The following is a 144,179-nucleotide window of genomic DNA, read 5'->3' on the forward strand; positions in this document are numbered from 1 at the left end:
GTAAGAATTTCAACAACCAAAGTTATACCTGCTTTAATTGATATGCAAACAATATTAAAAAAAAGGAGATGTGGTGTGATTGCCAATAACTCAAATAAACTCAACATAAATACCAGGATCATGATTGTGTACGCCAGATGCACGTTTCGTCTACAAAAGACTCATTAGTAACGCTGGAATGAAATTAGTTTAAGAAAAGCCAAATAAAAAACGAAATTAAAGAGCAATGAGGACCCTTGGTTTGACAATATTAATCGTTTGTCCACGAGCAGGTGTATCTAATTCACGCACTATCAGCAATGAATCCGAATTCCTTTGAGCTAATGAATGATCTACGATGACAGGTAATAGTTCATCACATTTCAGGAAATCAAGGTCTTCTGGTTCACCTGTAGATTTTTTTTTAAGTTGCAGTACTAGTAACTGATACGTTTCTATCTCAAACAGTTAAAATATTGTAAACATAATATCTGTGAACCCTATCATCATCATTAGGTAAGAACAAAAGATGGTTCGACAAAAATTACGATCAAAAAGAACAGTACGATTTGTCTAATTAGATCAATACTAAACAATTTTTTGTATGATTCGGTATTGATAGGAACACATGAACAGCTAATACAGGTAGGTTCATACCTCAGTTTAGTATATTTATATTATGAATCTAAATACCTTTATGTGTGTAACCAATTATCATTTGATATAGCCTTTTATAAAAGAGTTTGCCTCAATTATTGTGTACTTACAAAATTCAGTAGGTTACCAATCATGCTTAGCATACTGAGATGCGTTCGAACATCTTCCTTCCAGTTCACCTTTCGGGCATGACACGTATACGGCTTTTCTTAAAGACATTGATTGAGGAGCATTTACCCTATAGTAGGCGAGAGGAGAAAGATTGACAAAATATGTATTTGTTCGATTGCTTTATTGGTATTCAACACTATTTCAAACACTATTGAACTGTTGTGTGGTGGTCTTTTTACTGATTGAGAAAGCCGGAGGATTCGTAGAAAATAAAACTAGAGGCACTCAAGAGCACATATCGCCCATCTTTGTCTAAGTGCATATTAAACAAAGGACACAGATGGATTCATGACAAAATTACGTTTTGGTGATGGTGATGTTTTTTGTAGATCTTACTTTATTGAATTTTCTTGCTGCTTACAATTATCTCTATTTATAATGAACTTGGCCCAGTAGTTACAGTAAAAAAAATGTTAAAAATTGACAATGAAAGGCAATAACTCCTTAAGGGGTCAATGAACCATTTTGGTCATGGTGACTTATTTGTAGGTCTTACTTTGCTGTACATTATTGCTGTTAACAGTTTATTTGTATATATGATAATATTCAAGATAATAACCAAAAACTGAAAAATTTTCTTTAAATTACCAATGCAGGGGCAGCAACCCAACAACGGGTTGCCTGAATGCTTTGAAAATGTCAGGGTAGATGATCTTTACTCAATGAACAATTTTATTCTTGTAAGATTTGCTCAATGCTTTTGGTTTCAGAGATGTAAGCTAAAAACTCGATTTACCCTATGTACTATTTTTAGCCATGTCGGCCATCTTGGTTCGAGCGGTCAAGGTCATCGGATACATTTTTTTAAACCTAAAAACCTTAATGATGGTTGTGGACAAGTTTGGTTAAATTTGTCTCAGTAGTTTCACAGGAGAAGATTGCTGTAAAAGAAAACAAAAAACTACGAAAAATTGTTAAAAATTTACTATAAAGGGCAATAACTCCTTAAGGGGTCAACTGACCAATGTGGTCATGCTAACTTATTTGTAGATCTTACTTTGCTTAACATAAGTGCTTTTTACAGTTTATTTCTATCTATAATAATATTCAAGATAATAAACAAAAACGGCAAAATGTCCTTAAAATAGCAATTCAGGGACAGCATCTGAAAATTTCAGGGCATAGACATTGAACTGATAAACAATTCTACTTCGTCAGATTTACTGTAAATGCTTTGGTTTCAGAGATATAAGCCAAAATCTACATATATGTTCTATTTTTAGCCATGGCGCCCATCTTGGTTGGTTTACTGGGTCACCGGACACATCTTTTTTTACCCAAATGATGATTGTGGCCAAGTTGGGTTAAATTTGGCTCAGTCGTTTCAGAACAGAAAAGATTTTTGTAAAAGTTAACGACGACGGACGACAGTCGCTAAGTGATGAGAAAAGCTCACTTGACCTTTCAGCCCAGGTGAGTTCACAAAAATGCGATAGGAAAACTAGCAATCCTAGTAAATTAGAATTTTAATCGAGCATACCTACCACTTGGGGGAGTCGAAATTACGACCTCAGTTTTGACAGGCTACTATTGATACAGCAGTTTGACTACTAGATTACTTTGCCACTGTAACCCAAACCTAGTATAGCTTAATACGTGCATCCTTGTTGTTTATTGTTGTAAACGGCTATATGGTGAAATGTAGTTTTTGGTCACGTTTTTTTAAAAGAGATTAATTGTTTAGGCCAATATAATGTACATAAATTAAAACATAAAATTAAAACGATCAGTTATAAGTTGGTACGACTTTCAAAGTTATCATTCCACTAGACAAACAGGTTTTCAATTTGTTGTCAAAATATATGGACCTACTAACAAAATATGCATAATATTGTAGTACCATACATCATTTCAAACTTGTTTCACGCCTCAAAATATAAACATACATAATATGTTAACGATATTATAGTTTCGCACAATTCGCCTTTTCATTAATATGTAATTAACTATGGGTAATCACATTGTTCGTACACCAAAATGAAAATAACGATACTTCATTGGTTGAATTTCTACTGTTCATCAAGTTTTAAACCAGTCTCAACGTTTAGTTGTACGCTTTTGGAAATGTTACGAATGCTTTAGATTCCTAAATGGCAAAGTAAAAAAAATCACCTTGTAAACGGTGTCCTGAAGGATACAAATTATTTATTTGTACATTAAGTTAGCAAAATTATCAGTATAACATAAATAGTTTGTTGTTTTTGTTTCAAATGTTCTTAAATTGCATTGTTTGCTTGAGAAAATATGTAACCGCTTAGCTTTTGTGATATGAAGTATATATATATATATATTTATCAAAACATGGTTTGTCTCGCATCGGTCGAAAATTGAATAATACAAGATTTCAGGATGCAACAGTTCTAACTACTTTTAAACAGCTTTATATTTGAGAATCTACAGGACATGTTTCGTTCATATATGGTATGCAGATTCATTCGTGTGTTGTTCTTTACACAATTATCTTGCTTCCTTTGTGCACCTTTGTTTTGTAATGTTTTGATGCGTATTCTATATACTATATTTTGTGTATGAAATGATTGTTAGTCGTACATATCATCCTGTCAGAGTTTGTCTTTTCTATCGACCTAATTTGTATGGTTCATTTGTTATCGTCATAGTTTCGTAATAAGTCTGTTTCTATCATATATAAACATCACTAAACAAAATTTGTTAACTTGACTGGTCCGAGTTGCAAAAAACTAAACATGTACTTGTTAAACATTGTGAGCATATATGCATGTGTAAATGTAAAATTCATTGTGTAAGGGGTCGTTTAAATTTAACAAGAGATTTAAGGTTCATCATTAGAAACTAAAAAATATGGCTGTGATTTACACTACAAAATTTACCATGAATACAGACATACTAATATATCAAGGAAAGTTTTGTCAAGCATGGCAGGAACTCGATATATAAAAGTTATATGTGGTCTACATTTTTATGTGCAGTCTGTAGAAGAAAACAAACTAACAAACACACGAGTTTCGTTTGATACGGTCCACTCAGTGGCAGTTTAAATCACCTACTGTTTGTCCATTTAAATCAATACTAATAAGAACATGTATTAAATAAGGGGAGATTCTTTATATATTCTTTCCTGACTTAGTTTATATTTTGGCACCTTTATCAGGAATGAAAAAATAACAAAACCCAGAAAAGTTTATAATTTTCTGAAACATAAAATGCATTTAAATTTGATTATCTTGTTCCTTCCATCCAGGAAAATTTTTCCAAGTGCATATTTTTGTCTGTACTCAGAGTAAATTTAAGGTGAAAATAAGGCCATATTAGTCAAAAGCTAATAATGAAACTTAATGTAATGCTTTACTGGTATCTGATTTAATTTTGTGCTTTATATTATCAAATTCAGATCTATTCGTTATGTTTGATTTCAAGAATTGACTAGTGGTATAGCTTTCCATGCACGTATTGTAAGTTTGGAGGGTCGTTCGATTTGCTATTATTAGTAAACAAATACGCCGCCACGTACAATGAAAAGGGGTTCAATTTTAATTTGCCAAAGTTTGTCGTTGTATTATTTTCTACTTGTTCACTCACTGCAGTTTACTTAAAACAGTTGAGCTTAAATCCATCGACAACAGAAGACAGTAGGTATTATGTTTTGAAAGCTCCAAATACAAACTAAGCCGGTCAGAAATAGTTAAAATACTGTGTTGTTTACTCTATGCTCGTGTCTATAGTGCCATTTGGTTTTAAATTAAAATAGTCTAAACAAAACGTTTTCTAAAACAAAAAACAAATCTATAAACAAATTTTCCTTATATTTTTCTTTATATCAGTTTTTAAAAACTATATTTATATTGGAAATGAAATATTGATAAAAGTCAGTGGATAAATTGTACCGATTATGTTTACCTTTAACAATTTCAAAATACAAGGTACATATATCAGTGATTTCATTGAAATATCAAAATCAATATCGCATAAACACAACACACTAAAGTCCACAATGAATGTGTTGTACGTTAAATCTTTAAATTTATGAACCAAACTATCTCAACTATTACACACTTGTTAAAATTTTAAACCACACACCATTTAATTTAGAATGTGTAGGTCACATTCGGGAAAGAGTCGCGATTGTATTGAAACAAATCCACTAACATCTGTGAAACGGATATTCCGCAACGGTCAACAAACTCGTGATTGCGACCGTAAAATTAACAAAGAGATTATTTCAAATTTATAAATTAGGCTGTTACTTCATGTACTTTTCTCAATTGAATTAATTGTTTCATATTTTTCATGTCGAAGCCTTTTATAGCCGACTATACGGTAGGTTTGTTGTCATCGTTAAAGATTGTACGGTTGCGTAGAATTACCTTGATTAACCTCATTTTAATTGTGGAAAACAGTTTTATTTGCAATCATACCACATCTTCTTATTTTTATATTTAGTCTAGGACTGTATTTGCTATGCGTCATTCACGCATATACATTGATTTAATTTTTCTACTACAAAAGTGCAAATTAATAATACTTTTTCTTGCTATTTCATGACTGTATAAATATTGTTAATATCCCCCCTTTTTCCCTGAATCAAACACAAAGTCTGAAACAAAAAATGCAGTACCCTTCATTTTATATATAGGTCCAACCAAAACTTAAAAACATTTAAAGGTGTATTTTTTTGTCTGTATTTCACATAACTTTCCGAAAAGGCACGATTAAATTTAAAACAATTAAAAATAATTGCATTATAAGCCGTCATTACTTGTCGATGTAATATCAACACATATAAAACAAAATAGCCACCAAAAGCAACACAAATAGCAGATAGGTAAAACTATTGTAGTTCTTTTGATTTCATATAATATCATTGTTTGTTTTTCCATATAGAGGACATAATTTGCTTCAGTGAGTTTCTTTCAATTCAAATGCTTCCTTTGAATCTGTCAAGGTAGTCTTTACCCTATATCTAATTACACGACGTACCCAACTACAGTACATGCTTTGTGAAATGTACGTCGCATATGAAAATACAAGATCTCTTGACAGAACAAATGCAGAGACATGTTATTTTGTAAAAAATGTACAGCTATCAGTTAAACATAAAACATACATCAGAAGACGTCTCTTTCTGAAGAGGACATGATAGATACCAATGCTAAGATTATTTGTAAAATAACGTTGCTTGTACTGTAGTTCAAATCAGTTAAAATTGGACATGTTTATACACACGTAGTTTGCAAAAATTAAAATACGGTATGTGTATTTACCTATGAATGACAAAGGATTAATATTATAGAAAAAATATTATAGTACACAAGGTATCTTTTGATCGGTAAAAAGTTCAATTATCGCCAATGGAATGTATGTTTGAGATATTAAAAGACTTCCGGCAGGGGAGCAACCGGATTCTTGTTTTATTTGCCCTGGAATATCTTGTGGACGGAATACAAGGCTGCGTCAAGAGAGAATTTGAACTTTTCCATGATTCGCTTAAGGAAAAACTTAAGCATCTAGATACTCAATGTCCAAAGTCTTGCAGTAAAGATGAAACAAAATCAGTAGCGGCCTGGTGCGTCACATGTGCGGGTTGGAGAACCGCAATTTTGTCAAGTCACAAAAATCGCACAGAGATGGCTAAAAACAACATTTGTTGGTTACAGTTCGAATCATCAAAATGGCCAACAGATCCATCCGAAGTTGAAAGATGTTTTTCTGCGGTGTGGTGTTTCGAATCAAACCGTTCAGATTCCTCTTGTAATGACAATGATGTTGCAGTAATACTAAGGAAAATAATCAATTGTACTGATGTCCACGCTAAATTTGATATAAAGGTTAAGCCACAGACATTAATAGATATAAGAAATCAGGTGGCACATGCAAGATGGATTTCTAATGCCCGCAAAGTTGAATATTGTGAAGCAATTAGGACATTTCTTTTTACTCACCTTGATAATCGATCAGCGCAAAATGTTTATGATAAAACTCAAATACTGAAAGAGAAATCGTACAATGACATTATCAGTTACAATCTTATAAGTGCGGAAGAAGTAAATAAAATGCAAAAAAGGATAAATACCAAAGTAGATCTATCGAAAGTCAATTTGGGTATCATTGCAATATTGTGCATATGCATTGCATTAATTGCTTATCAAGTAATGTTATTTAAGATAGATCATTCGATCATGCTGTCTGGTTCTCTAAGTACCAGGTCTTCACATTTTACTGGTAAGTTCGTATGTAACGACAACTGTGACAACATTAATAGTTTATTTATACGTCGGTTATTCTATTTTATATCAAAGTTTAATTTGAAACCACTTAACTATCCTCTTTAGATCAGCGATAAAACGTCATTATCTGCATATCCAAACACCACAGAATTGAGTCAAACTATTTATTTTGATTCAGAAAATATTAGCCAGTGTAATCTATAAAAATATTGCATATTATAATAAATTATCAACATAATTTCGGACTACATTATATCTTATACCTATTGAGATGACCGGGGGCGAATCTGTCAACACAAATGTATCCTTTGTATGGTGTGAGCGCTTTTGGGAAATTTCAGATCCTGATACTTTGAACTTTTCAATATGTTGAGTGGACTTGAAAAATGTTTTGTGACAAACACACATACCTCTAGTACTACTGAACACAATACCTTCATAGTTTGCTATTAGCTCGACAGTGATAACAACAATCGTATCAGGCACTTATCCGAGATTTTGGGTATGATAAGCATTAGGTTCATTCTTGTTTTAGTTTAATTTGAGCCACCTTTAAACAGGATTTTGAGTAACTTCACTTTAGTCAAGCTGTTCATCTAATTATAATTAGGTTTATCCACTTTTCTGTGGGAAGACCTATTGTATTTTTTCTGATTATTATTATGTTTTGTATTTTTTTCGGCCTAATTTTGTTCTTGCGATTAATATTTGTTTCGCAATATGTGACCAGCCACGACATATCCAGGCTTATGGAGGTAGAACGTCATTGTGAGAAAAACGCCGTTTACTATATGTGACTAGCCACTTCCAGGCTTAGGAGGGTACATTGTCTTTTTGTATATTTATCTAGAATATTCCGAAACAAAACTCTCTGTCATGTTATTATGACATATTTGTTGTAATAGCAATGAAACGAGCCCTTTCGAATATCGGTATGAAAATGAGACTGTTCTATGACGGCTTTTATTTATTGAAGGCACTAATTTATTAAATACAAAATTATTGTATTTATTGACTCTTAGTAATGTTCAATAGCGTATTTGAATAAAATTTCAAAGTCATAAATTTACAACAATACAAACAGTTCTTAGCTCTATTTTAGAACATGTAATTTAAACTTGTTGAAACAGTTGCGTCACAGTTTATAAGTAGCAGTTCTCTTATATGCATTTTATACGGTGAATTTGTTAGTGATATATTTCAGATTTCATTTATGAAAGGAAATCTATAGAGCAGAAATTTGATTTTTTTTGTATCAATTTAAATTGTAGATTCAAATATTTTTCACTTCAAACGATAAAGTAAAACTTCTTCAAAACTTCTTACAAAATATGATGTATAGTTCGGCGTCAGGAAGGAAAGTGTTATATATAAATCTCTTCTTCACAAATACGTATTTCATTGAATCTCGATATTTATCATGTTTATAATTTTTCTAACAATGACGTTCTACCTCCATAAGCCTGCAAATGTCATGGCTAGTCACATATGTCGCTTAGATATTTCTCATATTGTATTGTATAGTTTATGCGCTTTTAAATTTCACCCTGCTAAGTCGAACAATTTTCTTTGTAAGAGTTATCTCCCTATTCACTATTTATCAAATGTGTGCATCTCCTTTGTAACAAAAAAAGATATCGACAAAATTCTTTATTACAAATTGTTCGTTACATCCTCAGAAATTTTTGGCTAATTTGAATCGAAGCGATTCGATGAAATTTCATAGGAGTTATCTACCTTTACGAAATAAATTTGTCGCTATGTTTTTATAAATCATATACCATTGACCGTATAGGCCTGGAATATTTTTATTTGAGGCCCCTATGTCCTAACTTAGAAAACGAGGTCAAGGTCAAAGACTAAGGTCGAGTTCTCAATTGTGACTTTTGCTTGTTTTTACATTTTCTTTGACACTTTGAAAGATACATATAAAAGAACAAGTGAAAAGTGTATGCTTTATTGTAATAAAGATATGCTACTTTTGATCGGATACAATTTAAAGGCAACTTAAAGGAGTTAGTGCCCCTGAAATGTCTTTATATAAGGTTATTTGATTATAACTTCCATTAAGTTCATTATAAAGCCATTTGACCTTGTACAAAAGGTTAGGTGACATATGATCTTGAAAAATGACTACCGGAAGTGTTCTTCAGAAAACTGGAAGCAGCCTTATTGCAATTTTTTGATATAAAAGTACTCAGAATCCATATATTGTGTCATATATATACTTAAACCTATCACTTAAGACTAGAAATGACTTCCAACAAACCGGAAGTGACCAATTATCTTAAAAGACCTATGGATAACCTTCTGCTGTTGTCTGTTTTATGGTCGGGCTGTTGTCTGTTTGACACATTCCCCATTTCCATTCTCAATTTTATTAATTATCTCCCGTTCTACATACAAAAGTATATAGAAGCTGTATATTTTTAGAATCAGTGTGAAAGAATGTTTCATATGAAACCGGAAGTAACATTCATTTCACCGGAAGTAGCATATTATCTCCCTTATTTGACTCAAAAGTATAAATAAACCATTATTTATCGAAAAGAGTACGAAGAAACTACATTCTTATCAAAATTTCTTTGATGTGGAAAGACCTTCAATTGTTCTCAGAACAATTGGTTTTTAATTGTGTATTTTTTCTTTCTTTTATAGGTTGTAATCTGGGTTATGGATTGCATTTTGAATTTTACCTTCAGCAACAGAGAAACTTTGTCGGGAGAAAATGGCTCATAGATGAAACATTTCATAGACTCAATGTTACGAATGCGAAAGGTGTAATTATGATTGCGGGTCCTGGATATGGAAAATCAGCATTTGTTGCCGACGTAATAAAAAATAAAGACCATTGCAGACCTAAGGGATACACAGTTATTTACCATATCTGTAAACGCGACGTAAAAACGCTTCAAATGCCAGAGAAATTTGTACTCAATTTAATGCAACGCATTAGTTGTTCATACCCAAGATATCAAAGGCTGCTTGAGGAGGTAGACACACAATGGACGGACATTAAAGGAGTCTGTATCTATGATCCTTATTATTGTTTAGACAACTTTGTCATTCATCAACTGAATGAACTGAAATCAGTGTTAGGTCACAAACTTTTAATAATCGTTGATGGAATTGACCAATGCTATAGCAGCCAAATGGGAGTACAATTAGTTTCGTTACTGCAGGCACGATATACTGAATTTCCAAGCTGGGTGAAATTTTTGTTAACCACAAGAAACGATTCTTCTATATTGCAACAATTCAGTGATCTAGATCATTTTCATCTGTTCCCTAGAGAAATTGAAATGAAAGACGTTTGATTGTCAGTTTTAAGTTTGAAGTTCAAACCAATATTCAAATTGGCTAAAACTAAACATTTAGATATCGTGTTACAAATTCCTAGTATTGTAGCTGTAGATTATCTTTCTGAAATAAAAATGTTACCATATATTTTATTTGGACAAATATCATTAAATGTATCGGGTTAACTGCACCAGATGCGAAATTCGACAATGAATATCTCGTCAGTGATGCTTAAGACTAAAATATTTGAAAAAAAATAATCAAGCGTTGAAGGGCCGAACAAAACAAAGGGATCAAATCTAGGCACAATCCACTTTTAAAAAAAAAATGATCTTGATTTAAACTGATTGTGATACAAATTATTAACGTTTATCTCACCTGTGCTATCCTCACGAACTAACAAAATCACTTATTGATCCTACTGAATATTTGATTTTGCATTTGAATGTCGATTCCGTTGTTGGCAGACGATGTATTTGTTGTGTCAGTGTTAGCACATCCATTTGAATAGGGTTTTTCAATCCGTTTCAACTTCGTATTCGATTTGGTCTGTCTACTGTTCATTTGTTGCTGAAAACAAAGAAGTTGTGGTATGATTCCCAATGAGTCCACTCTTCAAAAGATACCAAATTGTCAAGAAATTAATAACTATATAGGTCACCATACTGTCTTCAACGGTGAGCTTAGCGCATACCGGGCGCCGCTGAATATTATCTAGGAGAAGTGCTTGTCCTGCTTACTGAATAACAAGCCTACGTTATTTTTGAGTTTGTTTTACCGTTCACATATATGATGAAATAGTTGTCGTTTGGTACATTTAGATATGCAAATCATTCCAAGTATATTGAAAAAGAACTATCTACAAAATGCAAGCATCGTCTTGCCTTAAAAGTAAAAAAAAAGATAAAAGGTTTTAGGTAGGCAATCGCCCACAAAACTGACATGCCCATGAAAAGTGATGATTGATTCTGTTGAAGAGATGTCGCATTTGGCTCTTCAACTTTGTACTTGTTTGACTTTATAAATATTTTCATATGAGCGTCACTGATGAGTCGTTTGTAGACGAAACGCGCGTCTGGCGTACTCAATTATAATCCTGGTACCTTTCAAAACTATTGAAATTTTACCACATCTTTTTATTTTTATATAAAACAAGGGTGAACACGCTGAAATGTCTCGCCTTCTTTACTAATCATTGATATTGTATTGATAGTCTTAAATATAAAGCTTTATTACAACTGTAACATAAACTTAACATTAACCAAGAAAACTAAACATTGACCAATGAATCCTGAAAATTAGGTCAAGGTCAGATGTACCATGTCAGGCAGCTAACAAGACAATAACAATCAAAACCAAGGAGTAAACAAAGACTCATAAAACCAAAAGACATTTACATCAACAGTTATAAATAATAAACTCCATCCACTAAACACCGGGACTGAAATCAGGTGCTCCGGAAGGGTAAGCATTTCCTGCACCGTATACAGCACCCGGCGTGTTATTTCTTTGTTCAGTTCGGTAATGATGGAAGGTTATCATGACTGAGGAAGAATATCAGATTTCTGACACACTTTTGTCAAAATAGCCAATCAGCTCATGATGGCTACCGTAAAAGTTCTTGAGTGATGACCTTAATTTGATTGATTCATAGCCCTGTCATAGCAACTTTTGAGAAAGCAGTATTCCTCGTTCAACAAAATCAACGTACTTTGAGCTAGCTCTAGAGTAACGTATCAATTGAGAAAAAAATACTCCATATGCTGCTGCTGCTGGGATGTTGCTACACATAAATGAAAAGTTGACTATAGGAAAATTAAAATCATCGCGTTTGTTATAAATTTTGGTATTTAACTTACCATCAGTAGTCATTTCGAGAAAAAGGTCTAAATATGAAGCAGATTTATCTCTGTCGATAGTATCTTTAATTTCAAGTTCACTTGGATATATCAAATGTAAGTGATCATTGAATCTATTATTATCAAGAGACAGTACATCATCAATATACCGAAAGGTGAAATTAAAAGACTGGGCTAATTTCTTTTCTCCTTTCTGTACAAGCCCTTGGATAAATTCTGCTTCATATGAATACAAAAACAAATCTGCAAGCAGAGGAGCGCAATTGGTACCCATTGGGATTCCAATAGTCTGTTGGAAGACAAACCTCCAAATTCAACAAATATGTTGTCAATTAAAAAGTCCAGCATGGCAGTGATATCCTCTTCGGTGTATTTTTTGCTTGAATCTGTATGATTTTTCACAAAGTTAGCTGAATTCCTGCCCAAAACTAGGTATTTAAAACGTCTAGTGCAGACAAAAAATATAGTTGACATATTGCTTATAGTTTAAGAAAAACAGAACAAAACACAAAAACTCAACACTGAGCAATGAACCATGAACATGAGGTCAAGGTCAAATAAAACCTGCGTGACTGACATATAGATCATAAAATATTTCCATACACCAAATATAATTGACCTAGTGCATATAGTATCAGAAAAAAAATTCAAAAACAACTTTGACCACTAACCATGAAAATGAGGTCAAGGTCAGATGACACATACCAGCTAGACATGTACACCTTACTAGTATTCCATACACCAAATATAGTAGACCTATTGCATACAGTATAAGAAAAACAGAACAAAGCACAAAAACTTAAGTATAAACACTTAACCATGAAAATGTGGTCAAGGCCAGGTGACACCTTCCAGTTGGACATTTACACCTTACAGTCCTTCCATACACCGAATATACTAGATCTGAGTAGCTTCTGAGATATGAACTTAACCACCAAAACGTAACCTTGCTCATTGGTCCATGAAATGAGGTAAATTGAAAACTGTCTGATGGGCATGAGGACCTTGCAAGGAACGCACATACCAAGTATCGTTATCCAATTAATTATGATAAAAGAGAATTTAACATTACAAACATCTGAACCCTTTTTTTAGTCACTGAACCATGAAGTCAAGTACATTGAACATGTGACTGACGGAAACTTCGTAACATGAGGCATCTATATACAAAGTATGAAGCATCCAGGTCTTCCACCTTCTAGAAAATAAAGCTTTTAAGAAGTAAGCTAACGCCGCCACCACCGGATTACTATCCCTATGTCGGGCTTTCAAAAGCAAAAGGATTGGGTTATGCATCCATGACATTAATCAGTACATACACAGCAAAAGTTAAACACAAAAAATAAAGGACTGTTTTCCGGATGGTTGAACAGTTCCTGGACAAACTGCTAAGTCGACTTGTTTCAGGTTATTTCATAAGGTTGTACCAAGTCATAAAGGCGTCAGTAAGATTTCATAAAGATGATATAAACTGTAACTGTATATTTCCTATAATAACAACCATATATAATGGAAATAATGTAATGAAACAAAAGCCCCATTATATCATATCACAAAGACGTATACACTGGAATCATTACTTTTTGTCGGCCACCGGATACATATTTTCTGTGAACAAAGGTGAATCACGAATTTATAGATATTCATCGAGGTACAAATTTTCTATATGTTTGTATCTAGACTATTGCAAAACTATGAAATCAAATAGTAACGAAATTGTATTTTTTCATCAACCCACAAAAATTAATACCAACGAAAATTAATGAATATACAGTAACCGAGACAAGTTCTACTAAGTGGATGATTCTTCAAAGAAACGAACAATTGTGTAACAAAGATAATGTTACAAAAATACTTGAGGTTAGAATCAAATGATAAAATAAATCGTTATCAACCAATGGATCGAGTGGAAAATGTCATATGCTTTACAATAGTTCACACAAAAAATCAAATCATCTTATTTTTCGTTAAGTTATTCTCAACCGACCCTCATTGTCAAGTTCTAGATTAAGTCATTATTACCTTTATTTCAAGTTTAAACATGGCATCAAATCTTAAATTTAGTAGAAACTTGTCAAAACTTGATCATTTTACAAGGGTTTCCCTTGGTTTTTAGTTTTTAGCAGGCCGATCCGCAAAAAAAAGAAAAAGAACCCCATTGTGCCCTGTGAATTTTATATTCATAGAACTGCATATGTATGGAAGCTGTTTTCTTAGCTCCGACCATCTTTACTAACACACACCAGATCTGTTGTGCATTGAACGGCCGATTTGCCATGACATGAGGGAGTTACTGCAGTGAGAACTGACCGGCGACGTCGGAATCAGCTTGTTTGAAGTCTGGAATTTGTAAAAGGCTCTTTGTTTTCCTTTCACAGATTTTTTTGTCTAACTTTACTGGGCAAATCATCAACTCCCTTATTCCCAAAATCTATGACATTTTTAAAGCTAGACACTCACAAAATACTACAGCAAACCATAAGTTGACGACAGCTTTTTACGCGAAATGAAGTAATGGCAGAAGATACTGTAGCATATATTCCTCTCAGAATATATTACCAATAAATCGTTTGGCAAGACGAACGTATACAACCCCACGAATATACTAATGGTATGTTAAGTATCGGAAGAGATTTTTCCACTTATTGAGCCCCTAGAAAGCATATAAGATTAATGAATGTTGGGGTTAACTCGATGTGGTCTAGTCTTCATGAATAAATGAAACAGTAGTATACCACTGTTCAAAAGTCATAAATCAATTGAGAGAAAACTAATCCGGGTTACAAACTAAAACTGAGGGAAACACATATGCTAAACGAGGAAAACAACGAAATAAAGCACTGTAGTGAAACACAAAAAAACAAACGACAATGCAACATACATAGAAACGAACTATTAGATTACAATCCCCATTTTCCTTACTTTGTACAGGACATGTACATTTTAAGAAAATAAATCGTGAGGATTTCGTGGAACACATTGTCTAATCTACCTTTTTGCTATTAGTCGCAGGCTCATCAAAAATGAGGGTGGGGGTATTAATGATACTATATTTTAATTTTAAAAAGCTTCTGTCCAAGTTTTGTAAAAAATCCAGTTTGATTTATGATTTTCATAAAGGTTTTAAAAACTTTCACTGCAGACTGTATGTAATTTTAACTGGTAGAAAACTTTATAAGTCCATTTATAAGTTATATACGGATTAACAGGAAATATTTAATTACAAAATTTCCCTCTAAATACCAGCTTTAATTTGATCATAAACAAGCTTCTGTCAAAGTTTGGTACACATCCATGATAGGTTAATGAAATTATTACTTTTTATTAAAAACTTTAACAACAGAGTGAATGTAATCATTATGTTAACTGGCAAAAAAAAACTAAGTTAATTTTTTTAACAAAACTTCCTTCTGGATACTGTTATATGATCATTAACAAGCTTCTGTCGAAGTTTGGTAGAAATCCTTGATAGTTTAAGAATGTAATTAAAATTTCAAAAATTTTGTCGGAGTAAATACTTATGGAAGCTGCCGCTGCCGAAATGTAGGATCGTTTTTACTTGCTTTTGCAACAGGCTCGACAAAAATGGTGGCTTGAACCTGGGTTTGTGGGTAGCAAACTTCGTGAATAAGATGGACACCTATTCTGTAAAATCATAGCAGGTGGTGTGGACTATGACTATAATTGGCCGCTTTAAAATATCATATGATAGAAATTACTTACCAGTTGTCTAACAAAAAAAAATTGTAAGGGTTCAGCGGAACCCAGTGTCTTGCCTACTTTTGCTGTTAATTGCAGGATCAACAAAAATGAGGAAATAAATCAATAAAAATAGTCCTCTTGATTTTAAGAAGCTTCTGTCCAAGTTTGGTAAAAATCCAGGATAGGTTATGAATCTAATAAATGTTTTAAAAACTTTAACTGCAAAAACTAAGTCCATTCATAAGTAAAACATGTAAAAATACAGGAACAAAGTTTTAACTAAATTTCCTTCCAGATACTAGCTTATGATCATAAACAAGCTCATGTCCAAGTTTGGTAGAAATCAAATAGTTTGCATGAAAACAAGTTGGTTGGCATAATCATGTTTTTTGTTTTTCTTTTATCTTATCAATTGGTAAATTAAGCGCAATCTACTCTTTAACAATGGTATTTTCTTCTATTCTTTTACTTATGGGTTTCAATCATTATTTAGTATTGTTTTACCATTTTTTAAAAGACATATGAACATTCTGTAAAATTCAGATTGACAGATACTGCTAATTCCATATGTAATAAAACTGAGAATGGAATGTGTCAAAGAGACAACAAACTGACCATAGAACAGACAATAGCAGAAGGTCACCAATAGGTTTTCAATGCAGCGAGATTCTCCTGCACCTGGGTGTCCGTCAGCTGGCCCCTAAACAAATATCTATACTAGTACAGTGATTATGGACGCCATACTTAACTCAAAATTATACACAAGAAACTAAAATTGAAAATCATATAAGACTAACAAAGGCTAGAGGCTCCTGACTTTGGACAGGCACAAAAAAGGCTAAATAGAACAAATAATGGATGAACAATAATGCAATAAGTCAAAACATGTTTTACACATAAATTTATTATATTCTAAATATAGAAAATATCACAGACATATTAAATAAGGAAAGTCCTTGTATAAGACAAAAGTTAAAATAATAAATATCTTGCTGATTAAATTAATTTTATCAGAAATACATGGAATATGTGTTGCAGTTTTTATAGAAAACTCAACACTGAGCAATGAACCTGCAGGAAAATTTGTCTAATGAGACATGTACAACTTTCTATTCTTGACAGTGGAAAATGGTTGATGACTCAAAAATCTAAGTGTTGATCAGTTATTCATGTAACGTTTGTGAATATTTTTTTAGACAAATTACAATTCTATGTGAAACAAGAATGCATCTATAGCTGCTTTTTAACATACATTCTATACGTTAACAGATCTATGTCCCATAATTTTCATTAATTGTAATTCTAAAAGTAATATTGCTACAGGTTTCATACACCTAATCACTATTTGTTTGCCATTATTGGATATCACAAAGGTTACCATAAAAGTCTGACATTATAATAGAAAATCTGACGCCACAATGGAAAAGTGATTGTTGTATGACATCAACAGTTCAACAAGCGCAGATTCTCTAGTAAACCAGCACAGATTACTAAATGTAGATGCAGCACATCGAGGTATGTTCACTGATCACCACCAAACAAGATCTACTTTTGCCAGTTTCAGATTCTTCAAGGAAATGAGTCCATCTAAAATGTTCTACTTTGATATTTGAAATAATCCTAAAACCTAAAATGCTGAGGATTTAAATCCCCCTAATGATTGTTTTGTTGTAACCATGGTATTGAACTTTGGCCTTTTCTTTAGTTCATCTTCTTTACTCAGTACAAATTTATTAGATAATCCAGGACTCCTACAAAACAGAAAACAAAAATGTTAAGGTGGAACATAATACTACAGGGAGATAACTCTGTAAAAACAGCACAACTGTTTTAATAACATTCTTTTGTAAAGGAAATATTAAGCTTCTTATCGATCAAAATAAGTGTTTGTCAAACTACTATATGTCCAATGAAGCAATCCATATACAGAAATTGTTAATCTTATCACAAAGTTCTTCTTTGATTTCCAAGACTTGTAAAACTCTTCAGAACAAAACTTTATAAAGTATGTGGTTATTTTTATTATTTTGTTAAAAGGTCAAAGTAAATATTTTGTCAATATCTTATGAAAATTAAAAGAGTCAAAATAATGTTAGTCAAGGTGTTTGTACCACTTTCAGAAAGTATTTAACTAAATTTGTGCTATCTGTGAATCCATTTCAAAGTAAATTTTATTGACATAATTGATGAGTGATATATACAAAATATTTTGAAAAAAATCATTCTAGTTTTCATCTTCTAGTTACATTATTTGTATTAAACCCTTACAAGTTTTCTAAATTTAAGGATACATGTAAACATGCTCTTTTCACCATACAACTTTCAAGTCAGTGTGGCATCAAGCAAGATCAATCCATAATATTCAATTAACTTACGCCATTAATATGTCAATAGTTCTTTCCGTATCTTTTGTTTTTCTGTGATTTTTACCAAGGACTATTTGTTCTATGTTTAAACACTGAAAACAAAAGCAAAATAAATGGCAATTAATCTTAAAATAACTAGAGAAAAACATCAACTTACATGAAGAATATAACTAGAGGTTCTAAAGAGCCTGTGTCACTGACCTTGGTCTATGTGCACTTTTAACAAAGGACACTCTCGAACATTGTAGACCAGAATAAAATTCATGACAAAAAAAATTATTTTGTTGATCTTGTATTGCTGATCATTTGGTCTGTTTTGTTTCTCCCTATCTTCTTTAGTTTTTGTTCAAATCACATAAGAGGGTAAACAAAATATCCTCATTTAAAGGCAATCACTCTGATAAAGAGTGACAGTCTACTAACTATATCAACAATCTTGACTGATAGCAAATCTTGCCTTGCTGTGCTGATATTTTTGTAAGTGTCTATTTATCTATTATGATTTTTATTACATAAGGCAAAACGCAAAAAAAAATTGATTAAAATTGTCAACAAAGGGCATTTTACCAATAAGGAATCTATTATTTTTTTAAGATAATAGGCAAAAAAATTGTTATTTATGGGCAATAACTCCTACAAGAAGTCATCTATCAGTTATCAACTATATGAACAATTGGTATAGTTAAATATTCTGAACATTTATGTTCTTGTCAGATTTTTTTCTCAATAACAATTTTAAGCAAAACATGCATTTAGCCCTTTGTTTAATATTTAGCCATGTCAGCCATCTTACTTGGCAGAAGGGGTCATCGGCAGACACATTTTTTAACAAGATACCCCAATGATTGTGGCCACAGTTTCAGAGAAGAAGATTTTGAAACAGTTAATATTAAGCATATTATGGTTATTTTTTTGCATATTTTGATATACAAGGAAGCAACATATAAGTCAAGTGAGTCATACAAACTCCTGGTATTTTAATATTCTAAACTAAACAACAGATGACAACCATAGATGAGGACTAATAACGGACGTCAAGTGATGTGAAAACTCATCAACAGAGAGCAAATGGTGTGTAATAAGCAAGACGTTTATAGCAAACTAAACAGCATAAGCTTTGACACTGAAAAAGGCCATACCATCACCTATAGTAACTGTTGTTTACATCAAAATTACTTGCACTCTGATGGGTAGCTGTCTTATTGCAAATCACCTTCCCTTTTATTTTTGAAATACATATTCTTAATGTCAACAAAACAGATCAGTACCTTTTTATAACCTCTGAGTGATTTCTCTAGATTTCCCTGAGACAGATGAACCGATGCTGTAAGTTTGTGCGTATCTGAGACCTGCTCTGAGTAATCTCCATAAATCTCACATTTATCTGGTAAAGTGGATTTTAATATGTCTAAACCGTCCTGTAAATAAAGAAATTGTGAACATAAACCATAAATATATGATACTGCTTGATAGGAAACAAAATTTTAAACAAACATGTACAAGGAAACCTGAAATAATATGCAACAGGAATGCTGTTCATCATTTTGAAAGTCATCTTTCAAATTATTTTTAATAAATATCTTATATGTGAAAAAAGTACAATTGTTACAAAGCAAAACTTATTATGTTTATGGTGCTGTGGTACTGTTTTATTAATGATGAAACTGAAGAATACAGGTTCACTGAATACTGTAAACCAACTAATCTTCGCGAGCAATTTATTTACGCGACATTCGCGAGTACAAAAATAACGCGAATATAAATAGTCGCGAATATGTACAATTTGGATCTTAACCTATTTAACTACACGATCAAGCAAAGGAGTAGGTTCAGTAAGACCCCTTTTTGGCCCCAAAATATAGCAGTTTTACAAAATTGTTAAAATGTAAACCTTTAGTTATTTATTGGACAGTAGAATGCTTCTGCTACATAAATATGGGCTGTTTTTGACAATACAATGCACATATATCCGGTACTAGCACCATTAATCATGCTAAATTACTGAAATCCTCATAATTCTAGCATTTTAGTTAAATTTTAGACGGTTTTCGTGTAAAACGAAAGTGGCCGCATTCGTGTTCATCCTTAATATTGAAATGTAAGTTGTATTTTATGATAATACATAACATATATAAAGTTTGAGGATGAACACGGATGCGGCCACTTTCATTTTTACCAAAAACCATCTGAAAAGTGATATTTTTCGGCATATTAGGTAGATTTGTCATATTTGAGCTTGAATCGGATCGTTTTTAATGACTAAATCTGTTAAAATCTTTCACATAAACTAATTAATTCAAATAAAATAGACACTTAAGTGTTTAAAAAGTGGTCAAAATCTTTCGTCAGATGAACCTGAAATTTGAGGCCAAAATCGGTCCTTACCGGACCTACTCCTTTGAAAATCGCAAAATTAAATCGCCGCAAAAAGTGTTAGTAAGGAGTAAACGTGAAATAAAGTATCCGCGAAAATAAGTTGGTTTACATTTACATCGTCTCCTTCAAATTCTATTTTTATCCTTTATACTCAAACTATTTCATACGGAACAGTTATTTGAGTTGCAGTATAAAGCAAATGGCTATAGTGTCTCAATATGTAGTTTTTTTTGTACTCAGAATACATTTGTTCTGTTTCCTAGTCTTTATATTTGAAAACAATGTATCTAGTTATTCTATATAAATTTGATTTAAGAAATTTAAAGAACTAATGCCTAATTAAACAGGTAATGTCCTAAGTCAGGAACCTGTTGTTCTGTGGTTGTTTTTTGTTGAAGAGGTTCATCAGTATTACTCGTTTTTATATAGATAAGACTGTTGGTTTTCCTGTTTAGATGGTTTTACATTGTCAATTTTAGCTTGCTGTTCTGTGTGAGGTAAGGTTCCATTTTGAAGGCCTTACATTGACCTATAATGGTTTACTTTTTACAAATTGTGACTTCAATAGAGAGTAGTCTTATATCTATTAAAAGTCATACAATTAAGGTGGTACCTTACACTACAGGGAGATAACTCTGTAAAGTCAGCTTAACGTTTTAACTACGTTGTGTTGTAAAGGGAATATTAAGCTTCTCAATGATCAAAATTGGTGTTTGTCAAACTGCTATATAGCCAGTGTAATTTTTCTGATAAAACGGTTGGTTCAAAATTTTTGAAATTTTTATATTTTTATTAAAGGGTCAAAGTAAATACTTTGACAAAATTTTATGTAAATTAAACGAGCCAAATTTATTTTACTGAAATTGTTGGGTACCACCTTAAAGGCAATTCCATTAAAATGTATGGGGTGGGTAAGAAAGGACTTTCAAAATATCCATCCAACCAAGAACCATTTTTCAGATAATTTGCATAATGGTAATAGACACATACTTAAAAAAGACCCACATTCAATAACTAAACTTCCATTCCTACTCTCCGCATACATTTTTATGGAAAAGCCTTAACAAGACATTTACCTCCTGTCGATCTGTTCGTATAAGTAACCTAGCAAGTTCATCCTGAACTTCTATAGTCTTTTTATGTTGTGGACCGTACCCTGTCTGACATGTTACTAGACATTCATTTAGGTATTTCTCAGCCAAGTCTTCAGCCTCCTCCTTCCCGGTACTGATGTAAGCCTGGGCTAGAGCTAAGCCTGTGTCAACCATCTTAGTACTGCCTTCTCGATAGCTGCAATATTGAAGAAAAACTGTCATTATCAGATGACAAAGAAATGTAGAAATGTACTGATGGAAATGTTTGCCATTTTCAGTTAATCGAGCAAAAAATTACGATTAAAGAACATTTTCAATAAGCAGCATAAGAAATAAAGAAGGAGTAAAGCAAGCAACCTAAATAAAGGCCCTGCAAAGGTCTATTTTTTAAATCTTTAAATGTTTGAGTAAATAAAAGTAAATGTCTTTCAAAATGTATTATTTGCTTAAGAATAATAGGAAATCATGAATATCTGCCTAATATGTATACTGTAAACCACCTTTTTTTCGTGAGCAATTTATTTTCACGACTTTTGCGAGTAGAAAATTATCGCGAATATAAAGATTTGTGAATGTCAAACTTGGATTTTTCCTTACATAACTACATCAAGTAAATTTGAGAATTACGGATTAAAATCGCTGTGAAATGGGCTAGAAATGGCTAAACGGGAAATAAAGTATCCACATAAAAAAGTTGGTTTACAGTAAATATGTAAGCCTGAAATAGGAAAGGATTTCCTTGTATTCCTTTTTTTCTTGAAATTTGTCACCAATTAATAAATATTCATGTGACCCCAAGGCCAGGTCTAACTGTCAACTTACTTAGCACCAGCTATGGTATGAGACTGTAGGTAAAGGTCTGTGGCCTTGTCATAATTGGCATATTTTCCTTTACTCAATTCTACTTATACTTGTTAAGGAAAGCTAGCAGTAACAGTATGACCTTTTTTGATGTAATTGATCCATTTCCATTACTATGTATGCACACATTATTTCTCCATTTTTTTTTTATCAACATCTCAAATTTCAATAGAAAATTCATTAGATTATACCACACAATCACAGTTTACTAAAATGGATGAAAAATGTAGGTTTCAAGAATCCTTGGGAGCATTAAACAAGAACAAACACACCAAAATATAGTTTTAATATGTATAGGCTAATTTATTTTGTAATTCCAAATTATACTTTCTCTTTCCTTCCTTTTTTAGTTTAAACAAATCTATTCATAGTGGATAGGGAAACAAGTTATTACAACTCATGTAAATCCCTTTCCACTTTCCTTTCTTTTTTATTTCAGCTTCTGTTTTAGTTTTGGTTAAATTTCTTTGTTAGAAGACTTAATATATGTATCAAACCATATTAGAAACATTTCATTCGGAAAGGAGGGCTTTAAACATATTCATAACATAAATATAAAGGATATTTTTCCATATTCCTGATAAATTGGAACAAGGTCCATAGAATCAGGTCCATACTGTCTCTTCATTAGGTCTAACAGCTTATCAAACTGGGCGGCTGATCTGGCATGCTTCTTCTGTTTCCAGTATAATCTGTAGAATAAATAACATTATGTAAACAATTACTGTAGATTCATTATTATTATTTGGATACCAATTTTTGTGGATTTTGTGTGTATAGGTAAACCGCAAAATTAAATGTTAAACCAATGACAAATTTCCTAAAAGCTTGTATGCAGACTTTGGCAAAAAAAACACCAAATTAAATATCCATGAAAATGTAAGCATTCCTTATTCAACAAAAATTGGTACCCATGAAAATTAATCAAACCACAGTACTGCAAATTCCGAAATTAATTTGAGGTTTTATTAATGAAAATAATATGACTGGATGAGCATTGCAATAACATATGGAGTCACATTGTGATATTTGATCCATATATCTTAGTGAACATTTTCATGAACTCGCAATAATTAATTTCCACTCTTTGTCTTTTCTTCAAAAATCGTAATGATAAATGCACAATAATTTTTAAATCTACAGTACTACATAAAATGTGTATATTATAGTTCATGAACATAACTGAATATAAAAAGTTACAGATGAAAACTTAATTTCATATGAACTTCAAAATTAAAAAAAGACAGTTAAATATGTTTTATATACTTGAACAGTAAGTTTTAATGAAAAGTGAACTTTCTTGTTTAGAAAATCCAGAACATTATCAAAATCTTCATAAATGAACTGCTATTGAAATATTGTCTTCCACTACTCTAATTAGTCAATGTTTTTCAGCATGCAGGAATCTTAACTACAAGACCCCTCGTTTGAACTGTCGCCATCACACAGTGCAAGTGTGATGGGAAAACTGTCATTAATTAAAGAATTTAAAGAAACATGCACTGGGAGGTAAATGGTAAGAACTGATTCTTAAAGAAGCAGAAATATTTGCAGTAAAAGTAAGTGTACAGACAGGTAATATGGCTGCTAACAGCCAAGAATAAAAAAATAACTCTAGACATTTCTCTTATTTAAATGCAAATTACAAACCTAGCTGTAGCATGACAATATTTAATCTCCATCTCGTCACATTCATCATCACTGACACATGTCAATCGGCTGAAATCATGACAGGTCCTATCAGCCTTTGACAGGGCCTTCTCTGCGTCAGAGTACTGTTTCATTTCTGTGAGTGCTCTCCCTTGAGTATGATGAATCTTAAACAAAATGAAGATGACGTCTGCTTTTTCTTGTTCCGTTGTGTAGGTAGCGACTGTGTTTAACATGATGGTTTTGGCTGATTCTGCGTGGTAGTCTGCTTGTGGTGCTAATCCTAAAATGGAAGAAACATGAAATTGAAATGTATGTCAAGATATGTATAAAAATTTGAAATTTACATTTAGTGTTCTTTTATATGATTTATCAGGGGTTAAGAAATCCACTAGCCCGACGCCCGGGACTACAACATTTAGACCTCGGGCAACCAAATCTTGTTACCCAATATGCCCGACGGACTAGAAACAAAAAAATCTTGGCGTTTCTTAAATAGAAAAGGGGAAATCCCCTCATCACTTTTCTATCTTAGCCAATCAGATTCGACTACGTCATCCGGGATTCCCAGAATTTAAACTGATTTTGTACAAGTTTTTCAATAGAACAAATAACTCTAGGTGGAACCCGTACTTTCAATATCGATGTGTCTGTACAGGGGGTGGTATTATACATTGCAACCTGATTGTACCTACTTCTGATTAATTTATTGCAATAAAGTGTGAATCCCTTTTGACAGCAGAAACCTGACTTTGTCAGATATTAATTTGAAACATGTGCACATTTTATGGACGCCATTTTGTTTTTGTTTACATACTGTGAAGAAGCCTCCAGAACGGTGAACCATGACCTAAACATTAACAGTCTTCAAAAAACTTAAACTTGATGCAATGATATTTCATCAATCCTGATTATCTTCATCAATATTCAAATGAATTCGATTTTTAAAGAAATAAAATTAATGACAAATACAGTTTCAGTTTAGAGACTGTGCTCAGGTTGTAATATATTTATAGCCCACAATTAGCTTACCTGTGTTAAATGTAAATTTTGACAATACTGTACATCATTTATAAAACAATTATTAAAGACTCAAACTATGGATGGGGATATTTATGTAAAGGTCATTAAATTTATTTTAAAACTGAAAACAAATATGAGCATTACATAATTAACCAGCTGATAATTCTTTTACACAAACGTGATGATGTACAAAAATGTATCTGATAAAAAAAACCTTCAATCCTTTTATATGACCATGTATAGCAGTGGTCAAGACTTGTATCAACTCCGTATTTGGTCAACTCATTATATCAGAATATTCAATTATCGATTGATTGATTGATTGTTGGTTGCTTAATGTCCAGTTGCAAATATTTCATGCATATTCAGGATGAGAACAAGTTCACAATAAATACAATAGGTAGGTTGATACAATAGAGGCTATCTGGGATGATGGTTGGAGAAATTTGGACTTCCACTGGAAAATGAGGGTATATTGGATAGGGACAGAAATTTTGCCTTGCAACAGGCCACCTACGGACCCCTCAAAGAGTTGTTCAATTATCGATTAATTGAATATATCTGCTAATGGGATATTTTTTGCTGACAAGAGTTTTGGGTATCCAATTTGCAAAAATCTACTGTACAATGGATAAAAATTGTTAAGTTTATAGAATTCATTGTTATTGCAGCAAACTCTGAATTTGTAAGGCATTCTAGGGCTAGCAGGTCAGTTTTGTTGGGCTAGTAGTTCTTCCAACAGGGCTAGTAAAATCCTGCTACCAATAAGCCCTGGGCTAGTGAGCTATAACAAAATTTCTTAACCCCTGTTTATATTTGGAAATAATTGTGACTTCAAAATTATCGGATTTTTTTTACTTTTTATAACAAATTCCCGAAAAGCACTGAATCTATTTTATTCCTGTTCAAAAATAAACCATTTAATATTTTTCTATTATTGACATTTCTGGTCTTCCAAATTATAACTAAGAATCCTGATTGTTTCTGAGCTAATATCACAAAACCAGGGGGAAGAATTCACAACAGACACATACATTAAAAAAACAATTGCATTCCCAAAACAGAGTGTGGGTTGTACTACAATCATCATTTATTCCCTTTCCCCCCTGTCAAATCATCTTATCATAAGCTTTCACACTTCATACAAAATGTGCTACGGTCAACACTTGTACACCCCAATAAAATGACATAAAGCAAGCATTTTATCTCTTAAGCATAGAACTCTAAACCTGCAGAATAATCACACCTTTAAGATCTAGATAGGCTTCGGCTAGATCAGCATGGCTTTCTGCTAACTTCCAGTGATTGGCACCATAAACAATTCTGGTAAGTGCTATGCATCGCACCAGTTCTCTGATAGCTTCATCATGCTAAAATGGTAAGAATAAAATTATCATTTATTAAAGTCTGTGAGCCCCTATGTTGCCCTTAAATTTAGATGAAAATCATTACTAATTAATCTAAGCATGTGAAAGTTTTGAGTTTCATGATAAGTAAGCTTGCAAAACATAAATTTTAACTTATTGTTATAAATCAGACCAAACTTTTCTTCCAATTTTTTTTCATACTTGAACGCTGGAATATCCATTTAACATGTTCAATATTAATCATGTCAAATATCTCAATAAAAACAAGCTAATTTTGCTAAAGAGACGATATTCTGTAAATTCAAATTTTATTGCTATGATTTTATCAATACATTGTACTTATAATGGGACAGGGTGAGTTTTGCATTTACAAAATTAAAACTCGCATTCTGAAATTTTTATATGTATCAAAATGATTTTTCTGAATATTGCAAAATTTAAAATCTTAGTCTAAAATGACAAAATCGCCATAATAAATGCACACAATACATTCTGAATATACAGTAGATATTAAATGAAGCATTTTTTTGGCAGAAATTTAATCAAAATAATTAATACTTTTTCATTTTCTCTGAATTTTCCAATCCTTTTAACTGCCTGTTTGAGAAGTTTGTCAGGTGGTGTCATATCTATCCCATGACGACCATTCTTCCCAGGCTTTTTCTTTCTACTTGTTGTCCTCCCTGATCTAGCTGTGGTCATATCATCCTCATAGTCATCTTCATATCTGGAGAATAATTTGTAAAAATTAATCAAAGTGCTTGGTGGTACTGACTGGAAAAGATTGTTTCAATTTATCATATGCTGATGATATGGAAGTACAATTAATTATTGTATTGGTTGTAGTTGATTTAATAGCATTTCTAGACAAAGGAAGATAACTCAAATTTTTAAAAGATGACTTTAACAAATTGAATGAGATCATTTATATTTTTTAGAACAGATGCTAGATTCCTGCACCTTACAAAAGTTATGTAATTTTCTTGACAATTGAAACATCATCTTGGATATTAAGCATATATATTACATCGATATATTTTTGTAATAGCTGAAGCATGCATCAGGGTGCAGGATACTCTAGCTGCAGTGAAGACCCTTTTGTTGCCTTCGGCTGTTATCTGCTCTTTGGTCGGGTTGTTGTCTCTTATTTCCATTCCAAATCTTATTAAATTCATGAATTCTGTAGTGCTGCACATTTCTATCTAAATTACTAATTTCAGATACATGCACTCACCTGTTCTCTTCATCTTCATCTGAATCTCTGTGAAGTGACCTTTGTGAATGTTGCCGTGGTGTTCTACTATGACCTTTGACCTCCACCATCATGGGAGCTCCTACATTCATATCGTCATCAGAATCTTCTGAATGCATGTTGCTAATTAACTTTCTAAAATTTCCAAATTAATATTTAGTTATAAATTAAAAGGAGAAGGAAGGGTTTGAAATAAGCAGGGACCCTTTAGCCAATATTCCCTAAAAAATGGTGTGGGCTACTAAAATCTGTGCTTTTTTGTAGGAACAAACGGTTAATTTCGGCAAATAGTTAAAAAATTTAATGTGATTCATCAGATTATCCTTTTTTAGTATTGAGATATATGTCAGAGTTCTCACATAATTAATATTCCCTTAAAGAAAGTGTACATTTTATTGTCATGCACCAAAAATTATTATTATACATGTACCTCGATCATTGTCGATCAGTATGTTTTTTCTATATAAAAAAGAATGAAAAAGATGTGTTATTTCATTCCATAGACTATTTGCCAGTCAATGGTTTCAAAGACTATTACCCCGGTTAATATAATAATCATATTTCCCATACATATTTTTCATTGGACAATAATGATGTCATAAACTATTCTGCATGGGTTTGTACGATGGTCAAACTCTAATATATCATAAACAGTATAATCTGTTCAGTCAGGGGTACTGACTGCTGCTTGTGTCTTTGGTAATTTCAAATTAACATATTCATGATATTACTAACCAGAAGCAAATTTAAAAGAGAAAGAAAATCTTCGGGACACATTTTTAAAAGATCTAAAATATAATAAATGTATATGGGTCTGTCGACTTCTTTATAAACTGTATTTGTGTTTGATGTACTTTAGCCTTATTTTAAGCTAGAATTTATGAGCTGCACAGAAATTTTAACACAAGTACTCCTAGTCTTGATTGTAGAAAATGAAATATTTACAAATGCAACACAGACTTTAAAAATAAATTATAGTTAATTTTGGGCATGTTTATGTGACATTTTTCTTTTCTTTTAGATAATGTATGTGGAATTTTTAGAAAGTTTATTTATTCAGTATAATAAAACACCTAATGACTGGTAATAGCAAGTTTGTTGTCCCTTCAATAGTTGATACCAACTATTATTATTATAAAAATTTTAAACCATTATTTGTCATGAAGGTCATTACGACCCTCATAGTGGAATATAAACAAAAGTGTAGTCCAAGATTACTCTGATGTTCAAATGCTATATTTTGCCAAACAAGCTGGGCTTGGGGACGTCAGAACTTGTCCCATATTAAAAAGTGGATATTTGCCTGTCCAAAATAGATGCGCTGCTTTATCACTTCTGGTGCTGACTAACGGCCTTGGAATTATATAAATCAGGTATCAATTTGTTTCTTCTTCATTTATGAATGTTTCATCTACCTGCCACCCTTTATTTTCTCATATTTAGACAGTTTTTACAGTGACCCATCGATTCAGGCATTTTAACTTTCATTTTGAAAGATTCTCATGTGATTAAAGAGAAAAAGTAATTGGAACAATGGGTTATGAGAGCTGATTTATGCAATTGACCCTTGGTTGATATGAACACATTATCTGACACCTCGTTCATTTGCATTCTTCCAATTGTTATCAAGGTTGGCTACTATAAGTGTTTAATACCGATCTCCTATAAAGGGGATGAAGAAATATACCAAAATCAGCATAAATATTTGCATACTTCAGTCTTGAGACAGCAAAGTCTCTCATCACTTGACGTCCATTTGAAAATAAAAGTAAAAATGTCTGAATCGATGGGTTGCTGTGAGAACTGTCTAAATATGAGAAAATAAAGGTTGGTAGGAAGATGAAACTTACATAAACGAAGTGATAACTGAAGAATGAACAAATTGATACTTGATTTATATAATTCCAAATCTGTTAGCCAGGACCAGAAGCGATGAAGCAGCACATCTATGTTGTATGTGCGAATATCCACTTTTTGATACAGTATGGGACTGGCCCCGACTTCCAAGGCCCATCTTGTCTGACAAAGCACCTGTTGGACTTCAGAGTAATCTCTGACTAACAGAAGTGTTATGCGGTGCCGATTTGTCTTGATACCAAATTGTTTTTCTCTGGTATTTAGCCCATGAGGTCTTTTGCTGATGCTGAATTGCCTGGCACCTAGTCCAAATAATTATGACGTCTTGAAAGGCTATTATAATTTTTTTCTTTGACGCCTTACTTCGAAGTAAGGCGTCAAAGAAAAAAATTATAATAGCCTTTCAAGACGTCATAATTATTTGGACTACCTGGCACCCACTCTATCTTGGTGCCAAGGAATCTTGATTAACTGTATGGGACTCGGGACGACAGGAGTCTGAGCAGATCCCGTACCCATAACAGAGCTGAACCAGAACGTGCTGCATGTATTTCTAGTGTAGAAAGGGTTAAATACTTAAAATAGTAAAATACACAAAGCTAAAATCGGCACCTGGTTAAATCGACATCTGATCAAAAGGAAACTATTAATGATAATTGTTCCTGAATAAAGTGCTACTTGTGTATAAATACTAATGATTGTAAACGATAACGTACAATATAATGTGTTGGACAGAAAAAAAAAGGTTTATGTCTATAGTTTTGTTGATTTGTTTACATCTACGGTCGCCATTTGTAAACAGTCTTGAAACCAAATTAAAAAAAATATAAATATTTTATAGATCTATATATTTTTAAAGAGAACTATATCAGATTAGTATTAAATAATAATTTTATAGTAATAACTGTAATATAAATGTAATCTAACAGATCAAATCAAGAATTTAACAAAACAGTATTTTGTTAGAGACTATAATTTTTTATCTTAGACAGGTGCGCGTTTCATCTAAGAGTAAAACCGAATGGGAAATAAAACATTCTATTGACTACACAGCCACCGGCAACGGGATGGCGAATCAGTTGGTAAGGAAAAGAAATTGCTTTTATATATTATAGACAATTAAAGATCATTTGTATATTGCTTTTAACTACACCCCGGGTGAATCAGTTAAGTGACTGTTACTCAGATCCTTACTGTTGACATAGTGTCATTACTCTTTTTTTCTCCTCCAGGCTCCACATCATCCACAGTGTCAGTGGCTGTTAATAAACACGATAAAAAAAAAGAACAAAGTAATTGTTAAATCAGAAAATAACTCTAGAAACTGTATCCTGTATTATAATTCAATAATATCATGCTTAAACCCCAATGAGACCCACATAGATCATGTCTTTCACCGGAAAAGATTGCAATTTTGCACGCCTTTGTGACGTTATTTACCAGATAGAAGGCGCGCCTGCATACCTGTCTATATAAAGTTTCCAGCACTTTCTTAATCTTCATTCTGTTGGGTAGTATAGAAATAAATAATGTTCCGTAAGTACATATAAATCGTGATTGCCGTATGATTGAGTGAGGGTGACCATCCTTTTAGATTTTAATTTCCCAAATACTTTGTGCAATATAAAATAAGACTTTTTCGACCGTTTGCTCAACATGTGTTGGAAATTTCTATGCATACATTTTTGTCAGGTGGTGATGGAAGTCATATATATGACAGATTCGTCTGAAAACCGTATCCCGGGAACTGGCCTATTCTAGTTTTTTTCTTTTCTAAGCGTTTTCAGCACATTGACAATGTTATTGTGTACATGAGTTCCACAAGTTTTAATACACTAGTTTACTAGTCCAAATAATTATGACGTCTTGTAATAAAGACTATTTTAATATTTGCTTTGACTCTTACCTGCAACGTCATAAAGCCAAACTCTTTTTTTTCATTTGGTCTTTGAACATGTTGAAAGAGATTTATTAATTTTACATGTTTTATTAAACATGTTTAAATGTTTAGATTATTTTTTTCCGCTATTTATAAACAATGATAAAGTGAGAAATGGAATCTAAACAAAATATACCGAAATGCAATGAAATATAACAAAGCGAAGCAGATGGAATAATATATTTGTAGCCCAATAGCATGTTAGAATCAGAAATCATGGTTCGGATTACTTGAAAAAAGTCCACATTTTTGTAATGATAAAAAATAAGAAGGTGTGGTTAGAGTGCCAATGTATTTTAAATTAAAAATTACAGGTCAAACTACTACCTTGAAGTTCGAAAATGTTGAACAAAACACTTATGCTCACATATATATACAATAAACAGAAAGCTATAAAGGTCACCAAAATGACCACTTTTATTGACTGTAAAACAATGTCAACACAAAACCAACTGTCTTATCTACAGTATATACAGAACAAGGAAAGCAAAACACCTATGAACCACACCAACAAAAGACTTAAGTATTATAAAATTTACAGCAGGTTTAATAGGCTCAAGATTAATAACATTACCTTGAATGAATTAGATAGATTTGTGTTGATTTATATTTTACCATGTTTACTGTAACAATTTAAAAAGTAGCTCTCTGGTTTTTCACTGGCATTCACACCAACCATCAAAAGTTGGATATTTAAACAAAATTGAGCACATGACATTTGACCTAAAAACATGATAAAATGATATTTCCTGTTAACCTAATTATTTTTAATCTTTGTAGTATTCCCTGATATTCAAACAGGAACAAGGTGAGTTTAATCATTGTTAATTTCATAATCAGATATAATTTTCTTTCACTAATGAATTTCGTTTCTAGTACAATGTTTCAAAAGACTTCTATAAAATCTGAGTACATATATTTATAAACATGATAAAAGAGCGGCGAAAGATACCAAAGAGACAGTCAAACTCATAAATCAAAAAATAAACAGACAACGCCATGGCTAATAAAGAAAAAAGGCAAACAGATAAGTAGGTAGTACACAAGACACAACATAGAAAACTGAAGATTAAGCAACAGAAATATATAAATCAGAACTAAAAAACAGAAAAAAATAAAAGCCATTGAAAAGTTGGCGGAAAATGATTATCTTGAGTATTATCATTCATTTAACATTAAAACACCTTTTTTCTTTCAAAAAACTGTATGAAAAGAACACAAGGATTTTATAAGATTTCAAACTAAGGGGTCATCCATAATTGTCAACCATTTTCTAAAGTGTACAAAACGTACACTTGGGCATTTGTGGGAAGGGGTTAAAAAATCAACATTTTTACCGTACGCTTTTTATTTTATTTCCAGAATTTATTTCGTTTCCGTAGGGAAGGTCGATGTATAAAATCGAGAATTGGCTTGGGTGTGTTTCTCTTCTTATTTCTTCTTTATTATTTGCACTTGATGATACTTATTTCGATATCATAATTCTCCTCAATCCGGATTGAACGATTAAAAGATCAAACCATAATATGAAAACTAAATCTTTGATGAAATGTAAACTTGTAAAAAATTTTAAACAAAAAGTTTGCAAGCATTTCTCAGTACCCCCTGATTGTCAATTTCACCTGCTTTATTATAAATCGTTATCGTTTCACTCTGTTTGATAAACAAAACTGATGGAAACACTAAATTCTTTGAATGTTTTTATTTTGACAAGACACCATTTTGTGAAAAGATTTTAAACTGGTCCTTCGATTAATTTCCTTGTAATGTACAAGCATTAACCTTTCAAAAAGGGCTAGACGACTCTTAGCTGATGAAAATGGAAAGTGCTCTCGCTTTGTAGATTAATTCATTTACTAGAATAGCCACATGCATCAATCAACAAATTTTACCACACACGTGAGGTCACACGTTATGAAGTAGTCGTTTAACGTTGTTATTTACGAAACTCCAGAAGATTTGACTATTTATAGATAAAAGTTACCTGTGTACCAATATCATGAATATGCATGATTAATGACCAGGCAAAATCTAATTGCTAAAATAGAGAGGACAAATCTGATACTCTACGGGATTGAAGGACATTAACTAGGTTTGGATTGTCCTAACCAATCAATAAACTTTGATTATTCACGTCTCGTTATATCTTCCAATCAGGTAGCAAGAAAAATTCACGCACTGACTTTCCATCGTTCAATTCTTAATATCGACTCCTAGGAGTTGATAATAACCCGAATAATGTCAGTCGTTATATTCCGCTGATCTCCGTCTAATCTCCGATTGTTATTAACCTCGATAGGCTATAGGCCGCTAGAGGGCGCAGAATTATTCGAGTTATGTAATGTATTCCAAAACAGTAAACCAATAAAACGGAAGTACACTTATTTTTCTTAGTATAAGCCTCCTTTAATTAGGAGCACCTCCATATGAAGTTTAACCTTAACCTTAAAAATTATCCAAAATATGTACACGTTACAGTATACATGGTATGTATATACATAAACGATAATAGTGCCATGAATGGCATATTTAAATAGAAATACAGGTGGGAAATTTAAAAACTTAAATGTTTTAAAACATTACACTTTTATTGATTGCTGTCTTGAGCTCTGATTCCATCAACAACTGTCAGTCCATACTTTACCAATGCAATATAACCATGCATTTCCCTTTCTTTGATTCTTAGCATTGTTTATGTGCCCTTTTGTTAATCTTTTTCATGCTCTAGGTGCCCTTTTTAGCTCACCTGGCCCGAAGGGCCAAGTGAGCTTTTCTCATCACTTGGCGTCCGTCGTCCGTCGTCCGTCGTCGTCCGTCGTCCGTCGTCCGTCGTCCGTCGTCGTCCGTCGTCGTTAACTTTTACAAAAATCTTCTCCTCTGAAACTACTGGGCCAAATCAAACCAAACTTGGCCACAATCATCATTGGGGTATCTAGTTTAAAAAATGTGTGGCGTGACCCGGTCAACCAACCAAGATGGCCGCCACGGCTAAAAATAGAACATAGGGGTAAAATGCAGTTTTTGGCTTATAACTCAAAAACCAAAGCATTTAGAGCAAATCTGACATGGGGTAAAAATGTTTATCAGGTCAAGATCTATCTGCCCTGAAATTTTCAGATGAATCGGTCAATCGGTTGTTGGGTTGCTGCCCCTGAATTGGTAATTTTGAGGAAATTTTGCTGTTTTTGGTTATTATCTTGAATATTATTATAGATAGAGATAAACTGTAAACAGCAATAATGTTCAGCAAAGTAAGATCTACAAATAAGTCAACATGACCAAAATGGTCAGTTGACCCGTTTAGGAGTTATTGCCCTTTATAGTCAATTTTTAACCATTTTTCGTTAATTAAAGTAATCTTTACAAAAATCTTCTCCTCTGAAACTACTGGGCCAAATTAATCCAAACTTGGCCACAATCATCTTTGGGGTATCTAGTTTAAAAAATGTGTGGCGTGACCTGGTCAACCAACCAAGATGGCCGCCACGGCTAAAAATAGAACAAAGGGGTAAAATGCAGTTTTTGGCTTATAACTCAAAAACCAAAGCATTTTGAGGAAATCTGACGGGATAAAAATGTTTATCAGGTCAAGATCTATCTGCCCTGAAATTTTCAGATGAATCAGTCAATCGGTTGTTGGGTTGCTGCCCCTGAATTGGTAATTTTGAGGAAATTTTGCTGTTTTTGGTTATTATCTTGAATATTATTATAGATAGAGATAAACTGTAAACAGCAATAATGTTCAGCAAAGTAAGATCTACAAATAAGTCAACATGACCAAAATGGTCAGTTGACCCGTTTAGGAGTTATTGCCCTTTATAGTCAATTTTAACCATTTTTCATAAATTAAATTAATCTTTTACAAAAATCTTCTCCTCTGAAACTACTGGGCCAAATTAATCCAAACTTGGCCACAATCATCTTTGGGGTATCTAGTTTAAAAAATGTGTGGCGTGACCTGGTCAACCAACCAAGATGGCCGCCACCGCTAAAAATAGAACATAGGGGTAAAATGCAGTTTTTGGCTTATAACTCAAAAACCAAAGCATTTTGAGGAAATCTGACAGGGGTAAAAATGTTTATTAGGTCAAGATCTATCTGCCCTGAAATTTTCAGATGAATCGGTCAATCGGTTGTTGGGTTGCTGCCCCTGAATTGGTAATTTTGAGGAAATTTTGCTGTTTTTGGTTATTATCTTGAATATTATTATAGATAGAGATAAATTGTAAACAGCAATAATGTTCAGCAAAGTAAGATCTACAAATAAGTCAACATGACCAAAATGGTCAGTTGACCCCTTTAGGAGTTATTGCCCTTTATAGTCAATCTTTAACCATTTTTCATAAATCTAAGTAATCTTTTACAAAATCTCCACTGAAACTACTAGGCCACAATCATCTTTGGGGTATCTAGTTTGAAAAATGTGTCCGATGACCTGGCCATTCAACCAAGATGGCCGCCACGGCTAAAAATAGAACATAGGGGTAAAATGCAGTTTTTGGCTTATAACTATGAATTCAAAGCATCTAGAGCAAATCTGACAAGAAGTTAAATTGTTAATCAAGTCAATATCTATCTGCCCTGAATTTTTCAGATGAATTGGACAACTGGTTGTTGGGTTGCTGCCCTCCAATTGGTAATTTTTAAAGAAATTTTGCCGTTTTTGGTTATCTTGAATACTATTATAGATAGCGATAAACTGTAAACAGCAATAATGTTCAGCAAAGTAAGATCTACAAATAAGTCAACATGACCTAAATGGTCAATTGACCCCTTAAGGAGTTATTGCCCTTTATAGTCAATTTTTTAACAATTTTCATTAATTTGGTAAATATATGTAAATTTTTACCAAATATAGTTCTCTGTTACTAATGGGCAAAGTTCATTATAGATATAATTGTAAGAAGCAAAATCGTTCAGTAAAGTAAGAACTTCAAACACATCACCATCACCAAAATACAATTTTGTCATGAATCCATTTGTGTCCTTTGTTTAATATGCACATAGACCAAGGTGAGCGACACAGGCTCTTTAGAGCCTCTAGTTCATTGGAGTTCCCACTGTGTGACAGGGGAAACACTAATCTTTGAACTCTTTATTCTAACAAAACACAAGCATCACAGATAGATGTCATCAAGTAAAACAGTCAGATATGTTTTAGTTTTCAATGCAAATTTCTATATTAAACTAAAATATAATAAACAGGATCTTCTTTTTGTTAAGAATGATTGATTCCTCTCTTGAAATCTGAAAATGGTTGATGTACACTTTTTGAGGGAGGGTGGGGGGTCTGAAAAAGTGTACATTTTGTACACTTTGGAAAATGGTTGACAATTATGGATGACCCCTAAGTATATACGTCATGATATATGTAATAAAGTAAAGAAAAGAGAAGTAGAGTTTAGCAGGCAAAGTTTGTAATGGCACAAAACGGATAAAACCAGAGGATTCCAATTATCTGACAAAAGTCATGGTAAAAAAATGGTAATAAATGTTAACAATTGAATTTAAGATGGTGCCTAACTCTACAGGGAGACAACTCAGTAAAAATGAGCTCAACATTGTATTGTTAACCTGGTTAAGGAAATATTAAGCTTCTCAGTGATGAAAAATAGTGTTTGTCAAACTGCTACATAACCAATGATTTTTTCCTGATAAAGTGGTGAGTTCAAATTTTTGAAATATTTAAAAATATATTTTTGTCAAGGGGTCAAAGTTAACATTTTGTCAACATTTTATGAAAATTAAACGAACCAAATTAATAACAGTCAAAAGGTTGGGTACCACCATGACCACCTTTAATGATAATCATGATAATTTTGTTATTTTATAGCACATGAAGACAGTATTTGGAGTTGTGCTTATATTTTTTGTTATTTTATAGCACATGGAGACAGTATTTGGAGTTGTGCTTAATATTTTTTTGTTATTTTATAGCACATGGAGACAGTATTTGGAGTTGTGCTTAATATTTTTTTGTTTTTTTATAGCACATGGAGACAGTATTTGGAGTTGTGCTTAATATTTTTTTGTTATTTTATAGCACATGGAGACAGTATTTGGAGTTGTGCTTAATATTTTTTAGTTATTTTATAGCACATGGAGACAGTATTTGGAGTTGTGCTTAATATTTTTTTGTTATTTTATAGCACATGGAGACAGTATTTGGAGTTGTGCTTAATATTTTTTTGTTATTTTATAGCACATGAAGACAGTATTTAGAGTTGTGCTTAATATTTTTTTGTTATTTTATAGCACATGAAGACAGTATTTAGAGTTGTGCTTAATATTTTTTTGTTATTTTATAGCACATGGAGACAGTATTTAGAGTTGTGCTTAATATTTTTTTGTTATTTTATAGCACATGAAGACAGTTTTTAGAGTTGTGCGTAATATTTTTTTGTTATTTTATAGCACATGAAGACAGTATTTAGAGTTGTGCTTAATATTTTTTTGTTATTTTATAGCACATGAAGACAGTATTTAGAGTTGTGCTTAATATTTTTTTGTTATTTTATAGCACATGAAGACAGTACATGTATTTAGAGTTGTGCTTCATATTTTTAGCTCACCTGGCCCAAAGGGCCAAGTGAGCTTTTCCCATCACTTGGCGTCCGGCGTCGACGTCCGGCGTCCGTCGTCGTCCGTCGTCGTTAGCTTTTACAAAAATCTTCTCCTCTGAAACAACTGGGCCAAATTAAACCAAACTTGGCCACAATCATCATTGGGGTATCTAGTTTAAAAAATGTGTGGCGTGACCCGGTCAACCAACCAAGATGGCCGCCACGGCTAAAAATAGAACATAGGGGTAAAATGCAGTTTTTGGCTTATAACTCAAAAACCAAAGCATTTAGAGCAAATCTGATATTGGGTATAATTGTTTATCAGGTCAAGATCTATCTGCCCTGAAATTTTCAGATGAATCGGACAACCCGTTGTTGGGTTGCTGCCCCTGAATTGGTAATTTTAAGGAAATTTTGCTGTTTTTGGTTATTATTTTGAATATTATTATAGATAGAGATAAACTGTAAACAGCAATAATGTTCAGCAAAGTAAGATTTACAAATAAGTCAACATGACCGAAATGGTCAGTTGACCCCTTTAGGAGTTATTGCCCTTTATAGTCAATTTTTAACAATTTTTCGTAATCTTAGTTATCTTTTACAAAAATCTTCTCCTCTGAAACTACTGGGACAAATTAATCCAAACTTGGCAACAATCATCTTTGGGGTATCTAGTTTTAAAAATGTGTGGCGTGACCCGTTCAACCAACCAAGATGGCCATGGGCTAAAAATAGAACATAGGGGTAAAATGCAGTTTTTGGCTTATAACTCAAAAACCAAAGCATTTAGAGCAAATCTGACATGGGATTAAATTGTTTAGCAGATCAATATCTATCTGCTCTACAATTTTCAGATGAATCTGACAACCCGTTGTTGGGTTGCTGCCCGTGAATAGGTAATTTTGCTGTTTTTATACGACCGCAAATTTTGAAAAAATTTTCGTCGTATATTGCTATCACGTTGGCGTCTGCGTCGTCGTCGTCGTCGTCGTCGTCCGGCGTCCGAATACTTTTAGTTTTCGCACTCTAACTTTAGTAAAAGTGAATGGAAATCTATGAAATTTTAACACAAGGTTTATGACCACAAAAGGAAGGTTGGTATTGATTTTGGGAGTTTTGGTCCCAACATTTTAGGAATTAGGGGCCAAAAAGGGCCCAAATAAGCATTTTCTTGGTTTTCGCACTATAACTTTAGTTTAAGTTAATAGAAATCTATGAAATTTTGACACAAGGTTTATGACCACAAAAGAACGGTTGGGATTGATTTTGGGAGTTTTGGTCTCAACAGTTTAGGAATTAGGGGCCAAAAAAGGGCCCAAATAAGCATTATTCTTGGTTTTCGCACAATAACATTAGTTTAAGTAAATAGAAATCAATGAAATTTAAACACAATGTTAATGACTACAAAAGGAAGGTTGGTATTGATTTTGGGAGTTTAGGTCCCAACAGTTTAGGAATTAGGGGCCAAAAAGGGACCCAAATAAGCATTTTTCTTGGTTTTCGCACCATAACGTTAGTATAAGTAAATAGAAATCTATGAAATTTAAACACAAGGTTTATGACCATAAAAGAAAGGTTGGGTTTGATTTTGGGAGTTTTGGTCCCAACATAATAAGGGGCCCAAAGGGTCCAAAATTAAACTTTTGTTTGATTTCATGAAAATTGAATAATTGGGGTTCTTTGAAAAGCTGAATCTAACTGTCATGACTGTGTATGTAGATTCTTAACTTTTGGTCCCGTTTTCAAATTGGTCTACATTAAGGTCCAAAGGGTCCAAAATTAAACTTAGTTTGATTTTGACAAAAAATGAATCAGTTAGGTTCTTTGATATGCTGAATCTAAAAATGTACTTAGATTCTTGATTATTGGCCCAGTTTTCAAGTTGGTCCAAATCGGGGTCCAAAATTAAACTTTGTTTGATTTCATCAAAAATTGAATAAATGGGGTTCTTTGATATACCAAATCTAACTGTGTATGTAGATTCTTCATTTTTGGTCCTGTTTTCAAATTGGTCTACACTAAAGTCCAAAGGGTCCAAAATTAAACTTAGTCTGATTTTAACAAAAATTGAAATCTTGAAGTTCTTTGATATGCTGAATCCAAAAATGTACTTAGATTTTTTATTATGGGCCCAGTTTTCAAGTTGGTCCAAATCAGGATCTAAAATTATTATATTAAGTATTGTGCAATAGCAAGTCTTTTCAATTGCACAGTATTGCGCAATGGCAAGAAATATCTAATTGCACAATATTGTGAAATATCAAATTTTTTTTTAATTAGAGTTATCTTTCTTAGTCCAGAATAGTAAGCAAGAAATATCTAATTGCAAAATATTGTGCAATAGCAAGATTTTTTTTAATTGGAGTTATCTTTCTTTGTCCAGAATCAACTTAAATCTTTGTTATATACAATATACAATGTATATTCACTTTTTACTACCAACTGATAAATTAAAATAATCTTTACCATTCAGTGATAACAAGCAGTTTTTTTTGTCATCTTAATATTTTATGATGTATTTAAATGAGTAGTTATTGTTGCAAACTCTATTAGAAATTTTAATTGAGATTAGTTTTGGAATAAGGGAAAGGAGGATGTGATTAAAAAAATTGGGTTCAATTTTTCTCATTTGAAATTTCATAAATAAAAAAGAAAATTTCTTCAAACATTTTTTTGAGAGGATTAATATTCAACAGCATAGTGAATTGCTCTAAGAGAAACAAAAATTTTAAGTTCATTAGAACACATTCATTCTGTGTCAGAAACCTATGCTGTGTCAACTATTTAATCACAATCCAAATTTAGAGCTGAATCCAGCTTGAATGTTGTGTCCATACTTGCTCTAACCGTTCAGGGTTCAACCTCTGCGGTCGTATAAAGCTACGCCCTGCGGAGCATCTGGTTGGTTATTATCTTGAATATTATTATAGATAAAGATAAACTGTAAACAGCAATAATGTTCAGCAAAGTAAGATTTACAAATAAGTCAACATGACCGAAATGGTCAATTGACCCCCTAAGGAGTTATTTTCCTTTATAGTCAATTTTTAACAATTTTCATAAAATTTGTAAATTTTTATTAACATTTCCACTGATATTACTGGGTTTATTATAGATAGAGATAATTGTAAGCAGCAAGACTGTTTAGTAAAGTAAGATTTACAAACACATCACCATCATCAAAACACAATTTTGTCATGAATCCATCTGCTTCCTTTGTTTAATATTCACATATACCAAGGTGAGCGACACAGGCTCTTTAGAGCCTCTAGTTTTGTTATTTTATAGCACATGAAGACAGTATTTGGAGTTGTGCTTAATATTTTTTTTGTTATTTTATAGCACATGAAGACAGTATTTGGAGTTGTGCTTAATATTTTTTTGTTATTTTATAGCACATGAAGACAGTATTTGGAGTTGTGCTTAATATTTTTTTGTTATTTTATAGCACATGAAGACAGTATTTGGAGTTGTGCTTGGAAAAAAAATGAAACAGATGGATCTGAGAACATTATAACAGGGGGAATAGATGATCTGGTCAAAATATGGAGATGGTAAAATTATTATTTAAGATTAACTTTATCTGAAATATCATATTTTTATTTACACTTTTATATATATTTTTAATTGTAAAAAAAGTAATACAAGGAATTTGAAATTTATATATTTGAAAATATGTATATTCTAAAATAATATTGAGGAATGTGTCTGCAAGACAACAACCCGACAAAGGAACAAAAAATAGCCTATGGCCAGTAATCTGTCTTCAATACAGTGAGAAAAATCCATACATGGAGGTGGGCTTCAAATGGCCCCTAAACATGCTCAACACAAATTTTCAGTGAAAAGTTCAAGTCACACTAAACTCATAAACATATTAAAGAACTAAAATTAAAGTTGGCTCACTAGGTTATATAAGATTCAGGTTTTGTACAATATGCATTAAAATGGTCAGTGAATTATTTGCAGATGACATACTTCTAGGAAATGTGGCCACTGATATATTGAGTTGCACATGAAATTTCTTAAGGATATTGGCTACTTTGTTTCAAAATAAAAAGTTTGTAATAAATTGAAAGTTTTGAGATAAAGGAACCTAAAAAGCAGGAAAAAATAAAGGGTCAGTGAGGTTGTTTTCTGGCTATAAGCTTTTGAAAATTTGGCGGGAAATAATTCTCTCTAGATTTTTAATACACTTAACATTGGCGCCTTTTTCTTTCAAAAATGATGAAAAAATAGTAAGGATTTTATAAGATTTTCAAAAAAAGACATTTTAAACTATATGTAATCAAATTACAAAAAGAAAAGTAGGGGTTAGTGGGTAAATCATTTTGATAGTACTAAATGGATAAAACCAGAGGGTTCTGTAAATCTGACAACAATTAAAAAACAAGAGAAGCGAACACCCTTAATATATATATGTTACAATTTACATGTATAATTTTTTTTTAACCTTTTGGATGATAATTTCTTTTTCTCTTATTTTACAGGACAGACGGAAGATTAGATCTACGACATGCCTTAGAAGGACATCAGCTTGGTGTTGTTTCTGTAGACATTAACAAAAACGGAACATGTATCCTTTTTAAAAATAAATTAGAAAATAAAAAGGGGTATGAAATAAATTCTGAACCAATCAAAAAGTTAAATGAAATGGCCAACAGCACAACAAATTTAAAATTAAAAAAAAAGGCAAAGAGAGGTGAAATAGACTGAAGGGACATCTGACATAAGTCGAAATTAACTTACAATGCCATGGTTAAAAAGGTAAAGATCAAAAGACAAACAATAGTACACAAAACACAACATAGGAAACTAAAGACTGAGCAACACAAACCCAACCAAAACATGAGGTGATTTAGTACTCCGTAAGGGTAAGTAGATCCTGCTATGTATGAGTTTGACATTCTGAAATGTCAACGAGCAAGTTATTACGATATCATACCATGTTTGGCTGTGTATAATACGCAGTTATGTATAATATGCACCCCTTTTAGTAGTTCAAGTTCAAAAGAAAACTAATCCTTAACCCATTGATAGTGGCTGCTTCCAGTAGTTTAGACAGCCATGTAAGAGTATGGGATATCATCACAGGCAAATGTATTAAAAGTATTGATGCAGGTCCAGGTAAGGTTTTATATGTGTTTTTTTGAGTGACACAAAATCTCTACATGGAGATAAAAAAAAATGAAATGAAAAGAACAATGCCTTTATTACTGTTCTCCAACTATAGATCAGTCACTGTCAGCTTGGAGCATAACTATCACTGCACTTTTAGTTTCAGACGACCTTAGCACCTTTTCTGAAAGATTACTACTGAGAATGTTTTTTGACAGAATCATTTTGTGTACTTTAACTGCATATATGTGTAAAAAATACAAATCTACCAATAAATGAAATTACCTTATAAAATGTCAGAAATATAACCCCTGATCAAATGAAAATGTATCTTTAAAGAAAATAACACTTTAAGTCCAATACAAGGGTAAATGTTTTTAATGCAACCTTTGACCTTCTCTAGCAGTGGATGCCTGAATAACACTTAAAGTCAGATACAAGGGTAAATGTTTTTAATGCAAACTTTTAACCTTTTAACATTTTCTTGCAGTGGATGCCTGGACGCTAGCATTTTCACCAGACTCCAAATTTTTAGCGACTGGTAGTCACAGTGGTAAAATTAACATATTTGGTGTGGACTCAGGAAGGAAAGAAATGACCATGGACACCAGAGGGAAATTTACACTTAGTATTGCTTATGTAGGTTTAGCATTTTTACAAAGGGGAGATGAATATACTCTTTAACATATATATCTTACAAAAGGTCCCATGGATTTTTTATGCTGTAAAAAAATGATAATGTATCATAAATGAATTGAAGTTAGATGAGATGCATGATTTATAACAAATCTTTCTTAAATTATCTGTACACAAATTAGGTAATTATAATGAAATTAAGATTCCAATTCCATCAGGCAAAGTTGATTTGGCAATTTTTAACTGTTTCAGTACTTATACATCCTTGGCTTTCAAATATTCTGCTTTGAGCACTGCTGATGAAGGTGACTCCAGATTAACATGCTTTCATTTTTTACATGTAAAATAACCAAAGGTTGAAAGTGAAATTCAGAGCAATTTTGAATTAAGCATCATATTTTTTTGTGTTTAGCTAGTATTCAAATGTTATGGTCAGTCAAACAATTGAAAAAAAACCTCATCAATGATACCAGGCTTATAATTTTGTATGACATACATACATTTCTCGTACAAAAGATCTATCAGTGATGTCAAATTGAAGGCTAATTCAAGTAGATTCATTGAAAATTAAAGTTATCTTGTAGATAGTCTATATACATGATATATCTAATGCATAACCATGAAAATGAGTCTATATCAAATGCATATCGGTAACCATGACAATGTGTCTATTTTGTAATAACTTGTATTTCAGAGTCCAAATGGCCAGTATATTGCCTGTGGTTCCATAGACGGGATTGTAAATGTCTTTGATGTAAATAAAGGTGTACCTATCAACACATTGGAAGGTAAATTTTCTTGTTTATACCAAATGCAGCATGCTCTTAAGAAAAGGGAACATGTTAAAGTTTATTCAAAATGAAGATCACTTACATGCTCATATAGTAAAAAGTGTTACAAAAAATCTAAAGGTAACCGAAGAATAATGCACAGTTAAAGCTTAATTATGAAGGTAACATTGATATTATTAACACAGGGTTGGTACAACTGATTGTTTTCTGTTCAGAGTATCATCCGTTCAGAAGCTGATGATTTTGTCAAGCCTGATTTTACTGATACATTTTGTTTGAAAATTTTCAGGTTATAGATATGATAAACTGTAATTTTGATAATAAAACTTGGTCTGCAGCCTTTTCAGGCAATGTTTACCTTCAAGTAATTAATCCTTTTGAGTAAGATTGACTTTGAATAACTTTAATTTTGATTGTCAATTACTTCCTAAATTTACAACCTTAAAGATGAAATTAATTCCAAAAATATATAGAGATGTGCACTGAAATTCTGTCATACACATATTTATTATTCTGTTTCGTGTAATTGAAAATATATACATTTAACTTTTTCACTTTCAGGTCATGCTAAACCAATCAGATCTCTATGTTTTTCACCAGACTCACAGCTACTTCTGACGGGTTCAGATGATAATACAATTAAAGTTTATGAAATGTAAGTACCAGGTTTGTTTTTAATTTGATGTTATAATTATTTAAATGTAATTTGATACATCATTTTTCATGTATTTTCTTTAGAAGGTCAAATTTCTTGAGATTCCCCTTTTTTGTCTTCTAAAGTATTGAAATTTATCATTTTGCATTAATTGCAAAAAGATATTTTATTGTTTAAAATGACAACAGGATCAGACACAAGTTTTACAATTTTGAATTGACCATATGCATGTTAGGGGACCATTTGAAAAGTTTCATATGTATTTAAAATTCAAAGAAAACAAATGGAAAGAGTTAGGATAAATGAGATGAACAATATTGTAGGGATATTCAAAAGAATAAGTAGACAAAAATAATGGCAAAAATGAAAAACAACACAAAGACAAACGTATGAAATAAAAATATATAGAAAACTAAAAACTGAGCATGAAAGTAAAATCACAAAAAAATGAACTCTTAGGAAAATTCAAAAGGGAAAGTCCCTAATCAAATGACAAAATTGAAAGCTCAAACACATCAAACCTTCCTGACTTGGTACAGGCATTTTCTCATGAAGAAAATGGTGGATTGAACCTGGTGTTATAGCTAGCTAAACTTCTTACTTGCATCAAATTCCATTATATTGACACATGAATTTAGGTTGTCACAATCAAACTGATTATTGTAAATATTACATTGCAGACAACATGCTATCATGGCTGGTGCATTGTCAGGACATGGTTCATGGGTACTCAGTGTAGACTTCTGTAAAGATGACACACATTTTGTTTCAAGGTAAAGTATTTCTTGTTTGATCTTTTAATCAGAATGTTTACTATTCACTTGAATTTACTGTATAATAAGAAAAAAAAGAAGGGAAATGGAGAATGTGTCAAAGAGACAACAACCAGACCATAGAGCAGACGACAGCCAAAGGCCACCAATTGTGTCCTCAATGCAGCTAGAAACTCCCACACAAGAAGGAGTTCTTCAGCTGGCCCCTAAACAAATATGTATATACTAGTTGAGTGATAATAGACGTCATACTAAACTCGGAATTATACACAAGAAACTAAAATTAATAGTCCCACAAGACTAACAAAGGCCATTATATCAATTTTTAAGGAATTTGTGGTACAGGTGAACAACGAAAATGTAATGTAATGTGAATAACACATTTTCTAAAGGCTTGTATGCAGACTTGGGCATAACCACAAAATCAAATATCCTCTGACATATAAAATTTCCTTATTTCAGGAATATTGGTTACCACAAAAAAAAAAAAATGAATCCACAGTACACACTGAGGAGATATAATTTGTAGAGTTTGTTTTATGTTTTAGTTTCCATCAGATTTGCATTTATAAGTATGTATTCTGATACTAACTGAAAGTTTTCTGTCTCAGTTTCCTCCTGTCTATAATACCATGAATACCAGTGGACACTATTGCAGTATGTTGGAAATACTGGTATAATGTGTGGTAATTCTCTTGTTAAAAAAGAAGGACAAGTAGTAATTTGTTTCTTTGATTGATCAAGATTACTACATAAATTAACTTAAACTCTACTGGAAATCATATTTTCATAAATATAGTCAAACCTGTATACACTTATAGAGCATTGTAAACTTACAGTCACTATCAGACCCAGACAAAATTGATCTAATATGAGAAGTGACATGAGTTGAGATTCAAAATTCATAGATAATTCTACAATTATAACCAGATTAGAGGGTGGCCTGATAAAAGTAGGTTTATGTGTAAAAGAGATGTAGCTTTTTAATCACCTATTACAGGATAGAAAATGTTGGAGTATAGGAAGGGAAGTTTGATTATTGAATGTTGGTCATGGGTCTTTTTTTTACAGTCAAACGTCACAGTACCCAAATTGCACCTATTCAACATAAACAGCTGAGAAATTCTTAAAAGTTTACTTTGATACTAAATAATTTTTATTTTTATTGTACACGTCTTACAGAACATTTGCAGAATAAGTGAATATATTCAAATATACACGAAACGTTCACAGTTTATATCAACAGATGAAGCTTTTACTGGAAAATAAAATTTACGAAAATGACACCATGCGACGTTCACAAAAAGTCATCTTTTAAAAATGAACAAAAAAATTTATTACAAGCATCCATTTTAATAAAAATGAATAGTGAGCATGTACTAAAGTCAAATTGTTCTAAATTTTTTGAAAAAATAAAACAAAACATCTGTTATTTGATTTTTTATGATATGAATTTTACCATGGATAATTGGGTACTCCTCATTACGGCATCATGGAGAGTTTGTAGGTCGATTCAAACCAACTTTTCTCAAATCAATATGGATTAAAAATCAAAATGGGTAACTTATGTAATAAAGAAGGATATGGCTACAAAATGAACACGTAATGGAAATTTTTGTCTTGATCATAAAAACATAGGTGAAAAAACTGTCAAAATAGGTGCAATTTGGGTAAGGTCACGTTACTACCATTATGCAAAATTATCTAGAAAAAATTGTTGTTAGTTGTAGAGATATTTTGAAATGGAATAGCCTTATGTGTACTTTCATATTTATTACATTGAAAGTTAGTTAAAAAAAATTGCATCACAGAATTTTTTTATATGTTTGCTTACAGTTCATCAGATAAAACCGTAAAAATTTGGGATGCTGGATCAAGACAGTGTGTTCATACATTCTATGACCATGCAGATCAGGTAGGTTAATAGTTGATCAGGTTCAACCCACCAATTTTTTCTTAAAATGTTCTGTACCAAGTCAGGAAAATGGCCATTGTTATATTATAGTTCCTTTATTTGTGTGTTACATTTTAATGTTGTGTTTCTGTTGTGTCCTAGTTCTCCTCTAAGACTTATATTTGATGGGTTTCCCTCAGTTTTAGTTTGTAACCTGGATTTGTTTTTTTCTCAATCGATTTATGCATTTCGAACAGCAGTATACTTCGTTCCCTTTATTTATATTATAATATCTGCTGTTATAGGAAACAGATTTTAATCTAACAAAATTAGAATCTTAAGGTAGATGGGGTGTCTAAATCATAATCCATAGATTTTTTAAAGAATTTGCCAAAATGTAGTTTATATCATGCGTTTTTAAAACAAACAATAAAAAGAATGGATCACAGTTTTTATGCCCCACCTACAATTATAGTAGAGGGGCATTATGTTTTCTGACTGTGCGTCCATCTGTCTGGCCGTCCGTTCGTTCGTTCGTCCGTCCGTCTGTCTGTCCCGTTTCAGGTTAAAGTTTTTGGTCGAGGTAGTTTTTAATAAAGCTGTAGTCCAATCAACTTGAAACTTAGTACACATGTTGCTTATGATATGATCTTTCTAATTTTAAAGCCAAATTAGACTTTTGACCCCAATTTCACTGAACATAGAAAATGAAAGTGCAAGTTTCAGGTTAAAGTTTTTGGTCAAGGTAGTTTTTGATGAAGTTGAAGTCCAATCAACTTGCAACTTAGTACACACGTTCCCTATGGTATGATCTTTCTAATTTTAATGACAAATGAGATTTTTTTACCAAATTTCACGGTCAATTGAACATTAAAAATGATAGTGCAAGTGGGGCATCCGTGTACTTTGGACTCATTCTAGTTTTTTTTACGCTACACAGTGTTCAAAATTGACAGATTTTGTATAGATTATGCATGGAAAACCCAATTTTCTGCAATAAAGCGTAAACTACACCATAGAATTTTGAGATAACATATGAGAAGATAGCTTTAATAGTATGCTTTCAGTTAAGAAAAAGAAAAAAAGGGTCACCAGACCTGTTTTCTTGTTACATTATAAAATAGGTAAATTCCTAGCACATTCTATTGTAAAAGTACCTTAATCTGAATTATCTGCCCTTGCATTTAAGTTGCCTCCCCTTATGCGGCAAAGTTGGAAAAAATTTAATCAGACAAAAGTTTTCTGTTTTTTTTTGTAAAATACAACCATAAATATGATAAAACATGTCATTTTGTATATTGAAATTAAAGTTCTTACACATGAATTACCTACTACTTTGAAAAAATTTGCACATTCTTTTAAAGATCTAGACCTTGTTTTCTGGTATTTCCAAATCCAAGGTGGAGGAAGACACCCATCTACCTTAACAAGGGGCTCTCATTGAATTTAAGTTTTGGTTTTTGTTTTGGTCACTGATTAACTGTACATCACAAATACATGCATGCATCATTTACTGGGAAGCCCTGACTTTTGGCAAACATTCATGAAAATCCCTGACTACTGTTAAAAAAAATAAAAACTTTAAAAAAATCAAATTTATGTCAAAACTTGTAGAAGAAAATCACTTCTTAAATTATCAATGCAAATTTTTATTATTAGGAATCTGATACTGTTCATTATTATATATACATATACAAATCACACTTATTTCTTAATTTTGGTATATATCACAGCTTTTAAGTGAAGTTTGTAGTCCTGTTCATTGCATCGATGGCCAATAAAATTTGTTGCATAAGTTTTACAATTTTACTGTTGTGAGTTCAATTTAAATGAAATAATACAAAAAGTATCATATCCACTGAGTTTTGTACAAAGAATGAAGCTACCAGTTGGGGTATATATAGATACTTACATTGATACTTAAAGTCGGAGTCTCTAAAATTTATAATCTAACTATAGAGATTGGATAAATCGAATAATCATTGAGTAACTATGTAAAAATCTTTTTCTCTAATGATAAAAAAACAAATTTTCATGTTTTACAAAAATCCCTTTTGAGTGCCTTCCAAATGCCACAAAGTTTTCAATTTCATTAACATCTTTCAGCATTTTTTGATGCATTACATGTATATGAGCTCATAAAGGTTATGACCCTTAAACTCATCCAATCATCTTCTGAGATCACCATTAACCATCTGTTGATTAAATTTTATACAATGGGTTTGAAATAGGTTATATTTTACTTAGAATTGGACCTCTGTCATTCAATATTTCTAATTTATAAATTGTTTTTACAGGTATGGTCAGCTAAATACAGTGACGATGGATCTAAGATTGTATCAGTGTCAGACGATAAGTCAATACAGGTTTATGAGGGACCACCTGTATAATGTGGACACTTTTATCATGACACATCATATTATGTCTGACAGCTTGCATTCATCACTTAGATTGTTCCGAAAACACTGACAGAAGCTTATGAATTTAAAAAAAAGGGTCACAGTTTCTCTTATTGAATTTTACTCTGATGATTCTTGTAATAAGAACATGTTGATATATTTGAAAAAAATATTTTGAATGGAATTTATGATAATTAATTCTATTTAGATAGACAGAGACTTCTATCTAAGGTACTTGTTCTAACACCTGAAAAACCTGTTAATTTCACTAAGCAGAATTGTTCAAAGTTCAAACAAAATTATGTAAATTGAGAGGAGACAACAGTGCTGTCAAAATCATTGTAAATAAAGATCATATATTAAAAAAAGTGTCTTAAAATTGATTTTTATACACAACTGCAAACAAACTTGGAGGCTATATTGCTGTCACATTCACGTCAGTGACATTTGGTTTCTGGGCAATAACTTTAGTTGAAGTGTATGAATCTCTATGAAATTAAAACGAAAGGTTCAAAACCACAATAGGATTGCTGTTGTGGGTGATGGTCCCAACCATTTAGGAATTAGGGGCTAAAAAGGGGACTCAAACCTGCATTATATAGTTTCAGGACAGTAACTTGTGCATAAGTTTTGTTATTGCTCTTAAATTGTACCTTAAGGTTCAATACCAGAAGAAGAAGGTATTGATTCATTTTAAGGAGGAATTGCCCGAAGGTTCAGGAATAAGGGGCCAAAATAGTGTCTGAATCAAGCATTATTCTTAGTTTTATACAACAACTTGTGTATAAGTTTATTGATGGCTCTTTAATCGGATCACATTTAACAAGAAAATGTCTTCAATGGTATTTTCTTTTTGAAAGAACACGTTGGTTTTTTATTTTGGGGGGAGGGGGGTCAGGAGTGGTAAAGATTTTAGTAAATTATTTGGTTTGAAAAGGGGGAGGCATAAACAAATTGTTTGGGAGGGACATTTTTCCAAAGAAAAATTGGCAGTCACAATGTATTTTGCCATTTTTTTTATATTAAGGGAGATAGCTCTGTAAAATGAGCTAAATGTTTTAATTACGTTGTGTTAAGAGAATATTAAGCTTCTCAATGATCAAAATTAGGGTTTGTTAAACTGCTATATAACCAGTTTATTTTTCTAATAAATTGGTTGGTTCAAATTTTTTCAAATTTTTATATTTTTGTCAAAGGGTCAAAGTAAATACTTTGTAAAAATTTAATGAAAATTAAACTAGCCAAATTAATTTTAGTGAAGGTGTTGGGTACCACCTTAAGTCTAAAATCAGAAAGTATTGCTCAACAGCACAGAAAAAAAAAGTTTCATTTTTCATTAAACTTTGGTTAGTTTTTGTTTGGTCTATTTCTGAGATACAATAAGGTCATTAATGTGATTTCATGGCTCACTGGTCAATGTTAAGTTTTCATGGTTTTGACAGTTGATGATATACTATAGCAACATGTCAATCAAGTGTAGTGATTGTAAGGTGTATATGTATGACTAGCAGGTTTCATCTGCCCTTGCCTCTTGGTTCATTTGACAGTATTTAGTTTTTGTTGTTTCTTCTCTTGTTCAGATACTTTAAACAATAAGACCATCATATTTGGTCTATTGGTTGATCGTAAGGTGTACATGTTGGTCGTTCAGATTTCATACAAACATAAACTTCATCTCATTTTCAAAGTCTATTATTATTCAATGTTCAGTTTTTGAGGTTTTATCAGTTTATTAGATGCTATAATGATTAAGTCAACTATATGATGTATGAAATAATTGTAAGGTTTACATGCCTGTCTGACATAGTTGATCTAACCTTGACCTCATTTTCATGTATTATTGATGGTGTTAGGTGAATGTGATATTGTAGTTAGACAACCAGGGAAGACGTTTCAACCTGTGCACTTCTATATAAAATATCAGACCAATTTCCTTTAGTATTTTTAATATGAAGAAAGTATAAAATTGTTGTTTGTCTCTGTTGTATGATTGCATGCAACGTTTTTAAAGTAATATACACCGTATTATATGTAAATAGCATGTCACCCTGTGAATAATGGCTAATGAGCAAACATCATAAAAAAAATATTTGAGATGGTTGTCTTGTACTACATGACTGCTAAACACACTTTATTATTTTGTCATGCGAATTTGTTACTTTTTATTAGTTGTATGATAACTATGTTGGAATATGGGATTCTTGCAAGGTTTACAATGCCATCAGACAAGTACGCCTGACCTCGATCACATGGACCAATAATTAAGGCTACGTTATGAATGAAGGTATTTCTATTTAACACGTATATCTTCTAAAACGCATCCAAAACGACAAAAACATGGTTTGTTAACCTTCAATGCGTCTTGCATTTTATTGATTCAAATAACAAGAGAAATGTTAATAACTAAATAATTCAGTGTTTTAAGGAATAGAGAATACACTTTAGCTTACAAGGATTGTATTATAGTATTAATGAATGGGTGTTTTTATAATGGCCCTGTTATATGTCCAAGGTCTGTAATAATGGTCAAGGAAGTCTGTAATGGCCCGAGGCTATGCCGAGGGCTATTACAGACATCCGAGGCCATTATCACTGACCGAGGACATATAACAGGGCCATTATAAAAACACCCATTTCTTAATACATTTATTAACCAACTGAACAAAAGTGAATGTGTTGCTGCTAACTTGATGTACTGTCTTATTCTTTTAATGACAGTTTATTTGAACAATATAATTTGAACTTCACCATGATAAAGCTTTAAATATACCAAAAATCCAAGATATTAAGTTGAAAGATATATGTGTTAAAAACAGGATGAACAGTGATCCCTTTATATGGTTCTTTAATGTTGGTTGCTGGTTACTAAATTAAAGAACCATATAAAGGTATTATACTCCTTACAACTTAGTTTTATTAACTTAGTTTATTAAAAACCCTAACAGGGCTTAATACAGACAAACTGGGCATTAATACAGGGCCATTACAGAAAAACAGGGCCATTACAGAAAAAACAGGGCCATTATAGAAAAACAGGGCCATTACAGAAAAAACAGGGCCATTAAAGAAAAACAGGGCCTTTACAGAAAAAAACAGGGCCATTACAGAAAATATGTAATTTTTAATAAACAGTCACTTTTGGCAATAATGCACTTAGTTGGTTAATAAAGGAAATAACATTACTACCAAACATGGCAAGGATCCATGTAAACAAGCTATAAAACACATTCAATATATTAAACAAAAAATTATTTCACAGAGAAGGTAAAGTTACATAACTAGAGAGAAAGAAATCATTGTGCTAATCAAACTTGTAATTTACTTAGTAATATGTATGTTAATATCTTTTTGTTAATCAAGATTTTCGTCGTATCATCACAATGCTCTTTGATATATCACTTCTCCATGTAACCCAGTACATTGTCCCTGCACTACCACTGTAAGGCCTATTGAGCTCAGACCCAAAACAATTGGCATACCACCAGGCACTTCTGTGTGAGACTGCACAGTTGTTACTATTATCATCGTTGTCCCGATCTTTGGTTGTGAATGGCTGTCCGTTAGATTTTTCTCTATCATCAACTGGATTCATGCTGTCACCTATGATCATCAGATAATAAAATAGAATGCAAGTCAACCTGTCACACAAACACTTCACACACACTAAAATTACAATTACACGGAAATGGATCAGACAAAGGAAATTATATGGGTCAAACACGTGTTATATAATTCTTTAATTTGTCTTTTTGAATAGTACTTTTACTTTTTAATGTATTTTTGTAATATCCATTTGACGTGAATCGGTACTTGGACATCCTGTTATTATGCCATTGTGTTATTGTGTTGTGGTAATTTTTTGGTATTTTGTTTTCATTTTTGCTTATTTGCTTTGGCTATAGCCCTTTTGTGTTTCTTTGTTACACATTTGTTTGTTTTTTTATAGTGATTAAGATTATAACACAATTTTGACTGTTGTACCCCTATTTTGACATCTTTACCTATTATCTCTTGTTTTTTTACACATGGTTGTCAATATTATAGGATTTGAAGCAACTTTCATACAAGTGAAAGGTTAAGCTGGACATAAACCATTAGTATATAGGGTTTAATCCACCATTATCCTCATAAGAAAATGCATGCATGTACCAAGTCAGGAATATGACAGTTGTTATTCATTCGTGTGATGTGTTTGAGCTTTTGATTTTGCCATTTGATTAGAGACTCGTTTTCGAATTTTCCTCGGAGTTCGGTATTTTTGTGTTTTTCCTTTTTTCACATTTTGATATCTTCTTACTTATTGTTACGACATTCGTTTGGTTAGTCTTCCGCCAATACAGAATGATAAGGGTTATAATTTGTCTTGGATACATGATTTTTCATTTGTTGGCATTGGTTTTGAACTAGCTGTCAGCAACTACTACGTACTCTTAAATTTGTCTTTTTGGTTTTTTTTTTCGGATGTATAAGTACCCTTCCACGTCCGCTCTTTGTTTTGGTAGATGTATTTCTATTTGTATCCATCTGATGAGTAAAACCTTTTCAACTGATTTTTGTAGTTTTTTTCTTATGTTGCACGTTAAAAAACTTGGACAAAGTTTTATGTTGACCCTATGGGAAAATGCATTAAATCTGAATTTCATAAAAAAAAAAGTATTACAACAAAGTCAATGAGATGTCTGCTTTGAGAATTTTGGAAATAGTGACTTTTACCATGAAACAGCAAAAATGTCAAAAAATTCAAAATGGTCAAAACATTAGGAAAATTAAAATAATTGTTGACTGGTAAGTAAACATGAGTCTTTTGAACGTTGATTTTCATAAATGGCCGCCGTTGACATGGCAACTGTAAAAATATGAAAAATTGAAAAACGGTCCATAGGTTTGAGATTTCAAAATAATTTGGCCGTACACATAATGGTAAAGGAAAATCGATTTATTAACGAAATACTGATATAGTGCAGTAAAATGTTTTTCTTCGATGATATTTACCCCTGTTGATTCGTTCTGTAAATTAGTTTCACATATTGTCAAACTGCTGAATTTTATAAAGTATCGTATTATGAAGTATGTGTTTTCTATTGGTTAAGCCGTTGCGGAGACCTATGTCCTACGGTCGTTGGTCTTTGGTGAAGTGTTCACCATTGATTTTCCCAAAGACTTTATGCAGCTTGACAATACTCATAAATGTTACCTCACCTGCATCTCCACTATATCCTGTAACTGTTAATCGGTACTTATTTCTTTCATTGTCGACGATGAAATTAGAATAATTTGCCATTCGATGAAGATTTGATTGTTCCATGTAAATACTCAATTCGTGAAATCCATTCGTCGAAATAATGTTAATATTATCATTACCTAAACAAACAAAAAGGACCATTTTGTGTTAATACAAAAAAATACTTTTTTAAGTTAAGATAACAAACTTTTATTTCAACTGTTTCATAGTTGAAAGATTATAAATATTAAAACAAGTATCATCGTACGTTAAATATGTTTTAATAATCGATGAAACAAGAGATGCAAGTGTCTATTGATGAAATCTTATCCTTTCTTTACTGAAAGGCAAATAGTTATAATTTAGTACGCCAAACGCTCGTTTCGTCTACACAAGACTCATCAGTGACGTTCATATCAAAATATTTATAAAGCCGAACAAGTACAAAGTTGAAGAACATTGAGGATCCAAAATTCCAAAAAGTTTTGCCAAATACGGCTAAGGTAATCTATGCCTAGGAAAGAAAATCCTTAAGTTTTTCGAAAAAATTCAAAGTTATGTAAACAGGAAATTTATAAAAATGACCACATTATTAATATTCATGTCAACGCCAAAGCGTTGACTCCTGGGCTGGAGATACCCTCGGGGACAAAACGCTTCAAAAATGATTCCGTTTACTAGTATGACTGAAATCTTGTCTTAATTTGAAATATTTTACCTAGCCAATATTCTCCGTATACGGAACCAAATCCTTTTTTATATTCATGCCAGGTCCGATAGAAATCAACAGAACCGTTAACACGTCTCTGTATCACCTAAAACATGGTTAATTTTATTCTCATATATTTTAAATACGTTTGAAGGAACTAAATAACAATTTCATAACATAAAAGAGAAACCTTTGTTGCAGTATTCCTGACTTGGTACAGGACCTTGTAAGAAAAAAAAATGGTGGGTTGAACCTGGTTTTGTGGCTAGCCAAACATCCGGGCGTTATGGCAATGTTAAATATACCGCTAAAATGACATCATTAATACAGACGGGAAAAGGGTACAAATAAATGCAAAAACACCAAAGACAGATTAATACATAAATAAATAATGTATTAGTTCTTTTCGACATGTTAACCACAGAATGAAAAAGAATAATTTAAGACAGTATACACAAAAACAGCTTAATAGAATTACGAAGTGTGTCTCTGTTACACGAATGGATCAACGCCACTAAAAGTAACGTCACAGGTATTTTTTTTTAAATTGATATAAATTAAGATAAAGCTTCTTGTTTTATTTGATGTATTTTATACAAGAATATAAATTCAGAATTGTGTTAGCCTTAAGAGTTGGGAATGCGTTGAATACAAAAAAATCAGTCGTCGATCTTTTTTATGACTACCCATATGATGTTGTTTCCTTTTCGTCGATTTATGTTCGATCCTTTTCAGTGTTTTTACCCATTTTAGACAAACAATGTATTTCTAACTTTTCCTCTTATTTTCAGGTGTATATATATTGTACTTGTACAGACGAACATACCAGAATATGACTAACACACTAGTAGATTAGGAAGACTTTATTGCAGTATAAAAACCATCACTTTATGACCGGTTGTATAAACACTTACAGTCCATTTTTTTGCCTGACGCATGATGCAATATACAGTCACAGCCATATCTCCCCCACCTGGATAAATAGTGTACACACCGTCATGGGAGCCTTCTACATCTTCACATTCTAGCTTCTCTATAAAACAATTAGGCTAATAAAAGTTAAATAATTGAAAGATGGGAATTTTTTTTCAAATACTTTTTATATCTTGTACATGTATCATGTGTAGGTTTATTGAGTTATATCGAGTGTTATACAATTTTTTCAAATACTAAATGATAATTTAGTCTTCGATACTTTTTCATATAAACAACTACTCGTTACATATAACAAATCTGAACTTGTTAGACACTGTGTTCGATCCGAGTCTTCCGTGGGCAAAGAAGTGCATTTGTAGTTTGTTCATCTAATGGTTGCTTAACATTCTTGAATATCTGCACATGATTCATTCAAAGTCTTCTCTAAAAGAATGAATTCATTTGAAAATCGGACTTCATTTTAAGGCTCATGTGCCTTTTCTAAACACTGTTAACAAGAAAAAAGTAACATAGAACCCTGCATCCTCAATAAAACTGTGAAATTGTGCTGAGCAACAAAAAATAATAACACCAAACTGATGTCGTTATACAAAATGTAAAATTGGTGTTATCCTTAAAATAACAGAAGCCTTAAATGTATTGTAACTAGGGCCAGTATTTACATATAATTCACATATAAAATGTACACTTCTATGCGGGAGTTACACACTGATGATACTTTCTAGGCTCAATTTGAATAAAACCCTGTCAGTCTAAAGAGTTAAATACAAATACAAAGCATTGAAATTTTTCCAATTTGACAAAAGATAAGAAAAGAATAAAGAATATGTGTCCTTCAACAGTTTCCATATAGAACTATGACTTGTTTAAAATGAATCTTATAAGCAGATCTAATATAATTATAGAAAAATATTAAATAAGAATTTGACGAAAATTGGCAACAAATACAGGAAATACAGTCCTCTTCTATTGGCCTTTGGTCATTATTTAATTCAGATTTTTCAATTTGATTAGGATAAATAACAGATATTTACTTGTTAGACACTGTGATCCTTCCAAATATTCTGACGATAAACAGCTGCATTTATTGTTTATACACCGAAAGGTTCCTTGACATTTTACACTATTACTACATGATTCGTTAAACAATTTCCCTGAAATGACAAACTGGTTGATAAATGTCCAATGTAATGGTTAAAACATTGTGAAAATAAAATTAAAATTACATTCAAATGTATTCTTAATCCCACCAAATTCCAATTATAATTCAACAATTACAATAAAATCTACATTTCTAAATACGTATGGTTGATAAACCCAGTTTCTCTAATTCTTCGTCAATTTATCCCTTTCTGCACCCATTGTATAAATAGAGAATATCATACGGCTTTTTAAATATCGCATCCGTATCAACCCGAGACACCAATATAATCCCAAGAGCTCTGCTCGAGGGATTATATTGGTTGAGGGTTGATACGATGTGTGATATTGAAAAAGCCATATTATATACACTTTATTATATACATTTACCTCAAGTAGATGTTTTTATGTGACATGACGTCATACAGATAAGGATTTTTGAAATGACGTCATACAGATTAGGTATTTGATAAAGCTTTGCAATCGATGACGTGACGTCATACAGATTAAAGGTGTGATAAAGCTTTTGCAACCGTGCTGATATCGATATCATCACGGGTGGCTGATACAGCACGCTTGCCATTGATTGTATTACACATACAATTTATCTGTATTTACTACTAAGTATATAATAAAATAAATTAATTAACGTGTGGTTCGTTTGATCTCAGTTCTTCATTGGTTAAAATCAGATTATGACGTCGAATTCTTGTTTTCCTCTGAATTTCCTATTGTGACGGCATGAACACAGGCGACCATGCCTGATGACGTCACATAGAAAGAACACATCTTTTTGCAGATCAGTCGCAAAGAAGGGATAAGTTTGCCTGCGTATTGTTTGAAAATCATTAGAGAAACAGATTCCACCACCAAATCTCGTATAATACGATATTTATCCACTCGAGACAGTTAAATTTTCAAATATTTAAAATTTAACTAGGAGATATATTACCATATTAGCCAAGTTGCAAGAAGTGTATTCCAAATTTTATCTGTGTTTCTAAACTGCGGCTTATTATAAAAGAAGATACACATTTTCAATTAGAAAATAACGTTTCCGTTTTTCATAAATTATTAAGGACAGTTTTACCCCATGTCAGTTGTTCTCTAAATGGTTGAGTTGCAGAAATATAAGCCAGAAACTGCATTTCCCATTTTTACCCATGGTGGCAATCTTGGTTGATGAAAAAGGGCGGGGGGGTATCGTAGGATCATTTTATAGAATTATATACCCTAAGAATGCTTTACGCATCACGGTTGTGTCCATCATATATTCTTGATTCTGAAGTTTTTGATTTAGTTGACTCTTTGACTGTACGTTTCAACGAAAAAAGATAGACTTGCTTAAAATAAAATGAAATTACAATCAAAAAGAAAATGAATGGAGCAACACAAACGACACTAAAATTGTTTATAAAATTGATTTCTGCCAGCTTCATAGTTCCTGCTTTACTAATTACACCAGTTACAATGAGTCATTTTAAGTAAAAAAACAAATTACGTTAACTAGAAATATCCGCTTAACCGAACTTATACCCCGCGTACAATAACGAGGTTGAGTAAAGCAAAGCAGCTGAAATTCCGAGGCTTCTTGTTATATGATGAAAACCATATTTTATAGCTCAATTTAATAGAAACTGTTCTAACTAGAAACTCATGTAAGATTTAATCATAAAAAAATTCAACAGATTGACAATTCTTTTTTAAATAATAAGAGCGTTCTTTTCAATCCTTCTTGACATATCCCGTTGAATAATTTTAGATTTATTCAAAATAATACAATATCAAACAAATCCTCAAAACACTGCCGATTGTAGACCTATATGGCGAATATGTGCGTGTTTTAAATATATAATATATTTGTTGTCGAGTGTTATACAATTTTTTCAAATACTAAATGATAATTTAGTCTTCGATACTTTTTCATATAAACAACTACTCATTACATATAACAAATCTGAACTTGTTAGACACTGTGTTCCATCCGAGTCTTCCGTGGGCAAAGAAGTGCATTTGTAGTTTATTCATCTAAAGGTTGCTTGACATTCTTGAATATCTGCACATGATTCATTCAAAGTATTCTCTAAAAGAATGAATTCATTTGATAATCGGACTTCATTTTAAGGCTCATGTGCCTTTTCTAAACACTGTTAACAAGAGAAAAGTAACATAGAACCCTGCATCCTCAATAAAACTGTGAAATTGTGCTGAGCAACAAAAAAAAATAATAACACCAAACTGATGTCGTTATATAAAATGTAAAATTGGCGTTATCCTTAAAATAATAGAAGCCTTAAATGTATTGTAACTAGGGCCAGTATTTACATATAACTCACATATAAAATGTACACTTCTCTGCGGGAGTTACACACTGATGATACTTTTTAGGTTCAATTTGAATAAAACCCTGTCAGTCTAAAGAGTTAAATACAAATACAAAGCCTTGAAATTTTTCCAATTTGACAAAAGATAAGTAGTTATCAAAAGTACCAGGATTATAATTTTATACGCCAGACGCGCGTTTCGTCTACATAAGACTCATCAGTGACGCTCAGATCAAAAAAGTTAAAAAGCCAAGACAAGAATTAAGAATATGTGTCCTTCAACAGTTTCGATACAGAACTATGACTTGTTTAAAATGAATTTTAGAAGCAGATCTAATATAATTATAGAAAAATATTAAATAAAAATATAGCGAAAATGGGCAACAAATATAGGAAATACAGTCCTCTTCTATTGGCCTTTGGTTATTATTTAATTCAGATTTTTCAACTTGATTAGGATAAATAACAGATATTTACTTGTTAGACACTGTGATCCTTCCAAATATTCTGAGGATAAACAGCTGCATTTATTGTTAATACACCGAAAGGTGCCTTGACATTTTACACTATTACTACATGATTCGTTATACAACTTCCCTGAAATGACAAACTGGTTGATAAATTTCCAATGTAATGGTTAAAACATTGTGAAAATAAAATTAAAATTACATTCAAATGTATTCTTAATCGCACCAAATTCCAATTATAATTCAACAATTATAATAAAATCTACATTTTTAAATACGTATGGTTGATAAACCCAGTTTCTCTAATTCTTCGTCAATTTATCCCTATTTGCACCCATTGTATAAAAAAAATTAATCAACGTGTGGTTCGTTTGATCTCAGTTCTGCATTGGTTAAAATCAGATTATGACGTCGAATTCTTGTTTTCCTCTGGATTTCCTATTGTGACGGCATGAAAAAAGGCGACCATGTCTGATGACGTCACATAGAAAGAACATCAGTCGCAAAGAAGGGATAAGTTTGCCTGCGTATTGTTTGAAAATCATTAGAGAAACAGATTCCACCACTAAATCTCGTGTAAAACGATATTTATCCACTCTCGACAGTTAAATTTTAAATATTTGAAAATTTAACTGTCTCGAGTGGATAAATATCGTTTTACATTCGATGCAGTGGTAGAATCTATCTTTATATTTCTTTAAACATCTGTTAACAAATCGTGGGTTCTGTTGAGTTCAGAACCCGAATCGGTACAAATGAATGCTGAACTGCTGTGAAATAATCAAAACAAAGCATTCTAAATAATAAACGAGTAAAAAACATCATTTGAAAGCGTTGTCCTTACAAAAGGAAACACAATTTACAGGGTAATTACTTAAGTATTTTTGTTAGTCGTGTTGTCATTTGTAAATCTATCAAAAAGAAAGATTTTTTTTAAGTATTTGCCAAAACTATAATCGACATATTTACCTGTTAAACAGGACGATCCGTTCCAATAGTCAACGCTAGCATCACATTTACAATATCCATGATTGCAGTACAAGGTATCAAGACACTCGTCGGATGAACTACAGGTTGAATGAAACGTTTTCTCTGTATTGTATGAAATAAAGGGTATAATTAAAATATATGCAAATATTCAAACATACTTTTTATGAAGATTTTATATATTTACTGAAATGTCGTTGATATAGTTATAATGAACTGAATATTTTTTAAAACAAGTTCTTATATTAAGATATTCCATTATTCAAAAAATTAATAACATATATATCAATTCGTATTAAACACCTGATTCAAATTTCATACAGGGAACTCACCACTGCGTTTACCCAAAAACACAGAATAACGAGAAATCAATTTGAATACCCCAAATGATATGGATAATCCTTTCACATGTCAACATGATATTAAAACATACGCGGTTGCAAATATATAACCTGCAAAACACATACTTGGTTCACACAAAGATCCATTCCAAAACTTATTTACTACACATTTGCAGATGTTTTGTTCGCAACTCAGAGACTGTTTACATTGGTGATCACTGGTGCATCTTTCACTAACATTTTGTCCTTCAAATATAATCAGAAACAAGTATTGTGATTGTAATTTATTTTCAAATAAGCAAATTCAAATATTGTTCTCGTGATAAAACAATTCAGCATATTTCATTATGGATTATTAGGTTATGTTTCATCTACTATTTATAACAGCAACCATTCCAGTAGTTCTTTAAAAAAAAGTTTGAAGTAAGCTCAAACATAATTATATTCCTTAATTGAGATATGAATTTTGGAATAATATGTTAATTGAATACAAATAACTGCCATCAGTATTTGTCATTGACAGAATTTTGTGGTAGTTATCATCATATTTAAAACGAATCATAACAGGGTCTTCATCATCCGCTAGAATAACACTAAATTAGAACTATTTTTTTTTCACTGCCCGTAATTCTTAAATGTTTGGGAGATTATGCACATGACAAAGGATATATCAATACATTTTCACCAATACACAAACGTCATTTCTGGGCCTTTTATAGCTGACTATGCGGTATGGGCTTTGCCCATTGTTGAAAGCCGTACAGTGACCTATAAATGTTAATTTTTGTGTCAATTGGTCTCTTATGGAGAGTTGTCTTATTGGCAAACATACCACATCTTCTTTTTTATATTGCTAGTATAGTGTGTGATGTAACTTTTTTCCGATTTTTAACCAGTAAACAATAATACTTATAGTTAGGAGCATATCAACTTTAGACTTACTTTTGTAACAAGTCTTTACGCCCCAATAAAATTGTTCAGATTGACACTTGCATGTACCATTTAGACAAACCAAATTTCCGATGCATTCATTTGTAGTGGAACAGGTATTGTTGATTATTTTCACTGGAATGAAGTTACATTTCATATCAATATATATACCTTATGTAAATGACTGTGTCAGCATCATAACATATATAGATTAATATATATGCATACATCGATTCCTTAACTAAGCATGTTTTTGCTTAAATGAGCACATTGCACAATTTGTAAAGTTATAATTGTATTGTATCAATTTATTATGGATTAACACGGACAAACCATTGAACGCAGAAAATGATAGTGCATGTTTCATGTTAAAGTTTTTGGTTAAAGTTTATGGTCAAGGTAGTTTTTGATGAAGTTGAAGTCCAATCAACTTGTAACTTAGTATACATGTTCCCTATGCCAAATTAGAGTTTTTACCCCAATTTCACGGTCCACTAAACATAGAAAATGCGAGTGGGGCATCCGTGTACTATGGACATATTCTGGTTTATGGTTAATATTGCTACTATTGACATCGAAAATAGTCTACAATAACGTACATGTTAATTATCACAACCATTAATATACAATAAATGGTATTAATCATCGTTCAAGAATCGTATGTTCATTTCTGAAAATGCTGACTGAAAGCCATTCGTATTTCAAAGAATTCCTAAATTTAATGTACATTTGTAAGCGTACGTTTTCTTAAAATATGATCTTCCACATAAAGCAAGTAAACGATCACGTTTAAAAATCTTACAAATATTCAAAAAATAGTTAACGAACTTGTTTGATTCAATACATACGAGGGACATGGTTACACTGCAAGTCATGGTTACAAAATACAGCACCAGAGCAACAAGATTCACATTCTTGATGTACACCATCAGACGAACGACGACCTAATATGTTTGAATAGCCTTGGGTGCAAAGCTGAAATTACACATGAGATACACATTCATATTATAAGTATACTAAACCCCTAACGGGAAGAATTGTGCCTGATATGCATATGATGAAATCATAATCTTTCAATCAGTTTAATTGAAGTCTGGAGCTGGCATGTCAGTTAACTGCTAGTAGTCTGTTGTTATTTATGTATTATTGTCATTTTGTTTATTTTCTTTGGTTACATCTTCTGACATCAGACTCGGACTTCTCTTGAACTGAATTTTAATGTGCGTATTGTTATGCGTTTACTTTTCTACATTGGCTAGAGGTATAGGGGGAGGGTTGAGATCTCATAAACATGTTTAACCCCGCCGCATTTTTGCGCCTGTCCCAAGTCGGGAGCCTCTGGCCTTTGTTAGTCTTGTATTATTTTCAATTTTAGTTTCTTATGTACAATTTGGAGATTAGTATGGCGTTCATTATCACTGAATTAGTATATATTTGTTTATGGGCCAGCTGTAGAACGCCTCCGGGTGCGGGAATTTCTCGCTACATTGAAGATCTGTTGGTGACCTTCTGCTGCTGTCTTTTCTATTATCGTGTTGTTGTCTCTTTGACACATTCCCCATTTCCATTCACAATTCTATATACAGGTTTCATGACGAGTCAGAATGGGATGTGCCTTTATATCAACTCGAGTTATTTGATTTTAATTTAACTTTAAACGAACCTTCAGCAATTTTATTATTGTTATCTAAATTACACAACGAGAGTTGATATCGAGAGATATACAGATTTCACAAGTTGTTAAACTTTTTCTTGTATGGCATTTTTTGTCAAGACTCTGAATGTGTTAAATTAAATATTCCGCGAAAGGTTGATTTTGTCTTTTGTACATTCAGGTATGACGTCATATGTCCTTTACAGATGGCAAACTTAAACATCTGACAGTTTAAGACTTTGTGTACGCTTCAGAATGTAATAACTTTTGACAAAAAGAAGATTTTTTGGTGACATGTATTTATTATTTTATTGAAGAATTCACATAGATGTATGTTACGATGGATGATGTGGCATCATCTAACTTTTAAAAGTCATCAATGACCTAACCAATAGCCAATGGAAATGCCATAACATCGTCTTGTAATACTCTATTGGCCAATCAAATTAAAGCATTTTTTTGTATCATATTCCGAACAGAGAAATATATATTCACGCAAGTTATAGATTACAGGCCACGACCATACGGGAATGACCAAGTATTCATTTGAGTAAGTTCGTGATGTAACAAAGTTAAATTCACCACAACTGTATATTTCAGTGTTGATAACAAATATGGTACTGTCATTATATGTTTGAAGATGGCACTATTTTGGCATGCGATTGAAAAACGACAAAAGAAATCCAAATATTTCAATGAAAATCCTCCTTCAGATGGTCATAACACAAACGATTGACGGATATGTATATTTTGAATTTAGAGCTATGCCATTTGTTTTTATTGATATTACTCAATGGCTTTGTTCTTTAATTCACAGTAAATAGATAAATTAACAGATTACAAAGAATTCTGTTCTATTCAGTGATATGCCGTCTCAAACTTACTTAGAGACAAACACTTAAATAGTACATGTATGCAATTATGGTGTAGCAAACAATCATTTCGTACTTTTGACAACATAAAAACTTATTCGTACCTATAAGCAAATGTGAAATGTCATAAAATCAGATTTGTTTACTTCATAACAAGCTATGTCTATGAGATACTTTAAATACTTACCGACGAATGCTTACAACCAACATCAAAAAGTTGTTGTTTCGTATGAGTTGTGTATTTATGAAGATAGCAAATCTATAACAAATAGATACTGTTATATTATAAAAATGGATTTATAAATATGTACATGCTAATCTTAAGAAAAAAAAACCGCATTGAACATGAAACAAATGTTGCCTGAAAGAATATCTACAATACGTATTTCGCAGTTACCATTGTTTTTGAAATGAAAGATTAAATTATCTTTATTTGTATTGCAAATTAAAAAGCCTTTTTTAAATTGCTGCGGTGGTCTAGAGTGATAGTTCCAATCTCGAAGGGTTGTGAACTAGATCACCAGGTGACTCAAACAATAGACTATTAATTTTGTATCAACCGTTTTTCCAATAACCTCCATGCATTACAGAATTAAAGCAAATCTATTCGGTTCGCCTTTCAGATTGAAGTTCTAGGGTACGGTGACATATATTCATATGGACCATTACCTTATCCCATAGCTATGAATTAAACAGCATAGCGTTTCCTTTTAATCGCTTCAGCATGTTCTTGAATATGCACTTAATTTGTCACTATGTCTTTTACAGCCATCATTTATAATCATTCTTTATATAATCATACCTCATCTTTTGCACACGTTGTTTCATTTTTGCACATTTTAGGATCTTCAATTTCACTGCATGATAAACATTTCTGCATTGGAACTGTTATCAAAAAGGTTAAATGTTGAAACATAGCGCCACATGAGTAATATCAACAGATTTTAAAATACATTTTGACTGTATAAGTAGATATACGAAAATGTGGTATGACTATCAATTAGACAACTCTCCATCTTAGTCATAATTTGTAAAATATAAACTAATATGAGTCAAAGTACGATTTTCAACACGGAGCCATGGCTCACTCCGAACAGCAAGCTATAAAGGACGCCAAAAAATGACTTAACTGTGTAAAACTATTCAAAACAGGAAAACCAACCGTCTAACCTTTTAGAAAAGAACGAGAAACACTTATCAACAAGAGAAAAACACCGAAAAACTTGTTCGTGACTTAATAGAGGTGTAAACAAATGCACAAAGATTCACAACTAATTTGGAAACATACATTCTACGATTAAATCTCGTGATAAAATAATGCTTAACTTGTGACATTCCAAATAAACTAAAAAGTCAACGCATTATTAAAATAATTAATGCGATATGTTGTGGGTGACGTTCATAAATTATAAACTGTTTGACGTCAGCTCAACTTGAACAATTTCTTTGATGCATAAACTTATATACACCAACTAAGGAAATATACCAGTTAGGTGTGTTATTGTTCAATGGGTCCCTGTAGTTTGTAAGACCACGTGGACCTTATCTAAAAGAAGAAGTTTGTTATATTCATTCATTTTTTTTGGTAAAAATCCAAGGTATGAAATACATCACAATAATTGTTTCGGATAAATTTCGGGAAGCCCTGGTATAATCGTTAAATCTAAGATACAATAAACAAATCATACATACCACTAATTTTATCATTGCATGAAAGATGAGCATTGCATACATCTGTGTTATTACAACATTTATGACACAACACATGACTATGATCACTGCGTCTACCAAAAACGTGTACCGTTAAATCTTTCTGACATAACTATTAATATAAAACAAACAAATATATTAAAAATGTTAACTCAATAAGATGTCTTTTCCGCAATAATCTGCTTTCCAAAATAGATTGATTTCCCAATTAAATGCAAAATTCGTGACTGCAAGAACTTAATATGTAAAAGTCAAAACAATTTATCCGAAAACAAACGAGATTCTTGAAGATGACTAGATTTTTTTGGACTTTATGGAGTCGAAAAAGCGTTGATCGTCTTTAAATTTCAAAAATGAAGCGCTTCGAACTAAATGTGCCTTGGTCATCAGGTCTTCCTACACTACGAAGTTTGAAAAATGAATATATATTTCATCAATGAGATAATACTGTCATGATTGTTTATTTTCGTAACAAAACTGATATAACACAGTGAACACAAACATGATAATAAAATCCTTATACGCCTACTATTAAATTAGTTATCAAAGGTACCAGGATTATAAATTAGTACGCCAGACGCGCGTTTCGTCTACATAAGACTCATCAGTGACGCTCATATCAAAATAATTACAAAGCCAAACAAGTACAAAGTTGAAGAGCATTGAGGATCCAAAATTAAAGGCCGTACGCAGACCTATACATTTTTATTTGTAATATTCTACGTCATTTGGTTTCTGATCTCGTGGCCTTCATACCGCATCTTCTTAATTCTTATAATATATGACGCATTAGTACAACACTGTTCTCCGCTTTCTTTATCTCAAACATGGGTTATTTCTTCTATTACAAAGCAACAATGAAAGTCGACAGTTACCTCTGGATACGCACATCCAACGTCGTATCTATTCTCATTGCCGTTTGTTGTGTACTTTTGGATGAAGCAAACCTGAAAAAATGAGTTTGATTTTGGCACAGTGTTTTTTCTTCAATATATAAATATAATGTTATCTTTACAAGACAATAGATTTATTTCGATAAAAAATACTTTGAATTAGAAAGTTCTATGTCAACATACAGTTCAGCTCAAATATTTTTATAAAAAAAAGTTGAATACAAAACAAAAAGTAACGAACAAGTGACAATCACGATAGATTAAGGTGTTACAAGTGTACCATAAGCCTGAATCATCTTAACAGACTCGGATTAGATCTTTGCAAATTACTAATTGTAGACAAACTGATTTGAGATTTTAATTAGTAAATATTCCGTATCAGACCTTTAGTATTCGATCTGATTTATGTTTACCAACAACTTCTGAACTTCTTTTTTTAATAATTACGATACAGACGAAGAAGACAAATATTATCCTTTTACGAATTTAACTCATTGCCCTTGACTAACTTCTGATTATGATGATATGTTTATGAGAAGAATGTTTAAAAATGTACAAGTTGAACGTAACCTTCTGAACACAGGCACCGAAAGAAATCAAGAAATATAGAACATACTATGTCTGAGATACAGATATTTTACTGTCAGTTTAAAAAGTAGTTAACATTTTAAACGAAATAAAAAAAAGCATAGGAGTTATCATACTATGAAACAACACAAAGTGGTGTTCAGTTACAACAGATTCATTTAGAATATACAAATCAAGGAGAAAAGTCAAACCTAAGGGAATCGAATCACCTTCAAACTTAAAAGTAAAATGTACATAATTAAATTGTGAACTGTTAAGATTTTGTTTTAGTTTGATCTGAACCAAGTTTATTACATACAAACTAAAGCAAGGAAACTGCCTGGCAAAGTAATGCATCATTTTTAACAAAACACTAAGACATTGTAGACTACCTATATCATAACAAAACAATTACATTAATTTATATGACAAAGTAGTTAGGGATGTTTTCATAACACGAATGTAATTATGTAATAAAAGTGCACATGATAAGGGTGTCGTTATTTTAAGTTTTTATAACTAACCTCGTCATTCTTGCATACTTCATTTCCTGTACATAATTCTCCCTCAGCAAGATTATTACACGACAAGCAGATTGTACCAGAATCTATGATAATAGTTTGTTTAAATTATAACAATATAAAATGGATTAAATGGTAATTTGATATCAAAATGAAACATGCAACAAATACGTTTTAAACAAATATAATAGCCTTCAAAGTGTGCTAACATTTTTATCTTTCAAAGTTATAGTTTTGTTGATTAAAATTTATGATATAAACGAATTTTGCAAATTTGTCTGCATACTCACTGGTTTTTTGAAAGAGAACTATAAAAACCAATATAAAAAGGGTCCATAATTCTGTAAAATAAACACAATGTTATATTAAATCAGAAGAATGAAAGATCGCCTTAACTTACAAAATATATTAAAAAACATATAGAAAAAAGGTACATGATACTGTAAAATATACACATATTGTTTTCAAGCAATATTTTCGTTGTAAAATTGGTCTTTGAAATGTGTCATTAAGGGCATACGATACAGTTTTAATCCCGTATTTACATTTTGATAAACATTTCCATATTGACTATTTTTTACCTGATTAAATCAAATATGTAATAAATGATATACCTTCATGTGCTACTTTTTAAGTAAAATGAGGTCGAAATTTTGTATATTTGCTCAAAATTCGGATTTGTGGCCGTACTTTACCTTTCGAAAGAAAAACATAACTTTTTTGTTTTAAAAGATAAACACAAATTGTTTTTTGTTAAATAATTTGTAATTTGTGTATTTTATAAGTATTATAAAAAAATATTAATTTTTTTCTCAGAAATAACTCATATTTATTAAATGTTTATGAATGTAGAAAAAAAACATCATTTTTTGCTGTATATTTATCAAATTTAAAAAAAAAGCACTATTTACGTTTTCATGAAAATTGGCACACATAATCCTTTGACGTAATCAAACCAAATGGCATTGTGAAAATGAGGGGTCCATGAACCCATTTTCAAGTTAAATCAGTTTTAAATGATAAAAATCAGTCGAAAACTGAATCTTTTCCAGATAAGTCATAGTTTGACGTCGCGAAAACAACAATTTACGTTAGCAACGTCACTACCTCCCCTGTAACTGTATCGTATGCCCTTAAAAGAATAAAATTTGACTTTTAACTTGTATAGCAAATAATATGTTTTACAAATATTGATCTATCTTTTCTCCAAATGAAAGTTGCTTGTAAATATAAACGTTAAATACATGTTCATTTGTTTATTTAAACTAATTTGTCGTGTTAAATATAAGGTATTTTTTGTTATGTTTCGTTCCGTACAATGTTTTTGTTTTAAAATACTGTTCTGGAACATTTCTACATGCTTTCCATACATACTTTTTATGTGATTATCTCCCTTTATCAACACAACTCGTGTATTCTCGATTCAGAACTTTGGATCATTTTTTGGCGTTTTATTGTCCACCACACTGTAAGTTATGCTATTTTTGTATTATTATGTATATTTTTATATGTACCGCTAGTTTCTTAATGATTTCTATGACGATTTGAAGTAATTTCACGTAAAAGCCTTTGCAAACATCAGATTTTGATTATCATACATTGTATCATTTTTCGGGCATTTAAGCAAGTTAAATACAGGATTGAAAATTGTATTTTTGACTACGTAATATGTGTTTGTAAAATTACTTAAGGTTGTGTTTATTTTATCTTTTGTAGTTTTACCTTTTGACATCCAATAAAGATGTGTTTGGAGAACTTTGTGCTTAATTGCATGTTGGATACAATCGGTTAAACTAACTGTAACCCCCGGGATCGGACAGAACAGTCAAAAAGTGTGACGATAAAATACATCGACATGGCTGATTCAGAAAAACGTCTCCGGACTCATACAGAACAGAGAGCAGAAATGTACGAAACAACACGAGATAAGTACATCATTTCTCTCGAAGATTAATGGAAGCGTGTAGATAACAGTATGAATACCGCTTCACAGAAAAGTGAACAGAAGGACATTTCTAACGCAAGAAAAAAATGTTCTATACAATATGAGATATTTTGTAAAATTTCAGAAGAAGTGAAAGACTTCATTGTAAGGACAAACACTGCACAAAGTAAAGGAGACTTTGATAAGCTTAGACTTACTGTTGACCAACGGGTCAAAGCGGTAAACGACACATTCGCAAATATTGATGCCATTGAACAATCACTACTAGAATCTGCATCTCATCAAAGTTCTTAAATTAAGAAAAGGTCTAAATCTCGCAGTACTACTGAATCTTCGTCTTCTAAAAGAACAGTGAGAACTCGTTCTAGTTACGATAATATATCATCTGAAGTTTTGAAATTAAAAGCAAACGCTGCAGCAGCTAAAGTTTGCATGGAATTTGCACAAAAAGAGTCAGAGTTGCGCAAACAAAATTCTCTTTTGGAAGAAGAACAAAAGCTCATTAATGCTAAAGCAAACGCTTCGTTAGAACGTAAAAAGGTTGAAACAGAAGCAAACATCAAACGTATACAACACCAGAAAGAGGCGGAAGTGGCTGAGGCAGAATATAGAGTTTTAGAAAGTGAAATAGACACTGAATCTGATGAGTCAGATCTGACCCCAGAGAAATTAAAACTAAATGGAAATATAGATCCTGCTGAAAGAACTGCAAAATTTTTAAGTCAACAATCGCAATTGAAGGATACAAGTAATATAGAGGATATAAAACAGCAGCGCAATTGGCCTAGTTATAGAATCATTAGATGGGAGCACAAACTTTCAGCTTCCAACTTTGATTGAATGCGACATACCGAACATCAGAGAGGAGATCCCACCACGATCACCTCCGGGAAATCGCCGATTAAATACCTGAAATTGATGACACCGCTCCTATCTTACTATTGATTGGTCGTGACTTACCAGAAGCACATCATGTGATAGATCAGCTTACAGGTCATAATTACTCTCCATAGGCACAGACACTACGTTTAGGTTGGGTGATAGTTGGTGAAACATGTCTTAACCAGTTTCATCGTCCTGATACAGTTACCGTCAATAAAACTTACATGTTACGCAACGGTAGATCGTCAATTTGTGAGCCGTGTCAAAATAATTTTGAAATTAAGGAGAACTTATCAGCAGATTCATTTGACACAAATTGTTACCTCTCCGATTCAGAGTCAGAAATATTCGCAAGGACAAATGATGATGATACCATTAGAATGTCAATCGAAGATAAGGAGTTTCTTCAAATTATGGATCAAACCGTTTCTAAAGATGCACAAGGTTATTGGGAAGCACCTCTATCTTTTCGATCACCGAAGTCGAAGCTTCCGAATAATCGAATTAAAGTACTGCGACGAGCAAAGTCCCTAGACTTCACACTTCGAAAGAATAATGTTAAAAGAGAACACTTTTTTAGCATTCATGCAAAAGATCTTCGACAACAATCATGCTGAAATCGCGACTGCTTTGTCAGATGGAAAAGAAAGCTGGTACTTACCTATTTTTGGGGTATACCATCCCAAGAATCCCACACAAATCAGAGTAGTTTTCGATTCATCGGCCAAATATGACAATACTTCATTGAACGATGTCCTCAATACTGGTCCAGATTTAATTAATAGTCTTGTGGGTGTTCTGTTACGTTTCCGCCAAGATCTTGTCGCTATCACCGCTGATATCCAGCAGATGTTCTATTGCTTTGTTGTAAGTGAAAAACACAGGATTTTTTTGCGTTTCTTTTGGTATAAAGATAACGACCCGCAGAATGAACTTATCGAATAATGTATGCGAGTGCACGTCTTTGGGAACAGTCCATCCCCGGCAGTAGCTACATACGGACTAAGGACAACCGCACAATCTGGTAAAGAAACTTATGGATCCGATGTTTTAGATTTCGTTAACAGAAATTTCTATGTTGATGATGGACTTATGTCACTACCGACAGCTTCCGAAGCTATCGATCTCATAAAAGAACACAGGAAACATTGATGAAAAAAGGAAACTTGCGATTACATAGAATAGCATCTAACAATCAGGACGTCATGAATGCCTTTTCTCAGGATGACATAGCAAGCCATTTAAAGGACATTGATCTTGGTGTTTCTGAGGCTCCTATGCACCGTAGTCTAGGGCTGTACTGGAACTTGCAAAATTACTCATTTACTTTCTTTAGAGGAGACACCGTTCAGCAAGCGAGGAATCTTATACGTCGTTAACAGCCTCTATGATCCGCAAGGTTTCATTGCTCCAGTTGTGATTTTGGGAAAGTAACTCCTTCGTGAATTAATGACAAGTACAAATATTTGGGACGAGCCTCTTCCGGAACTTATGCGTGATAAATGGGAACACTGGAAAGATTCTTTGCAATGACTACATCACTTGTCCATTCCACGCTCTTATGCAACTTTCTCATGGAAAGACATGAGTCAAAGAGAAGTATACGTGTATTGTGATGCATCGGAGAAAGCAATCGCTGTTGTTGCCTTTCTTAAAGCTGCAGACTAAGAAGGTGAGGTTCACGTTGGATATATCATGGGCAAGGCTAAGGTTGCACCATTGCACGGACATAGTATTCCCAGATTGGAACTTTGTGCCGCCGTGTTGGCATTGCAAATATCTGAAACCGTGTCTACTGAGCTCGATATTAGTAGAGAAAACTTTATTATAAGTAGTATCCAGAGCGAAGTGTTTTCGACAGAAATTAATTGCATTAGGAACAAGTTATCCTCACCGAAAACTAGCCGAATTCGAAACTTGAATCCGTTCATCGATGATATTGGAATGTTGCGTTTGGGTTGTCGAACTATTTAAGAATTCCATTTTGGTGACAAATAATGTCAACTTTAATTATGTTGACTTGAATTAGAAATGAATGATAAAATTAACTAATATTATTTTTGTTTCATATATTAACAGGCTACCAAGAAGTGGCTTCAAGGTAAATACCCTTTACATAATAACGTATGTGTGATGCATATTTTACATTTGAAGACGTTCACATTTAAGGCAGACACAGGGATAAAAATTATCGTAATAAAAAAATAAAAACATAAACATGATAAAGGATAGATGCAATAGATTGTTACATTAAAACGACAGCATCGATTTTCCCATAATAAATTTGAAATAAAATGAAACAGAACCAAATAGAAACATTTTTTTTAGTGTATACATACCCCTATATTTAAAACTTGCTGACTTCGGAATAACTGCATGTAGCATGACAGGTACTATTTCATCGTCAGTAGAAAAATCAGCTAAATGTGCATTGTGACTTTGACAAATAACCTGAAATCAAATTAAACTTTTAAAAAATTGAACACGCCCGCCTAAAACATAGTTGGCATTTAATCTTTATGTTTCACAGTGTTAGTTACAACGCTTTTGTTCAAGATATATTACAATTATTAGGCGTTGTTAAATTCGAAATTATGTTTATTCAGGTTGGAATGTGAATCTGATTACACTGACAAATTCCTCAATAATTAAAGTACCATTGTTGTGTCTATTTAAGGAATCTTTTTAAATTTCTACACGTCTGTTTCTCCTGAACTTATCTATTTCAACAAAAGAAAAGAATATTGTCGTTAACTCGCAAATAATCCGTCAACTGAAAGCAAGTAAAACTAGTCCAACCAAAAACTGTAAACTCAAAGAATATTGTCGTTAATTATCAAATAATCCGTCAACTGAACCCAAGTAAAACTATTCCAACCAAAAACTGTAAACTCCAGAGTTTCCGACAATGATCGCCAAGTCTCCCTTTACTAGTTATTCCATCGTGTTATAAAAATGTGTTAATTAGACATATTAGATATTAGGGCATGCATAACAAACGGATTGTTAAATCCAAGAACCTTTTTTAAAGAGCTGAACGTGAAAAAAAACCTTTGGAGATCCAGATGTGATATATCACATGAAATAATTTCATTCTGTCTCAAACGTACCTTTTTTTTTTAATCAGAACCATTTTTAAAAGTTTTTCAATTTTTTTTCCTGAGTTAAAAAATAATAAATTATATATATTTTTTTTTTTTTTTTTTTTTGGTAATATATTTATATTATTTATCTACCGTAGCGGCTTTCCAAGTTGTAGGTGTTATGCTGACCCAATAACATGATCCATGTACATTCTGGAATCCAGTTGGACATACTATAATATGTTGTAAATAAAATATCATTAACGAACGTCTTTATTTTGAAGATTGAATTCATTTTATAGAATATTGAGCATTCGAAAAACCACGGCATGTTATGTGTTAGATTCTGCTTTACAAAAGAGGGACGAAAAACAACATACACTTATTTTGAAAATTTAAATACAGAAAAAAACATTTACTCGGCAAATTTCACTGTAACATGAAGATTTTTGCAAAACTTTTGACTTGATTTGTTTTATAGGATAAATAAAACAGACACAGTTAATTACAGATATTGTTGTTCATTTTTTGTATTTATTCAAATATAGTTTTCTATGGTTTCAGTGTCAACAATCACTTTAAATGCAAGGATAATATCATAATATATTTAAGACTTACCAACGCCTTGGCTAGCTGCCAGAGGTTCTCTCTGTGCTAAAACTATAACTGTAACAGTAAGACAAAAACATTGCAGTTTGTATCATATCAATGTTGGCTTAATAGCATTATCCCATTCATTCTGAGCCGAAAATGTATTTGATGAACATATACTTCATATGAACAGAACTTTACTGAAAACTCTCTGAAACAAATTTCTCTTTTCTTATCCGGCGCATTTTAAACTTTTAACTGTTATCACTCGCTCGTCAATAATAAATACTTTGAGGATGTACTTAGGTGAGGTTATGTGAAAGTTAATAAATCAAGAATTTAGAATTAATACTATAAGCCGGTAGAGCATCCTTTAAGGATAAAAATAAGCTAATAATATTGATAGGTCATGGACCTGCATTTCGAGATATTTGGGATTTAAAATATGGCGGGAAAACCTTACATTTGCATTGATATTATTTCGATCTCAAAGAAAGAAAATCAAGAATCTTCTAAAAGTTCGGTAAATGACCTTTCATGAGCTATTAAGTCTTATATGAAAAAATAAATTGGTGTTATGGGGCAAAATTTTTTACCTTGTATTGTATGGAAAAGCATCAAGGAGCCCGAACATTTGACACGAATTCCCAAACCTCACCTAAGTACATCCTTAATCTATTATCTTATCCTAAAACAAGGTATATAAGAACTGTAATATTATATCACTTCTATTGCAATATTAAATATTTTAATAAACAAATTTCTATTTTTCTAACTGTTATAACTCCCACAAAAGTAAACGCTACTGTAAACAAATATACATCATATAAAACAGAACTTTAATTTGTTCGACAATGAATACAAGTGTCTGTTATTCTTAGCGGATGTATCTTAGCGCATTAAACTGTCATAACTTCAACAACGATAATGAATGCTTTCAACAAATTTCTTTTATATTTACTCGATTTAACATTTCTCCGATCGTTGATTATTAATTAAAATCATTCCACGTGTGGTTCGTTTGATTGAATTCGTTTTGGTCAATATCAATTATGACCTCAATTTTATCATTCTTCTAAATTTTCTATTGGGGTGTCATGAAAAAAGCTGACCTCTGCTGTTGTTCCCGGAGGGTTTCATCAGCTCTGTTGTCAATAACTTCAGTAATGACGTAATGTATAACAAACCTTTCAAAAATTGTCCATGATAAATATAGAAATCATAAAACACTAAGGTTTTTTCTCCATCAGGCAAAAAGTAAAATAACAAAATACCAAACTCCCGAGTAAAATTTCAAAACGGAAAATCCTTAGCCAAATGGCGAAATCAAAATTAAAATGTTATTTACCCAGTAGAACTATTCTGAACATTTTCCACATTCATGTACAGAGTTCATCTAATTTATGTAACGTGTATGTCCTTGTCCTATATAATTATCTTATCTATTCATATGGACGGTGAAACGATGCTTCAGATAACAGACCGTTATAGTTTTTGCCCCTAGACAATTTAATCATAAACATCTATTTGATCAATTGACTGCGATATAGACAAGTGGAATGGTCTCCTCACTTCCTTTTATTACGTAATGAACACATTAAAGCAAAAGTTCGTGCTTTATAAATCAATTCAGTTAAATAGTTCTCTCTGCAGATAGTTTGGCAATTGGCCGTTTCATAATCTAATGCATCCTGGGTAATATTTTCAAAAGCGTACACCAAAGCGTTTTGATTGGCTTAAAACGTTATAAACAATGGAAATTCAACCAATGACGTAACGTTATTTTCACTTTGGGGTACGAACAATGAAATTACCCATGATGCTTTAGATTCTGAAACGGCCAATTATAAAAACCTTTTTTAACTACTGAAAATTTTATTTAAACTCTTTACCGAATCATGAGTGAAAAGGTGTAATACTTGTCTGATTATTAATTTGAAATAATAGAATGAATACCATATGATGACTTTGACCGCCAAAAGATACATATAACCTCACATTCACCAACTTGATGTATACTGATTATATTTCTGTTAAAGTTTAATGCATCTCAAATGTATCGTAACAAAAATATTTGCTAGAGCCAGATCATGTTCCCTTTCATAACTCTTTTCTGTAAATTACAAGGGAAAAGCAAATATGATCATTTTATTTAATTACGAAAGATTGAAAATCAACGTTGTATAATAATCCTACTTAAAATGAATGACAGAAACATTAGTTGGATAAACTAACAAACAACATGTACACGATTAGAGAAAAAAAACATATGGGTCATCCTTATTGATGAAGGCCGTACGGGGACCTATAGATGTTAATTTCTGTGTCATTTGGTGTTGTGTGGAAAATTGTATGATTTACATTCATGCCACATCTGCTTTTTCATAAGCTTACTTCAAAACTTGTTGGAAAAAGATAGTGCCACACTATTCCTTTCGAAAATCGAATTAAGGTGTGTTGGTTTGGATAAGGAGTTTTTTTAATACATGCGTCACCATCGTATTGTTCAAGACAAAAAGACCGAAGTTGATGCGTCGATTGATTTCAAAACGAAGGCTGGTAGAATTAAACGTAAAGACTTGCGTCATTTACATAATATGCATAGTAATCTTTTCATAATTAAAGTCCTGATCGGTCAACAAAATGCATTACGAAATTTAAACTTTGAAACATGGCTTTTAACCATAGATATGCTGAATTGTACCATTGATGACAGGCCACCTACGGGCACCTCAAATAGTTGTTGCAACGGTTTCTTAAAGTGCAATGAGCGTGGCACTCTCTATACACGAGGTATTGGATTTAACGTAACATTTGGACCGGATGTGGCTGCAAACTTGATACATCCCGCACAGCCAAACGGATTAATAATAATAAGGTATTTCGCCTCTCTTCGTTAGAGAGTATGACTTTAATTGACCTTACAGTTATATGTTGTGCGATATTTCAAAATACCAAAGAAAAGCCAAAGTAATCTTGGAATAAAATGCCATATATTTATTAATAAAACGTAATATGAATATGAACATTTAATATTTTTCGAAACACAGGTTAGAATGGCATTCATTTTCAACAATATTTAGGTAAACTTGTTGCTTTATTTCGAAATGTATCCTGGAATATCATAGCAGTCTCTATGTCCACATTCTCTATTACAATAGTGGGGACAGAGACCTTTAAGTGCCGAATCATTGCACATCTGTATTTCACAGTCAACCTTATGACATGCGTCTTCGGAGTAATGGTCAGCCCCACAGGCACCAGGTATATTAAGTTGCGTCGATACTACCGGAAGTATAGTTGTATTTGGTATACCAGAGCTTGCTGTAGTCTGGAGCACGGCTGCTGAAGGAAATAAATAAGAATATCGTTATTGTTATCCTAATTTCTCAGCTATCAAGCATGTTCCAGCTGAATTATCTTGAAAGCAAAATAATGGTTGAAATTAACCTGGCTTCTTATGGGGAACCGTTCCAACCAAGTAAATAACTTGGAAGGGTGAATTTGTTTTCAAATAAAGAATATTGTTATTGTTATCATAATTTCACATATTTTTGTTGTTGAGAGGGGAATCATTAAATAAAGAGCGAATTGTGCATATAATACTGTGTTGAAATGTTGAATATATCAATATCAAAGTATTATTAATGGCACAATGTCATTATGTGATTAACTAAGCCAACAGAGTCCCAACAACAATCAATTCAAAAACTAATACACCTTCCCCAATTTACCAGTGCACCTTTCAAAAATATTTTCAAGGTAGGGATATCTCCTCATAAGTAGTTAGAAAAATATTGAGCCAAGTCAACATTAACCAGTGTTTGCTTTCAAGTTTATACAGATGTCAAGATTTTAATACAAATATTGTAAATATCTTTTATGTCTCTTTAATGAGCCAAAGCATTGCCAGAGTATTGATAGTTTTAATGTATTTGTAGTGTAAAGTAAAATCCCCAAAATACTGAACTTTTTAAACCAGGCTATCACATGAAAGTTATCCTAGAACTCGAGCTGTGTGAACCGAACCGTTTTATAGCTTGATTGATGCCACTGCTGGTCGATTATTATCTCCCAAGGTATCACCAAAACCACAAGTCAAAAAGTTTGTGTTGACATGAAATATCATTGAAATGTACTTTAAAGATACATTTATCATTGAGAAGCTTAATATTCCTTTTACAACACAACGTAATTAAAACGTTTAGCTGACTTGACAGAGTTATCTCCCTGTAGTGTTAGGTACCACCTTAAAGATACATTTACTGTTCATAAACCTTAGATTTATTCAAATTAATGCGATTTTATTTTCTATAAGAAAGAATTAAAATGCTCTTAAGCATTGTTTTCGATCTAGCCTTTAAATAGTTTTGATTTAAGCGTAACCGATGAGCCTAATGTAGACAAAAACAAGTCTGAATGTCGAAGACGAATTATGCAAGTAGAAGTCACTATATTTCTTCAATCATGGTTCAGTACCCTTATTTGGTAAATGCCTGTAGATGATAAAAAAAAAATAAGAGATTTGATATAATCTCCAATGAGACAACTATTCCCCAAAGTTCAAATAAAGTAGATGTAAGCAATTATAGGCAACCGTACTACCTTCAACAATGACAAAATTATATATTGTGTACTAACAAATGAGTCGGCTTTAAAAGTTCCAGACATTAAAAACATTTACTAGTATACAATTCGATTGAGAAAGCAGAGCTAGTGGTAGTCTTGTCAAAAGTAAACGTTTGATTCAAATTACTCACATGTAATAACTGCAGCGCTTGCAGTATTCTGATTTGAAGGCCTTGATGATATTACTATTGGTGCTGAAAAAAAATCGTTCAGTATTTTTAGCTTGTAGACGTTCAGCATTTGAAGATCATGATATAATAAGATTTAAAGGGAAACGTTTATTGAATAAAACAATCACTGAGGACATCTGTAACATCTTTGATGCACTTTGCACTCTTTGCAGCACTCAACTTGTGCGGGATTTGTAAATATGGTCTTCATTTGTGATCTATTCAATTCTATTATTTTAATTTTAGTTTCTTGTGTACAATTTGGAGTTTAGTATGGCGTTCATTATCACTGAACTAGTATATTTTTGTTTAAGGGCCAGCTGAAGGACGCCTCCGGGTGCGGGAATTTCTCGTTACATTGTAGACCTGTTGGTGACCTTCTGCTGTTGTTTTTTTCTATGGTCGGGTTGTTGTCTCTTTGACACATTCCCTATTTCCATTCTCAATGTTAACTTATCATTGATATGCATATAGCCAAAAATTGACTTTTGACAAATGTTGATTTTTTCGATTACCTTAGCTGTCATGTAATAGCTATGTATATTTCAAGAAGAAAAAATGAAGACTCAACACAGAGGAATGGAAAAAGATCAAACGAACAATTTCAGAAAATAAATATGTCGTCATGTATTAACGGTTGCGAAGGAGTTGACATAACAAGTACAACAATTTTTACGTAGACAACTCTTGCAATTCGAATAATGAATGTCATTTGAAAAAGAAGAGTGAACTGTTCGATGTTTTATTTACCAGTTTGTTTATATATATCTTACCAAAATCGCAAAATCATGGTTCTAGAAAAAATAATTCTTCAGATCTTTAATCGGAAATGACATTGTGTCAACCGTTTTCGTTAATAATAACACTTTCATTGTTAAAATTGTTCAAAAATTAACTTGTTTCTATCAGTAATTAATATAGGTCAAAACTAAATCTCTCACCTTGTGTTATCACTGGGCTTTCTGAAATATTAAGAAGGCGATCTTCATTACACTAACTATATATAAATATATATATCCGACTGTATGAATAATTATTTTAGTTGAACAATAAAAATATACATTTAATTCAGTAGTTGGATTCAATTCTTTTCGATGTTATTGAGCAATCGTTCTTCTCATCAATTTCAAATCAATCACTAGTCATGTCAAAAACTATAAATACAAAATAAAAATGTGTACATAATCAAATATTTGTAATTGTTTAATACTCACGGCATACTCCACATGTCTCTGGGCAGAAATAGTTCCGAATATCAGGCATAGCGCATGCACTTTCACCATTTTTCAAAGCTACAGAAATGACTAATATGCAGCCATATGTATCGATATCTACACAATTGTCCGAGGAGGGTGTTTTTAAAAGATGGCAACCAGTGGCACTAGTACCTGAAACACAACTAGGGTATTTCAATAAGTTTACATTAACATGGGTTTATCACTCACAAGCAAATTTTAACCGGCATCCTAACTAATGTGCTGTCCCAATTTAAGTAGCCTGTAATTCAGTGGTTGTCATTGGTTACTCTATGTCTTGTTTTATATTGTGTCATGCAAGGGCCTTTTAAGGTGGTAGACCTTGGTTCAGGGAGATAACTCTTTAAATCAGTTATGTGTTTGTTAAAGTCAAGTTTCATCAATGTTTTTTAAGCATTTACCTGAAACAGATTGGAAATAATCTATGTAACCTAGAAGCTAAGAAGCTATTTGTGAAAATTGTTGACACAAACGAACTGATGATTTTAAGAGTTATTTCCCTTAACCTAGGTCTACCTCCTTAAGGTCATTATATGGTAAGGGTTATTTCACCGGCCTAGCTGTCTGTTATAAAGTGCTGACATGAAATATCCTTGACAGACTAATTTTCTGATAATTAACTGCTTACATTAAACACACTTAGATTTTTAGAATTGTGTCCTCTCTTCACAGGGCATCGAATTTAACGTCTATATTCTGATCAGAAGTGGCTTCGTACTTGATAAACTCCGCACAGTCAAACGAACACCTTACTTTGACAAGTTTTTCTTCCGGTTGGACATTAGTAAAAATATTTCTATTCTCCAGTCTTTTAGGGCGCAAGATGTAAGATAATATATTAAGATTATAAAGTCTCACCATTTTCACAAAGCTCCCTGTTACAGTATTCAGTTAAACAACCCATTGCACAAGGCGTTCCAAAAATATCTTTAAATGACTGCTGTCGTTTGCCTACAACAGGTATAGGTGTATTGCCTGGTGTCGGAGTGGTAACAGTTCCATTAGATGTAGTGTTTGAAGCACAGTACTGTAACAAAATATTTTAAGTTGATAAATTCCATTGAAGTGCATTTAAAAAGATGTGGTATGAGTGCCATTGAGACAACTCACCATTCAAGTCACAATTCGTAAAAGCAAACCATTATAGGTGTTGTCAATATAAAAAAAAGAATGCCAATGAGTCAGCTCTCCACAAGAGACCAAGATGACACATAAATTAACAACTATAGGTCACTGTACGGCCTTTAACAATGACCAAAACCCATACCGTATAAAGTCAGCTATAAAAAGCCCTGAAATTACCATGTAAAACAATTCAAACGAGAAAACTAACGGCCTAATTTATGTAAAAAAAATGAACGAAAAACAATTATGTATTACAGGTGTCTGACTTGGGACAGGCACATACGTAGAGAATGTGGCGGTGTTAAACATGTTAGCGGGATCACAGCCCTCCTAACCTGGGACAATGGTGTAACATTGATTGATTGATTGTTGATTGCTTAACTCCAGTGGCAAATATTCCATGCATATTCAGAACGAGAACAAGTTCACAATACTACAGGTAGGTATTGTCATAATAGAGGCCACCAGGGATGATGGTCGGGTACATTTGGACTGCCACTAGAAAATGAGGGTATATTGGATAGGGACAGAAATTTTGCCTTGCAACAGGTCACCTACGGACCCCTCAAAGAGTTGTTGCAAGGGTTTTAACATGCAAAGAGCGTGGCACTCTCCTTGCACGAGGCATCGGATTTAACGTCCCAAATCTGACCGGACGTGTCTGCGAACTAGATACATCCCGCACAGCCAAACGGACGCCCCAATTCGGCAAGCGTTTTACTGCCGGTCGGAAGAAGACCAAGATACCATATTTCTATTCCCAAATCACCCTTGGGGGCGGCAAATACGTAGAGAATGTGGCGGTATTAAACATATTAGCAGGATCTCAGTCCCCTTTACCTGGTGTAACAGTACAACATAAGAACGAATTATAAAAATCAGTTGGAAAAGGCTTAACTCGTCAGATGGATTAAAATACAAGTTTATTTGCGATCTATGAGTTTGCATGTCTCTCTGGTATATTTCGTCCATCTTTTATAATATGTTAATTGTATCACTAATCTTTTTTTTTGTATACAGTTTATTTTATATTTTGTTGTTTGTTTAAATGTATTGCCACAAATAAATGTATTTATTATATGACTATAAATTTTCTGTTTTCTCATTGGCTAAAAGCATAGGAAATCCTCTTTGATAAAACATTATATTCACCGCGTCAAAAATCACGAGAGGTTAATATAAGATTTGGAACAGCGTCCGTGTACCTAAATATAGAAACGGGGAATTCTTGTTAGCTATTTAAGGGATGTATAAATAAAATGGTTTTTAATTGGACGACCGAATAAATATCAACCAATCAGCGCTCTCGACATAAAATCGTTTCGATCTAACAGACGACAGTTACATGTTTCAGGCAACAAAGTATGGCTGGAGCAGCAGAAGTAGCTACTGAAAAACGCTTTCCATCGTTAAATAATGAGGAAATTAAGAAGATTTTGATAGAAAAGGATTCTAAAAATACTCGCCGATCAACAGATTCTAGCGTGAGGACATTTAAATCTTATTTAAGAGAGAAAAATCTACCTGAAGATTTCGAGAATTTGCCAAACAATGAATTGGACAGTATTTTGTTTAGATTTTATCCTGAGGCTCGCACGGAGAACGGTGAACTATACAAGAAATCTAGTTTGTTTTCATTAAGACATGGTATCAACAGACACTTATTCAATTTCGATAGTGGTAAGGACATTGTCCATGACACTGATTTCAAGGACTCCAACAAGATTTAAACAAACTGTATGAATATTTTGATGTAAATAACAATGTTCAACTCCAGGAAAAAGTCTTTGTTGACCTTATGTTGTGTTTTGGTAGAAGAGGTCGTGAAAACATTCATGAACTTAAAATAACAGATTTCGCAGCCACAACAGATGCTGATGGAAGAGTGTACATATATATGTCATCAGATGAATTGACAAAAAATCATCAACAGGATGAAAACACTGCTGATGGCAGAATGTATGCAAGTGATGGTTAGTATATAGTATTTATTTTATTTATTCTACATTAAAAATTTAAAATGCAGTGGGGTAAATTTCCTGTGACAGCTACAAACAATAATCCATTATTACATGAGCCGTACAAATACACACAAATTAATAATATAGCTGTAGTATGTACCAATTACTATGTATGCATTTTTCAGATACTTGTGGTTGATATGCCTTACTTTTTGCAAAAATTTTACATTAAAAGTAAATCTATTTTTATAAAGTTCTTTTTTTCATTGCAGATGACTTATGCCCAGTGAGATCCTTCAGATTATATACTAGTCATTTGCGAGGAAATAAATGTGATCGTCTTTTTCAACGTCCTAGCACAAAAATGAACTCCGTTAAATGGTATGATAGTATACCAATGGGGCATAATACTATTGGTAATTTAATGCCAACAATTTCTGGAAAAGCTGGATTATCAGTGCGTTATACGAACCATTCATTAAGAGCCACTTCTGTCCATGTATTGGACAATATTGGAAAATTCGCAAGTCGACATATAATGACTGTAACAGGACACAAAAGTGAAGCCAGTCTTAAAAACCTATACCGGCTACACAGGTGATGAAATAAAGAAAAATATGTCTGACACTATATCTGACACTTTGCGTAAGCCACCAACTAAAAAGCTCTGTGTTAGGGAAGATTTTGGTGACTTTGAACTAAAACCATTATCAAATTCACAATTTCAAGATTTGTTGAATGACCTGGATATTGATATTGCTCCAAAAGTAGATGAGAAAAACAATATTTCCACTACAGACCATTACAACAAAGAAAACATTAACTCATCTTGTGTTCAAAACCTACAGAGTGTTAATATTGACAATGAATGTATCTGCAATCGAACTGTCAATTACATGGACCAACGATTTCCAATGCCAGTGTTGAACAATTGTTCAAATGTAACAATCAATTTCAATTTAAAGTGAAATTTTAAGTGAAAATTTACTATATACATGTACATGTATCTAGTTTTTTTATTCTGTTGTATTCAATATTGTTCATGTTTTGTTCTTTAAAAATTGAAATGATACAATATTCTTCTAGTTTTAATTATGCAGATTTAAATATGCCTAAAAATCAAACCTAAGCATAAAATAAAAACAGTCTAGGCAAAATACCATCTAACCAAGGATATATTTCACAATCTAAAAATATGAAAATGACACTGAGAACTAAAGAGTCATATAATAAAGCAATTGTTGACTTTTGACCGTTGGCCTTGGTGAATATCACATCTCTGGGGTTGATAAATCATTGTATCAACCTCATCAAAAGTCAATAATTGTATAATGTCAATTAAGAATAAAACATCACGTTATTGTTAAATCAAATACTCTCTTTATTACTTACGTCGTTTGGCTGCTGTCTCTTTGAAATATCTATCATATTTTAAATGTTCATATAGCGCATAGCGGGTTATTTTCTCGGATAGAACAAAACTGACAAATTAAATTTCGCCAAATTATAAGTACATGCAAAAGTATTGATAAAAGTTTTGATTCCGCCAAAATATTTCGTATACCTTATTCAATGAAAATCGCGAAGTTTTACACCTGTGAAAATAATCCGCCATACGGTAAGTCCAAAACATGTTATGTGATTATCTTTGAGATTTCAAAATAGGCTGCGGAATTAAAAAAATACTGACACAAAGGAAGGGGGTCTAAATGGAGTGTCTTTCATTTCTGTTCTCTTCAATGTTTACCAGTTTTCTCTATTCTTTCTTAAGTTAACCTGTTTTTTTTATATTCTTTATATATAAGCAACGCAAAATTCTCTTTATGTGTTATACCCTTTATTCTGCACATGTATCCATTGTTCTTTACTTCATAAACCCCAGTGACACCCTCATTGATGGAGAGCAATGTAATAAAACATTCATATATTCTTGCAGAAGTGATGCTTTTTGTATTTCATCAATAATTTTGTTATTATTTAAGGAATGACTGTAATATTTTTTTCTGTCTATGAAGAAATAACATAAAAAATGTGTTGCACACTGAATAACCCCCGAAGCGGGTTATTTTAAAGTTTGCACCACATTTTTTTTTATGTTATTTCGAACAGAAAAAATATTACAGTTATTTCTTATAATTTAATTCAAAATTCAATTTTCAACCGGGGTAAACCATGAGAAAAACGTTGATGATGTCACGGTCACATGACTAAATTATATTTATGAGCTGATAAACAAACCAACGCCAGCCAATCAGAAGACGCATTACATCCAAAATTAAGTTATATATTGATAATCTTAATGTTTTTGCTTACATTCTTTGGTGCACATCCTAATCTATATCGAGTTTCATCATTAAATCTAAAGGCTTGTGTGTAGCATTGCTGAAATGAAGAAAAAAATAGCATTGTGTTTTTTTATATCCAGTAGCAAATGTTTCATGCATATCTAGTGCAAATCAACTCGATGTTTAAATGTTTCACTTGAGACAAATGCTGTGTTTGTGTTAAATAACGATTTGATATGTTAAACTCTTTCCGATTAATATATAATAAAAAAAGATGTGGAATGGATGCCAATGAGACAACTCTTCACAAAAGACCAAAATGACACAGAAATAACAACTAAAGGTCACCGTACGGCTTTCAAAAATGAGCTAATTCTATAGCTCATATATAGTCCGTTAAAATTATTTGTTTGCTACTTTGCCCCTTTTTCATGTGTTTTATGTTAGTGGGTGGTTGAGCACTTACAAACTTGCTTAACCAGACGATATTTTGTATGTTCTAGTACCTGTCCCAAGCCAAGTAATGTACTGCTGAGGTTTTCGTAGGTTAACATTGATTGATTGATTGTTGGTTGCTTAACGTCCAGTGGCAAATATTTCATGCATATTGAGGACGAGAACAAGTTCACAATAAATACAATAGGTAGGTTGTTGTAATAGAGGCCATCTAGGATGATGGTCAGGGAAATTTGGACTGCCACTAGAAAATGAGGGTATATTGGATAGGGACAGAAATTTTGCCTTGCAACAGGCCACCTACGGACTCCTCAAAGAGTTGTTGCAAGGGTTCTTAACGTGCAAAGAGCATGGCACTCTCTTTACACGAGGCATCGGATTTAACGTCCCCTTCTGACGGACGTGACTGCGAACTTGATACATCCCGCACAGCCAAACGGACGCCCCACTTCGGCAAGCGTTTTACTGCCGGTCGGGAGAAGACCAAGTGACCATATTTCTATACCCCAGTCACCCTTGGGGTGTCGTAGGTTAACATCTGCCAGTTCTGATGTTAATTAAATGTTATTAGCTTACAAAGAGCTGCTCGTTTATATGATGTAAAGTTTCACAACTTGTTAACTATGGCATTTTCACAATTCTTCAGCTACTATAAGGATTATAATTTCCTTAAGAAATGAATGCTTCTTTTATAATTTTATTGGGGTGAAAAAGTGTTGACCGGAGCACATTTTGTTTGAAGCGAAATTATTTTTAAAAGTGTGCACGACAGCTCTATCAAATAATTAAAGAACCCTCAATTCTTATATTATCTTTTTATGGTAAGACCATGAAACCAATTTTGTATCAAGTTTTTGTTTTCTTTTAAAACCTGTACACATTTTTATGTGGAAGGACGTGTCATTACGAATGTAACATTTCATTTTGAAGTGAAAGATAACTTTCGATTGTTGTTATTAAATTAAACTAACATACTCATATAAAACATGTGTATAATGTAATAGATGGATTAAATTTTGGTTGTTTAACGTTCAGTGGCAAATATTCCTTGCATGTTAAAGGTCCAGCAACGATTTTTAACATGCAGAGAACGTTGCACTCTCTTCGCACGTGGTCCCCATTCCGACCGGAAGTTGATGTATACTTGATACATCCCACACAGTTAAACGGACTCCTCACTTTGGCGAGGGTTCTACTGATGTTCCGATTATATTCAAAGTAGAAGGGTTTATGAAAACAACCTTACAGAATCTTGTGAACAAATCTCCACTTTTTTACAGTCTGAAGGTTTGAGTACATCATTACAGCTAAGGCAACGGATGCCATGTTCTTCTGCAGGAAATAAAATATATTGGCATTTATATACAGTCATAGTATTAGATTATCTGTGCATTTGTTGAGTTATTGCATTGCATACTACTTTAAAAATATTTTATGCCCATATGGATCAATGGCTTACCAACATTATACACGATTTACACACAATACAGTTAATGCCGATATGGACCACTGGCGTACATATAAAATGTTGATCCTGGTATCTATGATGAGTTTATTTACAAACGTTAAACACGATTTACATATAATACAGAAAAAACAATGAAAATAAACAATACAGACACTTTCTACTATAATATGTAATACACAAACTTGTACGTTAGTTTTTTAGCTGTATTTGGCAAAACCATTGGGAATTTTGTTCCTCAAAAATGCTTCAACTTTGTACTTTATTTAGCATTTTAACTTTTATGATTTGGGCGTCACTGGTGGGTCTTTTGAAGACCAAATGCGCGTCTGGCGCATTAAATTTGAAACGAGCTTATTAACTACAGTTGGGTGCAGACCAAGCATTACATGTAGACGGGCCGAAAAGTTAACGCGGCGTTTACTCGCGTGCACTTCATGTAAACGCCGCGTTAACTGTGCGTTAACTCCGAAATTGAAGTAGACATCAAAAGTAAACGGGCGTTTACTTTAGCGTTTACCTCCGCGTTAACGCAAAAACGGCGCGTCTTCTAATTTTGTAATGAGTAAACGGGCGTTTACTTTCCCGATTACCTCCGCGTTAACGTGGAAAAATGCGCGTCATCTATTTTCGTAATAAGAAAACGCGCGTTTACTGTTTGTAGTAAACGCCCGTTAACGCAGATTGTCATCGTAACCTGGATACACTGACCTTAAATATGAAATGATAAGGAACATCAAAATTAATTGACCAACTGGTCATTTCTGCTTGACATATTGACGATTAAAGTTATTTAAAAATGTCACACATTTGTATTTAATTGAACAATAATTATAGTAAATTTCTTGTTCTTCGCAAATAATAGTTTAAGTATGTTTATTCAAATACATGTAATTTAATCCTCACCAAAATCAAACAGTTTTCTCATCTTAGACAGACTGACTCGTAAAACAAAATTATTTGATATCATTAACCAAAACTGACAATATTTACCTTTTAACAAGTTATCTTATTCTATATAGAAGTAATTCAGTTATATTTTTATGCCATAATTGACCATATAACACAATTGACAGCAATTTTTGTACCAGCCTGACGGCCATGACCTCTTTTTATTTAAAATATTGAATAGTAAACAAAATTCAGTAGTTTTCATACATCAGACTAACTCGTAATATATAATTATTTGTCCTCAACACTCAAAACTGACCATATAAGCATTTCATTATGTAAATCTATATAGCCGCATAGTAAATGAGTTATATTTTCATGTAAGAATTGATTGTATAATAAAAAAGATAGCAGTATTTGAATATTATGACTAAAAAACTTTACTCGCATCCATTTAGAGTGTTAGCATGTCTTTTTTTTATTCAATATATTGAATCTTAAACAAATTTCGGTAGTTTTCATACCTCAGACTGACTCGTATTATAAAATTATTTGTCCCCAACACTCAAAACTGATTATATAAGCATTTTATTATGTAAATCTATATAGCTGCATAGTAAATGAGTTATATTTTCATGTAAGGATTGATTGTATAATAAGAAAGGTACTAATATTTGAATAGATTGACTAAAAAATTTTGTTTGCATCAATTTAGAGTGCCAGCATGTCCTTTTTGTATTCAAAATATTGAATCGTAAACAAAATTCAATAGTTTTCATATCTCAGACTGACTCATATAATAAAATTATTTGTCCGCAACAACCAAAACTGACCATATAAGCATTCTAGTATGTAAATCTATATAGCAGCATAGTAAATGAGTTATATTTTCATGTAAGGATTGATTGTATAACAAAATAGGTAGCAATATTTGAATATTATGACTAAAAAATTTTGTTAGCATCAATTTAGAGTGCCAGCATGTCCTTTTTTTATTCAAAATATTGAATTGTAAACAAAATTCAATAGTTTTCATATCTCAGACTGACTCATATAATAGAATTATTTGTCTGCAACAACCAAAACTGACCATATAAGCATTTTATTATGTAAATCTATATAGCCTCATAGTAAATGAGTTATATTTTCATGTAAGGATTGATTGTATAAAAAAATAGGTAGCAGTATTTGAATATTATGACTAAAAAATTTTGTTCGCATCAATTTAGAGATTTAGAGTGCCTGCATGTCTTTTTTTTATTCAAAATATTGAATCGTAAACCAAATTCAGTAGTTTTCATACCTCAGACTAACTCATATAATAAAATTATTTGTCCGTAACAACCAAAACTGACCATGTAAGCATTTTATCATGTTAATCTATATAGCCTCATAGTAAATGAGTTATATTTTCATGTATTAAAGGATTGATTGTATAAGAAAATAGGTAGCAATATTTGAATATTATGACTAAAAAATTTTGTTCGCATCAATTTAGAGTGCCAGCATGTCCTTTTTTATTCAAAATATTGAATATTGAAACAAATTTCAGTAGTTTTCTAACCTCAGACTGACTCGAATTATAACCAAAACAGACCATATCAGCACTATATATAGCTGCATAGTAAATTAGTTATATATCCATGTAAAGATAGCAATATTTGAACATTTAAATTGACGAGATGGTACAAATGTACATACTTATATTACACTTTATTGATATCCCTTTCAATACACTGTACAATTTACGTTTTTTTTTTATCATTTGTCAAAACAGAATCTTATCATGTTAATCCAAGGCAAACAAGGTGAATTTGGATTAAAAAATAATGTATTAAATGCATCGAGTTATAGTTAGGAATTCGAAGAGACAATTATAAATGGGGAACGAAACAATGTAAACCATAGTGTTTATATCCCATCATATAAAAATATTCTCCCGATGTCTCGGATAACCTTTCTTTCCGTATCGATATTTGCACATGTAACTTTTGAAAGGAAAATATAGAAAATCTGCCAATCAGTAAAGTTAATGGACTTAATGAAAGTGATTTTGTGTAATTTAATATTTCTAATTAAAAGAGTTTTTGAATTGTTCTGGTTTGAAACAAATATACGTAAAATATTAAGACTAAAGGTCGTTTTTATAAAATAAATGTGCAAATGAACTTGAAGTTTATTTCTAAATCTACCCAATCAGTTAACGCGAAAAGTAAACGTGCGTTTACTTTCAAGTGCACGTAAAAATACACTTGTAAAATCTGTACTTAACGCCCGTTTACTTTTAAGTGCACGTAAAAATGAATTGGAAGAATTCTGAAGTAAACGCCCGTTTACTACTGACTAAACGGACACATAGTAAACGCCCGTTTACTAGGGTAGACATTAGAAATTTCCATTTCGACCACGTTAACGTAATTATAGTAAACGTGCGTTTACTAGTAAACGGGAGATTTGAAGTTAACTAACGAAATATGTGCACGCGGCGTTAACTTGCGTTTACTTTATGTAATGCTTGGTCTGCACCCAACTGTATGGTGTGTGTCATGGAAATGTTTTCCTAAAATTTGTTAATTTTTTAAATGGAATTAGCCTAATAAACAGAAGTGTATTCGAATTTTAGATTAAATCAAAAGTATAAAAATATACTTACGTTTTGGTACATCACATAAATCTTTATTGCAGAATGACGTACCACAACAATGGCGACATGTGATCGCTGAATTCTGTCTTTTACTCAAACCGACTATATTCTGTCTTTTACCCAAACCGATTGATAACGGGTTACATTGCTGGAATAGTTAAATGTATATCAAATGTTGATACAACGTAAAGAGGTAGTAAAATTGGGACAGACGAACTGGAAATAAAATTAACATTTCACTATAAAAGTAAATTATAGAATAAAAACTTGCAGATTGCATGTTAACAATTAACACGAAAAACTGGGAATAATGAGCTTTGAACACATGATTTAAATTTACCGAAGACATAACACGAAACAAACACTTAAACATGTAGCCGTCTAACACAAGGTGCAAAACTGGACAAAAGACAGCATACTCACGCTGTATTAGTAAAACAAATATAAAAAAGGAGATGTGGTTTGATTGCCAATAAGACAACTCTCCACAAGATACCAAAATGACACAAAAATTAACGGCCTACAACAATGAGCAAAGACCATACGGTATAGTAAGCCATTAAAGCCCCGAAAAGGGAAAATGAAAATAAACGTTGATTTGTCTCGTAATGGCATGATGTGGTGTCATTAATATCTAATTTCACTAATTAAACTATTTTACTTGGTGTTCAACATTGACATACAAGTGGCATCGTTTATTTTTCGGAATATCTTACTCGAATATTTTCTGACATGATTCTGTTTAATTGAAATTAAAGACATGAATGAACATTATAATTACGTACATCTCGATCAAAGCACATGGAATTAAATGTTGTTATTCCATCTGGCGAAATAACTTTTTCTGTTCTACATATCTGAAATAGAAAATATCATCAACATAAGAAGGCCGGTTGAAGACGATTTTGTTATATGCAAATGCGTATGTTGTTTTAATTTTAATTTTTCCTTTTTCTAATCATATCCTTTTTCCTTTCCTGTTTCTATAGTATTTTTTTATGTTTTTTAGGAGTCAATAAAACCAATCAATAAATAAATCGAAAATAGCGATTGAATTCCATACAGCAGGAAAGGATAAGAAGTAGACGCATTTTTGTAGTATTGCTTATGTTTACGCATGCTTGTAGTATTGACTATGTGTACGCACATTTGTACTTCTAATTCTGTCTACGCATGTTTGTAGTATTGATTTTGTCTAAGCATGTTGGCAGTATTTACTATGTTTACGCATGTTTGTAGTATTGACTATGTCTACTACGCATGTTTGTAGTATTGACTCTGTATTCGCATATTTGTAGTATAAAATGTGTCTACGAATGTTAGCAGTATTGACTCTGTATACGCATGTTTGAAGTTTTGGATCTGTCTGCGCATGATTGTAGTATTAACGCTCTTATAAACTTTCGCAACACTTAAGAATCTGATAAATACTAAAATAAACCGACGCTGCTTTTGGTAAACGTTGTTTCACTTTTATAATTTGTGGCATTTCAGAGTTTTCAAAATTAACACATATTTATTGTTTTTATTTCTTCTTTATTTTGTATTTCTTCAGACAGTACACACAAATAAGATTTGTATTGTAACTAAATAACAATCTACCTGGGTAGTTTTGAACGCCATTGACTGGCTGGTAAGACCTTGCACGGTCGGCTGGGCGTTCGGAAGCGTTTGATGAGCATTTAAATATTTTGTTGTCGTAAAGTTAATTTGACGGCCGCCACGTTTGTTTGGGACATGATTATAAAGTTGTCTCATTGGCAATCATACCACATCTTCTTTTGTATATGTTGACAATTTTGGTTTACGATTTACCTTCTTCAAACTAAGCTGATACGAAACTATCTTTACAGTAATAATGATAAGAAACTATCTAAACAGTAATAATGATACGGAACTATCTATACAGTAATAATGATACGAAACTATCTATACAATAATAATGATACGAAACTATTATTACAGTAATAATGATACGAAACTATCTATACAGTAATAATGATACGAAACTATTTATACAGTAATAATGATACGCAACTATCTATACAGTAATAATGATACGAAACTGTCTATACAGTAATAATACCCATACCTCGTGCGCTCCACATTCCACAATATCCCCACAGTCAGCCGGATGAGGTAAATTTTTACAAGAATAACATGTTACTGCGTCTAGTTATTTAATAGATGATATATGAGAATACATAGCTATGATTAAACGTGCTAACCTTAATCAAATAAATTATGCACAGATAAAAAAAAACATCGAAAAACTCGATATGTAACTTTTTTTCGTGATTGTAGAATAAACATTTAATAATAAGAGTTTGAATCATTAGCATAATTTTCTAGGGTTATAAAGCGTTGATCGTGTAATCTTTTTTTAATATGAAGTGGGGAACTGTGATTTAACGCTTTTGAAATATAAAAAAATTGCATTTAATTCTCAAATGAAAATATATTTGGTTAATTGTAATGCTATCAAATAACCTCACTCAAATTTGCATTATCTATAATCTGGGGGTGATTCGGTACTATGACGTAGGATAATACATTCTGACTTACTAAATTTAGATAGTGTACTAGTCTTGATATAAACGAATACAGGTAATCTGAGGTCAAATACATGTACCATGTAAACCGATGTCACCACTAAATGTTTTTTTAGTTCATTGACCACTATTATAACGTTTAACAACATGTTTAAAGTACACTCAAACATTTAGTATACCTTCTTAATATAAACAAATGTTTATAAACGAGTTCTATTTTAATTGTCACATCTTAAAACCTGCTGTTCTTAAGATACTTGATATTCATTGTTTTTCTAATTTTTCTGAGCATATGTTAGGTAACCGGAATGCATTTTACAAACGGAAATCAATATGTTTTATTTCTTTTCAATTCATCTTTAAGAACTATGCTGTTTCATTAACTGGAAAAAAGACCATCAGTTTTCTCGATTGAATAGTTTTACATTGTCATTTTGGGGGCTTTTAATGTTGACTATGCGGTATCGGATTTTCTCATTGTTCAAAGCCGTACGGTGACCTTTAGTTGTTAATTCCTGTGTCATTTTGGTCTCTTTTGGAGAGTTGTCTCATTGGCAATCATACCACATCTTCTCTTTTACATCATGATGCTATTTTAGTTTCCATTAACTTTTTTTCACGACGCTATAGTGAAGCGTAACGATTTCATGAAAACAAATGTGCTTTCCTTAAGTTGGCACCAAACACCTTGACTAAAATTAATTTGGCATCCATTTGATGGAACAAATAATTCTAATATTACGTTACCTGCACACTTCCAGTAAAGAACCAACAGTAAAACAACTACAACAGAATTAGAAAATCATAACCGTTACGAAAAATAATATACATTTTTAGTTTTGTAGTTTTTAAAGAAGGTAGAGAAGACAGCAAGCGGCGTATCAAAGTTGTCTACAGACAAAAAAGTTTCCAAATGTCATTCAAGCAATATAAATTGACATGTATAGAAATAGAAAAAACGGAGAGGAAACAAAACATAATCTTGTAGAGCCACAATTCGCCGTTTGAGAATCTAATGTATTCTGGGTAATATGTTCATAAGTGTACACCAAAGCGGTGTGATTGGTTAAAAACGTCCTAGCCATTGCAATTGGACCAATGACGTGGCATTATTTTCACTTTGGGGCAAAACCATTGAATTAACCATAGTCCTTTGGATTCTGAATCGGCCTATTACTACACCACTATTGATGATTGCCAAAGTATACATGAAAGCTAGTTCAATATTAGATCAAACTTTATCAAAATTACAGCTTCAAATCGGATAAAGAGCGAAAAAGTGAAAGAAAAGAACTAAAACCTTATGTTTAAAGGCACCAACTAAGTCACTTGTTTATGACAATGACGACCCCTTTAGATAACCATGTTCTACATTAGTATGTACCAAGTCAGATATATGACAGTTATTTTCCATCCATTTTAGCTTTTGAATTTTCCATTCTATAAAGGACTTTCCGTTTTGAATTTGCCTTGAACTTATTTTTGTTATTTTTCTTTTTATTGAAGTATCAATTTTAGTACCAAAAAAACAAACAAATCAAATGAGAGTACCTAGAAAAAACACATTCGTACGTGTGTCAAAATTGATTGCTCGTCCTGATCATTTATGGAATATTTGACACTGGACGATAAGAAAAAAAATGATTGGTGAACAAATGTACAATGTTTCGTGTAATTTATTTTATAATTTCCGACAGGTCATCAAACAGAAATTGATTGTTGATTGTTGGTTGTATAACGTCCAGTGGCAAATATGTCATGCATGTTCAGGACGAGAACAAGTTAACAATAAATACAATAGGTAGGTCTTGTAATAGAGGCCGTCCGGGATGATGGTCGGAGAAATTTGGAATGCCACAGATAAATTAGTGTATATGGGATAGGGACATAAGTGTTGCCTTGCACCAGGCAACCTACCATCAAACATAAAACAAAAGTTGCTAAAACCCGAAGTAAAATCCCCTTAATTGTGGTTAAAATAATACAAATTCGACTTTCCTGTACATTTTGTATTTCAATGTGTGAAAATATTTTTGAAATGATAAAGCACAGTAAACTCTTACCGTATATGTATAAGTACTTCATAATGGACGGAGGGACATGTTCTTATCTACGTTTTATGTATAGTTCTTATCATGGCATTGTAATATGTAAGAAATTGATTTACACTGATTTTGTTTATAGTATGATCTATGTTAAGGTTCATAACAAATAGATAAAATGTCCATCAAATGCATTTAACTTTATTTATCTAGGGGAATATATGCCTTAAAATTTGATATTTAATCCTGCGTACGTTTCTTGCGAAAACACAAGTCATTTTATTATTGTGGTCCATTTATTTATACGGACTTTAAATGAAAGGGTGTGATTCTTGTTAGGTTAAATTTTCAAAGAACGGAAGGATTCAAATTCTAACTTAAATATGTTAAAATGTTGTAGCAAAAAACACAATTTAATGTACCAATGATCGGCAAAAAATGTTGTAGCAAAACTACAATTTAATGCACTATTGATCAGTGCAAATACAGTGAGGTAAAGTATGCTGTAAAGTGTGATGTCAAAAAGTTCAATATAAATTCATCTAGTGGAAAATATAAAATGCATCAATCTAGAATACTTTTAGGTATTATTGGTGACTTCCGCCTTCTTGGAATTTAATTAACAGAGATTTCTTTAAAATAAGCATAGTCTGATTAGAAACGCAGATAACTTATATGAATTTTCATTTAAAAGAATAAGATTTTGACTTAAAAATAAGAATATTTTTACCAGCATAAATTGTTTTTGCTTGATTTCTGTTGTTTTTTAATTGCCATTTTACGGGGTGGGGGTGGGGTTAGGTCACAACCTGTAGCTTGAGAAAATGCATGGTGACCTATCATTTTTATCATATTTTTGAACATCTCATAATATATACTACATTTTGACAAAGTATAAAACATTCTATCATTTTCAATGTATACTCTCATACCACCTTAAGACATATGCCCAATTTATAGGATAAAACATGGTTTGGGTTTTCTTTCACGATCGATTGCCTTGCTGCATACCTTGACACTGTATGGGTTTTGTTTATTATCAGTGTTTATTGCCGCACATTGCCAACTGCTGCTCACATTCTGACACTGTATGGGTTTTGTTTATTATCAGTGTTTATTGCCGCACATTGCCAACTGCTGCTCACATTCTGACACTGTATGGGTTTTGTTTATTAACAGTGTTTATTGCCGCACATTGCCAACTGCTGCTCACTTCTGACACTGTATGGGTTTTGGTTATTAACAGTGTTTATTGCCGCACATTGCCAACTGCTGCTTACATTCTGACACTGTATGGGTTTTGTTTATTATCAGTGTTTATTGCCGCACATTGCCAACTGCTGCTCACATTCTGGCACTGTATGGGTTTTGTTTATTAACAGTGTTTATTGCCGCACATTGCCAACTGCTGCTCACATTCTAACACTGTATGGGTTTTGTTTATTAACAGTGTTTATTGCCGCACATTGCCAACTGCTGCTCACATTCTGACACTGTATGGGTTTTGTTTATTATCAGTGTGTATTGCCGCACATTGCCAACTGCTGCATACACTGATACTGTATGGGTTTTGTTTATTAACAGTGCTTATTGCCGCACATTGCCAACTGCTGCTCACATTATGACACTGTATGGGTTTTGTTAATTATCAGTGTTTATTGCCGCACATTGCAAACTGCTGCTGACATTCTGACACTGTATGGGTTTTGTTTATTAACAGTGTTTATTGCTGCACATTGCCAACTGCTGCTAACATTCTGACACTGTATGGGTTTTGTTTATTAACAGTGTTTATTGCCGCACATTGCCAACTGCTGCTCACATTCTGACACTGTATGGGTTTTGTTTATTATCAGTGTTTATTGCCGCACATTGCCAACTGCTGCATACACTGACACTGTATGGGTTTTGTTTATTATCAGTGTTTATTGCCGCACATTGCTAACTGCTGCTCACATTCTGACACTATGGGTTTTGTTTATTATCAGTGTTTATTGCCGCACATTGCCAACTGCTGCATACACTGACACTGTATGGGTTTTGTTTATTATCAGTGTTTATTGCCGCACATTGCCAACTGCTGCTCACATTCTGACACTGTATGGGTTTTGTTTATTATCAGTGTTTATTGCCAACTGCTGCATACACTGACACTGTATGGGTTTTGTTTATTATCAGTGTTTATTTGCCGCACATTGTCCACTGCTGCATACACTGACACTGTATGGGTTTTGTTTATTAACAGTGTTTATTGCCGCACATTGCCCACTGCTGCTCACATTCTGACACTGTATGGGTTTTGTTTATTACCAGTGTTTATTGCCGCACATTGCCAACTGCTGCATACACTGACACTGTATGGGTTTTGTTTATTATCAGTGTTTATTTGCCGCACATTGCCCACTGCTGCATACACTGACACTGTAAGGGTTTTGTTTATTAACAGTGTTTATTGCCGCACATTGCCAACTGCTGCTCACATTCTGACACTGTATGGGTTTTGTTTATTATCAGTGTTTATTGCCGCACATTGCCCACTGCTGCTCACATTCTGACACTGTATGGGTTTTGTTTATTAACAGTGTGTATTTCCACAAATTGCCAACTGCTGCTCACATTCTGACACTGTATGGGTTTTGTTTATTATCAGTGTTTATTGCCGCACATTGCCCACTGCTGCTCAAATTCTGACACTGTATGGGTTTTGTTTATTAACAGTGTTTATTGCCACACATTGCCAACTGCTGCTCACAATCTCCTTATTTGGTGTCTGATTGGTAGGTACCACCTGTGCAAATGTGTTTCATATAAAAATAAATAACTACACATTGGTTATAAGATTTGAATTTATATTATTTTTTTTTGCTTTTGTGCAATACACTATGCTATTGCGAATTGCCCCCCCCCCCCTTTTTTTCCCCAAAAACAAATAATTTTACCCTGGTTAGTTTTTTGCTTTTATCCTATACACTATGCTGTTGAATATTTAAAAATATTTCAAGAAAATCTCTTTAAATTTCTGAAATCTGAAATGAGAAAAAATGTCCCCTTCCATTTTTTCACCCCCCCCCCCCTTTTTCCCTTATTCCCCCCAAAAATTCTTTCCCTCAAGATATGGACAGTATCTCGATTCAAATTTCTAATGGAGTTTGCAACCATAATTTAACTTTTCAATGCATCATAAAAGTTTTAAAATATAAAATGACATACATAGTCGTGGCTAAAATTAAAATTGAAAAATAGTAACTGCTAAAAATAAATTGACAGCTAATCATTTCAAGACAATCATTATTTCTCAAACATATTCTACAAGCAGTGTAATGGAGGTATTCAAACAGTGTTCTTTAAACTGATTTGGGTTATTTCCCTTACACTGCTTTTAAATTGTCTCATTTGTCCTTTAACCAGAAAAACCCTTGGTTTTCCCCTTTTTTGTCCCTAATTACTATCTGGTTTGAGCCATAACCCCCTTAACCATTCCTTTGCATTATTGAAACTTGTGGAATAATTTTAGTGAGGTTATTACACTTTAACACAAGTTATTGTCTGGAAACTAAAAAGGCTTATTTGGGCTACTTTGTTGGTCCCTAATTCCTAAACAGTTGTAGACATAAGCCCTTAAATCAATCCCAACCTTCATTTAGTGGTTATACACATTGAGTTAAAATTTTATTGATTTTTATTTACTTATACTAAAGTTTTTATCCGAAAACATCTGTCTTTAAACGACGCTGACGCTGACGACGACGACGACGACGACGACGACGACGACGACGACGATAACATGATACCAATATACGAACAAACATTTTTTTTTTTATTTTTGCGGTCGTATATAAAAAAGTATTAATTGATTGTTTTTGTTTAATGCCACTTTCAACACTTCTGTGCTATTTCATACCGGTCCTTATCAATGTTTTTGAAGCCGGATTTGCCGGGCAAAGCCAATGGCCTTTGGTAGGAATACTGATAATCCTAACCCTAACCCTTGACCGTAATCCCTCACTCCTTGGATATTCGTGTTTATTAAGATCGGGGTCGAACACACCGGCTCCGTGTTGGAGTCAAACTCACAGCATTAGTGTTGACTGGGTAGTGATACAGTAGTTCGACTACTTAGGTTCTTTGAAAAAAGAAGAAAAGAATAATACTATAGATAAGAAGTGTATTTAAAATAATACTTTCGCTTCCATTTTTCTTTGATAGGGTATCTTTCCAGGCCAATATGACGCTGTGGTCCCGCCGCGCCTTCAAAATAATTTCGTTATTTCCGCAGCGCCTTAATTGGCCGCTGTCCCTCAATACTTACTTCCGCAGCGCGTTAATTCTTCAGGAAGATAGATATTTTGAGAAGAAAATAAAGTTTTTAAAAACTTCAGTGCAAAAAATGAAGAAATACATCGCAAATACATTGTATTTACGCATCTTCTATGTGATCACTTGATCCTTTAAATAACGATTTGTTTTCATTGGTCGAGAAGAATTTATTTTTTACACGACCAAAGAACGTGTTGAATACACGTGAAAAATTTGAATACATTTTCTAAATATATTTACGATGAAAATTATGAATGAGAGTATTTGTACGTGAAAAAAAAGTTAGATTAAAGACAACGAGGAGTGATTTATAATACAGGAAATTGAAAAAAATGTTGTTTGCAAGTTAAATTTGTCTCGATCAAACTCACTGTTTTGGAAATATAATGATTATTGAACATCGATCGTAAATCCATGCGTCAGAAGGCGAAAGGCAGATGATGGATTTTTTTTCCACACCAATGACTCAAATGAAAAGGAGAACACACCTCCGTCTACATCGTCAATGATGAAATTAAACAAACTGAATAAATATTTTGAACTAATTCTTTTTCAAAAGGAATGAAATGTAACTTGTGTACAAACATCAAAGGAGACCCAAAAAGAGTATACTAGTGAAAGCTGCATGGGTTTATTTGCCTTGCTCATGGATGGTACGTAAAAGTATTCTTAGACATGGGCACACACAGTAAGACACATACAGAAGCTGTTGCTTTTGAAGGGGAAAGAGTTCTTGCTTACACCAGTCTTGCCACAGCAGTTGAGAAGAAAGTCAACTTATATGAGATGGCAATCGAATTAGCAATCAAGTGCTTGTATTGATTGTGCACATACAACCAACTATGTTTCTTTGATGAATCTTTGTAAGTTTGATTTTCAGTACTTATAACAATGTCTCTTTCCAATTAATATTATTTCAAGGTACATATTTCAAGAAAAAATGTTTTTGAAAGAATTATTGTGCTGTGTTAGGCCTAAACATCTATTATACCAAAACATCTTTTGACAGGCAAAGACTTTGGTGTTGATGTTCTGAATGCCTTGATGGTTGGAGATAATGCAAAATACACTTCTGAAAGATTTATCCAGGAAGCTTTGCTGTCATTCAAATATATTGTACAGACTCCACTTATCTGTGACCTAAAGATTCACCCTTCCACACTGTAATGGTTGATGAAACAACTGATATAGCTGTTAAGAAGGAGTTGATTCTCTATGTGTGGTAAAAATCTTTAAATTTTTTAATATAGGGTGAAAGTGATAATTAAGTAAGTATTCAAAACTGTAATTTAAAATGAAAAAATTAAAAGTGCAGGTGGGTTTCAACTAGTTAATATTTTTGTGTTTAGTTTATTTTATCCTATACTATTTTACTGAATCTAAATTTGATGAATATGATGTTATTTGATTTTCTGATTATGAATAACTACCAGCTGTAATATGTGAGAAATGTATTTAACCTTGATTAGAGTAATGTCTCGCAATTTGATTGGCTGATAGCTCAAAACGTTAAGGGCAGACGATTAAGGAAGACGTGATAAAAAATCGACTAAAAACAATGCTATAAACAAACTGCGTTTAAACTAAAAAGCCGGAAACACAAATAATGCATGAGGTAGGTCATAAAGTTTGAGGAAGTCGTAGATTAAGCATTTGTTGTGTCGTTCAGATATTAATCATAGGTCCAATTAGTTTTTCAAAGGTACCAGGATTATAATTAAGTACGCCAAGGCCTGCTGACTCTGAGCTGTCAATGGTGGAAGCACCTCGTGTTGCATTGTGTTCATCATTGCTATTTGAGTAAGGAGACATTCCATATTTTAGATGACACTGTTAAAAAATTTTACTGCAGTTTTCGAGGATGTAGATCAGCACGACTTCGTCTTTGACAATAAGGTGAATGCCAGTTTGTTGCCATTTTAAACTAAATACAATACAAGTCCCAGATGATTTGTGACTTAAATATTGTTGTTTATTAATAACATGCAAATTATATTTTTGTCGCCGAAACTTCCAAGGACTGCTGACTCTGCGCGCTCAATGGTGGAAGCACCTCGTGTTGCATTGTGTTTATCACTGCTATTTGAGGAAGGAGCTATTCCATATTTTAGATGACACTTTGAAAATTTTACCGCAGTTGTCGAGGAGGCAGATTAGCACGACTTTTCTCGACTTGGGATCAGGAGTAACATAAGGCTGACGAGTGGTGTGAAGATTTGGAGAGGACGGTTATTGAGGTTTAAAAGGAGGCGAATACCCTATCTTAGGATAGTGGTGATGTAAAACAAAGGTTAGATAGTGAGAATGAGATTCTTCAGATGTTCGGCGCAAACTTGGAACATGAGGGTCAAAATTCGCAGATGAATTATGTTATCTATATGGTTTTACCTTGCTGTGGCCGTGTTGATTTAGAAAAAAAAATGTGTTGGTGAAATGGAGATTGACCAGTAGAAGCATAAGGCTGAAAAGTGGTGTGAAATTTTGGAGAGGAAGGTTCTTGAGGTTTCAGAGGAGGCGAATACCCTGTTATATCTAAATACTGTTATATCTTAGGACAGTGGTGATGTAAAACAAAGGTTGGAGAGCGAGGATGAGACTCTGCAGATGTTCGGCGCAAACTTGGAACATGAGGGTCAAAATGTGCAAATGCGGAATGTTATATCTGGTTTTATATTGCTGTGGCCCTGTGGGTTTAGAGAAAAAATGAGTCGGTGAAATGGAGATCGACCAGGAGAAGCATAAGCCGGACGAGTGGTGGAAAGATTTGGAGAGGACGGTTCTTGAGGTTTCAGGAGGCGAATACCCTATCTTAGAATTGTGGTGAGGTAAATCAGAGGTTGGAGAGTGATGACGAGGTTCTGTAAATGTTGGGCGCAAACTTGGAACATGAGGGTCTAAATTTCTAAATGCAGTATTTTATCTCTATGGTTTTACATGGCTGTTGCCCTGTGGGTGTAGGAGAAGTGCAAATTGATCAGGTTTTCACTGATGAGCATGATATAGTTAATTAGGATACGGATTAAGAAACTATTGTGTGGTCCAGATATTAAGTATAGGTGAAATATTTATCTTACAGATTAGTCTGTTTGAGACTGTATTGCCATTCTACACAAAATACAATACAAATCCAGATGAAAGATTGTAAACCAGTTTTGAGACATAAATATTGTTGTCTATTAATAATAATAACATTTTATTTTTATTTTAAGACGATACACAATTACAAAAGAAATAAAATAGGGAAAAATGATTTGTATATTGTGTATGGTGAGAGAACTCGTCGACTTAGTTAGTCTTTGACCATATGGTCCTTGGGTTAGACCATGTGTTGAGCTAGACAGCAGTTAACCCCAGGTTCAGTATTTGTGTCGTGTAGGGAGAGTAACATTTCATGAGAAAGAGTCGCATAGATTACCAATGACTGATGACTTTGAGCAGTCTTTGATGAAGTCACCTCGTGTTGTATGGCGTTCATCATTGCTATTTGAAGGAAGGAAAAATTTCCTTTTTAGTTAATATGTTCAAAAGTTACAGCAGTGTTCGTTGTGGTAGATCAGCACGACTTGGTCTTGGACAATAAGGAGAATGGCATTGTGTTGCCATTTAAACTAAAAACAATACAAGTCCAAGATGATTTGTGACTTAAATATTGTTGTTTATTAATAACAAGAAAACTTGTTTATTTTTGTATATTCTAAACGCATTTACAAAAGCAATAAAATAGGGGCAAAAATGATTTGTATATTATGTATGGTGAGATAACTCGTCGACTTAGTAGGTCTTTGACCGTATGGCCCTTTGGCTATACCATGTGTTGAGCTAGACAGCAGTTCATCCAAGGTTCAAGCTTATTGTCGTGTAAAGAGTGTAACAGTCTCTGTGGAACAGTCGCCGAAACTTCCAAGGACTGCTGACTCTGAACTGTCAATGGTGGAAGCACCTCGTGTTGCATTGTGTTCATCATTGCTATTTGAAGAAGGAGACATTCGATATTTTAGATGACACTGTTGAAAATTTTACAGTAGTTTTCGAGGAGGTAGATCAGCACGACTTAGTCTTCAACAATAAGGAGGATGACCTTTTCTCGACTTGGGATCAGGAGTAGCATAAGGCTGACGAGTGGTGAGAAGCTTTGGAGAGGAAGGTTCTTGAGGTAACAGAGGCGTTCGATGCCCTATCTGAGGATTGTGGTGAGGTAAAACAAAAGTTCAGATATTAAATATAGGTGAAATGTTAGTCTTACAGATAAGTCTGTATATAGACACTGTTACTATTTTAAACCAAATACAATACAAGTCTAGATAAAATATTGTAAACAAGTTTTGTGATTTAAATGTTGTTTATTAATTAACAATCATACCTTAGATCATTTATTTTGTCCCGCATTGTAAGACGAAACCCATTTACAAAACATCAAAGACAGAAAAAGCAAGACAAATGATTGGTATATTAAGTATGGTGAGAGAACTCGTAAACTTAACCAGTCTTTGTCCCTGTGGTCCTTGGGAGAGATGTGTTGAGCCAAGAGCAGTTCACCCCAGGTTCATGATTTGTGTCGTGTAGCATGTTATTACACCAAGTAAACATTGGATAGCAACTTTGATCATTTGTTTCTTTCATCAAAAGATACAGCATCAAGTCATACAATTTATATCGGGAGCAATACGAACAGGATATTGGTAGCAGGTGAAAAAAGTCTTGTTTCTTCACTAATTTACAAATGTATAACTTGTCGTAAGCTTTGCAGGCCTACCGAACAATAAAACAAAGACTGACTTGTCTAAGGACTGTATGATTGCAGACACATCATTCACGTCAATTGGTATCGACACTTTTGAACCCTTGTATGACATTAGCCGACGTACGAGAGGTGGTGTCGCAAATGCAAAACGTTGGGCATCCATCTTTACTTGTATAGTCACAAGAGTTATATATCTACAAGTTGTCGAGGAAATGAGCTCTTCATCGTTTAAGCGCTTCATAGCTTTTCGAGGAAAAGTAAATCTCATTAGGTCAATGTAGGTAAATGTTCGTTACATAAAAGTCGAATTCAAATTTCTCAGACAACTTTTCTAGCAATTATAAAAGCAATTTGGATGATTTGCAATATTTTAAAAATTATGTCTCGATAACACAATAAAAAATATTATAACAGATCATTATATGCCGAAGTATATACGTATACCTTTTGGTCAAAGACTAAATGAAATTATAAGACGTATCAATGGTTATTCACCGCTAAGAGGGGCAAATTTCGGATATATATATAAATGTTGGCGGCAAATCAGGCATTAAGCTTAAATTCTAGGCAATAAGCTAAGGCCTGAGCATAAGCTAAGGCCTAGGCATTAAGTTATTGCCTGAAATTTTCAGACATTAAGCTTATTTCCTGAAATCTGATGATTATTCATCCTATTGCCGAACATAATTTTAGGCAATATGTGAACTCTGGAATTTATGTATATTCGGTGATTTATTCTTGATATAAAGTACCTTTTTAATTTTATCCCTAATATTACATGTATTAAAATACATTAATTTGACAGCTCTTCGGCTTTCAGTAAGTTTATTTAGTAATTTTAGCAGTTAAAAAAACGAATTAACTCATACATTTTTTGAAAAAGATTTATACAGTTACCTGAAGGTTTTTTTTTTTTATAAACAAAGCAATTTATCGAGTTTAAAAAAATAATTTTATTAATGATTGTTAAAAATACTTATTTTATTAAAAAAAAAAAAAAAACATTTCTTTAAAAATAAATTGTAAAATTTATGTTATAAAGACTTTTTGTTTACATTCAATCCACACAAGGCGTAAATTAATTGACTTTCGACTTTACGTAGACAAAACATGAGTAAAACTACATGTAAATATTCAGTTTTAATATTGGGAACGTTATTGTGTTGAGTTTACGTGTGAGTTACACTAATAATGTAAGTTATATCAATTTAAAAATGTGTATGTTTCTGAACTGTTTATTTTGTAATAAATTTATAAAAATTTCAACAATCAATGGATCCTAAAAGTTGAAAAACAAATGCATGTAAAAGTTCTGAATTGACAGTACATACATTTAATGTTCTTTTATCGGTTATCGACGAGCTGGTTGGAACACTTCCTAAGTAATGATGTTATGTTTTAATTAACATACAAAATATTATTGATTTTTTTATATATTTTTTTACATTGAAAGACGAAAAAGTAGTCCAAATCAATCTCTGCGTATTTAAAACAAATGATATACTAAGTGGTGTCATGGGGAAGATAGAATCAACAGATAATGTATGTGAAAGTTTATTCATACCCTTAAAGCATCATATCCGTTTATTCGTTTGGGGCAATTTTAAAATATGTTATTTTTTCGGTTGTTTGTATTTTGCATTTGAGTTGTCATTGTTGTTTCGAATAAATGTGTACTTTCATTTTGTTAAATGTGTACTTTCATTTTGTTTAAGGTATCAGTTACATGCATACCCTGACAGCAAGTGGAAAATACGAACTGAGAATAGATATGCTTGACAAATATAATACAAAGAAATAAGCTGCATACAAAAGATTCATTATTGGAGACGCTGCTTCTAAGTCACAGTCGGTGACTATTCAGGAAATGCAGGTAAACAACATGTAATTTTGTTTTGTATATCAGAAGTTCAACGGCATTGCCTGAGGTTTAAGAGGTGGATGCCCTATCTGAGGATAACAGAGGTTGGAGAGTGAAGATGAGACTCGGCAGATGTTCGGTGCAAACTTGGAATATGACGGATGATATATGGAGATGAGAATAATGTTATCTCAAGTGTAAACTGCAATTGGTAAAGGAAGACGCACTTACAATTGGATACAAGGGCAATAAACTTTCAAGAAATGTTCTTAGGACGACTGATTATGATAGAGTTACACTTTTCAAAGCCCAGTTTCCAAAAATTACACCTGAATTAGTGACCAGATCAACCAGTGAAAAAGATTTAAATTCGATCTGCAAACATTGATTGACACAATTTACCATTTATTGAGTACCACCGGTAAGTGTTTGATCAGCTCTGAACAAAGGACGCTTTGGGGATGGTGCCACCGATTAGGATCCACTAAGAGAGTGATGATACCTTACCATACTAACGAGTAGAAGGAACACTTGGAGAAGAGGGTTTTTGAGATTTTAAAGGTTCGGACCCTATCTGAGGATTATGGAGAGGTAAAACAGAGGTTGGAGACTGAAGATGAGACTCGGCAGATGTCCGGTGTAAACGAAAGTTTATTTGTAATAATATCATAAACCGTTTAACGGCTCTGGTTATGAGTACAGTCTATCAGGCTTTTCATTACAGATTTGTAAAGACTGAGTAAAAAGTAATCTTCCTCAAGCTAAGCTTATTTAGAGCAAATAATGTGTTAAGTGATGTTACTGAGGAGATAGAATGTGCAGAAACTTTGTGTTAAAGTTTAAAAATACTCTAAAAGCATCATCAGTTTATTCGTTTAGGGCAAGATTAAAACATGTTTAAGAATCCAACCGTGTTTCCCCATTACTAGTATGTTACATTCAAAACGAGGTTTAAATAAAAAAAAAATATTGTGGCCAGGTTGCAGTGGACATAGAACATATTCGAGAATCAATGATGGGTTTGGCAGCTAAATCAAGAACGGGTTAACACTTTGGCCCAAGAATTAATTAGGTTCAGTTGATTTGCCATGTTCTGGTCCAACATTACATGCTATGGCTAGACCTTATGGATAAAAAAGAATTAATGGACAAGGGAATTAGGAAAACCAAGATTGTCATAATAGATGGAAACCATAGATACAGAGGTATTCTTCAAGCCCTAAACTTATAGATTAATTAGCAAAAAAGATTTAAATACGATATACAGCATTTTTGATGTACAAACCGTAAGAATTGTTCAATTTTAATGCTGCAAGTGAGCAATACATCAGTCCTGGTAAAATGTGCAGACATATACAAAAGACTAGTATAATAATTAAGCCTTATGTAACAATAACCGGTTTGTTTGCATCGTGAGTAATATACTCAACAAACATGTTTAAGTCACCAGGCTCAATAACATAAACATTAAACAAGTAAAATGTTATTGTCCTCAATTCTATTTGGAAATTTTTGATTTAGAACAAAATGTGTTGGTGAAATGGAGATTGACCAGGAGAAGCATAAGGCTGAAGAGTGGTGTAAAGATTTGGAGAGGAAGGTTTTTGAAGAGTCGGATACCCTATCTGAGGATTGTGGTGAGGTAAAACAAAGGTTGGAGAGTGAGGATGAGACTCTAAAAATATTCGGCGCAAACTTGGAACGCGAGGGTCGAAATTTGCAGATGCAGTATGGTATCTCCACGGTTCTACCCTAATACGGCCCTGTAGATTTAGAGGAAAAAAGCCTTCAGGTAACTATAAATCTTTTTCAAAAAATGTATGAGTTAATTCGTTTTTTTAACTTAACTTTAATTCTAGGCAATAAGGTAAGGCCTGGGCATAAGCTAAGGCCTAGGCATTAAGATATTGCCTGAAATTTTCAGACATTAAGCTTATTTCCTGAAATCTGATGATGATTATTCATCCTATTGACGAACATAATTTTAGGCAATATGTGAACTCTGGAATTTATGTATATTCGGTGATATATTCTTGATATAAAGTACCTTTTTAATTTTATCCCTAATATTACATGTATTAAAATACATTAATTCGACAGCTCTTCAGCTTTCAGTAAGTTTATTTAGTAATTTTAGCAGTTAAAAAAACGAATTGACTCATACATTTTTTGAAAAAGATTTATACAGTTACCTGAAGGTTGTTTTTTTTTTTATAAACAAAGCAATATATCGAGTTTAAAAAAATAATTTTATTAATGATTGTTAAAAATACTTATTTTATTAAAAAAAAACATTTCTTTAAAAATAAAATGGTAAAATTTATGTTCTAAAGACTTTTTTGTATACATTTAATCCACACAAGGCGTACATTGACTATCGACTTTATGTAGACAAAACATGACTAAAACTACATGTAAACATTCAGTTTTAATATTGGGAACATAATTGTGTTGAGTTTACGTGTGAGTTACACTAATAATGTAAGTTATATCAATTTAAAAATGTGTATGTTTCTGAACTGTTTATTTCGTAATAAATTTATAAAAATTTCAACAATCAATGGATCTTAAAAGTTGCAAAACAAATGCATGTAAAAATTCTGAATTGACAGTACAAACATTTAATGTTCTTTTCTCGGTTATCGAAGAGCTGATTGGAACACTTCCTAAGTAATGATGTTATGTTTTAATTAACATACAAAATATTAATGTTTTTTTATATATTTTTTTACATTGAAAGACGAAAAAGTAATCCAACTCAAGCTCTGCGTATTTAAAACAAATGATATATTCAGTGGTGTCATGGGGAAGATAGAATCAACAGAAAAATGTATGTGAAAGTTTATCCATACCCTTAAAGCATCATATCCGTTTATTCGTTTGGGGCAATTTTAAAATGTTATTTTTTCGGTTGTTTGTATTTTGATTTTGAGTTAGTCATTGTTGTTTCGAATAAATGTGTACTTTCATTTTGTAAATGTGTACTTTCATTTTGTTTAAGGTAACAGTTACATGCATACCCTGACAGCAAGTGGAAAATACGAACTGAGAATAGATATGCTTGACAAATATAATACACAGAAATAAGCTGCATACAAAAGATTCATTATTGGAGACGCTGCTTCTAAGTCACAGTCGGTGATTATTCAGGAAATGCAGGTAAATAACATTTAATTTTGTTTTGTATACCAGAAGTTCAACGGCATTGCCTGAGGTTTAAGAGGTGGATGCCCTATCTGAGGATAACAGAGGTTGGAGAGTGAAGATGAGACTCGGCAGATGTTCGGTGCAAACTTGGAATATGACGGATGATATATGGAGATGAGAATAATGTTATCTCAAGTGTAAACTGCAATTGGTAAAGGAAGACGCACTTACAATTGGATACAAGGGCAATAAACTTTCAAGAAATGTTCTTAGGACGACTGATTATGATAGAGTTACACTTTTCAAAGCCCAGTTTCCAAAACTTACACCTGAATTAGTGACCAGATCAACCAGTGAAAAAGATTTAAATTCGATCTGCAAACATTGATTGACACAATTTACCATTTATTGAGTACCACCGGTAAGTGTTTGATCAGCTCTGAACAAAGGACGCTTTGGGGATGGTGCCACCGATTAGGATCCACTTAGAGAGTGATGATACCTTACCATACTAACGAGTAGAAGGAACACTTGGAGAAGAGGGTTTTTGAGATTTTAAAGGTTCGGACCCTATCTGAGGATTATGGAGAGGTAAAACAGAGGTTGGAGACTAAAGATGAGACTCGGCAGATGTCCGGTGTAAACGAAAGTTTATTTGTAATATCATAAACCGTTTAACGGCTCTGGTTTTGAGTACAGTCTATCAGGCTTTTCATTACAGATTTGTAAAGACAAGTTAATGGACTGACATTTTCCCCTTGTGAATCAAAACGAAATCCATCAGCAAGAACACATTGAAGAACACAAATTTGATTAAAATTTTCATATTTTTTCAAACATTTTATTTCATGTTCAAAGTTTGTGTCGTGTAGAGATTGTTCCTTTCCCTTTGGTAGAGTCCTTTGAGCTACCAAGGACTACTGACCCGAGAAATGCATGAACAAAATTCCGAATTGACAGTATATTCATTTAATATTCTTATATCTGTTATCGAAGAGCAGGTTGGAACACCAAAAGAGACGAAAAAAGTTATCTTCCTCAAGCTCAGCTTATTTAGAGCAAATAATGTGTTTAGTGGTGTTACTGAGGAGATAGAATGTGCAGAAACTTTGTGTTAAAGTTTAAAAATACTCTAAAAGCATCATCAGTTTATTCGTTTAGGGCAAGATTAAAACATGTTTAAGAATCCAACCGTGTTTCCCCATTAATAGTATGTTACATTCAAAACGAGGTTTAAATAAAAAAAATATTGTGGCCAGGTTGCAGTGGACATAGAACATATTCGAGAATCAATGATGGGCTAAATCAAGAACGGGTTAACACTTTGGCCCAAGAATTAATTAGGTTCAGTTGATTTGCCATGTTCTGGTCCAACATTACATGCTATGGCTAGACCTTATGGATAAAAAAGAATTAATGGACAAGGGAATTAGGAAAACCAAGATTGTCATAATAGATGGAAACCATAGATACAGAGGTATTCTTCAAGCCCTAAACTTATAGATTAATTAGCAAAAAAGATTTAAATACGATATACAGCATTTTTGATGTACAAACCGTAAGAATTGTTCAATTTTAATGCTGCAAGTGAGCAATAAATCAGTCCTGGTAAAATGTGCAGACATATACAAAAGACTAGTATAATAATTAAGCCTTATGTAACAATAACCGGTTTGTTTGCATCGTGAGTAATATACTCAACAAACATGTTTAAGTCACCAGGCTCAATAACATAAACATTAAACAAGTAAAATGTTATTGTCCTCAATTCTATTTGGAAATTTTTGATTTAGAACAAAATGTGTTGGTGAAATGGAGATTGACCAGGAGAAGCATAAGGCTGAAGAGTGGTGTAAAGATTTGGAGAGGAAGGTTTTTAAAGGTTTTTGAAGAGTCGGATACCCTATCTGAGGATTGTGGTGAGGTAAAACAAAGGTTGGAGAGTGAGGATGAGACTCTAAAAATATTCGGCGCAAACTTGGAACGCGAGGGTCGAAATTTGCAGATGCAGTATGGTATCTCCACGGTTCTCCCTAATACGGCCCTGTGGATTTAGAGGAAAAAAAAAGCCTTCAGGTAACTATAAATCTTTTTCAAAAAATGTATGAGTTAATTCGTTTTTTTAACTTAACTTTATTTCTAGGCAATAAGCTAAGGCCTGAGCATAAGCTAAGGCCTAGGCATTAAGTTATTGCCTGAAATTTTCAGACATTAAGCTTATTTCCTGAAATCTGATGATGATTATTCATCCTATTGCCGAACATAATTTTAGGCAATATGTGAACTCTGGAATTTATGTATATTCGGTGATTTATTCTTGATATAAAGTACCTTTTTAATTTTATCCCTAATATTACATGTATTAAAATACATTAATTCGACAGCTCTTCAGCTTTCAGTAAGTTTATTTAGTAATTTTAGCAGTTAAAAAAACGAATTAACTCATACATTTTTTGAAAAAGATTTATACAGTTACCTGAAGGTTTTTTTTTATAAACAAAGCAATATATCGAGTTTAAAAAAATAATTTTATTAATGATTGTTAAAAATACTTATTTTATTAAAAAAAAAAACATTTCTTTAAAAATAAAATGGTAAAATTTATGTTCTAAAGACTTTTTTGTATACATTTAATCCACACAAGGCGTACATTGACTATCGACTTTATGTAGACAAAACATGAGTAAAACTACATGTAAACATTCAGTTTTAATATTGGGAACGTAATTGTGTTGAGTTTACGTGTGAGTTACACTAATAATGTAAGTTATATCAATTTAAAAATGTGTATGTTTCTGAACTGTTTATTTTGTAATAAATTTATAAAAATTTCAACAATCAATGGATCTTAAAGGTTGCAAAACAAATGCATGTAAAAATTCTGAATTGACAGTACATACATTTATTGTTCTTTTATCGGTTATCGAAGAGCTGGTTGGAACACTTCCTAAGTAATGATGTTATGTTTTAATTAACATACAAAATATTAATGTTTTTTTATATATTTTTTTACATTGAAAGACGAAAAAGTTATCCAACTCAATCTCTGCGTAGTTATAACAAATGATATACTCAGTGGTGTCATGGGGAAGATAGAATCAACAGATAATGTATGTGAAAGTTTATTCATACCCTTAAAGCATCATATCTGTTTATTCGTTTGGGGCAATTTTAAAATATGTTATTTTTTCGTTTGTTTGTATTTTGAATTTGAGTTGTCATTGTTGTTTCGAATAAATGTGTACTTTATTTTTGTTTAAGGTAACAGTTACATGCATACCCTGACAGCAAGTGGAAAATACGAACTGAGAATAGATATGCTTGACAAATATAATACAAAGAAATAAGCTGCATACAAAAGATTCATTACTGGAGACGCTGCTTCTAAGTCACAGTCGGTGATTATTCAGGAAATGCAGGTAAACAACATTTAATTTTGTTTTGTATATCAGAAGTTCAACGACATTGCCTAAGGTTTAAGAGGTGGATGCCCTATCTGAGGATAACAGACTGACCAGAGAAATGCATGAACAAAATTCCGAATTGACAGTATATTCATTTAATATTCTTATATCCGTTATCGAAGAGCAGTTCGGAACACCAAAAGAGACGAAAAAAGTTATCTTCCTCAAGCTCAGCTTATTTAGAGCAAATAATGTGTTAAGTGGTGTCACTGAGGAGAAAGGTGTGCAGAAATTTTGTGTTAAAGTTTAAAAATACTCTAAAAGCATCATAAGTTTATTCGTTTAGGGCAAGATTAAAACATGTTTAAGAATCCAACCGTGTTTCCCCATTAATAGTGTGCTACATTCAAAACGAGGTTTAAATAAAAACAATAGTGTGGCCAGGTTGCAGTGGACATAGAACATATTCGAGAATCAATGATGGGTTTGGCAGCTAAATCAAGAACGGGTTAACACTTTGGCCCAAGAATTAATTAGGTTCAGTTGATTTGCCATGTTCTGGTCCAACTTTACATGCTATGGCTAGATCTTATGGATAAAAAATAATTAATGGACAAGGGAATTAGGAAAACCAAGATTGTCATAACAGATGGAAACCATAGATACAGAGGTATTCTTCAAGCCCTAAACTTATAGATTAATTAGCAAAAAAGATTTAAATACGATATACAGCATTTTTGATGTACAAACCGTAAGAATTGTTCAATTTTAATGCTGCAAGTGAGCAATAAATCAGTCCTGGTAAAATGTGCAGACATATACGAAAGACTAGTACAATAATTAAGCATTATGTAACACAATAACCGGTTTGTTTGCATCGTGAGTAATGCTGCAAGTGAGCAATAAATCAGTCCTGGTAAAATGTGCAGACATATACGAAAGACTAGTACAATAATTAAGCATTATGTAACACAATAACCGGTTTGTTTGCATCGTGAGTAATATACTCAACAAACATGTTTAAGTCACCAGGCTCAATAACATAAACATTAAACAAGTAAAATGTTATTGTCCTCAATTCTACTTGGAAATTGTCTTGTTCTAAATGATAATAAAGCTGTAATCAATGAAATGTTTATTTGATATGATGAATTGAAATTTTTGAAAGGGAACGACAATTTGACTCCCCAAAAAGGGGGGGGGGTGTGAATAATTTCTATAAAATATTTATTTGTAATAATATAATAAACCATTTAACTGTTTTGCTAACATAACATCAGAGGAAGTACCTTTGGGTCGAACAATTTTTTTGAATGTTCTTCGCGAACCTTGATTAAGCGGATATATATTGAGGAAGGATGACCTATTCTTTAACAATAGGATCATTATATTTAGCAGGCTAACGAGTAGAAGAAAGACTTTAGAAGGTTTCAGAGGTAGAGGACCTATCTGAGGATTGTGGTGAGGTAAAACAGAGGCTGGAGAGTGACTTCGCAGATGTTCGGTGCAAACTTGGAACATGACGGTTAAAAAATATGTTTTGACAATAGCGATAGCGAACGAAGTACGCGTAAAGTTAATTGCTTATCAGTCGAGTAAATGGGCGGTAAGCAATTACAGAAAAAGATATTTAACAGCAAATGTTGAGGATGAATACAAAATACAACTCGCTACGAGATTTTCTGAAGTAACCGACCCAAACATGCGTCAAGAAAAAGAGAAATTGAACGAAACGATGCAAGTGTTCGCTTAACGCTTGATGGCGTTGGTAGAAGAAGCTTATATTGGCAGGCCACGGGACGTCGAATTCGCGGAGAGGCAAATAAGCAGTTTCTTTGTCGATGGTTTGTAGCACGACAAACTCAAAAGAAAATAATACGGGATAACCCAGCAATGACCGAACAGGATTTAATAGCGCGTTACGGAATAAAACGTTCGTTTGTATACAGACGATCAATTAGGCGCGAGTCATCAACCTATGGAAGTTGACCATTATAGTTCGGCAAGAAGATACCATAAATTAGGTAAAATAGTCCATAGGAGTAATCCTCCGCGTAAATATCCCGAGACGCATCGAGTTAATATTGTACAGCAGAGAAGTATGGAAGAGGTGGTCTGCTACTTCTGTCGCGGGAAAGGACACTTTCATAGATATTGTCCGCAAAGAAATAGACAGGAAAAACATAGGAAACTAAAGCGTTTCAGAGCACATCTTATACAAGGTGTTCTCTGTTAACTGATTTAATCAAGACAATAATTTTTTAAACACTTTTGTTTTTTGTAATATACATGCACAAATTGTAATTATTCCCGTGGTTTTTATCCCTTCAGTGTACTTGTCAACACATTGTATGAATGATGCCAACGTAGTGCTTCATTGAAAAATTATATACTTTCATAGTAGCACTTCATGGGAACTTGTCCTACTGTCATCGGAGTGCTGCATTGGCAAACATATATGATACATGTATAATTAAATCGTAAAAGCTACTAGTGTTAATAAATATCAGCCATATGTGTCGAGTGTAACAGAGTGAAGGCCAAGCCGTGTTTTACTTCAGTAACTTGTTCTAGTCCATACAGAGTATGTATGATTCCATCGTAGTACTTCATGGGAAGAATATGGTTGATTCTATGTATAATAAAATCGTAAAAGCTGCTAGTGTTTAAAAATGCCAGCTATATGTGTCAAGACAGAGTGAAGTGCAAGAGACTTGTTACAGTCCATACAGAGTACGTTTGCCGCCACCATAGTACTTCATTGGAAAAATTTATGGTTACGTCATACTACTTCACGGGAAGATTGTTGATTTTGTTTTTTAAATAAAATTGTAAATGTTAAAAAAGAGAAAGTGGAGAAATATAAAGATGGCATCGTCAATTGTACGAGCAATACCTGATATTGAAATAAACAATCATGCCAAGATTAAGTGCATTCCATACAAGTGTCAAAGAGTGAAGGACAAGAACTGCTTTATTTGTCAGAGTATGAATGCTGCCACTGTAATACTGCAATGGACAAATATTGTTTATGCTTGGTGTAATAAAATCGTTAATGTTAACATGTGTTAAAACGAAGGAGGATAGATATCAAAGTGGCATCATCAATAGTTGGTCAAAAATACTTGCCACCATTTAAAGAAATATTTGTAGTTTGGTGTAAAGCAATTTATTTTTTACTTCTATATGACTAAAATAACGAAGTCGAATTTGTTAGCGGGCATGATGTGAACACGAATCAAAGAAACCTTTTTCTTTATTCTCTTGCATTACAGTATGATAAAAAAAAACTGAATATAAATATATACATATAATGTTCCTTAAAAGGCAATTTTTAAAACACAGATTCGCAGTGCGATACAGATCCCATATTAGAGGAAAATGTGTCGCTGAGGAAAGAAAACCAACAATTGAAAGCTGCACGTCAACAACACAAATGGACTTTACAGAAAATAGCAGACAAAGACCAAAAGACCAGGTCCTACATAGGTCTACCCAAATTTGCAGTGTTCATTTGGCTCTTCAAGCAAGATCTTATTTAAAACAATTATTAACAAAAAAGACGAACCAAAGTATTCAACTTTGTATATATATTTAATACAGGACAATGGTGGTATTTAATAAAGTGTCTATTTCAGTTGATTCAATTAGTTGATGTGGAAGATTTTAACTGATTAACTCATTAAAAACGCCCAGATTCTAGCTTAATTATGAAAAATCTATCAAATATGCCCAAAAAATTGACTTTTCAGACGGGTTTTGTCAAACATGAAAGGAGCCGCGTTCGTGTTCATCCTCAATCTTTATATATGTTATGTATTATCATTAAATACAACTTACATTTCAATTTTAAGAATGAAAAACTAATGCGTCCACTTTCATTTAAGACAAAAACCGTCTAAAATTCAACTAAAATGCTCAAATTGTCACGATTTCAGAAATTTAGCATGACTTAATAATACTAGTACCCGACATATGTACATTTTATGGTAAAAAACAGCCTATGTTTATGTAGAAGCATTCTTCTTTCCAATGAATAACTTAAAAGTTAACATTTTAACAATTATGTAAAACTGCTACATTTAAGGGCCAAACAGGGGTCTTACTAGACCTAATCCTTTTAAACAATTCCACGCACTTTTGTTTTCCACGAAATTAATATTCCATAAAAAAACAATTTCCTGTTCAAATTGAATCCGATATTATCAATATATGTCATATGAAGTTTGCAGTTGTAGATTTTTTTCTTCCTCCATTATAATGAATACCACTACTACATTTATTGTTATGATAACATTTGACAGGTTCAAATAGAAAGATTTTGAAAGTAGAGATTGATTGTTGATGGTTGCTTAACGTCCAGTGGCAAATATTTCATGCATATTCAGGACGAGAACAAGTTAACAATAATCACAATAGGTAGGTTGATACAATAGAGGCCATCTGGGATGATGGTCGGGGAAATTTGGACTGCCACTGGAAAATGAGGGTATATTGGATAGGGATAGAAATTTTGCCTTGCAACAGGCCACCTACGGACCCCTCAAAGAGTTGTGTCAAGGGTTCTTAACGTGCAAAGAGCGTGGCACTCTCTTTACACGAGGCATCGGATTTAACGTCCCCCTTCTGACCGGACGTCACTGCGAACTTGATACATTCAGCACAGCCAAACGGACGCCCCACTTCGGCAAGCGTTTTACTGCCGGTCGGGAGAAGACCAAGTGACCATATTTCTATTCCCCAGTCACCCTTGGGGCCAAAATCAAGGAGACAGAGATTAAAAGTAGAGAAAACTGCACCTTATAATCAGTATGACTATCAAATGAGTTGACCCCTTCCGTAGCAATTTACTGGATCCGCCATTAATCTTGATATCATTTCATGCACATTTTTTTTTGTCCTATTTCATATCATCTGTATCACTCTTCTCTTTTGCAGGTTAAAATGAGCTACCAGAATATTTTTTGAAAGTTCTGAAATTCAAAAATGAAAGCTTTTCTTTTAATAGAATCCAAGAAATCTTTTAACCAAGTCTAGTGGTTACTAGACCTGCTTTCGTGGAAATACTAACATATAATACTGTCAACAAATATAAGAACTACTCTTTCTTCCCATATCATGTTACATGTATGCTCAGAATATTTTAATGTCACAAGGATATGAAATGGATACATTATGTGCATGATACCATAAATAAAACAGATAGGCTCATATAAAAAAATAAATGATTAAGTGCCTTCCATACTAGTGTCAAAGAGTGAAGGACAAGAACTGCGTAACTTGTCCATACAAAGAATGTATGCTGCCATCGGAGTACTTCATAGGAAGAATATTATTAATGCTTTTTGTAATAAAATCTCTAAGCTAAGTCATTGTTTTAAATAGCTTGAATGTATCCGCCAAGTATGATGTGCCGAATTAACATCAGGCAACGAATATAAATTATTTAATACATAAAACATAACACAAATAGGATAAGTGTGTCTACAGGTGTAGCAGCCAATAGGCAAAGTCCGAATAACCTTATTTTCTCTCACGAACCCCTCAAGTAATACTTAATTAAGCTTTTCGCAGATCAATACCTCGATATGAATGCTTCTTTTACCATTATTAGATATTCAGATTAACAACTTTCGAAGCTCAGTCTTGGTGCAAAAACGGTTCGCTTTATTTAAGCGACGTCTCATATTGGTGATACGGACCACATCGCAACCAATGCAAATGACAGAGGTAAGTAACAGCCTTCTGCTCATAGTTCTGACATCGCATTTGCATTTCATATGTCTCGTGACTAACTAGACTTTTAAGTTAATTTAAACTCTGATTTGGCTTCAGAGCAAGACAATTTATCGCGCAAAATTAAAGTCGGCATCAAACAAAACGTTGCTGCACTAGTCTGGATGTAACCCGGTACTTTGCAGATACATCTTGTTCATAGAACACTAGTCTTGGGTAAAAACAGTTTTCTTGTGAAGCTCGTTCATAAGCTAGAACAGATAATAACTGTCAATATACGAGAAAATTAAGAAAAACATTAAGCATTAAACGTAGCCAGGAGCTATTCAAAATAATATAAGAATTACGAGAATTCCTAATACTAGTTTCGTTATGTTCATAATTTCACCAAAACCTTACTTTGGGATGTGAATTTGATAACAGTAATTAAAGTCATCTGTTTTTTGTATAAAGAGTACTTTCAATTTTGTGGTTAGGAAAACCAACCCCAAAACTAATCGTGAAAAGCAAAACTGAAGCTTAACAAGAAAACTACATAGCTCTAGTGGATAATGTCGGCACTCCAAGATCGGCCATAATAATGCCTCTTGTTGGTTGAACAGGTTCTATTTGGAGGCCATGTTGGTTAAGCTTGCTGTTAATTCGCTGGAAAAGGCAGTACAGTCATAGAAGCCTTATAAATCATTCTGCATAAAAACAAATGTGTTTTAAGAAGTCCAAATGTATGTTGCAGCTGTCGCGAGATTAATCTGATAACTGTATATTATTTGTCTATAATGACTATTTATTGCATTTCCATCTTTTGTAATTCTGTGGCTGTTGAGTCTTGTTTTTTTAACGTAATTCTGCATTGTGAGAAGTATTGTGACAGATATTTGACATAGCTGACGTTACAATTATTAATTAAATTTTATTTTAATTAGAAAGGTAAAGATTTTGTTAATCACTATGTACACCGTGGGATAATGCAAACTCTACTCCGGTCATTCAAATATTATGTATTATCACCAATGTCAAAGTGATATCTCTTTTATCTATGGGACATTTTGACTTTATTTCGGACAATAACCATGTTGGTAATTTCTAACTAAATCGTGCCAAAGAAAGCCACGTCAATTAAATGATTGCTATATCAATAGAAATTCTCCTTTGATTTTTAAACTATTAAGATTTAAAGTTAATATTTCTAATCAAGTTAAACTAAAATAAATATAATAAAAGGTTACATCGATAAAGTCTTAAATATAAAATAAAAAAAAAATATTTATTGTTTTCTACAAGGGGAATAATTGAATAGATTTGTTTTACTTTATTGTTGTTTTTAATTTATTTATTTTTTATTAAAAAGTTTGAATTTTGAAACTATTAGTTGTCAGTCGATCCCGGCCTGCCTCTACATCGGCAGCAATGTCATGCACCATCAAAGGCATTGATTACGGCTAGTTCCGCCCAAGCATGTAAAGATTCAGTATCAGCTCTCACAGAAGTAGTTCTTCTGTTGAGAGTCTGACGGAAAAGAACAGTAGGCAGACCATGTTACTTAACACGAATATCAACCTACTTTTTGTTATAACATAAAAGCTGACACCAAACATCGGCATTAAGACCTTACAGCATTACCAGAAACTAAGACTGTTTCGACAATTCGAACCGTAATATTCACAGTTGAACATTATTTTTGTACCTTTCGGACTATTCAATTGTACGTTTGTTTCCAGTTAATGATTTATTTATGATTTTATCAAAATACACTATTGTACAGCGATACCAACCATAGAGACGAAATCTGAATCCAAGAACCCTATAATGTATTATTTTCAAAGAACCAAGAATTATTATCAACATCAGTGACATTAAGAATTCTAATAGTTATTATTGTTGTGTATTTTGATTGTAGACATATATTTATATGAAACTGCGAGTACATCAACTACGCTTGGCCAGCCTTTACATTGGCAGCAATGACATGTACCATCAAAGGCATTGTTCACGGCTAGTTCCGCCAAAGCATTAAAGACCCAGTATCAGCTCTCCAGAAGTAGTTCTTCTGTTGAGAGTCGTAGGGAAAAGAACAATAAGCAGACCATGTTACATTACACGCATCTATTTTTTGTTATAAGGGGTAGTGATAATTTAATGATTAAATACTGACTTGTAGATTTGCCTTAATTAACATGATTAAAGTATGTGCACATGGTTGACTTTGTTTTAATAAGCTACCAAAAGGAGTCAAAGACTGCGGATCGAACTATAACATGTCCAAGAGCTTAAGTATACCCCGTTTTAAAGGTTGAGTCATTACAATGATACTCTTCATATTATTGTAGTTGTTTAGGTCATTGCTAATTGAGTTCTATTAACTGTTGTGTAATTATGGTTTTCGTGGTTTAAATCTTTAGATTATTATTAAGGTTGATCTCAGTGAACAATTTTATCCAAACCGTACTAATAAAAGATATCAACATTTGAACCAGAAACACGTCAGAAATATATATAAAGTAGACATGATAAATAGCTCCGGTTACACTTCAATACAATGTACATTAATTAGCGGAAAATTGTAACACATATTTTAGCGAGTTCTTAAAAAATATTAATTATCTCCCTTGAACTGAATAACCTTGGGTCGATTACAATTAAGACTTAATAGATTTTATGTGGTCCCATTTTAATTTGGCTGTATTGTTGGTTTTAATATCAATACAACATGTATTTAAAACAAATAGTTGATTCTTTCGCCACAGCGAGTTGGTACCCGAAACGTCTCAAGAGCTCTACTTGACCCAAATCTTGAAATCATACACATAATAGATAGTTAGTTGACGTATGAAAGCGGCATTATTACGATTAGTAGAACACAATCACAATGTAGTCAGTTCTTTAAATTTACTATTCTACATGACCACATATTTATTACCCGTGACGTGTTAGATTATTGACACAGATAACATGTAAATAATTTTGTCGTTATTAGTATTTAGTTTATAGTTACACAGGTAAGGTTTTTGAAAATAGTTTTGTAGTAACTAGTATTATATTAATTTTCACACAGGTTAGGTTCGGGAAAATAATTTTGTCGTTTTAAGTATGTATGTACTGGTAAATTCCTCCAATCTCGAGGATTGCGGGGTAAAGTGGAATCCATGTACACTCTCTGTGGGGATTAATTGAGATGATTCACTACCGTATTTACAATGTTCAATATATACAAGGACAATCCTCAACCCAACCCAGGAGTGTTAGGATACCGGGCAGATAAAGTAAATTCTTTTTAATTACAACCGTTAAAAAAAAAGCCAAATGTATGCTTACATGTATATAAAGTGTACAAATGAACGGATACATATAGACTCAAGAGTCGGTTTTTCGGTTGGGTTTGTGTTGGTTATTCTTTAGTTTTATATGTTATTTGATGTGTACTATTGTTTGTCTGTTTCTCTTATTCATTTTCAGCCATGGCGTTGTCAGTTTATTTACGATTTATGAGTTTTACTGTCCCTCTGGTAAAGGTGCTCTGGTAGTTTGGTGCTTCAAAGGAAATCATACTATCCTTTTTATTTCTTAAGCATGTAGAGGAGACAGTCACAGGATTAAATTGCCGGGTGCCAAATGTGGAGCAGAATCTGCTTACCCTTCCGGAGCACCTGTGATCACCCCTAGTTTCGGTTGGGTTTGTGTTACTTATTCTTTAGTTTTATATGTTATTTGATGTGTACTATTGTTTGTCTGTTTCTCTTATTCATTTTCAGCCATGGCGTTGTCAGTTTATTTACGATTTATGAGTTTTACTGTCCCTCTGGTAAAGGTGCTCTGGTAGTTTGGTGCTTCAAAGGAAATCATACTATCCTTTTTATTTCTTAAGCATGTAGAGGAGACAGTCACAGGATTAAATTGCCGGGTGCCAAATGTGGAGCAGAATCTGCTTACCCTTCCGGAGCACCTGTGATCACCCCTAAGTTCGATTGGGTTTGTGTTGCTTATTCTTTAGTTTTATATATTGTTTGATGTGTACTATTGTTTGTCTGTATCTCATATTCATTTTCAGCCATGGCGTTGTCAGTTTATGTACGATTTATGAGTTTTACTGTCCCTCTGGTATCGTTTGTCCTGGTGTACTCGGGTCAACTTTGTACTTGTTTGGATTTATTCCCTGTTTTTATCTGAGCGTTACTGATGAGTCTTGTGTAGACGAAACGTGCGTCTGGCGTATTAAATTATAATCCTGGTACATTTTATAACACATAATGTTACCCGAGATAGAGTTTTCTCAGAGATTCCACCTGTATATTGGCATCGGTGACGGCCTCTACCACTTTCATGTTTTCGTCTAGCATTTGTCTTCAGCCTTTCAGAAAGCAGGCTTTCTCAAGATTTTTTTTGTATTGTATTCCGTGAATGTATATAAGAACTGTGCGGAGTGACCAGGACTGTCCATACTTCCATCATCTACATGAAACCAAACAAAATAGTCCAAAGGCAGTGCTAAAAAGTGGCGTTTAAAACGCAAGATCAAATCAAAACAGAAGGAAGAGATGACATATTTTACACTCAATTTACTGATTAGTTAAATACAAACGAATATGGCAAATGCTTGAACATATAGTACGAATCAATAATGCTAAGCAACTTAAGATATAGACTCACATATAACCAATAAAAAAATGAGCAAGATATAATAATTTTGTTTCTTCAAAATATGTTTTTGGCGTAAAAGGTGAACAGATGTTCAGTGGCTTGCGGTATTGTGTATATTGGGTTGGCGTTTGATGGGGTTATTAGGATGTAAGCTTTGAATTGAGTTCCAAAATTTATCCGTGTTGGGAGTTGCATTTTGAATTCAATTATTTCATCTCTCGAGATATTAAATTTTGAAGACAGCTTTTTGATTAATAGATTTGGCATTGCATTTCATCATTCTTATTCCTTTTATTAACCGGATTTTTGTGACAAAAATGTCGGTTATCGATTTGGGGATGTACGGCGGGCGGTCGGCAATCAAATGTTGTCTGTGCATTAACTCATGAACCGTTCAACCAAAGCTTTTAAAATTTTAATATGTTGTTACTGACAACTAAATGAAGGTCAAGTTCAATAATGGCGATTTTCACTTTTACCGTTCAGGAGTTATGGTTCTTAAAAGATTGAAAAATGGAGTTTCCAGTCGTGTCCGTGCATTTACACATGAACTGTTCTACCAAAGCTTCCCAAATTTTAATATGTTGTTACTGATGACAAAATGGAGGTCAAGTTAAGTTCAATAATGACGATTTTGATTTTAACCGTTCAGGAGTTGTGGTTCTTGAAAGATTGATAAATGGTGTTTCCAGTCGTGTCCGTGCATTTTCTCATGAACCATTCAACCTAAGCTTTTGAAATTTTTATATTTTGTTACTGATGACAAAATAGAGGTTAAGTTCAATAATGACGATTTTGACTTTTACCGTTCAGGAGTTATGGTTCTTGAAAGATCGTAAAATGGTGTTTCCATTCACGTTGTTGCATTTACTCATGAACCATTCAATCTAAGCTTTTCAAATTCTAATATGTTGATACTGATGACAAAATGGAGGTCAAATTTGATATTGACGATTTTCACTTTCACCATTCATCAGTAATGTTTTTTGTGATATTACCAGGACACAAATAAATGTTAATAAATCCGGTTTGCTGTCGTTGTGACAGCCTCTTGTTCTGTGTTCATAAGGGACGACATCAAAAGTTCAATGACCCTCCTACCCCTCTCTTAACTTAGTTTGGGGAAAATTTATTGACCAATAAGGAGATATATAAAACGATGTCAATAAAAAAAAACTTGAACCAATTTTGACCCCCATCCCCAAACTGTTTGAATTCAGTTTTTTATCCTTCATTGATTTTTTGATGTCGTCCGTAATTTTTTTGTGCATTGTTGGCACCGGAGAAAAAGTATTTTATTAACTGTTCCCGTGTCTCATTTAGCAAACTTTTATAATGATATAATTTATTCTTCAGATGATGTAGCTTGTTTTCTAATATAGAAATGTCCCCATTTGCTTGAGATTAAACCATGTTTCTTGTTGACTTTAATAATTGTATCTATCTTTGAGTTAAGAGCAGTGATTATTTACTAACAGTGTTGTCTATACAACTCTTTTCTAACTATGTTACAATATTGAAATTACATTAAAGAGTCACAAGACAGTATTATAGGCCAAGAAAAATTGTGTTACAGACAATCTTTTATTGCATCTGTTAAATATCAAAATGTGTAAATTTTAATTCAATCATACAGTCATTCCTGGTGCACATGACTTAACCACATCATCTTAATACTAATTTGATTGATTAATTGTAGATTGATTAACGTCCAGTGGCAAATATTCCATACATGTTCAGGACGAGAACAAGTTAACGATAAATATAATAGGTAGGTCTAGTCATAATAGAGGCTATCTCGGAGGATGGTCGGGGAAATTTGGTCTGCCACTAGAAAATGAGGGTATATTGGATAGGGACAGAAATTTTGCCTTGCAACAGGCCATCTACGGACCCCTCAAAGAGTTGTTGCAAGGGTTCTTAACGAGCAAAGAGCGTGGCACTCTCTTTAAACGAGGCATCGAATTTAACGTCCCCATCCGGACTTGACTGCGAACTTGATACATCCCGCACAGTCTAACGGACGCCCCACTTCGACAAACGTTTTACTGCCGATCGGGAGCAGAGTAAGTGACCATATTTCGTTTCCTTAGTCACCCTTTTTTTTGGGGGGGGGGGGGGGGGCAACGTTGATGTCTGTCACCAACCTTCCAAAATGTTTATCCATAATCATATCTAAAAGGAAACAGTTATAAAATTAAACTTCAAAATATTTCAACTCATATATGTATTTGTTGTCAAGTGTCAATTTTATTTTTTTCTAGCATTTGTTATTTTGTACATCCTACTTGAACTTCTTGGATGCACGATAGTACAATATACATGAAAATGATAAACAGAGATGTCCATTGGTCAATGTACCCAACTTTGTATTGTGCTTGTACAATAAATTCAGCCCTCTACAACAAGCTGTTGTGTAGCCTGCTAAGTAAACTAACTAAATGCCTAAATCAATAAATTCACTTTTTACAATTTTTCTGACACACTTTTTGACACATTAAAAGCTATGTTAGCATACATTTTTGGTAACCGGATAGGGTTATCAAGAATACTAAAGTTTCAGGCACCATCAGTGTTACCTAAATAATGTTCTAGAGGATCTAGACTGATAACTGTTTAGAACTCTCTTTGGTCTGGTACTCTTAAGAGTATAAAAGAGTATTAGCTTTGCTCGTCGAATCGAATTAACACGAACTTGTTGTTCGGTTCTTTTTGACAATAGTAATTTCTGGAGAAAGTGGATACCGCTGTCTGCTACTTCTGAAGGATACGTCTTTGGGGATTGTCAGATTTTGGCCTTTATTATGTTTGTTGAGCTGGTGATGTTTCTATTAAACTCTGTTTGTTGAGCTCATGGTGTTTCGACTAAATTATCTGTTTGTTGAGCTCATGATGTTAGGTCTGGAGTTTGAGTCAAGGTAGATATTGTTAAAGATGTTACAGTTTTTTTTACTTAACTGCCATTGGTGAGATGCTGCTGCTTCGTCGTCTAATGATAGGATTACATCAGTGTCTTTCGGTACACCAACGCTAATCAAATTTCTGCTGATGTTTTCAAATTGCAGATGGATTACAACAGTAATTCAAGGGTTTTACTGTCTCCAGAATCCAATTGAAGAATAGAAAGCTGTCGCCCATGTGAGCCATCAAATGGGAAAGAACAGATTATGGACGGTTATAAAAAAAACTTTTAAACTGGTTTGTTATCAAGAACTATGCTCGTACTCTTTGAAAGTGGAAATAAAAAAAAAAATCAACTGCTTTTGATACTTATGCAAATTAAAGACTCACCTCCGTCTATGTACATATGATATATAATAAAATATGGTATATTTTCCATAAAATTAATATTTCCAAGGGCCATAACTTTTGTAAGTACTGTTGAACCGCAATCAATTTAAAACTAGTTATAATTAAGTTTATAGTTTAACTTGTTTGTTTAATCTATCAACAATCGTTCCCATGAGAGCACTAGCTATGCTATGAGGTAAACTGTTGGTATCCCAGGAATATAAATGAATCCACAGTAACTCATTTATAAAAAGACATCCAATTTTAGAACTTCTGTGAGATATTACTGAACCCATTGAGTGGGACAAAAGTATACAATGACCATATATGTACATATAGATATACGACCGCAGAGGTCGAACCATGAACAGTTGGGGCAAGTATGGACACCTAATTCAAGCTTGATATAGCTCTGAATTTGGATTGTGATTAAAAAGCTGACACAGCATATGTTTCTCACACAGAATGAATGTGGTCTAACTAACTTAACATTTTTTTTTTGCTTTTTAGCAATACACTATGCTGTTGAATACTAATTGCCTGAAAACAAATATTTGAAGAAATTTTCTTTTTAATTTCTGAAATGAGAAAAATTGTAAACCCCCCATATTTTTTATTCACCTACCCCTTTCCTTATTTTGAAAATAATCTCAATTCAATTAAATTTCTAATGGAGTTTGCAACAATAATTACTCATATAAATTCATCATTGCAACAATAACTACTCATTTAAATTCATCATAAAATATTAGAATATAAAATGACATACAGTCATGATTAAAAATTAATAATTAATATTTATTAATTTTAACTTCTAAAAATAAATTTACAGCTGATGATCTCAAGACAATAATAATTTTCTCGAAACAGTTTTACAAAATTTCATACTAGAACTAGTAAAAAAGTAGCAACGAGTACCAACAGAAAGAAACAAAGCTAAAGTAATTGTCCATTAAAGGGATAAATCGCGATTTTTCACTTTTCATCTTATTATGTTCATAATACCATAAAAAACATATTCACCAAATTTTATTTTGATATGAAAAGTAATAAAGAAGAAAATTGGGAATTATTAATTTTATTTCTTCAAACTTCCTGACTTATGTGACGTAGTTTAAGTCTTTAAGCATGCCGGGATTGGAATTAATCTCATTTAAGTCTTGTTCGTTAACCATATAATAACGCTATTTAAAGCGCATCGACGACTTTTGGTGTAGCTATTAACCAACGAAAAATAAGTGATAGCCACGCAACTTTTAAAAGTAGATTGTAGGATTTATGTGTCGATTTTTTTATACGAATTTTAGTAATTAAAGTAAATAATACAATAGAACATTTTTATGATTTTTTTTTCTACAAATACTTTAAATAAACATAGGAAACTGACATGATCGATAGTGTATTAAAAAATACATGTTTGTATTCTGACCTTTTTGCTTCATTCCATTCGGCTAGTGGAAATTAAATGTGTATTGTTTTGTGACACTTAGGTAATGTTGAATGCGTAGTTAAACTCGAGGAAATTAAAAGATTAGCATTGTGTAATTCTAATCTTTTGATCTTCTTTCAGTGAAATCTAGGCGTCACGAGTTCGCCATTTTAGGTGTGAACAACATTTCGTATGAATGACAGAGTTTGATATACGGGAGTCAGTTATAGTTTTAGATACAAAAATGTAAGAAAAAGAAATAAATTCAATTTACGGGAGTACTAAGGTCGCACAATAACTGGATAGCTGTTGTATTTTTTTATATATATATTTATCATTTTAAAGCTCTCTTTTAAATGAATTTTGACTTCTGATTACTTTTGTAACGATAAAATACTGAATTATTTTGATTGAATAAATTTATAAATAAAAATAGCCTTCTAAACACGACCGTATGAACTAAAAATTGTACTATTTTAAATTAGAATCAGCAACCTTTAATATTTCAAACATGAATAAATTTATAAATAAAAATAGCCTTCTAAACACGAGTGTATGAACTAAAAAATGGACTATTTTAAATTAGAATCGGCAACCTTTTATATATCAAACAGATCATTAACAATTGCAATTTATATAATTTAGTCCATCCAAAGCGATCTTTATTTATCTATTTAGGAATTAATGTTCTCATCAAAATATTTTAAATCTCACAAAGCATGAATACTTCAGCTATTTGAAAAAGAAAAAAATGTTTAAAAAAAATTGACAGGAAATTTAAGGATCTTCTTGGAATAATATCAAAAAATTACGAACAGATATTCTTTTCAAGTGTGAAAAACATCAACCAAATTTATTCATAATCGGGAATGTCCTTATTAAAATAGTCTTCGTCTCAACGTATAATACTTGAGCCAACCAAGGATTTGTATAGTCTCCCTATACAAATCCTTGAGCCAACGATGTTTAAAAAAAAAAAGACAGAACGAATTTAATGTCATCTTTTCATATTTTTGAATGTACTTATAAGTCTGTTTTAACTGGCAAGAAAACCCCTGAAGCGGACAATCAGTTTATTCTTTAAATTGCTGTCATTGAATATCAAGAAAGAAAATAAATTCCGAAATTGATTTGAAACTTTAATACTCAATAGTTTTACTGGAAAATATTCACATCCCTTTGGAATTATTAGTGTACGTCCAGTTGCATATAAATTACATGCATGTCGGAACAATTGTGATAATGACGAATTTCTTCCTTTATTCCAGAACAATCTAATTGATATATAAATCTGTGATTTTACTATGTCCATAACTTCGATGAACCAAAGCAAGTTATATATCGACTGTGTATTTAAATCAAATTGGTTCTCTTTTTCTTTAGGTATACAATAGTCTATCGACATTCGATGATTACATACTGTTAGCATACATGGACTAGTCTATTTACCAAACTTTTACCCAAATTTACACAAAATGTATGTTTCTTTCTTATGTTCAATGTATACATGTAAATATTTTAAATTGCGCTATAGTTTCGTAACTTTCTATCCAGGCGTATGAACGAATCGTCGACAAGTGCGTACATTTTTTTTTAATAAATATTTCTGGTATGTTCCAATCTGTCCTTCACTTATATTACATTGTCCCAAATTTACCCTTGGAAAAAATAGGTAAAAAGATTTTTATTGTATCAAATCTTTTTTTTTTTTTTGGGGGTATTATTTATATTTTTATTTTATAAATAATATTCTTTACACCAGAAATGTTATTTATAAACAAGCGTATGAGTTTAGTATGACTAATGACTAGTATATTATATCACTTTCGGACACGCAAGACAGAGATGTATATTATACACCTGATAGTTCAAAACGGAAAGTTATAAGTTATCGGCCGTGTACACTGATCAATACCTTCAAAAGTGAAACGATGCATGAACTTGCAAGCCAGGAAATCGCTTGAATACCTGAACGTGTCACCTCACACCCCTCACAATACCTTTGGGAGTAATACCTTTAGCCATGCTGGTGATCAGGTGAAGATCCGAATTTATTTTAATAAAGTTTATTACTTTAAAAAATTATGAACAAATTAGATTTTCGAAAACAATTTTCACGGAACACTTATTTATGATATGAACTTTGACTTTTTAACTAATTCCAATATTAACAGTTTAAAAATAACAGACCATGGTTATTTAAAAAAAAATAAGAACATTTTTCGGATAAAACAACAGTACGATTGACAAGATATCGACAAGCAATTACGACTACATCGGTTACGCAGGTAGGTTAATGCTGTTCGAGAGTAAATCGGCTATTTATTCATATAAAAATCAATGAAATTTGAAATTATTTAGATTTTTTGTCTAGAAACTTTCATACACAGAACTTATTTTTATCATCCCTAATATTATCCAAAGTTTTAATTTCTGGTGTTTCAGAACCCTCCATCTGGTTGCCATGGTAACGGGCAGCATTCAAAGATGGCGTGTGAACGTCCAACTTCAAGAGCCTGGCACACCCCATAGAACTAGACAAATGAATAAAAATAAAGTTGTATTTGGTTGACAAATATGTTATCTTTCCCGTAACAGCTGTTTCATTCTTTAAATGTGCCCTTTTATAATAAAAAATAACAGAAATGACATACAATCCAACCGTGGCCCCACCAAAAGTCAACTATTTTGCCAATTTTAGATATGTTATATTCATTTTAAAAACAAGAAACAGCAATCTTCGTATTCATGAGCTTTTCAAGAGTAAATATGCCAAGTTTTAAAGAGATCAATAAATGTTAACGGGGTGTGCCAATGCGATCTTTATAGATGAATGATATTCAAGTCCTTACTCGGCGACATTTAAACACTGAATTGATTCAGATCGATTATTCCCCTTTTCAGTGTAAAAATGCAGGGAAAGAAATAATCGACATTTTGATAGTTTCTGACTAGAGATAAACACAATCATTAAAGATGTAAAATAATGTTTTTTTTCACATTTTCATACTTGAGTTGTTCATGAATCTTTAAAGAATCACCATGCATACGAAGAGAAAAAAAGGGGGATACTCTGACGTTATACTTTGTGAGGGTTTTCGTAACCAAGTGTTCATTTCTAAACATATGTGTGTCATATCTGCCGATTGCAAATAATATTTTGCTTCCTTCCTTAAATTTGAATATCATAGGGTCTTTACGACTTTTAGAATTACCAAGGTTTAGCATAGTGAAATAACGTGATGACGTGATGACGAACGGCATAACAGTATTTCTAAAACAAAATGATTCTCCTGATAGGGAAAACACTTTTTAAAACAAGCACTAGTGCATGGTAGTATGTATCCCCTTCTATCAAACTCATGTTTTATGAGAAATATTTATCTATTCAGCCGTATTAAAGTTTTTTCAATGCTTTTTTATTTAAAAACATTTTAAATTAATTCACTGAATTATAAGGATCAGTTACTTTCACATCACATGTGTGAATGGGTGTTTTTTAAAACTATATCAGCTATATGTATTGTAAAATTACTATGTTGATTTATGTATGCCTTCAACCCATATGGGTACAAATGTGCATTATATTCAATAAACTATAAGCAATAATTTCTAGAGCTATGTTCATTTTTTGAACGTGCATCATTCATTCATTGCCTTTTTTCCAGTACAAAACAGTAAATTATTATAGAAAAAAAAACATTAAAAAAAGAAATTTCCTTGAGATAAATCTATTTGTTTATTCAATAAAGTTGTATGCATGTGAAAGCCTTGAGTTCAGTATAAGTATTATCTGCCTATTACATACAAATATGACTATTTCAAAGGTTTCAATGTCAAAGAAACTTATAATTTTTCATTCATTTCAAATAGTTTTCTCAAAATTAAAATAAAAGGTATTGCATATGTCACATTGAATTTAAACTAATAATCCTTATAACAATGCATACAATACTTCCTTGTAGGTTTCCATGATCCATAATAAATGTATAGACATATACATGTATCATCCTGCTGGTTTTCATATGATAATGCTGTACTAGATAATTCTTTATTCCTTTACTTGTCTTTTTTTATTTCACATGTATCATGCAAAGAATATTTCTATATATCCATGTAAAATGTTGTGAATTACAATATATATACCAGTAAGTACATGCAGGTACCACATATGATGTTTGAATTATAATTATCACTTAGTTCACAGCTTTATGTATATATTCAAAATTATCTCAACTACTGCACATGATGCATAATGATATGAATATTTCCTTTTGTGTGTTGTTCCTTCAAAAAAGAAGTGCACAGTCATTTCCTCTCATGTTTTTATTTCTTTATTTCTTTTTCTTGAATGTTCCAGAGTCAGTTTTAACAGTTATCAAATCCTTCCTTTTATTGTAATACTGAATATCTCTGCATTCCAAAAGTTACATGTGACATGGCATTGGGTTTTCATATTCAGCACTGTTTTAATATTTTTGTTATATATATCATCAAGCTTTTATCTAAAAAAATATTAATTTCACTTTCTTAATAATTTCCTTGTGTGTGTTGATCTTCATAAGAAAGAAGTGGTCACTCTTTTCCTCTGATAACTTTTTTCAAATTTCAGTTAGGCTATTATAGTTAAAACTAACATGTATGACACCATTGCCTCCAAGTCATCTTTATGCATGTACTGAAAAAAATATGTAAACCATTAATGGCATTTAAAAGTAATTGGTATTCATATTATGATACAAATAGAAAACTTCAGTCAAAATTGTCACATTTGTGTATTCCTTAATTATTATTGAATTAAAAGAAAACTTGACACAAAGTTTAATTGATGAATTGTCTGTAAAAGTACAATAAAGTTTGTAAGTACAACTTACTTTAACTGATATTTACCCATTACATTGCTTTGCCAATTTATTATTAATAATCAATATGACTTAATCAAGATTGGGTGAGTGTGACTAAATACACCAGATAACTTATATATATTCACATAAACTGAGGGTCTGGATGGTGTTTACAGAATAGATACACCAATCATGTAATAATCCCTATGGGCAAAAGTGCAAAATTTAAAGGCTGAGACATTAAATATTAAGAAAACACTGATAATAAAAGAGAATGATGGTGTGTTAAAATACAAAGAATAGAGAATAATGAGCAAAACAGATAAAGATTATAGAAAATGGTATATAAAATATAGAACTGAAGGACCCTAGCAGGAATCATTCATTATAATACAATTAATACTTACATTTAATTGTGTAGACCTCATATCATAAAAACTACACTGGTTATGCATTAACAGTCAACTTATTAGTGCCAGTTGTAAATCAATCTGCAAAAGAAGTTACAATAATTACACATTCAATTAAGATTGATCTGTTGATGTAAATTGTTTTATAACAAGTGTGTCAAAATTTGAAAAGATTTACACAAACACACATATACTTCAGATACATATTTTAATATTATAGTTAATCAATATTAAAAGTACATATTTAATTTAATCTTATGTCTATATATAAATAAAAGATAAGACAAAAAAGTAATAAAGACAAAAAATTCAAATGTACACTAAAAGGGATGATTTAAAAATAATACTATAATGACTTAGCATCAAATTTAAAACCATAAATGAAAACTTTAAGTTGTTAATAAATTATGGCCATGATAATAAATAGTATTTCTTACATATTATAACATCTCATGTGAATGCATGCTTACACAATTTTACTAAATACAGACTGAGGCATAAGTATGATGCACAGAGTCATGCATGCATATATTTTGAATAATTCTTTGTTTTACTTCTCCAATATGTTATAAATTGGAATAAGGAATGATTTAACATGCGATCGATTTTAAGATTCAGGTACAAATATACCTAATAGATATTTAAAGAAAATGTTAAGGTGTTTGCATACGAGACTAATTTAAGGGGGGGGGGGGTGATAAAGGCATAGGTGAAAGTAGTCCAAATAATTATGACGTCTTGAAAGGCTATTATAATTTTTTTCTTTGACGCCTTACGTCGAAGTAAGGCGTCAAAGAAAAAAATTATAATAGCCTTTCAAGACGTCATAATTATTTGGACTAAGGTGAAAGGTGGCGGGCCTCAGCCGGCATGTTGTTTGGACATTTTAACAAATTCTACTGCTTACGTTGCATGGTTGATCATGGTTTTTGACCACCGAGATCCCAAATTTAAACATTTGACCCGCATGAATGCTTCCCTGGTCAGTCTGCAAACTGTCGACGTGAAACTATTTTTATAAAGTCAATAGCTAATAAAGATTAGATTGTTTATAAGCAAGTAAAATAGTGTTAACGTGAAAAATTAATTCAAAGGAAGTTTCAACAGACAGCCCACATCATGCTGACAGCGAAACTTGTAAATAACCACATTTTTAAGTAAACATGCAGCTTTCTCTTCAGACTACATTCATAATCGTGAATGAAATGAATATCCAAGATCCTCGGAAGAAAGCTTAAATAATTTAAAACTAACGTACCTCAAAATATAAGCAGCCCACATCTATATTAACGTGTTGTTGTCGAACTGAAGACACTGACTTCTATCATAACAAGGTGCCCGATCAGCTGTTGGTGACAAGCTCAAATTTGACGTCGACGAAACGTTCTAGCCAATCACGTGTCGAAAAGTTAGGAAAATGACGTCAGATTTAGATTGCGATGCAAACACCGAAAATCATTGCTAAATTTTTTTAAACTGCATTAACCTGCCTGCGTACTGTAGTTTTGGTCCTTTGTGGTTTATAGACATATAGTGGTTTTTAAACGGACAAGGTGTCAAAATGGCGGCACGCAGAGGATTGATACTCTAAATTTAAAATCGATGGTAATCTCTTATCTAGCAAAATAAAACTTTAATATCTATGCAGTTGAGTTTTTTTTATACAGAATGGACATAATATCAATTTTTTAACCAGGAAACCTTTGTTTTCCCCCTTTTTTGCCACTAATTCAAAAAAACAGACCGATTCATAACTCCACAACTCAAATCCTAACCATCCTTTTGTGGTGTGGAAACTTGTGATACAATTTCAGGCAATTCTATACACTGTTCCACAAGTTATTGTGTGGACTAGAAAAAATGCTTATTTGGGCCCCTGTAATACCCCTTATTCCTAGACCAAAGGTACCATAACCCCAAAATCAATCCAAACCTTCCTTTTTGGTGGTTTCAAACTTTTTGTTTTAATTTCAACGATTTATATTTACTTATACGTAAGTTATTGGCAAATTTCCAATTATACTTTTAAATAAAGTTTATTATTCTGAAGTTATTGGCAAATTTCCAATGAAGTTTATTGTACTGAAGTTATCAAAGAATACAAAGTCGATACAACATCTTGTACAGTTTTGTTATTTTAAAGCCTGAAAAAAAATTATTAATTGATCAGGCTGTAATAAATTAAAGTGAACATGATTAACAGATTACATATCTCTGAAATCTCATGGTACTCTCAGCATAAATAGGTTCAACAAATTTTTAACTTATTTAAGATAAGTCTCCCTTAATAGTACAATTTTATTGAACCTATATGCTGAGAGTACCATGCGATTTCAGAGATATGTGATCTGTTAATCATGTTTGTTATTACAGCCTCATCAATTCATGATTTATTTCCAGGCTTTAAAATACAAGATGTTGCGTCCACTTTGTATTCTATCAAAGTACAAAAGTTTATTAAATCAAACATACATTGACATATGCACATATTATGTTAAATTTTTAAATGTCATTGATAGTAAATCTAACATATGTATTATCATTATTTATGTTATACATGAGACTTTGATAAGATATGACTTCTCAAAACCTTCACACTATAATTATCATTCTAATTATGTTTAGATACAGGTTTATTATAAAATTGTATCAACTGAAGCAGCACACCGTAGTGCTGCAGATGTACTTGCTGATCTAGTACTATGTGGTTTATATATAGTTATGTCTACACCAGACTTTTGCAAAACAATTTTAACCCAACGTCCAGGAGTGTCTTTAGACACATGAGAATATGGTTTTATACAGCTAAATATTATTATTTTTTTTTTTCGAAACCATGATGTTCCAACTAAATACTCTTTAAGAACAGTTACAATACACAGACTATTATCCTCAATATCAATAAAAGCTGGTAACTCTATTGGTTGTAAATGCCTCCCTGGCTTTGAACATTTCAATAAACTTCTCACATCTATATATATGTCACTATCTATAACAGTTATACCATCTAAATCTAAGCTATGAATGGTTTCTAACCTTTGACCTGCTAACAATAATAGCAGTGTAACTAGATTAAATGATAAAACACGTAAAGATAACATATAAACAGGTGTAAAGGTCTTCAAATATTTATGCACGACTTCAACATCCCAGGTTCTTTCCCTCCAAGGGTGACTGGGGAATAGAAATATGGTCACTTGGTCTTCTCCCGACCGGCAGTAAAACGCTTGCCGAAGTGGGGCGTCAGTTTCGCTGTGCGGGATGTATTAAGTTCGCAGTAACGTCCGGTCAGAATGGGGACGTAAAATCCGATGTCTCGTGTAAAGAGAGTGCCACGCTCTTTCCACGTTAAGAACCCTTGCAACAACTCTTTGAGGGCCCGTAGGTGGCCTGTTGTAAGGCAAAATTTCTGTCCCTATCAAATATACCCTCATTTTCCAGTGGCAGTCCAAATTTCCCCGATCATCATCCCAATTGGCCTCTATTATGACAAGACCTACCTATTGTGTTTATTGTGAACTTGTTCTCGTCCTGAATATGCATGAAATATTTGCTACTGGACGTTAAGCAACCATCAATCAATTAATCTCAGGTTCTTTGATATCTGGGTAATGATGCCTGTTAGAAATCGCTTCACCAATGGTCATTGCCCAACAGTCTCTCTTGATTTACAGACATAAATGACGATAACATACTTCTGGCAGTATTAATAGCACTGTAACAAAAGCCTATTTTATATAACGAAGGTAAATATTCTAAAACATTTAACTCAGTGGCTTTAAATGAATTAAATTTTCGTTCATTGCAAAATAACAGCCACCTTTTGAAATATGTCCAATATTGTTGTCGAGTAGCTGCTTTCGTAGATGCGCAACCCCAAGGGTGACTGGGGTATAGCAATATGGTCACTTGGTCTCTCCCGATCGGCAGTAAAACGCTTGCCGAAGTAGGGGCGTCCGTTTGGATGTGCGGGATGTATCAAGTTCGCAGTCACGTCCGGTCAGAAGGGGGACGTTAAATCCGATGTCTCGTGTAAAGAGAATGCCACGCTCTTTGCAGGTTAAGAACCCTTGCAACAACTCTTTGAGGGGTCCGTACGTGGCGTGTTGCAAGGCAAAATTTCTGTCCCTATCCAATTTACCCTCATTTTCCAGTGGCAGTCCAAATTTCCCCGACCATCATCCCAGATGGCCTTCTATTGAATCAACCTACCTATTGTATTTATTGTGAACTTGTTCTCGTCCTGAATTTGCATGAAATATTTGCCACTGGACGTTAAGCAACCAAAAATCAATCAATCAATCGAAGATGCGCAATGATGATTTCGGAAGATTCTTTTGATAATCCATTATTTTGCTAGATTTCCCCGATATCCTGAAAAATGCTAATCCTAATTTCACTAAATGACGCTGCTTTGTTGGATTCTGGGGTTGATAAAAAAGAATTTGTTCGACTGTTTATTATAAATGACTGTGCCACAATCTGATGAAGTATTTGTGAAAACTAGTTCTAATGTTCCACAATGGTTCCACTAATGTCATGTCCGCTTGATCCTGGTCCACCTTTTGCAACATCTTCCCAATCAGACTCAAAGGTGAAAATCAATAACAATTAATGTTACTCCATTTAACAGGAACAGCAACTACAGCTTCAGCATATTTAGCAGGCAAGTAAGAGAAATAACGTGGTAATTGATGATTAAATTTTGAGGCAAACAAATCTACATTATGTGGGCTAAATAAAATTATCAATAATATTAAAAACATCATCATGTAATTTTAACTCAATATCCACATTTATTGATTTCGATAGTCTATCTGCTTCTATTAGCAATTCACCCCAAGGGTGACTGGGGAATAGAAATATGGTCACTTGGTCTTCTCCCGACCGGCAGTAAAACGCTTGCTGAAGTGGGGCGTCCGTTTGGCTGTGTGGGATGTATCAAGTTCGCAGTCACGTCCGGTCAGATTGGGGACGTTAAATCCGATGCCTCGTGTAAAGAGAGTGCCACGCTCTTTGCACGTTATGAACCCTTGCAACAACTCTTTGAGGGGTCCGTAGGTGATCTGTTGCAAGGCAAAATTTCTGTCCCTATCCATTATACCCTCATTTTTCAGTGGCAGTCAAAATTTCCCCGACTATCATCCCGAACGGCCTCTATTATGACAAGACCTACCTATTGTATTTATTGTTAACTTGTTATCGTCCTGAATATGCATGAAATATTTGCCACTGGACGTTAAGCAACCAATAATCAATCAATCAATATATTTCAACCAATAACAAAAGTCATCGTTCTGCATATATAAACACAGACAAACCCTGTTGCATCTCATTTACAATGACACCACGTTGTAACATTGATTTGGGAAAAAATAGATTTGTTCAAGCCACTGAATGGAAAGATGAAATCAGAATTGACGTCAGAGAAGGGGAGATAAAAAAAACAAGAAGAGTTCCTACGAGAAATGGAATCAGTCTCCCTTTGCAAAGATGGAAGATGCTGGTGGATAGTTTCGAATTTCTAGACCAGCCCTATCAGAAAAAAGGGGTACACATCTCAGCTAGGATCAAACGTCTACGCCACAATAGGTATACGTGTAGACCTTGGATAGCACTGGCTACAACCAAACTAAACACACGTCGTATCAACCAAGAAAGGAATAACGTTACGATCGGTGTCGACGATTAAGACAAAGGCAAACAGGAAGTAAGGACACCATACAGACTAAAATTCCGATACTTTTACACCAATTTCCATATTAATACGGGATAATCAGATGTATCCTTGATACAAACAAAGATGTTTTTGTTATTAGCTAGCCGAAATTTTGTTTATTGTTAAAATTCTAAAATTTAATATAAATGAATTGGTTTTCATGCTTTAATCCGCTCGTAAAGGATAATCGTCTACCTCCTTTCATTCATCATCATCATTTCAATCTAACTATCTTCGGAAGAAACATTGTTATTCCACCTCTCAGTCATTTAAACTATCATGGCTTCTAAAAGTGCTAAGACAACGAACTCATCTCAACACCAATTATCGTAAATATATTTTAAATTTCTTTTCTTCTTCTTTTTTTGATAGGAGCTCTTATCTTAGATTGTATTAGATAAAACGTCTGTCAGAAAGAGTTATTTCGTTATTGTTTAATGAAACAACAAGAAACAAACCAGAAAGATGTTCGAAAATGTAAGAAAGCCTGAATCTTTTTTTTTCTTTCCAGTTCAATTCGCCCGTTAGGAAACGACTTATTTTTTCTACTTCACAAAGTCCCTCTGATAAAGAACACAGATTCGCTGACAGAGAGAAGATGAATTCAACAACAGTATCAACATCAACACCGAGGAATACAAATCGTATACCTTGAATTTAATTCGTAATATCTCCTCATTTAATCATCGAAATATCTGCACATTTATTCTCGAAATGAAATTCATTTTTCCGCTTTATCAGTTCATAACCTGAACAAGTAAGAGCCTGCTCTTTTTAGACAGCCTGAGCCTTGTCTTCGATAATGAAAATAGACAAAAAGTTACCCGCCTGGATGAACAAGAAAGAATTTTAAGTATAATTTTAGAAATTAATCTAATCGAGTTGACTGGTGTTAAAAAAAGGAAACCTAAAATACCAAATTTGATAAGTTAAAGAAAACATGGAAAACATATGAATTACTTAGGAATTATATATGCGTTTGAATAATTTTTTATACTAAAATTTTTATTATTGTTTTGACAAAAAAGCTGTAATATATATATATATTTTTTTATTTGTTTAACTTTATTATTTCTTTCTGTAGAGCATTGAGTGGCAAACAATAGATAACAAGTGGGATACCAGTGAGTGACGTAAGTCTAATAAGCTTACGAGAAGAAGTGGAAAAGCTCAGAGACAGACTATACCAACAGGAGGCTATGCTCATAGCACATGAATGCGAATGCATAAGTTAATTGATTTTGTGTGTAAATATAACGCGGGACATTTGCTATATGGTTTATCAAATATATATAAAACATGGGATTCTAGTGATGTTGTTTTTATTATTGATCGATTAGATTTTAATTATTTTCCAATTACTATACCAGGGTAAGTGGTACTGAAAAAAGCTCACATTATACCGTCCTTATATAGGGATTATCAGAAAAGTTTTGTCATGTTATATTGTTAAAAGTTTCTTCAGTGATCGATATGACGTACACAACTGAATTGGACTTGTTTAAACAGATTACGGTCTGAAAATGACAACTTTATACAATTCAAATGACTTACAACTGGTGGCAGAATGGTATGGGACGTTGGCAGAAAGTGTAAAATCCAATCTTCAGGAACTAAAGGAGGCTTTCATTCAACGCTACCGGAAAGGTAATATCGAATATACCTTAACGGATATTAAACAAGGACTAACGGAATCAAGGGAAGACTATATAAACAGGATAATAAGAGAATCCAGGGACAGTGGAGTGCCGGAGAACATTTTTGTCGGGATGATGGCAGTAATAGTTATGCCACAAACGCCAAAATCAATCCAACATCTGAGATCAATCGCGGCAGTAGCCGACAAAACATTAGCAGTAACAACAAATAAACCACTTGCACAACTGTCGGCTCAGGTGGCAAACTTGTCACAAATGGAGGACAGACTAATGGACGCACTATCAAACAAACTGAATGCTGCAGTCCAGTAAATATAAACGCCCAGACCGTCGACGTCAAGACCTACACATCATCAGATCGGAACACACCAACAAAGCAATATTTTCAATGTAAATACATTTAATATTGTTAAGGTAGATTTAACACATAGAATGCAATCTTTATTAATTTACCGTTATACATACACAATATATTGTTAAATTTCAAAATAGACCCAAACTCCAACATAGACGTATATGTACTCTCATATAAGGTTATGATACCGTACATCACTTTTAAGGACTCTCAGGACATGTTAATTACTTATTCAGATTATGAGGCAAACGTTTGCAGTTTATTGCGTTTTATTTTGACCAATGAAAAACCCATTATTCTGCATATATATAAAGCCGAGCTAGGCACACCCTGAAACTTTTCACTTACAACGAAATATGTCGACATGGCAGTACGTTGCAATATTGAACTAGAAAATAGCACTCGTCCAAGCCTAGGAGTGGAAAGATGAAATACGAATCGACATCAGAGAGTGGGAATCCCAGACCGAAAAAAAGTAATTAGTCTCCCCTTTACTTGGTGGAACATGTAGGTCGGCAGTCTCGAATTTATTGATCAGGCCCTAACGAAAAAGAAGGAATATAAATCTCACCTGGGAAGAAACGTCTACGCTAGTGTTCAAGACAACTCAATCTGCGTAGACCCTGAACAATATGGGTTACTCCCAAATCAACCTGATGTCATACCGACCAAAAAAGGAATTTGTTTGAGGCTTTCCGAAAACAACAAAATGAAGGACACTGCTAGTGTGATATGTGACTTTGTACCCGAACTGTCTTCTGTCGGTACCTTGTCCTTATAGATCGGACCAAATGAAACAGTTGGGATTTATAACTTGTCCAGAAAGAAAGGCTATCCAGGTCCACATCCAGTTGCCGATTGTGACAACGATACCACTACTTCGTACGTGGACGACGAA

General features: G+C 32.7%; 4 protein-coding genes and 3 long non-coding RNA genes across 9 annotated transcripts; 3 read left to right on the forward strand and 4 right to left on the reverse strand.

Moving 5' to 3' along the window:
• The first annotated feature begins 5,826 nt into the window (after nt 1-5,826).
• Nucleotides 5,827-10,455, forward strand: LOC143052122 (uncharacterized). The gene is made up of 2 exons (XR_012970995.1): nt 5,827-7,005; nt 9,669-10,455. It is a non-coding gene; the product is annotated as an uncharacterized LOC143052122 (long non-coding RNA).
• A 6,304-nt stretch (nt 10,456-16,759) lies between these two features.
• Nucleotides 16,760-30,943, reverse strand: LOC143052130 (tetratricopeptide repeat protein 23-like). Of its 2 annotated transcripts, none has more exons than XM_076225091.1 (11): nt 30,912-30,943; nt 27,843-27,995; nt 27,167-27,335; nt 26,488-26,611; nt 24,219-24,501; nt 23,134-23,260; nt 22,530-22,612; nt 21,690-21,903; nt 19,506-19,655; nt 18,247-18,329; nt 16,760-17,622 (listed from the first exon to the last, which is right to left on the reverse strand). In XM_076225091.1, exons 1-11 carry the CDS (start codon nt 30,926-30,928, stop codon nt 17,499-17,501), a joined length of 1,527 nt encoding a protein of 508 aa, XP_076081206.1. In that variant the 5' UTR covers nt 30,929-30,943; the 3' UTR covers nt 16,760-17,498. The 2 variants fall into 2 exon arrangements, with proteins under 2 accessions (XP_076081206.1, XP_076081207.1); XM_076225092.1 differs by lacking the exon at nt 30,912-30,943 and adding an exon at nt 30,434-30,516.
• LOC143052131 (uncharacterized) lies at nt 30,690-50,853 on the forward strand. Its single transcript, XM_076225093.1, has 11 exons — nt 30,690-30,799; nt 32,437-32,464; nt 41,668-41,773; nt 42,710-42,795; nt 43,260-43,346; nt 43,828-43,976; nt 44,668-44,761; nt 45,326-45,419; nt 46,100-46,192; nt 48,029-48,107; nt 50,384-50,853. Exons 1-11 carry the CDS (start codon nt 30,785-30,787, stop codon nt 50,474-50,476), a joined length of 924 nt encoding a protein of 307 aa, XP_076081208.1. The 5' UTR covers nt 30,690-30,784; the 3' UTR covers nt 50,477-50,853.
• A 2,059-nt stretch (nt 50,854-52,912) lies between these two features.
• On the reverse strand, nt 52,913-70,101 carry LOC143052132 (uncharacterized). The gene is made up of 15 exons (XM_076225095.1): nt 70,048-70,101; nt 69,761-69,843; nt 68,652-68,723; nt 67,759-67,888; nt 66,869-66,951; nt 66,254-66,325; nt 64,389-64,515; nt 62,737-62,856; nt 62,252-62,374; nt 61,293-61,412; nt 58,386-58,505; nt 57,330-57,448; nt 56,425-56,521; nt 55,685-55,846; nt 52,913-54,085 (listed from the first exon to the last, which is right to left on the reverse strand). The coding sequence occupies exons 5-15, from the start codon at nt 66,944-66,946 to the stop codon at nt 53,841-53,843; spliced, it is 1,383 nt and encodes a 460-aa protein (XP_076081210.1). The 5' UTR covers nt 66,947-66,951; nt 67,759-67,888; nt 68,652-68,723; nt 69,761-69,843; nt 70,048-70,101; the 3' UTR covers nt 52,913-53,840.
• A 4,819-nt stretch (nt 70,102-74,920) lies between these two features.
• On the reverse strand, nt 74,921-77,727 carry LOC143052124 (uncharacterized). Its single transcript, XR_012970997.1, has 4 exons — nt 77,607-77,727; nt 76,286-76,333; nt 75,821-75,900; nt 74,921-75,035 (listed from the first exon to the last, which is right to left on the reverse strand). It is a non-coding gene; the product is annotated as an uncharacterized LOC143052124 (long non-coding RNA).
• Nucleotides 77,728-79,336: 1,609 nt separating this feature from the next.
• LOC143052125 (uncharacterized) lies at nt 79,337-97,863 on the reverse strand. Of its 2 annotated transcripts, none has more exons than XM_076225089.1 (12): nt 97,756-97,863; nt 96,440-96,475; nt 95,233-95,312; nt 93,926-93,997; nt 93,150-93,288; nt 89,387-89,472; nt 87,713-87,781; nt 83,172-83,340; nt 82,272-82,445; nt 81,999-82,019; nt 81,019-81,081; nt 79,337-79,600 (listed from the first exon to the last, which is right to left on the reverse strand). In XM_076225089.1, exons 1-12 carry the CDS (start codon nt 97,775-97,777, stop codon nt 79,356-79,358), a joined length of 1,176 nt encoding a protein of 391 aa, XP_076081204.1. In that variant the 5' UTR covers nt 97,778-97,863; the 3' UTR covers nt 79,337-79,355. The 2 variants fall into 2 exon arrangements, with proteins under 2 accessions (XP_076081204.1, XP_076081203.1); XM_076225088.1 differs by having other exon boundaries at nt 79,337-79,603.
• On the forward strand, nt 85,167-86,474 carry LOC143052123 (uncharacterized). Its single transcript, XR_012970996.1, has 2 exons — nt 85,167-85,411; nt 85,672-86,474. It is a non-coding gene; the product is annotated as an uncharacterized LOC143052123 (long non-coding RNA).
• Nucleotides 97,864-144,179: the final 46,316 nt, after the last annotated feature.

Source organism: Mytilus galloprovincialis, chromosome 11 (assembly GCF_965363235.1).
Source record: "Mytilus galloprovincialis chromosome 11, xbMytGall1.hap1.1, whole genome shotgun sequence".
Taxonomy (NCBI): Eukaryota; Metazoa; Mollusca; class Bivalvia; order Mytilida; family Mytilidae; genus Mytilus; species Mytilus galloprovincialis.

Bases quoted from the DNA above. Each gene is read 5' to 3' on its own strand.
- LOC143052131 (XM_076225093.1), top strand. The intron at 32,465-41,667 runs GTGAGTTTAATC...GTTATTTTATAG, and splicing joins GATATTCAAACAGGAACAAG to CACATGAAGACAGTATTTGG. The intron at 45,420-46,099 runs GTAAGTACCAGG...ATTACATTGCAG, and splicing joins ACAATTAAAGTTTATGAAAT to ACAACATGCTATCATGGCTG.
- LOC143052130 (XM_076225091.1), bottom strand. The intron at 26,612-27,166 runs GTATTAATTATT...TTACCATTTTAG, and splicing joins AATTCAGAGAAAATGAAAAA to CATGATGAAGCTATCAGAGA. The intron at 23,261-24,218 runs GTTTGTAATTTG...TTTATTCTACAG, and splicing joins TATTGTCATGCTACAGCTAG to ATTATACTGGAAACAGAAGA.
- LOC143052132 (XM_076225095.1), bottom strand. From the start codon at position 66,946: ATGCAGAAATGTTTATCATGCAGTGAAATTGAAGATCCTAAAATGTGC. The intron at 62,857-64,388 runs GTATGTATTGAA...TTATATTTGAAG, and splicing joins GCAGTGTAACCATGTCCCTC to GACAAAATGTTAGTGAAAGA. The intron at 54,086-55,684 runs GTGAGGTAACAT...TGATGATCATAG, and splicing joins AGGATATAGTGGAGATGCAG to GTGACAGCATGAATCCAGTT.
- LOC143052125 (XM_076225088.1), bottom strand. From the start codon at position 97,777: ATGAAGTACTTATACATATACG. The intron at 82,446-83,171 runs GTGAGACTTTAT...GTTGTGTTTCAG, and splicing joins CAGGGAGCTTTGTGAAAATG to GTACTAGTGCCACTGGTTGC. The intron at 82,020-82,271 runs GTGAGTATTAAA...TTAATATTTCAG, and splicing joins AGAGACATGTGGAGTATGCC to AAAGCCCAGTGATAACACAA.